Below are 144,179 nucleotides of genomic sequence, written 5' to 3'. Positions count from 1 at the left end.
GAATACATTCTGTATTGACCGCTTTCCTTCAAACTTCTCTACACCCTTACTGATGCTTACTGGGATCACCTCCAAAAGCAAAACAAAAATACTGGCACTCAGATCCTTATCTCAGGCTCTACTTCTGGGGCATCTCCACCTAAGACAATAGAAGAATGTTATTAACAAAAATATAGTTTGCATTCTCCATCAACTTGCTAACAGCTTACATTTTTTTCATTCATCTATTCCAAAAAATTGTTACCTTTTCCAGAAAGGGATCACTGAGGCTCTGATGCAAGCTCTGGATACTCTCAAGAGAAAAATTTATGTTCACATAAATTGCACCTTCCAGGACTCTGTGGGCCCCAGGTTGATTTACTCAACGTGGAGACAGAGAGAGAGGAAGCCATGGCGAGTCAGCCACGGGGACAAGCAAACCAGAGCTCTAGCCCTGAGGAAAGCTCCTCGACAACTGCTGAGCCCATGCTGCCTTCCGTTTCTGGCTCAGCTGAGTTTGGGAACATCATCCTTCATAGCTCTAAAAACTAGACTAAGCAAAACCCAGGCGAGGACCCGCTGTCCGAAATTCCTCTTTCTGCGACTGGGAGGACGCTCGTGGTTGTTTAGGTTGCTTATCTGCTGGCCCCGTGTTCACCTCTTCCACGGTTCCCCAAAGTGCTCATCTTCCACAGCGTCACCACCGACTTACAAGGCTTCTCCACCCTTGGACGTGACTCGTGGGTATGTGGGTGGCAGGAGGAGGGAGAGGAAACAAGGCTGCAGCCTCTGGCCTCTTGGCAAGAGAGGAGGGCTATTGCAGAGGCCAGAATTTCTCCATCCAGCAAGGGGGCCAAGACATCAGGATAAGTCAAGAATGCACCACCTGCCCCCCACGAGGCTGGGCCTCCTTTTCCTTAGGATAGATCTTGACGGTCTGCATTCTTCATCCTGGCTTGGCAATTTGATAGCTGCTGCAGGGATGGGGAGTGGGAGTGGGCTTTGAAAGCAGCTAACGGGGATTAAATTGGAATCTAGGGCTCAGTAGAAAATAACTTCTCTAGGACTCACTTTGATCATCCGTAAAATAGGAAATTACTATCTTTCTTGCCTGATGTTTTGAAGGACCCAATGAGAAAACGAAAATCAAGGGCCAGTGACAGCATAGCACACAGTAGGTGCTTCATAATTGCCAAACTTTATTGCTGTTCCTGTTATTAATAGCTCCCCAAAAGGCCCTTGGCTGATTTCCCTTACTGAGCTTAATTCCATTTTTATGTTTTCCTCTCCTTTCCTTGCAAACCAGAGTAGGTAATTCATCTTGCTCCCCTCCCAAATTCTTCCTCGCTTGAATATTCTCCTGGGATTTCCCCAGAGCTACCACCTGGAATTATCCCAGTGGCCCCTATGCGAGGCAATAAGATCTTTCTTTAGGAAAAAGACCTCCCCAGCAAAAAAACAAAGTGGAAGAGTTTTAGATGTGCCCTCTGATCCACCCAGAACAATACCCCCTCTATTGAGGCTGTGTTGTAAATATCTTACTTGCTTATCCTAGGCTAGAAAGTTGTCTCCAGGGCCAAGAGATTGTTTTTTTCCCATTTATTTATGGGGAAGACTTTTAAAATCCTACTCTTCGGGTCTGTAAAGTCCATTATTGACATGAAAGATGGGAAGCTTTGACTAAAACAAGTTACCATATCACTCAGTGCCTCAGTTTCCTCATGGGGAAATATGACATAGCCTACTATTACTAATTCTGAGTACTAATGATAAGACAATTATAACCATTAATAATTATAGTAAGAGTAACAACTCTCAGTTATTACGTTCCAGGTGCTTTGCTTCATCCACCTCCAACAACCCTCTGAGGTGCAGGGCATCATTAGCATCCCCATTTCTCAGATGAAGAAACTGAGGTTCAGACAGGTTGCATAAACCTAATTAAGGTTATATAGTAGTAAGAGCTGGAGCCAGGACTTGAACCTAAGTCAACGTGACTCAAAACCTTAATCACTGCAACAAACCACCACTCAGAGCTGTTGCCATAGTGACCAAGGATCCAATAAGAACACCCATAGAGTATGAACAGTACCATTGGGCTGGATGGGGTTTGTCCTTTCCTTCTATTATTTTTATTATAAGATTAGATTACCCTAGTAACTACCAGCCCCCGTAGCCCAAACAGGCGGTAACCAGGGCTCAGTGTGTTATCATCAGCCTCACCCAAGAATTAATAATACAGCATCTGTGCCTTTCCATGACATTCTAGTCCCTTGCAGCTATGAGCAAGCTCATTCCTCTATAAAAACAGAGAAGCCAAATTGGCTTTAAAGCAGCTGTCTTTATTATATGGAGGCAAGGAAAATCTTACGGTAACCTCCTTGGGATCCAGCCTGGTTTGGCTGTTCCTCTGTGAAAGACCCCGAGATGGGTGACTGACAAGTGAATTCTCTTAAGCCCAGTGGAAGATGGGCATGGGCCGCCTCTAGCCTTGGCTCCAGGGCTGGCATGTCCCCCAGGGTCCTCTGAGCATCTATAGACTGACCTCTGGAAGAACCAGTGGACAGAGGTTCAAATGCCCAGCTGGAAAGAGCTCCCTGGGATCTCGACTAGGCAGATGCAATTTCCTGTGCTCTTGGTCTAGTCAACAAAGTCTCTCCCCTTAGTGTGCTCAGCTGGAAGCTAGGAGCACGATTCTTTCATATTTCCCTCCCACAAGGAAGACATGGCAAATGGGTGGTCTTACAATGAAGGCTCCACCAGACCTTCACACAGATGCCTCCTTCTCAACCATCAAATCTCAACCCTGTTGTCACCTCCTCTGAGAAGCCGTCCCTGACCGTCGGACCTAAAGGAGGCTTTCCCCAGGTATGCTCTATTACATCAACCAGTTTATTTCCTTTTCACCATGAGAAATTACCTTCTTTGTTTAGTTGTTTGCTGGCTTATTGCCAGTGTCCCCCCACTAGAATAAAAGCCACAAGAGGGCAGATTCCTTTGCAGTCTCATTGACTTCTGGGTTTCCAGAATCTAGAACAACACTTGGCTTGTAAACAAGATTTGTTGAATGAATGAATTCAACAAATGAAAAACTGCCTAAATGAGAGATGGGAGATGAGTACCTGCTGCCATTGGGCTGGTGAACGCAAAGCAAAATCGACAGGCCAGCAATCTAGTGAGCTTCCAGAACCTTCCTTGCTTCTTTACATACCATCTGGTCCTTTTCCCTGTCTCTATGGGCCAGTCAGTCCTGCAGACGCGGAGCTTCTGTAAACAAGGGTCATTGTTTCCTCTGGCTTTTTCTAAAAGGAAATATATATATATATATTTTATTGAAGTGTAGTTGATTTACAATGTTATGTTAGTTTCAGGTGTACAGCAAGGTGATTCAGTTATATACATACATATATATCTATTTTTTTCAGATTCTTCTCCCTTATAAGTTATCACAAAATATTGAGTATAGTTCCCTGTGCTATACAGTAGGTCCTTGTTGGTTATCTATTTTATATATAGTAGTGTGTATATGTTTTTTTTTCTCTTTGAACTTTTTCCAAATGTAGCTTTTTAAAAAAATTTTTTATTGGAGTATAGTTGATTTACAGTGTTGTGTTAGTTTCCCATGTACAGCAAAGTGAATCAGTTGTACATATACACATATCAATAGTGTGTATATGTTAATCCCTTTGGCTTTTATCCCCAGTGTCAGAACTGGGCCGGGCACCTCGTGGGGTAAGAGCAGAGCTGGAGCAACAGACGTTCTGGATTTAAATCCCACTTCCTCATGCCTTGGATGCCCTGACTTTCTAGCCTAGGATAAGCAAGTAAGGTATTTGACCATTGACTCATGCTTGCTAAAGCTCAGCGCCCTCATCAGTAAACAGGGACCAGAGTAGAACTTTCCTTGTAGAATCCATGTGAGGAGTAAATGAGGCAGCTACGTATAGTCTAGGCCAAGCTCAGTAATTATAATAATAATTATTATCACTAAATGTTTTAATGTCTTAAATGTATTATCACTAAGTGTTTTAGTAGGTATAAGTGTTATATAAATGTTTTAGATGTGTTATTATTTAGCTATTTTAATAATCATAGTAATCATGCAGTGCCTAGCATGTAGTCAAGGTCAATCAATAGTTGCAGAATAAATGATGTATTAGGATTGCTGTGATTGCAACAACAGAAACCCCATTCAAACTGGCCGAAGCAACATAAGAGACATATAACTCAAGTATCCAAAAAGCCAAAGCATGTTGATGCCATCAGAACTTGGTCTCTCACTCCTTTGCTCAGCTCTGTTCTCTTCCCTATTAGCTTTCTTCCCAGGCCAACCTTCTTCCCAGAGTGGCCTCCTAGAACTCCAGGCTGACATCCACCCAAGTTCCAGACCTGCAGAAACAGAGAGCCTCGATTTCCCAACAGTATTAACAAAGGTGCCAAAGCTGACTCTTATTGGCCTGGATAAAAGTCACGTGACCATCCCTAAACCAATCACTGTTAGGAATGGAGTTCTCTGACTGCTCAGGGTTGGGACATGTCTACACCCTGGGAACCACAGAACATGATCAACTCCACCTCAGTCACAATGGGATCAGAGGATAAGTGGTTCTACAAAGGGAAAAGGAGATGATGCTTCTACCAGAAAAAAACAGAAGGAATGTGGGACAGCAAAAACCATAAGAGAGGTACTACAAAGAGATTGTACAAAAAATGTCCAGCTCACAACTTTATTTAGTTACCTTCCTCCCATCACCCATGCTTGCCAGCACTTGGGCTTCTCTGGGGACCCTTTCATCTTCCCTGAAGGTATAAATGATGCTATCAGCCAAGAGATTTTAGAGGCATCCTATTCATCCACTGACAGAAAAGATTCAATAAGCAAAAACCTAAAAAAAAAAAAAAAAAATAGGAGCCTGGCAAGCTCCTATTATCCTTGCAAACCCAGCTCTAATGTCACAACCTTCTGGAATTTTTTCCTGGATCATTGCAGAAAATGACTCACTGATCACTCTTTTCAGGGTTACCTCCATTCCTCATTGTACTGAGTCCAGGAGGAGCCCTTATCAGACTATATTTTTGTTCATTTGTTTTTTTAAACCTCTCCTCCACTGACCTATAAAGACATATACAATGGAACTTTCCCGAAGACTATCCTCTAGACAATAGAAATTCAATATGGATTTATTCAGGCTCAGTTCTCCAACTGGCTGATAGGAGTTCGGCCAAAATGTGTGACACCTGCTAAAGGAAGCCATGCAAACGTTTGCAGAGATCCTAGAACTTACCTCTTTGACAGAGCTGGGCACGATCCTTGGGTATGTAATCAACGGTAACAATGTGTTTGTAAACACTTTTTTGTGCATGCCCTTTAGCCATCCTTAATTTTTTTTTTTGCAGTACGCGGGCCTCTCACTGTTGTGGCCTCTCCCGCTGCGGAGCACAGGCTCCGGACGCGCAGGCTCAGCAGCCATCGCTCACGGGCCCAGCCACTCCGCGGCACATGGGATCTTCCTGGACCGGGGCACGAACCCGTGTCCCCTGCATCGGCAGGCAGACGCTTAACCACTGCGCCACCAGGGAAGCCCTAGCCATTCTTAATATTATCAGTAGTCATTATTTGATGTCTCATTTGTTGACTTCATGCTGTGTACCAGCTCCTGAGGTAAGCAACTTACCTATATCATCATATTAATTCTGTAGGACGTTAAGAGGTAGCTGTCACTTATTTCATAGGTGAGTAAGCTGAGACTCTGTCAGAGGGGTCAAGTAACTTTCTCAAGGCTACACAGCTAGCAGGTCGTGGAGCCAGTGCTCCAACTCATGTCTAAAACCCTTGGCCTTAAGCATTAAACTAGTATTATGCTTATATCCTTGCAAGTGAGGCAAGCAAAGAAGACCCACTCCTCCCCACTTTCCAGATGGGAACTCAAGGTGGACAATTACTAGGAAATTCACAAGAAGTCACCAATTCGTCCAAAGCCCACAAGGATCAGCTAAGCTCCTGGAAGAGAACACTCTTACTAATTCAGAAAAAGAGAGCAAGGTGCAGAGGGCAACAAGCTGGAGGAACACTCCCTCTCCCGGAGATGTGTGGTTTCAGACACTGTGTGAATGAGCACTTGGCACTAAGTAGACATCGGATGGACGTGAGCTGGAGCTGGAGCGATGGATGCCAGCAAGTGCGGAGGGCTCCTGACGGATGTGATATTTCACGTGGGACCATTCATCCACATGATGAATGTTGAGGCAGCAAGGCTGAGCCCTGGGTCCCACCGAAACCAGCATCCCTGGGAGAAGTGCTCCACATCCCACAGCCCCTCCGCACTTGGCTTTGGAGCCAGCTGTCTGGCCCTTCCCCCTCCCTCAGCCACGAGCCCCACTCCCACGGTGGAACACTATCAAGTGTTTTTTTTCCTGACCCAGCAGTAAGTACCCAGCATCGCTTGTACTCACCCTGCCCAGCCCCCTGCCCCCGCACCTTGGCTACAATGTCTCCTCCTCATAAATCATGCAGCCGTGGTAACTGTCTCTCAATCAATCTCTTCCAGGTGTTGGCTCAGACAGTCTCTCAAGGCGAGGGTCTCTCCCCTCGAGGCTTAGGTGCTGAGAGCCCCTTCGTCTGGAAATAGTTTAAAGCCAGGTAGCTTTTCTTCCTTCCCAGGGTCTCTTGGTTCCGACCTGAGGCCCTCAGGATCCACAGACTGCAGAGAGCGTCAAGAAACCCGGGAGAGGGTCAAACCGACTCAGAAGGCATGAGACGATGGTCTTTATCAATGCCCAAAGGCTTGGTAAATATAGGCCATTTGATTTTTTTCCACCAACATATATTCCATATGGGGAATCTAAAGTCCAAAACTGGAGCTTGAGGCTTAAAGGGATGGGCCTTCCAAACACAACTGTAAATATTAGTTAGCTTTAGAGAGTTCACATTTCACATTGTCTGCCTCCTATTTGGACCCATAGATGGGTGTGGCAGAGATAATTGCTATGTATTCAGAAAATGCTATTTCAATCTTTTACTTCCCGGGATCCCTTGTTAGGTTAAAGACATGTGACTACGTCCAGACCAATGGGAGGGAGGTAGATGTATATCTACTGCTTCCAGGTTCAGCCACGATACTTCCTGCACATCTATAACCTTCTGCTCTTTCTTTGGTCACCTAGGAGACTATGTAGTTAAGATGGAAGGGACCTGCATCCCTGAATGACCACTTGGAGGAGAACAGCCAAAAATGCTCAACCCATACTAGACTCTGATGCAGGTGAGAGTATTAAGCCACTGAGTTTGGAGAGTTTGTTACTGCAGCATTACTTAGCCTACCCTGACTAATGCAGTTAGATTCAGAAAAGTCTATTAGCTTTTGAAATATAACTGGAACCCACTTAGGTATCACCTTCCCTAGCTCACTTTTACTTGTAAATGCCACAGATGCTGTGATTAGTAGTACATTATACCTGGTGGCAAGGAACATCAACTGCTGGGATTATACCTAGCTAATTGAAAATCAGGCTATCAGTTTGCTCCACAACTAGATTTTAAGTTCCATCAGGGAGTAAACCATAAAATGGGTTAGCATATGGGCTCTCAAGGCAGGCAGACTTGAGTTAGAATGTGGTGTAATTACATGCTAACGTGTGGACCTGGTCAAGTCTTAATTCTCACTTCCTCACTTGTAAATAGTGATAATGTTTGCAGCACATCCTGTTGGCTGTGTGCTGTCGTGGTTGCTGTGGCTTCTCCATGCCCCCTTCAGGACTCCCCACTGGAAAGATTGCCAGCTGATAGCCCTCAGCTGTCAGAAATTGCCTCATCAGCAGAAAACCATCTCATCCAAGATCATGACCCTTTCCTGGGACAGCCCACATCCAATGACAGGTCCGTGGGGAAACAGAAAGACCTGATCCCCTTGATCCAACTCAGGACAACTCTGAAGGGCCATCCCAGCTTCAGAGTTTGTGGTGGACAGACTCTGAGATGGTTTTCCCATCATTCCTGCCTGTGGGTCCTCACGTTCTTGTACAATCCCCTCTCCGTGAGCATGGGTAGAACCCGTAACTTGCTTCTAACAATAGAATGTAGCAAAGGTGACATAATGTCACTTGTTCAATTACACCACATAAGATTGCAACATCTGTTTTGCTAGCAGACTCTCTCCCTTGTTGGCTTTGATGAAGCAAATGGCCATGGTGTGGGGGCCTCACACAGCAAAGAGCCAAAGGTGTCCTCCTGCCAACAGCCAACGAGAAACTGAGGCCCTCAGTCCTACAACCTGCAAGAAACCAAATTCTGCCAACAGCCACGTGACCTTAGAAGTGGATCCTTCCCCAGTTGAGCCTTGAGATGAAACCGCAACCCTGTCCAGCATCTTGATTTTGACCATGCAAGAGACCTCGAATCAGAGGACAAGTGAAGCTGTACTTGGACTCCTGACCCATGGAAATGGTGAGATACTAAATGTGCACTACTCTAAGCTGCTAAGTTTATAACTAATACGAGGTTCTCTGTAGGGTCAGCTAAAACTTTCATTAAGACATCATCACAGCCCAACTCCCCCTTCTGCTCGTCCTGCTTCCTCTCCTTCCTTTCCACAATAGTCAATCCCAAGAGCCCTCCCTAATAAACTTCTTTTTTTTATTATAAATTTATTTTATTATTTTTTTATTTTTGGCTTCATTGGGTCTTTGTTGCTGCATGCGGGCTTTCTCTAGTTGCGGCAAGCGGGGGTTACTTTTGGTTGCAGGGCGCGCTTCTCCTTGTGGTGGCTTCTCTTGTTGTGGAGCACAGGCTCTAGGCACACGGGCTTCAGGAGTTGTGGCACGTGGGCTCAGTAGTTGTGGCTCGCGGGCTCTAGAGCGCAGGCTCAGTAGTTGTGGCGCACAGGCTTAGTTGCTCCATGGCATGTGGGATCTTCCCAGACCAGGGCTCGAACCTATGTCCCCTGCATTGGCAGGCGGATTCTCAACCACTGCGCCACCAGGGAAGTCCCCTTAATAAACTTCTTGCACACTAAACCCCATCTCAGGCCCTGCTTCTGGGAGTCCAACCTGTGACATCTATCCAATACCCATGCGTTCCCTTTTCCACTTTGTTGACAAAACCCTGATTTTGTTGATTTGATCCTCTTCCAAGGAACCCTATGCTTCCGGGGAGGCAGCTCTCAGCCCCTGGGCTGCATCCTGCTTAGACTAAGCCTATTATGAAAATCCCCTTTTAGGAAGAGACTCCTGAGCCATTTCTGACCAGTGAGATGTGAGGTGTGTGTCAGGGCTTCTAGGAAATAGACACAGGAGGGGCAGCTCCTGCTCTGCTTACCCTGGACATTGTTAACTCATTGTAGAAACTGTAACTGCTGAAGTCAACTGGCACCCATGCAAAGAGCTGATCAGAAGGCTCAGGACAGCAGAGCAAGACAATGGATCCTTGACTGGATTGACATCACTGAGTTAATCAACCCCGGTGCTGCCCTGCCTTGAGACTGCTATGGGACAAGTTTTCTTTAGGACAGCCTAATGCATTCTAACTAAATCAGTTTAGGTTGCCACTTCAGAGGGGGGATTGGAGAATTGAATGAAATGGTGCTGTGGTAGCCACACCTCTCTGTGCCTCCTTTTCTTCATGTATATAAGGATAAGAATAAAATCTGCTTCATAAGGTTGTCTTAAAGATTAAATGATAACATATATTAAAAGCTGAGCACAGTGTCTGGCATATTATGTATTAAGTATTGTGTTATATAAGTATTGATATTAGAGTAATGGGAATGTGGATCCCCAGTACCTAGCAAAGGCTGGCACATAGTAGGTGCACAACAAATACTTGTTAAGGAGAGAAATGAATGTTATTCATCTCCCAAAAGGCAGAGATGATTATATGCCTTTTCATTTTTTTAATCTTCATCACTCTGCCCGGGACCTGGCACTTAGTAGGTGTGCAAGAAATTCCTAGTCGTCCCCACTGCCTGCCACTGCCGCTTCAAGCCCTTCCCTTCTTCCTTCTCGAATCCAGGTGGAGCTCTTCCGCTCCTTGCGGTAGGGCAGCCTCCCCAACCGCCTCTGATCTTTCCCACTTTGCCCGGAGAGGCAGAACAGCTTTGATTATTGGCAGGTGCCTTCTAGGAAGAGAGAGAGAGAGAGAAAAAAAAATCCAGCAATTTAAGCTCCCTGGACATGACACTTATTAATAAAACCAGCAGCTCTCAGCCTCTGATCCAATCAGCTGTCCGTTGCTTGGGGCAGATGCGGAGGCTCAGGGTAGCCGCAAAGCTGGGGATAGAGGAAGCGGATCTGGGGAGAAGCCGCTGCCTCCAGATATTAAATACATAAATAAGCCCAGGCCACAACTGAGACAGGCCCGATGCCCTTGGCAATATTGGACCTCTCTGGATTTCGATGGTTTTAAGTAACTGTAAACCCAATTTTCTCCTCTGATTTCCTATTATGAATGAAGTTTTACTTACACAATCATGAATATGTTCTCCTTGTTGAAAAAAATTAACCTTGCATATCAGGTCACATGGACCTCACCCTCATCTTGGTCCATTCAGCATCTCCCAGGAAGTAACCTTGGACCACATTTCAGGATGTATGTGTCTTTTTAAAACTCATTTGATTCTTGTTATACCCTGTACGTCATACAATAGGTAGCCTTATTTTGCATGTGTATATATTACTGGTATGTAGACTTTTCCAGTGGGGTGTGTTGATTTGCTGTGTTCTGTTTTTTTCTGAATGGCACCACGTTGAACCTACGATTCGCTAACTGGTTTTTTTTCACTTAGTGACGTGTCTGGGAATCTTGCCATAGAGCTGCATACATATCAACCTCACTCTTTTTCACTGCTGCATAGTGCTCCTGAAGGTGGAGAGAACCTAGTTTATTCAACGCTAGCTGTATGTTAAAATACCAAGGTGTGTGTGTTGGGGGGAGTCTTTTATAATATGAATGTCCGGGCCCCACCCAAGACAAATTGAATGAGATGTGAAGGCAGGAACTAGGTAACAGAATGTTACAATTCCAGCCATTTTAACTTGCAACCAGAGTCAAGATTGATTCATTAACTAATCCCCTGTTCATGCATATTTAAGCTATTTCCAAGTCCTTGCTGATTAAAAAAAAAAAAAAAAGCCTGCTGGGCACTTCTTTTTTTTTTTTTTTTTGCGGTACATGGGCCTCTCACTGCTGTGGCCTCTCCCATTGCGGAGCACAGGCTCCGGATGCGCAGGACCAGTGGCCATGGCTCACGGGCCCAGCCGCCCCACGGCATGTGGGATCTTCCCGGACTGGGGCACGAACCCGTGTCCCCTGCATCGACAGGCGGACTCTCAACCACTGCGCCACCAGGGAAGCCCTGCTGGGCACTTCTTTGTACATCCTCTCTTACACATCTGTGCTGGTATTTTTCCAGGGCAGGGTTTCTCAGCCTCTGCACGGTTGACATTTGGGCTGGGTAATTCTTGGTTGGGGTGGGATGCTGCCCTGTGCACTGTAGGACATTGAGTGGCATCCCTGGCCCCCACCCCCTGGACACCGGACATCACGCCGATCAAAAACGTCTCGATATTGCTAAATATTCCTTGGGGAGCCCGATCGCCCCTGGCTGAGAACAACTTCTCTGGGGTGGGAACCCAGAAGGGAAGGGTTACAGAGGATATATACTTTTTCTTGGAGTCCCCATGGCTCTAAAGTTCCGGCACTAATTCACAATGTCTAATTTTCCAGGAATATCCTGCCAGCCAACAGCCTGTCCCTTTGTCTCTGTGGGTCTGGACTTAGAATTTGGGCTTGAACCCTGAGCATCTCTCCCTTCAAATACCTCCTGCAGCCCCGAAGCCCAGGAATCCTATCATGTTTGGAACACAATTCTAGAATCTAGAATATGAGCCCAGAGGTCTGGAGTAGAAGGGACCATCAACTAAGGGTGAGAAGGAACCGATTTCTTGATTTTCTGTATATCTTTCCTTCCTTCTTCCTTCCCTCCTCCCTTCTCCTTTTCTCTCTTTTTTTTTTTTTTTTTTTTTTTTTTTGCGGTACGCAGGCCTCTCACTCTGCGGCCTCTCCCGTTGTGGATCACAGGCTCCGGACGCGCAGGCTCAGCGGCCATGGCTCACGGGCCCAGCCGCTCCGCGGCATGTGGGATCTTCCCGGACCGGGGCACGAACCCGTGTCCCCTGCATCGGCAGGCGGACTGTCAACCACTGCGCCACCAGGGAAGCCCCTCCTTTTCTCTTTTAAGGAAGTTCTGCTGAGGGGAGGGGAGGATACTCCTCTCATCCCCATCCCCACCTCAAATTTCCAGCCTACACTTTTCAGGCTTTTGAAGACCACAGTCCGTGTCCGGGTGGCTCTCTGAGTTTTATAGGTCATGAAAAGGATGGACAAGAGGGAGGAAGACAAGGTAAGTGGTCCTAAGAAACAGAAAGAAGATTCCCAGAGGCTGTGTGCATGTGTGCTTGCATGTGCTAACCTGTGTGTGCGTGTCTGTGTGTGTGTGTGTGTGTGTGCGCGTGTGTGTGTGGAAGAAAATTAAATTCACAGGCTGGGAAGGAAGAGGAAGGGGAGAAGCAACAGACCCAGCCAGCTGTGCCTCTTTAAGCAAGATAACGGCGGCCCCATCCATCTCTTGGACACTATCAGCCTGTTGTCTAAAGTACTTACAGACCCTCCTGGAGAGGAGTCCTAACCAGGCGATGCTGGGGGAGGGGAGGAAGTGAGTGAGGCATTTAGGACCGGGCACCCTGGCGGCCAGCTTCCCCAAAGAGCAAGACACAGCTTGAGGAGGGGGAAGGTCACCCCACCCTAGGCCAGGCCTGTTTTTAGCTCAGCACTCGCTCCCTACCTGGGCCCCGTTCCCAGGGGAACCACTTGAAACTGAAACTTGTCTTTCTCAAGTGGCTGAGGGAGAGTGTGAAATCCAGGAAAGAGAGAGTGAGCAAAAGAGAAAAGCTTTCTGCTGCTGTTCAAAGGGACCTCAGCCATCCGGCCCCATGATCCTTTAACAACCAGCTGTGGCTCTTACTACCCTGTGAAATGGGGGCTATGCTTCTCCCTGTCTCAGAGATAAGGAAGCCAGACTCAGAGACATTAAGTAACTCACCGAGGGCCACACCGCTCATCAGAGGTGTCGGGGGAATTTGAATGTGGATTTCTCTCAACTCCAAAGCTGACTTCTTACCTCTTTAACCAGGGTATTTCTTGAAACTCCTCTGGATGAAGGATTTGTTCTCTATTCATTCAACAAATACTTTTATCGCCTTGGTGCCAGATTCTGCTCTGGGTACTGACAGTAAAGACTTGACCCCAGGGCTTCCCTGGTGGCGCGGTGGTTGAGAGTCCGCCTGCCGATGCAGGGGACACGGGTTCGTGCCCCGGTCTGGGAAGATCCCACATGCCGGGGAGCGGCTGGGCCCGTGAGCCGTGGCTGCTGAGTCTGCGCGTCCGGAGCCTGTGCTCCGCAACAGGAGAGGCCACAACAGTGAGAGGCCCGCGTACCGCAAAAAAAAAAAAAAAAAAATGACTTGACCCCCAACTGCTTGCTGATCTCTACAACGTATCCCTCTACATTAAGCCAGACCTGCAGAGACCTTAATAACCAGATTTTATCATTTTGGCCTCTGTACCACTTGATTTTGTCAAACTGTGATTTAGGGTGGTAGCACATCCAGGGAACCCAAGAGAAACAGTCCTGTAATATTGGCTATTGGGCTTCATGAACACGATGGTACCCTCAAGAAAATCACCAAAAAACTACACAGCACTACATCATCTTTATAAGAACCCAAGAAAAATCTCCCTCCTGGTGTTTAGCAAACATCTTGATGTATTTGTCTTTTATGAACTCTTAGCGCTCTTGTAACTAACTATAATTCTCTCCTTGTTTTGGCAGCTCGAAAACTAAGGGCCAAATATATTTCTATGAACTACACAGGATGTTCCGGTTCCGAAGGCTGAGAAGCGACATATCCTAAAACTTAGTGATGTAAAACAACCTTTTCTTATGTTCCTGGATCCCGTGGGTCAGTGATTCAGACAGGGCATGGCACGGGGCAGTCTCGGTACCGCAATGCTGGGAGCTGAGGGCAGAATGACCTGAAGGCTTTTTGCTCGCACGTCTGGGGCTGGGTGCTAGCCGTAGGCTTGGGGCTTCATCTCCTCTCCATGTGGGCTGCTCCTCATGGGCTCTCCTGGTGAGCTCATTTGGGCTTCCTCACAGCATGGCAGCTGGGTTTCAAGAGAGAGTGTCCCAGTGCAGGGGCAAGTTAAGCAAAAATTTTATCACCTCTTATGACCTAGCCTTGGGAGGTCTTCCAACTGAAGGACTCATCACCTGTCGCCTACACTGGGCCTGGCCTGTGTTTAGCTCAGTCCTTAGTGCTGGGGAGCATTACCCCACCACCATCACATTCTATTTGCCAGAAGTAAGTCCAGCCCAAAGTCAAGGGGAGAATCAGACTCCATCTCTCTCTTTTTTTTTAATTAATTTTTATTGGAGTATGGTTGCCTTACAATGTGTGTTAGCCTCCACCGCACAGCAAAATGAATCAGCCCAGACTCCATCTCTTGATGGGAGAAGCATCACGGCCCTGGAAGACAGCATGGGACAAAACTATTGTGGTGGCCACTTTTGGAAAATATAGTGTATCACACGCAACCAAATGGAATTCACTGACATATACTAATCACTCTTGGCCTCATTATTTTATTATTTGCCACCTGTGGATTGCATGCATTTTTGCAGTCAAAGATTCTTGATGGAAATAGGCAGGAGATAGACAATGCCTGTCATCCGTGCCGTTTTCTGAGTGTTTGTTCTACGCTGAGAGCTGTGTAAATAGATCCTTCCTTATGCCTTCACTGCTTTAATTCACAAACAATCCTCTTATCAATACTTTACAAGTAGAGAAACCAGAGCGCAGGAAATTACAGAGGTTTACCAGATCTGGCATCGTGGAGAAGTGGCAGAGGTGGGGTTCCATTCTGGGCAGTCTGACTCAGCTGTTGCAGGTAGAGTCACCCCACGTGCCTCCATTCTCAGCCTTTGGAACCTCATTCCACACCAAGATCCTGACACGGTGTTGTAACATGAAGGCTCTACAAGATTCAGCTCTGTTCTCCCTCAAATGTATCCTCTGACCACCGAGCGTTCTCAAGTGCAGCTTTCTCTGAGAAATAAGAGAGTATTCAATGACTTCTGCATATATATCAAGATTAACATTCTCTCCAAGTTAGATCAGCCAGGCTGTCGGGAATTGGGGAATTTGGCAGGAAGTCTAAGCACCCACTTCTTGCCAGGCTCTGAGCTAACTCTCAGGAATCTAGGCACAAGACATTTAATGTCACACTCGACTGAGATCTCTTGAAGGGCAGGGACTGTGCCATTTGGGCTTTGCAGTAGGTACACGGCGAGTGCCTGGCATCAGGGCTGGAGGAACTAGAGTGTTTGTCTAGTCCAGCTATGAAAACTTGGGCGACTGACAGCCCCTCTGAGCCTCGATTTGTTCACCTGTAAAATGGGGCTAAGAATGGTCCCTGCACACCTCCCGGGGCTATATGGGGAATCTTGTAACTGAGCAGGCCTCCCTTTTGGCCTTGACTTCTAAAACACTCAATAGCAAGTTTGGGCCCTATGCATGATAATCATATAAAACGCTTAGCATATAATGAACCCTCAATAATCAGGACTGTAAAGCACTCTGGGCCTTGAACTCCAAACTCAACTGAAGTTGATAACAAGAGGGAAAAAGAGAATGGATGAAATCAAACGGAAATCTCCTAAAAACCTTTTTATAAACCTTAATCCTCCAAACCAAAGTGTTTGACCAAATGTCTGAGTTAGTATGTATCGATCTAACCAAATGCTGCCAATGGCTCGGAGCTGGCAACTTCATTGGGGTGTACCTGGCTGAGAAGTGTTGGGGGAGAGGGTAAAGTGGCAGCCCGTTTGGAGGATACAAGAAATGAGCTCCGCTGACCAGGTGTTGCTTTATCTCCCTCTGCCCAATTAGCCCCGACCTCTTATTTTTATTTTCCATGTAGGATGTGGCTGGTGAGTCAGAAAGAAAGGAGAGCTTCAATATTTGCTCTTTGCTAAGTTCTTGGAAATATCAAGAATACTTGGCCCTCAAGACAAACCCCAGCTCTGGGCCTAAAAGCTAAATCCAGATATGTTATATATTTATTCAAGGCAGCAATTGGCCAGGAAACGACAATAAAACACACATTTTGAATAAAAGAGAGAGATTTATGGTGCATTTTCGAATCTGAGTCATATCTCTCTGCCTCCCCCTAGGCCAGGAGTCCTTAATCACTAACATACCCCCAGCTTGTACATTCGGTGGGCACAGAATTGCTTCCTTCTGGTCCTGTCCCAGTTAAAGATGTGATGGAGATTGTGCTACTTTATCTGACAGTCAGTAAATGAATTGCCAATTCATTCTGAGCTTAGATGGGGCTGGTTTTTTCCTTGGGAAGGAAAAAAGGTGAGCTCCTTTCATATGTATCTTTGATCAGTTGGGACTTGACAAATTATTTTCCCAGGAATTTCTCAATCCTCAATGCAACAGGGAAAAAATGGATTTACTCTAAAAGAATAGTGTTTATGTTTCAGAAATTAGAGTAATGTAAAAACTTTCCTCAGGTTTCTTTATCTCTCTCTGTCTCTGTCTGTCTCTCTGTCTGTCTCTGTCTCTCTGTCATTCTCTCTGTCTCCCCTTCTTTTCCTACAAATGTTTTTTCCAGAGAAAGGAAGTAGATACCAGACAGAGTTGGGAAAGGCTGCTGGCAATAGCTGGGCTTCGGGCTGGTTATTTCAACCTCATGAAAGTAACAGAAATAAGGCTCACTCCCTGAATACAGCTGGTATTGGGAAAGCAAAGTCAAATCTTCTATCCCCAGTTTCCCTTGTGATACCTGGTTCTTTCTCCTCTGGACTCTTGTTTTAGAGACAAACTTTAGCCTGAAGAATACCTGAATGCTGTTTCAACTATCTCATGCCCATGGTTTAGACATTCACTTAGCTGAAGACAGAAGGCTACTTCCATATCAAGGTTTTATCCGCTATGGTACAATATTAAAGAAAAGCATGTATTGAAAGTATCAGTGGTACAGAGCCGCCATGAACCGTTGGGCAGGTGTGCACTGCACAACTTCAGGTGGCCCCATTTGGCTAGACTATCAACGTGAATGACGTGCTCTGAGGGGTGTTCCCTGATCAGTCTTTACAAGAGTGGGTGGCAACTTTGAAAGGGAACTAACAGAGGTGAAGGGAATATTGGAAAATCATAATTATAATAAAGGGACAGTCTGGGGGATCAAGGTGGAAAGAACTAAAAAAGAGTTTTGGGGGCTTCCCTGGTGGCACAGTGGTTGAGAGTCTGCCTGACGATGCAGGGGATGCGGGTTCGTGCCCTGGTCTGGGAAGATCCCACATGCCGTGGAGCGGCTGGACCCGTGAGCCATGGCCGCTGAGCCTGCGCGTCCAGAGCCTGTGCTCCGCAATGGGAGAGGCCACAACAGTGAGAGGCCCGCGTACCGCAAAAAAAAAAAAAAAAAGTGTTTTGTTATGGACTAAACTGAGTGTACACTAGTAGTTTCAGTCTGTTTATTTCTCCACTCGAGATTATCTTTCTGGGAGAAGGAGAGAGAGAGAGGCAATAAGCCTTCCTTGGGTCAAGGGTTCCCACCATCTTGTCTAAGGCCGGGGAGAGCTCTGGATTAAAGTGTTCCTCTCCTAGGGTAAGTTTCCTCCAAGCAGACCCTAAAAAAAGGATTTGAGTGCAGTGATCTATTTGAGTGAGGGAGTGAGAAGCGAGATAAGGCAGGAAAGGAAACCAGTGAAGGGCGTGGTAACGAGCAGGTCACCTCTGTGAGCCACTGGGACTCAGTCCTGCTAGGGACCCCGTAAGAGACTGCAGAACATACTCAAAATAGTCCCTCCAAGGGGCCAGAAAGCTGGGATATTTACAAGTTGCTACTCCGGTCCCTTATGACTTAATTCCCTGGCCAAGCACATACCAAAGGCCAGAGAAAGACATCAAGCAAAGAGATCCAGAGGCGGGAAGCAGACAGTCACTGGTGTCTGGGAACAATCCACCCAAGCTGCAGGTGACCCGGAGGATGGGCCCAGGAGACAGGGCTGGGCCCTGACAGCATCTGCTGTGCCCACACACAACGAGAATGATATAAACCATCCCAAAGAATCAGGGTGCCATCTCCCAAAGAAGGAAGAACGATGCAGGGAGGTCACAAAATATCAAATACTCATCACACAAGGAATCCAGAACAAATGCAGTTTTGTCCTGGCGTTGGCCCCATCTTTGCCATTAAGTAGCCTCCCGGCCTTGAGCAAGTCACCGCCTCCACTTTGGAGTTACCATGGCCTCACTTTCCTCTTCTCTAAAGGTCTGTAGAGTATTAATAACTCACATTTTCAGGACCCTAAAACTCAGGGTAAAAATGGGGCTCCTCGGTGCTTTGTGACCACCTAGAGGGGGTGGGATGGGGGGGTGGGAGGGAGACGCAAGAGGGAGGAGTTACGGGGATATATGTATAAGTATAGCTGATTCACTTTGTTATAAAGCAGAAACTAACACACCATTGTAAAGAACTTATACACCAATAAAGATGTTTAAAAAAAAAAAAGGTTCTGAAGAACCTAGGGGCAGGACAGGAATAAAGACGCAGACGTAGAGAATGGACTTGAGGACACGGGGAGGGGGAAGGGTAAGCTGGGACTGGGACGAAGTGAGAGAGCAGCACTGACATATACACTACCAAATGTAAAATGGATGGCTAGTGGGAAGCAGCCGCATAGCACAGGGAGATCAGCTCGGTGCTTTGTGACCACCTAGAGGGGTGGGATAGGGAGGGTGGGAGGGAGACGCAAGAGGGAGGAGATATGGGGATATATGTATGTGTACAGCTGATTCACTTTGTTGTACAGCAGAAACTAACACATCATTGTAAAGCAATTATGCTCCAGAAAAGATGTTAAAAACAAATGGGGCTCCTCTGGAAAAGAATATGAAAAATAATATATATATATATATGATTATATAGAGAGAATATATAGTCTATATATATAGAATCACTTTGCTGTACACCTGAAACTAACACAACATTGTAAACCAACTCTACTTCAATTAAAAATAAATAAATACAATTTTTTTAAATGGGGTTCTCCGGGTAGTGAGCTGGGGTTATAATACAAAGCACACCATGTTCTTGGACTTCCCAGCCACCAGCAGCGTGAGAAAATAAATTTCTGTCATTTAAGCCACTCAGTTACAGCAGCCTGAGCAGACTAATACGCTGTCCTTCCTAATGGCCTGCCCTATGGATTTCAGACTTACCCACCAGCTCCCACAAACGTGAGGCAATTCCTTTCAATAAGGTTCTTAATACGTATCTGTACATCTCTTACTGGTTCTGCCTCTCTGGTTGAAGCCCGGCTATACAACTATTAAGGGAAGACCTGTAAATGACTTACAGGCACAGCAGACACACTCCTGGCTTTGAATGTAAATGTGAGGACGAGAAGCCACGTGGAGCAGAACCGCGTCACCCATCCAAGGACACCCTAGACCAACCTGCCCTCCGTCGAACCATCGGCTGATCACGGCACACGAGCCCAGCCAAGACTAGCGGAACTTGGCCATGACCCACAGAACCGCTCGGCTGATTCAACAGAACAACTCAGTGGCTCACTTAGGTCATGCGCAAAAATAAATGTTCTTCCACACGTGCCTCTGAGGTTTTGTGGTTGATTGTCCTGCTGCCTTGATTGTGGCTAAAGATCTCAGGGGCTGTTTGAGGTGGCATGCTGTCAGCGTGCACTCCACTGTCACCCTTCACTGCATCGGTAACTTGAGGTGGGCAGAGAGAACGCAAAAGCGGGCACGAGAATCACCAGCCACAGAGTCCTTGACTTGCTGTCCTCCGAGATGCACATCTGTTGAGTCATTCATTAATTCACTCAAGACATAGACGGCGAACACCTTCTAAATGAAAATACAATCAGACGAGACTGGAATATTCCTGCCCTCACAAAGCTCTCCTGACCCCAGGAGAGAACGCCTGCAGTGAACGAAGGAAGAAGGGTAACCTGTGATGAAAGTTAAAGAAATCTCTCCTAGTGTGTCTCTCCTACAAACACATTAAACTCTCTCACTGAACCCGTACCCCAAGGCTGGAGGCAGATCTGATTACCCCCATTTTACAGAGGTGTATACTGAGGCTTGGGGAAGTGAATACAACTTGTTCACACACCAGAGGGTTAGCTGGGCATCCGAGACCAGGAAGCCACAAAGTCACAAAACCTCCTTTACTTTCCCTGAGGTTGAAGGCTCCAAGGACACGCCACCTGAAGGCACACACGCCCTGGCGCACTCCAGCTGCCCATCTTCTCCTGTTCCTGCAGGTCCTGCAGAGGTGGCTTGGATCCAACCATCACATAAGGGAGTCTGGCAGCATGCAATGGTCACTCGTAAGCGGAGTGACCTTGGACATGTCACCTAAAGTCTCTGCTAAGGTGCTTTCTCATCTGTAAAACAGGAATGAGATTGGCCCCTACAATCCCAGTTATGGGACCATATAGGTATACTGCTTGGTACAGGGACTGGCACATACTATATGGTCAATAAATGACAGCCACTCTTACTATCACTGGTACTAGTATCAACAGTAGCAGGGGCATCAGTCAGATATTAAAATTCTGTCAGGAATAACCCTCAATCTACTCTCCAGGATGTCTCTCACCCTCAGCCTTTACAGTTCCAGGAACAGGGACCAAGCATTCTTAAATTCGTATCTTCGGTAGGATTAACATGCCTGACTGCTTTTTGAAGAGGTATAAGAATGCATTCTGAGGTCAGAAAAGGTGCTGGCTTGTCAGCCTTCTAAGATGTAGAAACTTCTGTTCCTTCTTTGTTGCCATAGAAAATTCAGGGTTGATAAGCCACTTACAAAGCCAGCTATTTAGATAGTCTTCAATATGGAGCCTGCTCGGGAAAGCTATGCTTTAATTATTGTTGAAGGTGATGATGGTGATGATGCTGATGGTGGTGGTGATGCCTTCCTAACCCCTAGTGAGCTTAAGTCTACTATAAAAATAGAAGAAGAACATAGGGGTAGATTTCCCAGCAGGAGGAGGAAAAAGGGGAGGAGGAGGAGGACTCCTAACAATGATGATGACAATAATAATAATTAATACTCTTATTAGCTAAAAGTTATTGAGTATCTCCTCTACACCAGGCACTGTGCTCAGCACTTTACTCTCAGGTCTCATTGAATCCTTACAAGAACAACTCTTTTAGGTAAGTACTCTTATTGTCATTGATTCATAGATGATTAAATGGAGGGTCAAAGAGGTTAAGTGACTTGCCCAAGGTCACAGAAGCACTAAGTGGTAAGGTGAATTTTATAAGCCAGGTCAGGTAGAGAACAAAGGTGAGATTCTTACAACTGCCTGATTCCACATACGTGTGTGTGTGTGTGTGCGTGCTTGTGTGTGTATGTATGTATGTATGTGTGTGTGTGCTTGTGTGTTTGTGTGGGTGTGTATTTGTTAACAAGAGAAGGACAGTTTTCCCAGGACAATAGTTTAACCCAATAAGAGGACCAAGCCTGCAAAAATCAATCCCAGAAAACGGAGCCAGCGATACATCCAGATGTCTCCTTGTTTCTGCCAAGGAGAACATTCCATGCTGAGCAGGCAGCCGACTGGTACTGGTACCCAGCTCTGTCACTGCCGAGGCCAGTATCACCCTTGATGGAATCTCCAACCTTTCATCCTCAAAGCAGACACTGGTACCTCACCTTCCTCACAGACTTGATTTGGTCAACAACCAAAAAATAAACTCGATTTTATTTTACTAATTCTATTCCTAATTATAAAGAGAATTCATCTTCATCACAGAAAGATGGAAAATATTCAAATACACAAAGAAATTTTAAACGCTCACAATTCCCACCACTATTATTATTGTGTTACACATCCTGTTTTTTTTTTCCACTGAGCATGAATGAATGCTGTTGTATTTAATAAAACTGAGATGCTGGTGGGCATGCTTCTTGTAACCCGTTCTTGCACTCACAATGGATCTTGAAATCTTCTTCAAATCGTCTTCACAAATGTGGTTTTTAATGGCAAAGTGATATTACACTGTCTGGGCAGACATTGATTTATTTACCCCGACTCCACATTGTATAATAAGGCTGTCTCCAGTTTTGTATGATTAAAAAAAACCATGATGAACATCCCAGAAAATAAATATTTATGCATACCCCAGATTATGACCTTAGGACCAATTCCTTAAAGCAGAATAGTCCAATTAAATGATTGGCACCTTTTTAAGGCTTTTCATCTGTTTTGCTAAAGTCTCCTCCCAAAGAGTTGATCTATCTTCATTCCAGCCAGGAGTTTATGAAATTTCCTATTTCCTCATTAGCAACATGTATTCTTCTTTTTTTTTTTGGCCATGCCAGGCAGCTTATGGGACCCTAGTTCCCTGACCAGGGATTGAACCCAGGCCCTCGGCAGTGAAAGCTCCATGTCCTAATCACTGGACTGCCAGGGAACTCCCTGTATTATTATTTTTTAAATATGGATTTGCTAAATCAATGAATAAAAAGTTTTATGTAACTTGCATTTCATGGATCAAAGTCTTTCTTTTTAAGTGTTTATTGAGCACGTACTGTGTTAGGTACTTAACTGGACATTTCCAGAGATATTATCTCATTTAAACCTCATAACAGTCCTTTGAAGCAGGTAAAATAGCTCCTTTTAGTGACCAAGGAAGCTAAGGCTTGGACAAACTTAGGTTCCATGCTGAGCTCTGCCACACACCAGCTGTGTGATGTTATGGGTGTTCCCAACCTCTCTGAGCTCAAGAATACTAATGATCAGAGTCTCTGATGGCTCTGGTGATCCTCTGCCCCATAATTTTGAGTCCCGCACTTGAGTCCTCAGTGTTGGGCAAGGCAGCCAGAAGAATGCTATAACACTTCTCTCCCAGGTATTATACAAATCCAGTCTGCCATATGCAGCTGTGGGAACAAACTGGGAAAGACCTCAACACCATTAGTAGGTCCTCAGCAAGTAAGGGTGTCTATCTGTCACACAGGCTGGGACTCCAACACATGCTTGTTGAACAAATGAATGAATGCAGACTCAGTGATTACTACCCATTCATGAATCTGTTTTCTCATTTCTCCATCACCATTTCTGCCTCAGGACCTTTGCACAAGCTGTTCCCTCTGCCTGAGATGTTTCCCTCCCAACTTTTCACCTGGTTAATTCCTACTCATCACTCAGGACTCAGCTCCTCTAACCCAGGTTAGGACTCCATGTCTTATCTCTTTATGACATCATGCACGCTGCTTTCATAGTTCTCCCTGCCTTTGCAATCCTTTAATTACGCAGATGATTACCTAAGGGCTGTTTTTCTCAGTAAACCATAAGCTCCAGGAGGACACAACCTCTATCACTGTGTCCTCAGTAATTATCACATGTCCAGTCCAGAGCAAACATCCACTAAACATATTATAGAAATACAGTAATTTGTGTTGTGCCTTTTGACATCTAAACGATGAAAAAACCACATGAATCTTTGGATATGACATCCTTAAACCTACCAATTCCCTGAAAAGCTCCTTTATTACCACGGTCTGGAACACAAAGAGGTCAACCTGCATCTGTTACGGAAGGACAGTGTCCCTTTTTTGATTTATGAAACTTGCTGTGGACATGCTTTTAATGATTTTTCCTATGAGGCAGTTGTTTGAGTGCTGGGGATGGGGGCGTGAATTCTGTATTCTTACGACGCTCTTGAGAAAGAGTAAGACTGCCTATCTTGTATAGTTGGTAAATTAGTTTAGAAGGTAATTTTTTCAAAGATTTTTTTAACCCATCAAAGTATGTATCTGTTTAAAGTCAGAACTTATCCAGTGAAACTTTGCTCATTCATTCTCTGTGGGGACAGGAAGGCCATTGACCTAGTTTCTCCATTGTACTTGAAAGAAGCTGAATTGTCATTTCTGTATAATTAATTCTTTGCCTAGGAAAAGTCCAGGGCGACCTGATGAAGTGAACAATTTGGAATTAACAAGCCAGTTGTTCCTGTTTTAAGGGGATGTGACATATTCAATGGTTCTAGTTCATTTGAAAGGTGTGGGAGCTGAAATTATAAAAATAGGAAAAAAATTGCAGCACTGATTTACTTACCAATTTGCTGCTCTTGTCTGCCCTACACGTGTTAGATAGGACAAACTCACACATCCTAAATTCGTGGGTTTAAGTAAATATCCATTGAAGGTCTGTAAAGTTGTCTATATTGGGACCTCCAAAACCCTTGATTGCCAGTAAATTAACTCAAAGAAGGACATCCTTCAGAAAACCAAGGATTAGGTGTTATGTATAGTATGGCCGATATCATTTTTTGATCAGCTGGGATTCCTGATGATTTTTCCTTTCCGATGCCGACCCAAATTCAGTTAAAACAAATATCTCCATTCCAGAGACCTAAACCAGCAGTAAGCCTACTCAGCTCCATTACACTCAAGTATAGGATTCCAAATAACCCTGAGAACAACCGGAGAAAGCAGTTTCCTCCACCAAATTTCCTCTCAAATCAGTCCATCGAAAGAACAGGGGAGAAAAAAATGGGTGTTCAAGTCCCTGTACTTTTTTAAGCACATGGTGTTTATTAGGCATTAACTGGCACACAAATATACGAAACGAGTACTTAATTCTCACCCCCCCGCCTTAGCAACATAAAAAGACATAATCGCATAAAGACACTCACATGACAAACAGACACACACTCTCACGTACTTGAACATACGCAGTCTCACATATTACCCTGTTCTCTTTATTAGGGTCAGTTAAAAAAAAACACAAAACAAAACTTTTTTAATCAAGAAAGCAAAGCACATTTGAAAGAAAAAAAAAAACGCAAACTTGGTTTTGAGTATCAATAAAATTAAAAGCTTTTGGCCAGCTCCCATGCTGGATTTCACTTCAGGTTATCACTTAATTAGAACTCCTATTTATAAATAAATAGTACCAGTAAAATATTACATCTGAAGAACCCTGCAATAACATTTTACTTACACACTTTTTTCATACTGTTTTCTGCTTTCAGTAACCACACTTTGGGCCTGCATTTGGTGCTGGTGTGATGTCTTTGGAGAACGCTCCCCAGTGAGCACGTCTGGTTGCTTCTTTAGGATGGTGGCTTTTGCCTTTGTATCCAGATTGGGTCGTCAGTGATGGAGGTTTGGAAGCTGGGGGCTGGCTTTGTTTTTTTATCAGGACGAATATTTATTTTGGCTTTTTCACAACTCTTGTCAGCGCAGAGCTTGTGCCTTGCTTATCAGTTCTGCCCGCATGTAAACCGGGGCTTTTTAAGTTTTTCAAAGCAAGCTTTCTGGTGGGGAAGCTATAGGCCACGTTTTAGCGGGCGGGAAAAACACGGAGCCGGGAAGACAGGGAGGGCCGAGTAAGATAGGATGCCAGATGGAGTCTTGTGTTACCCTGACTCCACTGGTTGGTAGCAGGCGAAACGGGACTTCGTGAGGATGGGGAAGGGAGGCCGGCATCGGAGACACCACATGGCAGAGGTAGGTAATTTCTTAGTCAAGACGGAGGGTTGCGGATTTAGGTTTGGGGGTGGAGGAGTATTTGAGGGCAACCGCACAAATACATATTTTGAAACATACTCGCCTCAGACCTCCCCCAAAATAAGGGACTGGGTCCCGTTAAGAAAATGGAAAGAAAAAATATATTATTATTTATTATATAACAACGTCAACATTAACACCAAGACAGGGAAGGACTCTAACTACGCATGAGGATCAAACACTCCAGGAGGCAGGACATTCTGGAGACCAAAAGAAAAGAAATCAAGGAGGGCATCTGGAGGTGGTGTGAATGTGGCCGGTTGATGAGTGCAGTGGGGGGGAGGGGCGGGGGGGGAAGAGACTCATCTCCTCTTGGCGGTTTTTTAAGTTTTGAGACAAAACAAAGTCACATTTTTTGAATTGTGGATTCAAGCGACTGATTACATCAGTGTTGGGGGCAGGGTGGGGGGTTCTCAAGTGCAGACGTGAACACGGGGTGAAATGAGACATCTCGTCCTTGGGGTTCTCCCTGCGACTGTCCCTCTCCCTCTCTCCCCTCCCTCTGGAAATGGCGGTGAAGGAGCAGGCCTCGCCTTAGCTACTGTCATTCCACTCTGGAACCATGCCGACTCCGTGCACGGCCGAGTGGTACTGATGCGGGGACAGGGTCCTTGGCACGCCGTGAGAGTACAGGAACTCCGATGCCTGAAGGCTGCCGGGGGACTGGAGGCCAGTCTGAGGCCCACACTGCCTGACCACAGGCTGGTGGGCCATGGAGGTCTGGTGCTGGAACATTCCCTCTCCGAGCTGCGGGGAGCCGTGGTTCGCCATGCCAGCCAGCCGGGGGACCAGGGGCCCCGAGGTGAAGTGAGCAGAGAAGTGCTGATAGGGTAGCCTGTCCATGGGCTGCACGGTGGTGACCGTGCAGCTGCTGTATGAGGACATGCTGGGCCAGGCGTTGCAGCTAATGTCCTCCAGGCTGGGCACGGGCTCGCTGGGCGGCACAGAGCTGGCATACATGCAGGCCTGCCGCTGGGCTGACTCTGTCCTATAGGAGGCACCCAGGCCCTGCTGCTGGGGGTAGCCGGAGCGGTAGAACGGGTCCTCTTCACTGGGCGATGTCTCCATGTAGGGCTTCTTATAGGGATGGTCTGTGGTGGAACATTCTTCATCTGCTGAGACAGAAGGACAGACACCCGTGAGGCCAGGATCAGCCGCCCCATAGCTCAAGGCAGAGACAGCCATTTGGCCCAAGGACGGAAGAATTAAGTCGGGAAGATGGTTAGCGCCAACCTCCATTCTGATAAAAAGAGGGTGGACTGTCATGGCTAAGACTCTGGGCTACGGAGTTCTAAGCAAACAGTTTGACCTTTCCAAGCTCAGGTTCCTTTTTTTTTTTTTTTTAAATAACTTTCAGTATATTCCCTCAATAGAACATTAATGCAATCATTAGAAAAGATGCTTTGTATAGTTTCTAGTAAACTGGGGAAATTGAGCTCAGTTTCTTCATCTGTAAAATGGAAAGGGTCATGACAGCACCCTCTAGAAAGGGAAGTGTTGACAATGAAATGGGAAAATATAGATTAAGTACTTAGTCCAGAGCTTGGTACAAGGGAACACTCAATAAATAACAATTATTATGATTATCTTCCATCCTCCCCAGCATGTGAACTTCATGAAGGCAACACATGGTCTGGATTACCCATCACTGTATTCCCAGAACCTGGGACGTACCTAGTGACAAAAATAATAACAACAGCATCAACAATAACAGTAGAAACACATACAGCATTTACTCTGCCTGGCATGGTTCTGAGTACTCTCCATGAGGTCACCCGTTTAATCTTCTCAAGAACCCCGTGAGGTGGGTTCTCTCAGTATCCTCATTTTACAGATGAAAGGAGACACACAGAGGTCAAGAAACGTGCCCAAGGTCTTCTATGGCTGATAAACAGTGGAGCTAAGATTAGAATCCTAGGAATCTCGTGACAAAATTCCTGTTCTTCCATGCCATGCTAGACAGAAAGACATGCAGCAGATACTTGTGCAATGGATGGAACAGTGGATGGACAAGTGGATAAATGGATGGGAGCCCGAATGAATCCCCAAATCCTTTCCTGATGCCTTATGTGAACAAGGACCCAGTTATGATCTGTTGAGTTGGTACCAATTCATGTGTCGCTGTTTCATCGCTGAACAAGTCACTTCCCTTCTGTAAGCGCTAATTAATCCCTAGTGCAGAGCAGTAGAGAGAGTTCTGTCTCTGAAAGAGGGTCTTCCTCAACCACTTTGGGGTCACTGACCCCGCTGGGGCCTAACAAAAGAGCTGGGCTCTTTTCTCTCCTAGAAAAATAAACTGAAACACGAAGTTTTGAGAACCATTTGTATAGACCAAAGTCATGCACACAAATTCAGGGGGCTCAAGCACTCCCTAAAATGCAGACCTCAGGTTAAGAAACTTAGACATGCGTGAGTCTGAATCCAGCTCTTTTACTTAATGTCGGTGTGACACTAGCAAGGCATCTGCCATCTCTGGGACTCATTTTTTATCACCTTTGAATCAGAGTTAGCAATACTTACCTCGCTGGGCAGCTAAGGAATAAAATTGAGCATGTAAATCTCCTGATACCCATCACCAAGGGCAGCTCTTGTTACCAGGGTAACACCACCTGTGTCACGGCAGACCTCGTCTGTAATAACACACCTCCAGGTGTTTCCCTCAAGGGAAGCAATACTTGGGAGTTTCTACCAAGATGTAAACCTCACACGGATTCATTCCTTGGCTGGAATTTTACTCCCCAAACTGGAGATTTTTCTTTCCTCACTTCCGATCTCTTTCTAATGAATAACATTAAGAAATATGTCTGGTCTTCCCTGGTGGCACAGTGGTTAAGAATCCGCCTGCCAATGCACGGGACACGGGTTCGAGCCCCAGTCCGGGAAAATCCCACATGCCGCAGAGCAACTCAGCCCGTGCACCACAACTACTGAGCCTGCGCTCTAGAGCCCACGAGCCACAACTACTGAAGCCCACGTGCCTAGAGCCCATGCTCCACAACAAGAGAAGCCACCACAATGAGCAGCCCACACACCGCAACGAAGAGTAGCCCCCGCTCGCCGCAACTAGAGAAAGCTCGCGTGCAGCAATGAAGACCCAACGCAGCCTAAAATAAATAAATTAATTAATTAATTTAAAAAAAAGAAATATGACTGAGTTTGGCAAGTGTGAAAAAAAATGAAACCCTGGGACACAGCTGTCACCACTGTGATGGTTGATGGCATGTGGGCAGGACGCAGGACTAAGTAAGGGAAGAAAGAAGAGCTATGATTTATTAAGCACCTACTAAGTGACCTGACTCTAATCTCCTAGTGTCATTCCTCAAGGTGGCTGCTCTCGTTCTCATCTCTTAGAGGCAAAAACTGAAGCTCAGAGAAGTGACTTGCTCAAGGCCATGCAGCTGGGAAGGAGCAGGGGCTGGAATCAAAGCTGGGTCTGCTTCACCTTGCCGATCACACCTTGCCTCCAAGCTCTCTCGATTTCTACTACGCAGCGCCACTCACTCAAGTCATCCAACAGATACTGACTGAGCTGCTACCAAGTGCCAGGTGCTGGTCAACTGGTCCTGGTGCTGGTCCTGCTCGGCACACATCCTTGGTCCCTCTCCATCCTCCCCTGCACAAGGGCAGGACCTGTAAGGGCAGGAGGCTGACACTGTGTGAAGAGCAGGTGCTCCTTGGATGTAAAGCTCCAAGTCAGTCATTCTCCCCACAGGAAGTCCTACGGCTTCACACTGGACTATAAACCAACAGGTGTGGCTTCCACCAAACAAATCTACTCGCATCATTCTCCGAGTGATACCCCCAGGTAAGTCAAAAATCTCCCCAAATAACACATATCTACACAAAGGTTGTACCCACCTAACAGCAAGCAAACTTACTATTAGCTAGACTCTTTCTGGGACACATCTGGGACCCGTAGGATGCCCAAACATTGGTCAAAAAAAAAAGTGAAAAAGGCAGTCATCACTCTTCCAGGTGTCCTAGCTACATGATGCCAACCATCCAGATGTTTGAAGACATCCAGATGAGCAAGTGTCCACATTTTTTCACTTTTCAACCGGGCGTTTTGGGGGCGTCTTAAAGACACTGCTTCTCTTGACTTATTTCTTTTTTTGTCCTGGCCACCTCCTCCCTTGATTCCTTCCCTCTATTCTTCCTTCCACCCACCCCCCAAGATCCATAAATCTGAATGTTTCCATTGTTGCTGGATTCATAACCTTTGGGTTTTCCATTTAACCAGGGCGTTCCCCTCTTCAATAATAGAAAGTACAGCTGCAGGGTACCCTGGCAAGAGAGAGAAAAAAAAAAAAAAAAAAGGCAAACTAACCATTCCCGAGTTTCTGATCCCCTTCCAGACTGGTTACAAGTAAAAAAGGAAGAATAATATGAAAAATGCCAGAGCACATTTTGGAAAATCGTAAAATTACACATTCCAATCCTTAATACCCCAAAGATCTGATGCAGAGTCCTAAGAAAAACTCAATGCTGGCTTATTGATGGAAACAGGACGTGAGCATTCTCCAGTGCCTCTTGGTCCTCATCACACTGTAAAGAAATTCCCAAGCCAGGATCCAAATTTCACGTCGGTCGTGATAAATGCTCGGGATGTAATCTCTGTGTTTATTTTCGTGATGGTTTGGTTTCTATCTTTTTATTGGGAGCCTGATAACTGATCAACAGCAAAGACCTCTGTCCCAGATGAGTCCTGTTTCTCTTCCACTGTTGGGGAATGGGCTGTAGTCAAGGGTCAAGTCCTCAATCAGATGAGTCCACGGCTTGGTTTCAGCAAGTTGAGTAAGGGTGGTCAATTATATTGATATAATGTCCAGAGCCCAGAGGAGTCTCTTGGCCAATAGTAAACCCCTTCATGATTCTGACCACTGATCACCACATAGCAGTGTGAGAAACCCTGGTGCCTTGCGTGTTTCTGGATGCCGTCGATTCTGGATAAAGTGACTCTAATGATGAATCCAGAACACAGATCTTAGGGCACAGTTATGTCTCTGACTCACTGGCTACGCAACCTTGGGCGAACCACTGGACCATTCCAGTCTCGGTTCTTGTTTGTACGTGGGGATAATACCTAAATTTCATGTAGGAATTGAGATAATAACAGTGCATTCTAGTTTCTATCTTCCTGGTACCTAAAGTAAGTATTCAAGTCTTATCTGCCCAAGTAATGCGGGTCGACTCTGTTTTCCCTCTTGGAAGATTGGACAGACGGCTCTGTGAAGGTCATCCAATACTTGAAGGTGTTCGGGTGGATTCCAGAGCTAGAAAACTCACAGAGCTGCTTTCAAATCACTGATGCCATTGAGTAAATATTGTCACCATTCCCAAATGGGTCATGTCCCTTGCTGATGGAGTTCATTCAGATGAAAGACCGTGGTGGAGTCTTCACAGACAGAGACCCTGGAGGTAGAGCAGTGAGCAGCGACTCCTCAGCTGAGTGACCTTCAGCAAGTCAGAAGTAGGACTCTAACTCAGGCCTTTGGACTCCTCAAACAGTGCTCCTTCTGCTAGATGGCCCCAACCTTTCAGCCTTCATGCAACCCACTGTGCTCAGAGAGTATGACAAGGTGGTAACCTTGACGCTTATGGATGGATGGATGGATGATGGACAGATGGATGGTGGTAATCATCTTGACACTTATGGATGGATGGATGGATTTGTGTGTGGGTTTGTCCCCATGTTGTTAGCTCTTAACTTTAAAGTGCAAAGAACTAGCATGGGGGCTTCCCTGGTGGCGCAGTGGTTGAGAGTCTGCCTGCCGATGCAGGGGACACGGGTTCGTGCCCCAGTCCGGGAAGATCCCACATGCTGTGGAGCGGCTAGGCCCGTGAGCCATGGCCGCTGAGCCTGCGCGTCCGGAGCCTGTGCTCCGCAACGGGAGAGACCACAACAGTGAGAGGCCCACATACCGCAAAAAAAAAAAAAAAAAGAACTAGCATGGTATTGTGGGAAGATCCTAGATTGGGAATCAAAAGACTCCCGTTCAGATCTCAGCCACTATCTGAAGCCATGAAATGTACTGACTTGCTTACTATCTGTGTCCCCCACTGAGAATACAAGTTTCCTGGGATCAGGGACCTTTTCCATCTCACTCTCCCCTTGTCTTCAGCACACAGCACAGTGCCCAGTACAAAGGAAGTGTACCGTTAATATTTACTTGATGAACGCATCCCAGATCGGCCGCTCACCAGCCACATAACCTTGGGAATCCAAGCTCCCAGTCCTCTATTTTCCCCCCTGCAAAATGGGGATGGGAGGGCATCTCCCATGGCTCAAAGATTGCAGTGAGGATCCAGTGAAGAAAAGGAGGTAGAATCGCTCTACAAACTACAGAGACTGAGAAGATGCAAAACCCTTTACTATATCCAATCCCCTCTCCGTACCAGTGCAGAAAATGGCTTTGCTAAAATCTTTATTTGGGTTGCCTTTGGTTTCTAATTGTGGGGAGGGTAGTCAGGGTGGGAGGGGGAAAGAAAGATAGACAAGTGCTCTCCCAGGCCCTGGGGTCCTGGATTTGATTGAGTGGCATTGATAAAAGACCTTCCCAGCTTTTTTGGCTCCAACCATCGAGAGAGATAGTTTGGAGACAGCTGGGTCCAAACACAAGGGGCCCTCTGGCCGGCCTGGCCTTTTGACATTTCATTGGGGCTGCCTCCTGGGCTGGTTGGAAAGGAGACAGACAATGAGGGGAAGTCAGATAGTGGGGCAGTCAGGGACCGGGGTCGGGGGAAGCCACCCATGGAGTTATCACTTAACGGGAGTCCCAAACTGGAAGGAAACCTTGGCTGATTCCTTATCACTTTACAATGGAGGCTGATGATGAATTGCTTTTTGTCGTCTCCGAGGCAGGCAGGCAGGACAGACCAAGCTTGGCTGGAATGTTCTCTGTCCCTGGGAGCTCCCTTTTGGGGGGTGGAGGGAGGTGAGAAGGGCCGAGGTTTCTGCAGAGGTGAAAAGAGCCTGGCACCCCGAGTGCACACACCTCAGTATGTATGAATTTGGGGCGGAGCGGCTCACTAGCTGGGTGACTCTGGGCAAGTGTCTCAATCTCTCTGAGCCTCAGTGTCCGCATCCGTGAACGAGGGGCAATTCTTTACCTTGTTATCTTCAACCAGTCACGAGGTCCTGACTCTCCCGACACCGCCAGCTCTTCTCGGCACACCCTGGCCTGAGCCACCATCATCTCACACCTCAGAGCCTGCAACAGCCTCTGAATGGGGCCCTGGCATCGGTTCTATCACAGCAAAGGGACCGCCTCAAAGCACGACCTGAATCCTGCCACTCAGGGGTTCAGACCCCTCCAATGGCCGCCCATCGGTGTTAGGCTAAAATCCGAACCCCCCAAAATGGCTCACAAGGACGGGCGTCGTGCTAGTCCCTGCCTTCCTTGGCGACCTCCCCTCCCGTCACTTTCCCCTGCTCTGTGCTCCAGCCACCCGGGCCTCCTGTCCACTGCCCCAGCGGGAGCGGGCTCCCCATCTTCTGAGGGGCTGCACGCATGCTCTTCTCAACGCCTGGACACCCACTCGGCATCCCAATCTCCTCTCCAACTCCCACTCTCCGCAGACCTCAGCTGAAATTCTTCCCTGACGCCCTACCCTAGTCCGATCGATACCCCACTTTGCTTTCTGTTAACACTTTCCGTATATCCGTTATAGCATTCGAGCATTCAATCACCACTGTCATCAAACAATCTGTAATGAGTTGTTGAATGTGTGAGCTGCTTGCAACCGTGTGAGTTTCCCAAGGGCGGGGCTAGCTCACGTCCAATAGAGGACTTACAGGTACCAGGCACTCTTTCAGGTACTCTACCTGGATTATCTCATTTTGTCTCCTAACAACCCTGCAGGGTAGGTACTACTGTCATCCCCATTCTGCAGAAAAGGTAGTTAAGAAAGCTGAAGCAACTGACCCATGGTCACACTGCTGGAAAGTGTCAGCTGCTGGAACATACTGCAACAGACCAGCCACTGACTCTAGCTTCCCCAGGGGCCACCTCAAGTTGATCCCAAGTTCACTCGAGGATCCCGGACAACACCCCCACGCAAACCAAGTCCTCACATCACCCAAAGAGGGTTCATCAGGCTTGCATTCAAAGCCTTCACCCTGCATCCTCCAGGAGTGCATTTACAAGGATGCTGCTGTAAATACTGATCTCAAAACAGCGCCCTGATTCTTTGTAACTTCCTCCTCTTCTGCTGGTCTGGCATTAATTTAATCGAAAGAACTCTTTAATTCAAACCTGGTGAGCTCTTAATCAGCGTGTTTGACCCAGCCTCAAGAGCAGATCTCTGGTGGACGATGAAATTTGGAGACCGTAGCCCATAAGCAAAGGTAATGGAGGCAGATAGGGCGGTGGTTCAGGGCCCAGGCAGAGTCTGCAGACCAGGCTTGGGTTCAAATGCTGCCTTCAAGAACCATTAGCTCACAGTTTTCCCTCTGTGGGCCTCAGTTTCCCCATTTGTAAAGTGGGTTAATAAGAGTACCTACTTAATAACGTTCTTGAAAAGGCTGTGGTCTGGAACCTAGGCAGGGCACTCTTAAATATAATATAAAACAGAATCTCTGTGCAGGGACCTGTGTTTCATGGGACATTCTTAACCCCTGCTTGTGCCTGAAGAGGCATGTTTGCAGGCATCTGGTCTCCAGCCCATCTGGCAGCGGTCGTGCTGGGAGTTGGGCCAGGGGGCCTGTTGGGGTGATATTGCTCAGGACTTCCAGATCCAAGGAGCTTGGATGGGCTTCAGGTAAGTCTGGAAAGCTCAGTCTCACCCAAGTCAGCTCCCCAGCCCCCGGCTTGGACCCGTGATAGCTCTTCCCTCTTTCAAAACGTGATTTTGGTAAATGTCAAATCACCAAACCGTGTTCCTTTCCTCACGTCACCCCTATTCCAGAGAAAGCTGCCAAAGCAGCCTTTTCCATTGGTTCTGGTTAGTGAGTTGTTGGGTTTTGTTTGTTTGTTATTTTAAAGAAAGCCCATGGGGGACTGCCCTGGCGGTCTGTGCTTCCACTGCAGGGGGTGCGGGTTCGATCCCTGGCTGGGGAAGTAAGGTCCTGCATGCCACGAGCACAGCCCAAAAAAAAAGAGGAAAGAAAAGGGTCCAGGCACCAGGGACTGGGCTTTGACAGGCGTCATGTTGGCTGCTAGGGCTGTGAGGCCCAACAGGGCCACTCTAAAGATGGAGCCGTGGGCCTGCTGGAGCGAAACAGGGCCGGTTTATTAAGTCAACCCCGTGCTGAACACAGGACAAGCATGATTTCATGACATCTTCACACCAAGTCTATGAGACAGGTCCAATCACGGGCCCGAACCTATAGATGACTTTTAGTGATGTTTAGAGTAACTTTTAGTGATGTTTGCTAAGTAACTCACACCTAATCATAAACATTTGAAAATGGCAAAGATAAGATTCATCTTGCTTTTCTGACTCTCAAGACCACGGGCATAAGCACGAGCCTACATGGCCCCCTTCCCTTATGTCTGTTATCCCAAACCTTCACCTAGATGAGCAGCCTTCTCTTCACTTCCTCCCAGGACTCACTTTCTGGAGGGATACCTGCCACTCATTCCTTCATAGCTGTCACCCAGCTTACCAAGCACCAACTGTTCTAGGGAACTTAGCATCATTTACAAAGGGAGAAACTGACACACAGCAGGGCTAGGACGCCTGCCTGAGGTCACACAGGAAGCTGGTGGCAGAGTTGAGACTCCCATCTGTTCCTCTGGTCCCACTGCCCACATCAACGCCTTCGATTCTGCCTCGAAAAACTGCCACCAGAAATTTCCTTCCTCAACCTCCCCTCTGGACTCAGATAACTTAGCAAAAAAATCATCCATTTCTCATTTGGCAAAGGAAATGAGGTTGTGTCTCAGACAACAGCCTAGTCGATTTAAAGAGGGGATGCACAGGAGAGAAAAATCTATTGTGATTTTTTTCTCTCCCTCCCCGCCTTTTTCGGTATTGATTTGAGCTGGAAAGGAAAGAAGAGCTCAGAATCCACCTGGGAGAAACCCTGCACATGAACTAAAGGGCACATCCAATTCCAAGGAGGTTCCCTGGAAGCACACTCCCTGACGACTAGTGGCAACATAAACTCAGCTTTATCCTTTTGGGGCAATACTTGCTCTTCAGCGCTAAAACGAGTGAGGCCACTCTAAGTTCACGAAAAGATATCTACGATGCATTCTAAAGTTTAAAAAAATGCCAATTGCAAAATAGATGCAGTATGATATCAACTGTTAAAACTAAAAGCAAAACTCTTTGTATTTGTGGGTGTGTGCAAGTGTAAATAAATAAATGGGTCTGAACATTCTGAATAAGTTTTCCCCAAGGAAGCAGGGGGATGTGTCAAAGGAATCTTTAGCTTTACTTGAATGGTTTGAACTTCTTACAATCTCTTTGTAGTTTTGTATTGCTTACATTTTAAAAATAAATACACGTAGTTATGTGTACTTTTTTTTTCAAGGAAAAGAAGGAGGAAGTACAGACAGTGGCCAGGAGGGCAGGGCTGTCACACTCACCTTTCCTCTTGGTGCAATGGTAAATTTGGCCGTGCTCCTGGGGCAGCGGGTACGGGTTGGGTGGGGGTAGGAGGTCCTGGGAGGGGCCAGACACACCATTCTCACACTGGTACTGGGACCCCAAGTTGGATGAGGCGGAGAGAGCTCGAGGCTCACTGCTGAAAGGACTGTGGTTGGAGGCCACTTTCTGTCTCACTGTGCTCCTGGGAACCACGGGATATTCTTTACTGAAAGAGAGAAGATGCAAAGTAACACTAATCAGTGGCCTGATAGAGATCCTCCCACTGGCTGAACCACAGGGTCAAAGACTCTACCAGAAAACTCACAGACAGAGTAAGAAACAAAGGGATCTTTGATGAATGAATAGATCCAGTTATACTCAAGTGCATCCAATGCATCCTATCCTATACGTATATATTTAATTGCCACCTTTTCATGTCTTATACATTAGGCAAGTAGATTTATGAATAGTTCTATACATATGCAGAAAGGTAAATGAGCACCTCCAGTTGAGACCCCTCTCAACAATCCATAAACACACATGGCAGTTGAAATAGTTCAACCTATTCTAGACATCTTTGAATTCCCTAATTCAAAAGCTAAAGAGCTGAGAGTTCACTGAGACTTAACTTCTGGGTCTCCATCTTTAAAATGGGGCTGTGGCCTTTGCCCAACATCAGTAAAGAATGGTAGCTGACCACCTGGGGTAGTCACATAAGAACCTAGGTTACCCTAATCTGAATAGTTTGCTCCTCATGCCTTAGACGTTCTTTTTGAGTTGCTGTACTTGTTGCCAATGACACAACACTTAACTTCTCCATGCCTTGGTTTTCCCATCTGTAAAAAAGGGATAATAAAAAACCCCAGGTTCAAAGGGCTATTGAGAGAGGAAATTAGTTAATACACGTGAAAGGCTTAAAACAGTGTTTGTCACAGCAAATGGTAGCCATCAGCAGGACTGTCACAGTTTTGGAGGCAGAGTAGAGGGAGAGGGAGAGAGGGAAGGAAAAGGAGAAGAAAAAGGAGGACGAAGCAGACAGAGAAAAGAGCGTGGAAACTAAGACCAGGCAGATCCAAATTCAGGTCCCATCTCCACCACTTACAGACTTCTGGACTACAACCTTTCTGAGCCTCAGTTTATGACGCCACAGGTACAGCCTCCTCCAAAGTGCTCAAAATCTGGCCCCTCACACTCTTATGATCCGTCCTCCACATTCCCTTCCCTTCAGCTTTCAGACCATTTTTTTCCTCATAAGAGTTTGGGAAATTCAACAGAAACCTCTCCTGGAAAGGAAGAAAGAGGTGCTGAGCATCACAAGAGTCCCAAAGGAAGCCAGGTGGATCGGGGAGGGATCAGAGTGAGAGCTTGCCAAGGAGCTGAGAGGAGGGACAGCTCAAAGATAACAGGGAGAATTGAGAGAAACATCCGGGGTGTATAAGAAGAGAACGGCCCGACCCATAATATTCCCAGGTGCACAAAGAGGAGGGGGCTGCCAATGTTTGGGATGGGGAAAGGAAATCTTGTTCAGGAGAGTAACTAGTACAGTGTGTAGGCTGATGGAAGGGTGATTTGCCCATCTTTTCTGGAAGGCAATATGATATCACCCCTTTTTTTTTTTTTTGGCCACGCCACATGGCTTGTGGGATCTTAGTTCCCCGACCAAGGATGGAACCTGGGACCACGGTGGTGAAATCCCCGAGTCCTAACCACTGGACCACCAGGGAATTCCCAAGAGCATCCAGTTTTAAAAATATACAGGGACTTCCCTGGTGGTCCAGTGGTTAAAACTCCACACTCCCAATGCAGGGGGCATGGGTTCCATCCCTGGTCAAGAAACTAAGATCCCGTTTGCCATAAGGCATGGCCAAAACAATAATAATAATAATAATAATAATATACAATAACATGGAGCAAGCAATCCCATTACAAAGGATTTTCCCAAGAAGCCATCAGGTCAGTACCCAAAGATGTAAGTATGAGGATTTTCTCTGCAGCACTGTCTGTAACAAGGGAAAAACCCAGAAATAACCTAATTGTCCTCATTAATGGCAGCGTCAACTTTGATAGAGCTAACAATGGAATATTATGCAGCCTTGAAAGGGATGAGAAGGCTGGATATGCACAAATTCAGAAATCTGTGTGAGCTGAATTAAGTTAAAGAAGGGGGAAACAACATGGTCTAGATTATGAAATGAATCCCAGAGGTTCCCTCCAGAAGCTGGGGTTACGGGAGACCTTTTAGATCAACTTATTACTTTCTGTACGTCTGCATGGCTTGGCTCTTTTTACAGTGAGCGCTTACGAAGTTTAGATGAATACTTCCATGTTGAAAACAATAATTACTATTACCAATTATTAACAGAATTATTATATGAATTATTAATATAATAATAATTATTATAGTGGAGCCGGAGGACTAGTTTAGGAGGAATACACAAATAAAGGAAGAGCGTACAGCCTCCCGGAGCGACGTGTGACCCTCCAGGCTCTCCATCCATCCTCCCCCCATCCCCATCCCCACCCACCGCACCACCGCGCCTGGCAAAACGCAATGGAAACAGAGCTGAAATTCCCAGGGGAGGACCTGCTTGGCTGGAAAGCAAAATGAAAATGAAGTTGAAGATACTCAAAGCTTCCCCCGCATTTCCCCCAAGACGGGTCCCTAGAAGTGAGAGGGGCAGAACAGGATTTGAATCCGATCTCTGGTCATCTGTGGATCCAGCAAAGCTGCTAGCAATACCCCTCAGGAAATGTCCCTTCTTCACGCAACCCACAGAAATGAGTTCTCCAATCCACCAAGTCTGTAGCACAGAGCTCAGCTAAAGGTCACAGAGTTGGCAGGTGACCTAGCTAAGCCTCAGTTTCCTCATCTGCAAAATGGGAGAAATACAGAGATAGTTTGGAGAAACCACAGCAGTCAGCCCTGAGTCCTCTGGACACCTTCCCTTCCCTGATAACCCACTGGACTGTGATTTTTACTTGAGTATCTAAGAATCAGGGTATAGTGGGAAGAATAAAGGTGCTAGATTCAGGAAAATATATGTTCTATACCAGACGTACCATCTAACAGCTGTGTGATCTTGGACAAGACACAATCTCTCTGAGTGTCAGTTACCTCTCAAGATTGTTGAAATTACCCAACAATACACTCTAGAAAATGTCTGGCACATAGTAGAAACTATCGTGACTGCCGTTATAAAATGACTCGTGCTTTCAGCCTATAAAATTTCTCGGGAGGGAGCAGTGCCATAAGCCTGTCTGTCTCCTTAACTTGGAGATCTTAACTTTGGGGAAAAACTTAGGGGTGTAAACTTAGATTTTCAAAATGATGTCTTTGTTTTCACTCATCTTGAATTGGAATTTAGTATTTCTTTCTGTTCGGGTGTCGGCAACAAGCCACAGTTCAGTTAGCAGCCCTAGCGACTGTCATCAACAGAAACAAAATAGCTTCACATCCCGTTGCAGCTGTATGTGTCTCCAGACACCATTTATGCTCCTGATGACTACAAAAATACAGTCGTTTTTGACCTGCCACTAGATCCTGTTACTTAAGACGTTCATAAAGTGCGCATATTACTGTATCACCATTTAGAAAAGATTTTGACAACTATATATATATATATATTTTTGTGTGTGTGTGTGTGTGTGTGTGGTATATGGGCCTCTCACTGTTGTGGCCTCTCCCGTTGCCGGAGCACAGGCTCCACGGCCATGGCTCACGGGCCCAGCCGCTCCGCGGCATGTGGGATCTTCCCAGACCGGGGCACGAACCCGTGTCCCCTGCATCGGCAGGCAGACTCTCAACCACTGCGCCACCAGGGAAGCCCCAACAGCTATATTTTAATATAACTGTCTTCCTTGCATCTTATTGCATCAATCGATGCATCTTATTTTACACATTTAATCAGATTATTCTAAGAAGTGATCCCTAATCTTCACCAGACTGCCAGAGAGGCCCATGGCCTGACACAGAGTAAGAACGCCTCTCTAGAAGAAATATGTATCAGGAAATCTCGAACTTAGCTGTGATTCTTGCCATGAACCAACTATTCTTTAACTTATTCCATTTTTAAAATGAATTGTTTATCTAAATATGTTTTGCCTCACTCTGAGTAGTAATATACATGAAATTAGGGGTTTGTGGTACTAGTTATAGTTCCTCTAATGCAATTTAAAGTAAATACCTATTAAAATCAAAAGATACACCTGAAATTATCTTACGTACGAAGAGCACTACACCTAGCACATTTTGAAGAACGCTGCATCCGCCCACTTCGTCCTCTCCATGACCCTATGAAGTGGGTACTGCTTTAGTCCCCATTTTACAGATTAGAAAACCGAGGCCCAGGCAGATTAAATAACTTGCCCAGGATCACAGAGCTACAAAGAGACACCACCAGATTTCTAACCCAACTGTCCCCAAATTACTTCTAGCCAATCTCCTACTGACTTCTTTCAATTTTAAAACATAATATGCTTTTGGGGGTGTGGGTGTTTGGGGCCCAAGACTCCTCTCTCGCTTCTCCCATCCCTCAGGGGGATGACTGTCTCCACCCTGGGCCCCTGCCTTTGTCATCTGAAAGTACGTCAGAGTAACCAGGCAGGGGACAATGGAGTGTCTGCCAAGTGTCCAGGAGGCTATAGACACCCTCATGACACCCAGGGGTCTCCTAGCCCAGCTTTCCCATGGCCTGTGTCATCTCAGAACTAAAGCTGGAGCCATCCTGAGCAGCACCACTGCTCAGACTCTCCTTCTGGGCCCAGGAGGCTGAAAGGAATGAAATTAGCTTTATAGTTCTCCCTTGGCTGCTGAAGCTACGTAATGGAAAGAAAAAAAAAAAAGAAGAAGAAAAAGAAGAGGAAGAAAAATTATGATAATAATAAAACATAAAAGTTGTCAAATCTCACTGGCAATTCTATCTAGGTCTTGCTTAGTTCAAGTACTGGACTGTCAGAGATCCAACAGGAAGGGGGGAATCTCTTTTAGTTTGATATTCTTAATGGAGACCGTTATTTTTTTAATTAAAGAAAATAACTCTTAAAAAATGTTGGCTGAGGGAATTTACAAGAGAATGTATCAATGGACTCCATGGAATTCTCCCTTCCAGCACTGCCAAATTGCAAAATTACTCTCTGGAAAGGCCAAATTCTGCTTTTGATTACGAACACTCACAGAAGTGGGAAAGGCATATTATCCCAGTAACCACTTGTCCCTCTCAGTTTGTTCCTCTCTGAAGAACTTGAAACATCATTCCCACCATCAATCACGCACATCTTTCTTGATGCCTGAAAGACAACATCCCCAAATCCATCTGACAGGTGTCAAAACTGAGGCATGGAAGAGAAGAGTGACTTCTCAACCAGGATGGGGTTACAGAGGCAAAGCGGGGAAAATGGTACCAACAAACAACATTGGCATCTTTTTTTTTTTTTTTTTTTTGGCCACAATGCTTTCCGGATCTCAGTTCCCTGACCAGGAATCGAACCCATGCCCTCGGCATTGAAAGCGCCGAGTCCTAACCACTGGACCGCCAGAGAATTCCTGGGATTGTTTTTCATGGGCTCATCAGTGGACCAATCCAAGGAACTCAGTGAGTAGCAACACAGCAAAAGCCTCTAAAGTCCCTATGATGAGAAGATAAACTATTTTCCTCCACAGTTTGAGAGCATCATAGAAGAATCCAGGACACCAGAGAATTAAAGTGAAAGCTGAAGAGCCCTCGTGTGTCTGGGAAGAGGGCAGCAACTGGGGACTGTTTTTCCATCATCCTCCTCCTCATCTTCCTCTTCATCATCCACGTCGTTCTCTCCGTGCGTCCTAATGTCCCAGCTACTGTACTGGTTGACTTACATGGTTTCCCTCATTTGATCCTGGCAAGAATCCCATTTCATCACTATGATTAGCTTTACTTTAGAGATAGAGAAAATGAGGCTCAGAAAGGTTAAGCAACTTGCCCCGGATCACCCGGCTAAGAAGAGGTAAAGCTGAGCTGCACTCCACGTCAGGGCTATTCCAAAGCTCTTGCCGACTTATACTTGATAATAGGGAATTGTTGCCTTCCCATCACTGCTGGGATGACACAACCATTCTGTTACATAGAGCATCCTCCTCTAGGATGCCAGAGTTAGATATTGGCTACACCGGGCAACATCAACCTTTACCGGTCAAACTGTCAATCAATCCCACTTTACCAAATGTCAAATACCACTGCTCTCTGCTGTGTCCTGCAGACCAGACGCGCTCTGCCCAGTCTGGACACCAACCAGGGTCCTGAGTCCCTCAGCTCACCCTGGGTGTCAGGGCTGCAGACCAGCTTCTCCCCAGCTCCGCCTCCCTCTCACATTCTGTTCCACGTGAGCGGATGCAATGAATGACACCATTGTCGCCGGGTCTGGGTTGTAAAACGTTACAAGGGAATATTGAAATCCACGGCCAAACGGCGTCGCAGCCTGCTAACGAACGGCCCCGGGAATGTTTTCCACTGCAGCCGACTGAATTGGCCTTTTCACGGGAGCAGGTGGCAGAGGTTCTGGGGTGCTGGGAGGGCTCTGTTGTTGTTTTCCCCTGGCGAGGCTTACTCAGTTTCTGGCAGCCTTTCTCAAACGACTAAAGCAGCGCACTGGGGCAAGGCTGGGGACTGTAAAATCTCTGTTCTCGAAAAGCAAATTCCTCCTCTCACTAGCACTTCAATCTGCTATTAAAATGTAAAGGGGGGCCCCAAAATCCCATGAAAGCCTTCCCGGTTTATTAACTTTCTGATATGCTTGGGGAAGCGATTCTGATCTAACGTGTGTGGACACTCAGGGGACAGGAGGCAGCTCACCCCAAGTGGGTTTTTGCTCTGCAAATAATGGATCGCTCCCTCGTCGTCTACAAAGTGCTTCACGACCGTTTTATGACTCAGATCTCACCACACCAGTGAGCTGGAGAAAAGCACGGTGAACGCTGGCTGCTCCATCTCGCTGGCGAGGCCAGGGGGACACAAAGAAGTAACGTGAATTTCCCACCATTGATTCAATCAGGGCAGTCTGATGTAAGGGACATCAGGAAACTCAAAGACTGGGACTTCCCTGGCGGTCCAGTGGTTAAGACTCTGAGCTTCCGGTGCAGGGGGCACTAAGATCCTGTGTGTCGCATGCCGCGCCAAAAAAAAAAAAAAGAAAAGTAAAAAGAAACTCCAAGACACTGCCCTCTCCAGCCATAAGCACCCACCATTTATGACAACTTTGGCTGGCAACCTCTTAAATCTCTATATAAGTTCATACCAGGGTGGTCATTTTGAGTTGCGGCTCTGAAGTCAGGCTGTGTGGATGGACCTTCCTTTGGTACCCAGCCACCAACTTGGCCACTGTGGGGCTGGCTAAATTCTTCCTTTCTCTGAGCCTCAGTCTCTTGTCTGTAAAATGGGAATATCAGATTCACCGCCTCTCAGGATGGTCAAATGATACAATGTTTGGAAAGGCTTCGCATATATTTGGGACACACTACTCAATAAACACGAGCTTATAAACCACACAATTATGTTTTGAAGCAGTTCTTACCTTGCAAGGGCTTCAACTGATCTATGAATCGCCCCCCCCAACCCCTAAATATCAGATGAGTAGAGCTTGTCAGTTTTTCTAGGGAGAGGTCCGTACTTGCATCGGTTACTCTGAAGGGGTCTGAGATTCACAAAAAGGTTTTGAGTAACACTACAGAAGCAGCTCCAGAATCAAGAGAAAAGTCCTGAACCAGTTATGTGGATGATTCAGGATATCTCCCTGTGCCTCAGTTTCTCCCTTTGCAGATGGGGATAACAAGGCCTCCGTCACAGTTGAGTTGTGAGCCCCAAGGTAAGAGCTGGATGTGAAGCTACAGTCATGAAAGATCAAAGCAAACTAAACCTGTGGCGGGCTCTTAGTAATAGTACATCAGATAGTATTCCCAGGTATCTAGTACTAAATTGAAGAGCTTAATACTTTACTGATTTTAGTTTTAGTTTAGTTTAGTTTAGTTTTGTTTTGTTTTTAATGATTTTGGAGGAAGGATGAGAAGGTGGAGGGATGCCTTCTGAGGCTGGACCTCGGTCCTTCTGGAAGCCAGAGTGCAGAAGGACCGGGACTAACCTGGGACAGGGACCTTTCTGAAACTGCTTCCTGTACTCAAGGGGTCGTGTTAAGGCCTCCTGTGTTCCGAAAGGAAGCACGGGGGCCCCTTGGTCATATGCAGAATGACCGTCAGTGAAATGATGACCTTGACAAAGTCACCCCAAAGCAGCCACTTCTGCAGGAATACTAAATGTTCTGTGGACTAATATAAAAGTCTGCCTCTTGCTAACACATATATATGGAATCTAAGAATAAAAAAAAAAGGTCATGAAGAACCTAGGGGTAAGACGGGAATAGACACAGATCTACTAGAGCATGGACTTGAGGATATGGGGAGGGGGAAGGGTAAGCTGTGACAAAGTGAGAGAGTGGCATGGACATATATACAGTACCAAACGTAAAATAGATAGCTAGTGGGAAGCAGCCGCATGGCACAGGGAGATCAGCTCTGTGCTTTGTGACCACCTAGAGGGGTGGGATAGGGAGGGTGGGAGGGAGGGAGACACAAGAGGGAAGAGATATGGGAACATGTGTATATGTATAACTTGAGTCACTTTGTTATAAAGCAGAAACTAACACACCATTGCAAAGCAATTATACTCCAATAAAGATGTTAAAAAAAAAAAAGTCTGCCTCTTCCCCTTAAAAAAAGACCAACCAACCAAAAAACACCTATGGGGGAATGGGTCTCTAGGAAAACAAATTCCTAATGTGAGAACGTTAACCACTGTGATGGGATAGTTGAGAGACAGGGCTTAAGGTGGGGATGGGTAGAGATAGGGAAATCTCTCCAGAGAAGTGAGTTTCAAACTTGGCTGCATCCTGCAGTCACCTGGGGAATGTTTTTTTAAATACTGATGCCATTGCTCTGCGGTGCAGCCTGGACATTTGGAGTTTTAAAAAGCTACCCGGGGGCTTCCCTGGTGGCGCAGTGGTTGGGAGTCCACCTGCCGGTGCAGGGGGCGCGGGTTCGTGCCCCGGTCTGGGAGGATCCCGCGTGCCGTGGAGCGGCTGGGCCCGTGGGCCGTGGCCGCTGAGCCTGTGCGTCCGGAGCCTGTGCTCCGCAACGGGAGAGGCCGCAGCGGTGAGAGGCCCACGTACAGCAAAAAAAAAAAAAAAAAAAGCTACCCGGGAGGAAAAAGCCTTAAGCAAAAGGGTAAACACTGTATGATTCCTTTTATATAAAATTCTATAACAGACAAACCTAACCTACAGTTTAAAAAAATCAGAATATTGACTGTTTCTGGTGGGGAAGTGGAGGAGGAATTAACAGAGAAGGGGCCTGAGGGAACTTTCTGGGGTGAAGGAATGTTCTATATCATGATACGGGCTTGGGTTTCACGGGTATGGGTATTTGTCAGGAAGTGAATGGCGCACTTAGTTGTGCATTTCACGGTATGTAAATTTTACCTGAAATAGACAATCACGAACAAAAACTGAATCCTAGTTAATGGTATGCATGCTGAAGTACTCAAGGATGGAAGGTACTCATGTCTGCAACTGAGTTTGAAATGCATCCAAAAATAAAAAATATGGATGGATGGATGGATGGATGGATGGATTGGTGAATGGATAGATTGGTGGAAGGATAAATGTATGTATGAATTGATAGATGGATAGATAAATGGATAGATTGGTAGGTGTATGGATGGATGGACAGATGGACAGATTGGTGGATGGATGTGTGATAGAGCAAACATATAGCAAAATGTTAATTGCAGACCCTAATCAGTGGGCATATGGGTGGTCACCATACAATTCTTCCATGTTTTCTATATGTCTTACACTTTTCATAATGAAACACTGGGACACACTCCAGGAACTCCTACTATTCAGCCAAAGTTGACCACCAAGTAGAGAAAACGGTTCTCTTTTATAAAACAGCCCAGCCCAAGAGCTCTATTTCCAGAAAATAAGATCACCCATTACCTGCATGTCTTTGCTCATTCTGTAGGGCCAAAACAAATTATCCAGGTGTGACCAGGCGACCCTTCCATCAGATAACTTGTTAAAGGGCAGTTTCGGACCCCTTCCCTAGAGCCACTGATTCAGAACCTCTGAGGTGAGACCCAGAAATCTGCTTTTTTCACGAGCCTCCCCACCCCCAGCTAATGTGATGTCTGCCAAAAGTTTGAGAAACACTGCTTCAATGTGGTTTGCCCTTAGACACTATCCCTGAAGAGTAGGTTGGCTGGGGCAGGGGCTGGGGAGGACAGGGGTGGGTACAGTGTTGCAGATGAATGGGAAACCTTAAACAATGGTGGACATGGTGGACAACCAGGACTCAGGATGGGACCCCTCGGGACAAACCTCCATTCACAAGTTAGCCTGGCTTGGCCTCCCAAACATAACCCCCCTCTTGTTTTACATAACTTCACAATTTCCTGAGAGAAGCCACGTGCCTAGCCAAAAGTACAGCGAGAAGTGGGGATTTAACGCCATCTCCAGGACGCTGTCTTGGAAATCACGCCTCATTAATTGGACTTCCCCATCACCTTTAACCACAAGCATGAGAATACAAGAGCGCTGAGCCTTTCATTTGAAAAAGGCCGTCTGAGGTTAGGGAGCTGAACATTCATTTGAAATCAGGAAGAAAGGGCTGGAAAAGGAGGGACGGCTCCAATAGAAGGATTTTAACCTCTGAAGGGTCCCGGACCCCATGAATCCCTTGAAATTCTTTGACATTTTTTTTCTATTTATATATTTTGAGATTTTCAGCGTTCCTTGCTTTAATCAGATTTTCCAACGGGATCTTAGATTCTGATTAAGAAGCCCCTCCCTAAAGGTAGAAGAGAAGGAGGTGACATGCACTGCAGAGGTGGGGGACAATGGTGGGTTTCTCACGTGGGTGGGCAGAGACGTCCACGGCTTGGGGCTGACAAAACCAACCTATTGGTTCTACCTGGGACATCCTGGGTTCTAAGCTTTTCTATCTGCTCTCTGGTTGAGAGGCTCAAAATCCAGGCCAGCCAAACAGAGACTCCAAGTACCCCAGCTCTGGAGATGACTTCCTGCCAAGGTATCGGCAGTCCAGTAAAAACCTGAGGAAGTCGAGGCAACCGCAATTCTCCCACGAAGAGCTCTGAAGCCACCACTGCTGCACTCTGCTAGCTTCCCAGTAATACTCAGTAAATGCTGTGTATGCCGCAGAGACCAGGCACTGCTCACGGCCACTCTGTGTGCATTAAAGCAAGAAGTGCCCAAGGAAGCACTTTGCTGCTGTTCGTTTAGATTCTGGGGTTTGTCATTCCGAAAAGACCAGTGGCGGCCTGGCAGGGCGGAGGGGGGATTCTCTCCATCCAAAAGAAATAAAGCTCACAGCCAGGCCTCTGCACCTTAACTGGCAGTCACCCTGGCCTCTGGCTCCACGAGGTGAAGGATCCCATCTCAGCACCTAACATGATCCAGGGTCACTCCAGGCCAGGGACCGTGCCAGGCGCTCCTGGGCACACTGGGGCAGTGTTAAAACATGTGGGCACACTCCTTGACCCTCCTTCTATCTAGAGGAAGGATCCATGCCCTTCCTCCTGGAACCTGGGCCTGCCTCAGTGAGTCCCGTTCAACCAACAGAACGCAGCAGAAAAGACACTACAGCTTCCCAAGGTCTAGTGAGCAAAGGCCCTATGGTTCTCCAGGGGCAGCCTGACACCACGGAGGGAGTCTAACTCCCCTGCGTGCACCATACTGAACAGGTCACATGCACATGCTCCAGTGGACAACCCAGATGGGCTCCCAGCCAAAAGCCAGAGTCAATTGCTGGTCGTGGGGTGTGCCATCTTGGACGTCCAGCCTTGTCTGGCCTTCAGATACCTGCCGTCCCCACCAACGCCGGACAGCAAGCAACAACCGCCCAGAGGCATCCTTCCCAAATTCCTGACCCACAAATCCTGAACGAAACCAAAGTGTTTCCCTGGGACTTCCTGCTTCACCTCATGCACAGCGACAGCAAGCGATGCCTGGTCTTCGCACCATAAGTAGCACTGAGGGAGCATTCCTGGGGGCTAGCAGGTTGCAAGTGGATGAAATCTGGAGCACTGTGATGGCCTCTGAGCTCCCCGTGGAAGGACCGAGGCTGCCTGTACCTCCTCCCCCTTGAGTGGGCCGTGGAGGCGTCGGAAGCTAAGTGCTACAGCTCTGGCTGTCCTGGATTTAGTCTCACACACACACAGCTGATGGCACAGCTCAGAGCGCAGGGCTTCGCAGCCAGTCCATGTGAAATTTAGCAGTAATTCGTTTCATAGCAATAGTGATTAGGACACCCGCATTACCTCATCTCATCCTTGCAACAGCTGTGGAGGTAGGTTTTATAATTATCTCCCATTTTACAGATGAGGAGATAGAAGCCCCATGGAGTATGGGAGCCCCGGGGCTAATCAGCGTGACAGCCTGGACCCCAGCTCCAGAGCCTGCTTTACCATCAGTGGACCCTGCCCCTCGATGCATGGATTCACCTTTGCATCCCCGGGACCTGGCCTAGAGTAAGCCCTGAATGAATGTGTGTTAGCTGAAGAAGCAAGCAACAGATCAAAAACTGAATAAAAGAGTGTCTGGGCCACAGTTTCCCCTTGCACAAAAGGAAGAAGGTTGGACCAGATGCCACCTCCCGGGATCCCTTCTACCTCTAGAACCCCACGCTTCTAAGGAACAGTGTTCCCTGTCATAGTGCCACGCCAGCCGGCTTTCAGAGATCTTTAGAATCTGACGCCTCCTCCAGAGCCCAAGACAGGTAGATCCCTGTCCATTGCTTCCCTGATCCAACCCAGAAAACCCTTCCTCCCTACAGTTTCAAATCCCATTGCTGGGGCAATGCCTGGATCCCATCCTCTCCATAAAGGTGCCCTCCCCAACCCCAGGGCCCTGACCTTGGTCCCATAGGCCAAGGAAGTTCCTGTTCACCTTTGACAGTGAAGTTCCCACACTTTCTCATTAAGGTGAGCATTTATTTAGGTGCAACTCCCAGATTTCTGCGATGTGTATATCACCTTGACCATGTTCCCCAGCTGTCCTGCCATTTAGTTAATATTTTCCTTAAATAATCAGCCTTAACTTTCCTTCCTTCCTCCCTCCCTCCCTCCCTTCCTCCCCTCCTTCCTTAGAACTTAGTCTCGGGGACTTCCCTGGCAGTCCAGTGGTTAAGACGCTGCGCTTAGCGGGCGCAGGTTCAATCCCTGATCGGGGAACTAAGATCCTACATGCCTCACGGCGTAGCCAAAAGAAACGAACTTAGTCGCCTTCTAAACAATACTGTCTATGAAATCAGCCTGATGCACCTGTGTGTCTGTGGGCACCCTCTAAAATCATCTCATCTCTCACCAGGGGAGGGGGCACTGCAATTTGGGAAATATTGGTTTTTAGGGATAAGAAGTTTTTAAGCCACAGACTAACCTTTCAAAATAACCTTGGCATGTATTTCAATCAGCCGCCAGAGGCAGGATTTGTGGAATGATTTTATTTTCTTCTTGGTGCTTTCCTTTTGTGCCCCCATTTTCAGAATAAGCAGTTACTACTTCTGTAACTAGAAACCGCACATCAGTGTTGGAAAACTAAGACACTCTCTGCATGTTCCAAACCCAGACTGCTGGGTGAAGAGGGAGGAGAGGGCGGTGAGTGCCCAGACACTGGCCAAGCTAATCCAAACGTTATTTATCGCAGTGGGATCACTGCAAGTGAAGGCTCAACCCGCCTTAACCCCACCCTTCTCCCTTCATCCGATTGTTGGAATTAGAGGAAATTTCATTCCTCCCGCTTTGCTCCCTGAGCCAGCTGTCACCGGGTGTGTGGGGGACAGGAAACAGGATTACTAGATCAACAGTGAGCCTGCCGTTCCAGCCAGGCTGTTATCACAGCCGTCTCCGGAGAGCCATCTTCCCCACTTGTCACTACCTACTGCGAGCTGGGAGTTGGGACCACAGCCCAGAATAAATTCTGAACAAGGGCAAAACTGGGAGTCATGAGGAGTTTTCCCCAGCTTGGATCATGTTTTGGAGCGTGGTCTAGGAACCAAGCACTCTTCAGGCATTTTCTCATATAATTCTTACAAGAACCCCAGAAAGGGGAAGCTATATTTATTTATGCCCATTTTACAGACGAGAATACTGAGGCTCCGTGGGGCGAAACTGCTTGCCTGAGGTCACATGCCGATAAACGCAGAGCAAGGATTGAACTCAGATTTGTCTGACTCCAAAGCCTATTGGAGCCTCTCTGCTTTGCTCCCTCTCCTCCCCAGGGGCCATCTCTAGAGAACTGGGCACATGACCCTGTCCACTCCCTGTTCCCCAGCACAACTCCTAACGCGGCCACAAAGACACACGTGGCTCGGAGGCTGAGAGTTTCAATCCAACATGTCAATCACTGACTCCTGAAGACCAACCACCTTGCCTTCCTTCCATCTCCAAGGGCCTACCCGGAAAGGACCCCTCAGCCAATCTGCAGTAACTAGGGGATGGGTAGGGCTGCCCGTTCAGACCAAAGTACAGTCATCTGCCTAAATATCTAACCAGCCGTGTTGTTCAGAGCTGTAATAGAGTGTCCCCAGGATCGCTGACACGTGAGCTCTCAAACACCTGTCCCTCCCCACCTGCCTTTCCTTTGATGTCCATCATCTGCCCAACCAGCTTCCAGAGCACAGGGCCCCGGCCTGACAAAGGGAAGCAGTGAGGGCTCTTGGGAATAGACACACCCTGACTACGCAGTCTGTGGCCAGGGGAAGCTTCTTGGAGGAAGAAATAGCTACAGGGAGGCTTTCGTGATGGGCAGGAGATGGAAAAGGAGGGGAGAAAGACAGAGGCAGACCAACTGTGGTGTTCAAAGGGCCAAAAGTAATGGAAAGAAGACAGACTTGGAGCAGCTCCTTCAGCATGATTGAAAGGGGGAGGGGACGCTGGTGAGGAACAGAGCTAGGGGGCGTGGCAAGGCTGGATGGGAAGGGCGTGGTCCACCACACCAAGGAGTCTGGACCTGACACTGAGAGCAATAGGAGGCCTGGGAGTGTTCTAGGCTGTGCAGCCAGCGTGTCTGATTTGCATGGTACAAAGATGTCTTTGGCAGCTGCCTGGAGCACGTCCCCCGGGGGCGGGGAACAGAGCTGACGTCAGGTCTAAAGAGGTTAGGAGGCTGCAGCAGGCGAGGTTGGTGGTGGCTGGAATAGGCAGCCTGGATGGAGAAAGGAGGCGACTTGAGAGATATGATAAGAAGGTAGCATCAACGGGACCTGGTGACTGGGTAAGATTGAGGGGGCGGTTCGCAACGCCTTAAACCCATGATCCCACCTGCTTTTGACCTTGTGGGAAGGAGGGAAGAAGTGGGGGAGGGAAGAAGGGATTCAGTTGCAGGCTGGAACCAGTCCCTACCTGCACAGCCTGGACCCCTACCTGCAGGAGGACCAAGATGAGACTGTCCATTAACGGCGAAGCTGCTGTGATGACAGACGACCATCAGGATAGGATGGGGGTTTAGACACCATAGAAATAAAAACTTGGCATCCCGAGCCTACGGCTGAAAATAGTTTTGGCCTCTTTCACCTTTAAGTGGTATTTGTTGTCAACTCTTCCAACGGCCATAGATTAAACCTAACTCCAGTTCCCAAATGCAGACATGTAAAGCCAAAAATGTTTCTAAATAATCATTTAAGAACTTGGTTATTTTCGCCACAAAAAGCATCTTACAAATCCACACTTGTGAAGGAAACCAGTTATGAAGGCAGGAATTCATATGAGTGTGGTGTACGTGTACCATCTGAAGATAATAGCATATTTATTTTGTAAAAGCATACAGAATTAGATCTGGTAAGCCCGCTATCTGAAAACAATTTCCATGGCATGTATTTCTAAACCCAATGTTCAAACCACAAAGCTGCGGCCTTTCTCTCTTTCTCTTTCTTAGGTCTCTTGTCCTCCTTTGAATGACTACATCTGTCCATTTGCCCAACTCTCCCTTTTCGTGTCTTCCAGAAGGGATAAGGAAAAGCTTCCTAAATGACCTCATTTTATTTTGAAATACTAAACCCACCAAAAAGGGAAGAAAAAAACTTTCTTGGTCAAAGGGATCGAGATGTATTTCTAATTCTCTTGCCATATGGTAAGTTATTTTGGAACTCTACCAAGAGGTAGAGAGAATATTTAACAAAATTGGCAACGCTTGTACAATCCTTTCAAATCAGACCAAATTCCCATTCTCCACAGCCCCTTCTATTCATCATATCAGCGACCGTGACCACAGGATATGTAAAAACACCGAGTAATTTTTATCACCAGCTTCCAATCCCCCATGCCTGGGACACCACGTGGTGTCAACTTTGTCTGTATATCACCCCCAGGAACTCAAGCCATTAACTTCCCTTTCATTTATCAAGAGCTGTTGCCTAAAAGAACATCATTCATCGGCTGTGACTTATGGGAAGAAAGAGGGAGCAGACTTCACTTGCGGGAGAGAGACAACAGAGAAAGAGGACAAGATTGTAGCTTTTGTTCCCGAGGCAGATGGAGACCATCACATTCCCTCCGACATGCTCTCCCCTAAAGCTACGCGCTCCACGTTGCCTGATAGAGGGAACCACCCTTCTGGAGGGTTACCAGAAAGTGGGATTGAAGCGGCTCTTTCTCCTTTTTCTTGATGGCAAAGAGGGCCCCATTTCTCTGCCTGCTCTTCTGGTGTTGCTGGCTCACCTGTGTAATTAGCGGGGGTGGGGAGTGCAGAGGCGGGGGGGTTGGGGAGCGGAGGACACCATTTTCTTACCTTTGCATTCTCGACATTCTATGCAGCTCCATGTCATCGCTGCCCCGGAATCCTTTGGCAAAGGGATTATTTTCAATCTTTAACTGGGTGATCTGAAGGGAGGGGAGAGAGAGAGAGTTCCGTTTTCACTTGATTGTTACAAGACTACCTCGGGACCCGGCTAATAATAAGGGTCATGGAAACACAACCTCTGGCAACCCAAAGAAGCAAGTTAGGCCAGTCACATCAACGGGACCCACCACTTCATTCGAAAGGAGGCTTTGAAAAATGTCCTAGATCAGACTGTATTTAAAAGGGGAAGAAAACCTGGTTTCAGTTTGCCCATTAATTGGAGTCCTACTCTGCATCATTCCGGCTGGAGTGGCTTTTTTTTTTTTTTTTCTAAATCGTAGCATTTTGTGTTTCGAACACAATCTTGGCCTCAACACTTGGTACACCCCCTGCTCCTTGGAAAATTGTACCATGTTGACATGGTGTCAACTTCCTACAGCGTGGCAATCTCCGTTGGGAAGGTCTTGATTATTGCTCTCAAAATCCTACTATGCCTCATTTCACGTTCATTTCATAGTTTCACAGATACAGTTCGCTAGCTCAGGTGGAAAATGGTGTCTAATTAAATAAGGACCAACATATAAAATTATAACATATATGATAGCTACCAAACAGCTTCAAACCTCTTTAATTGTCTAGGTAAGGGGACTTCCCTGGCAGTCCAGTGATTAAGAGTCCACGGTTCCACTGCAGGGCGCCGTGGGGTTTGATCCCTGGTCGGGGAACTAAGATCCTGCATGCCGCACGGTAAGGCCAAAAAAAAAAAAAAAAAAAATTGTCTAGGTAAGGAAGAGAGAGCCCTCTTCTTGGAAATTTTTGTTGCACTATACAAAACTTAGTGATAGAACAGGGTCTTTGGTTCAAGTTCCAGAACCTTCATGGAAACCATCAACGCATATTCCGTTAGCGTGAGCGTACAGTAGCAAGTCTAGGTAAAACTCCCTATGGAGTTTGCCAGAAGTATTTCCTAAAAGCTGTGTGTGAACTGATTTTTATATATATAATCACTTCATGGAAACCAGGGCAGCATTCATCAGAGGCCAGTCATTCAAAGGTCACCTTCACCATCATTATCGTATCTATATAGTCCCTGTTCACTGGTCTGCTTAATATTTTTATTTAAATCAAACCACTTTTGATTTAAATTTATATTATAAAAATAATTATATCACTTCTCTATACGTCAAAGTGGAATCACTTGCTAGTCAATAAAAAGAAAATAAGTATATCAAATTCCCTCTACTGGGACTTCCCTGGTGGTCCAGTGGTTAAGAATCCACCTTCCAATGCAGGGGACACAGGTTCGATCCCTGGTCGGGGAACTAGTTCGATCGCTGGTCAAGGAACTAAGATCCCACATGCCACGGGGCAACTAAGCCCGCACACCACAACTAGAGAGCCCGCGCGCTGCAATGAAAGATCCCACATGCCGCAACTAAGACCCAATGCAGCCAAAAATTAATTAATTAAAAAAAATTTTTTTAATTCCCTCTACTGGTACCCCTGGAAAGTTCCAAACCTAAGGCCTGCCTTCTCTTTGTTGCAAGGGGAAATTCGACACTTTTAGAGAAGTATTTATCATAAACTGGTATTGAAATAAGACTCCTCTCTGATAAATGAATAGAAAGATAATTGGAACAAGAACAATTTTTTTTGTGATTCCATCATCTTCAAGTACCCACAAAACCATCTCCTCTACCCCCAGTAGTATCGTTGTAGACTTTGAGAAACCAAGTAGTTGCTTTGCGAAACTAGGCTTAATCAATGAACGCACCCATAATTTGTCCATTTGGGGGCAAGCATTCTGGTCTGTTCAGTTTTCTGGAAGAGGTGGTGTTATAAAGTTTCCTTCTAACTCCAAGACTCTACCATGAACATAAAATTACTACATATGTGTGTGTGTTCACAATAAAATATATATGTAAAATTAACATTTTTTAAATGTTATGTGATTCCAACCATATGACATCTTGGAAAAGGCAGAACTACGGAAACAGCATAAAGATCAGTGGTTGCCAGGGGTTAGGAGGAAGGGAAGGATGAACGAGAGAAGCGCAGAGGATTTTTAGGGCAGTGAAACGATTCTGTAGGATACATCATGGTGAAGACGTGTCATTATGCATTTATCTACACCCACAGAGTCTAGGGACTTCCCTGGCAGTCCAGTGCCTAGGACTCCACGCTTCCACTGCACCACGCTTCCACTGCAGGGGGCATGGGTTCCATCCCTAGTCGGGGAACTAAGATCCCACAAGCTGCATGGCACAGCCAAAAAAAAAAAAAAAACAACCCACAGAGTCTACAACTCCAAGAGTGAACCCTGACGCAAACTATGAACTCTGCGTGATGATGTGCCAATGTAGGTTCATCAACGGTAATAAATGTCCCACTCTGGGGGGCGATGCTGGGAGCAGGGGACACTGTCCATGCAGGGGGACAGAGGCTATACAGGAACTCTCTGTACTTTCCACGCAACTTTACTATGAACCTTAAACTGCTCCAAAAAATAAAATCAATTGTAAAACTTTTTAAATATGTCTGGGTATTTCTATGTATACACATTCCCTCCTCCTTCATTTTTTTTAACTGTACCCATTCCTGCAACTTTCTGATTTTGAATTAACTCTTCAGAATGAGTAGAAACGTCTGTAAAATCTCTTTGGAAAACAGCAGAGGTTGGCACAATACTGTAGATCAACGATACTGCAATAAAAAATAAAAAATAAAAAATCTCTTTGGAAAACAGTCTTTTTTTTTTTTTTTTTTTTTGTGGTACGCGGGCCTCTCACTGCTGTGACCTCTCCCGTTGCGGAGCACAGGCTCCGGACGCGCAGGCTCAGCGGCCATGGCTCACAGGCCCAGCCGCTCTGCGGCATGTGGGATCCTCCCGGACCGGGGCACGAACCCGTGTCCCCTGCATCGGCAGGCAGACTCTCAACCACTGCGCCACCAGGGAAGCCCTGGAAAACAGTCTTGAACATGTGTACTCCTCAAGCCAGTTCTGAGTCCAAAAGCCCATCACCTAGTGGGGTTTTCTTTCTCACTCCGGTTTTATGACAATAAAATGCAACCCAATTGACCATAAATCATTTTTAAAAGGGGTGGAGGGAATCCTTACCCCGCTTTCTGTACCTCCCACCCACCCGGTGATGGAAGGCAGCCCCCTGAATATACTGAGGACAGTAAGACAATGAGGGTGTGGCATCAGGGCTGAATTAATGCCTATTCCATGACGTCACTGTTCCACCAAGAGCTCAGGATAAAAAAATTACCCTGAGAAAAAAAAGAAAAGGGTGGCTTTGGTATTTTATCAGCAAAAATTTTTTGCTCAAACCCATTCCTTGCACGTCAAACAGATTAACTACTACCTAATTCTTGCTCTTATCACCATAGCTTCCAAAAATACGATGGCAAAGGATACGCACAGTCTGCTAGATATACACTTAGGTGTGTGGGTCTTACCTATGTCTTGGTGTAGATGCCTATTGGACATAAGAATTACCCCTGAGAAAAGTTAACATGCAAGCTTAGGTGCAGGTAAAAATGTCCATCTGATTTCATACTTATTTCATACTTGTCCCCTCACTTACCATAACCCTGTCTATGATATTCCCTTCCTAACACAGAGCTAGTCACTCACAGGCACATAAACCGATACACCTGGATGTCTGAGTTCTACCCAAAGGCTCCACTGAAATTGACTTCCATTCGTCACACAAAAGTACTCCCTCCACAATCAGCATAAAACCGGATATCCGGGGGAGGGGCATGGGTGGGGGGGGAAACAAATATAAATGCCAGCTCCAACCAGTGAGACAGAGGTTGTAAAAATTAATGAGAATAATTGTTGTGAATTCTCACTTTTGAAAAAAAAAAAAAAAACCCTCGTGAGGGCCAAAAGTCTTAATTATGTCTCTCTCTTAGGGGTTCATTTCCTGGTCCCAAGCAGAAAGCTCATACCTCATAAATACAGGCTCCATACACAATGATTTAAGCAGGAGGAAAATGCCTTTTAACGGCAAAGTAAGTTAATATCGGGGGAGAGATGCTTGCGTACAAAGCCATTGTTGCAAAAGCAGGGAAATGAAATGCCCATGTGACCTTTTTTTAACACCTAAATATTCCTAGGGATTGCTCTGGGAGCTGCTGACGACTGCAGCGCAAACCTTACCAAAACATGTTTCACAGAGTGAACAGTCGCTGGGGAAGAGTCAAGCGTTTAAGTATCTTTTTCAAGCTGTCAACTATCTGAGGGAATAACTCCCAAATCCAGCTTGGGATCACAGCTGGGCTCAGGAAATATGTCGTGTCATTGGAACCCCGTGGTATACGGATGTGTGACAGCAGCATAAGGAATGAACCCGGTCACATACCTGCCTCCACCTGGTACCTGGTACCTGCCTGCAAATCAGTCTGGAGGCACTAAGCCCTTTGGACCCAAAATTGCTGGCTCGTATTTTTCCAAATTGTCCTGGCAATTTAATCTCACAGAGTGCTTTTCTTTCCCTGCGCAATTATCCAAAGCATAACGCTGGGCAAACAGTCCTTGGATTGACAATGCAACCATGGAATGAAGCAACTAAACCACAAAGACTAACATTTGTAGTTGTGTTGCAACCACAGTAATAAGAACTTATTTAAAAATCTCAGTCTTTCAGATTCTAAAATAGGGTAGGCAAAGAGTTTTCCAACACGTGTGTTTTGGATGGAGTTGCCCAGTTAATAAACTGATCAGTTAAGTAGTCAATCAATGGAATCATCACTAACACCGTGCTGATTCTGTACCAGGTTCTGCACAAAACACATTCCATGGATTATCTCATTTTAATCCCCACAAAGACAATAACAAAAAAAATAAAAATAAATTCTCTTCTTATCCCCATTTTACAGATGGGGAAAACTGAGTTAAATAATTTGCCCAAGTCAAATGGGTTTGAACCCAGGCAGTCTGCCTGCAGATTCTCACCCTAACCCTACAGGAGGGTGAGGAACAGCTCAGGTGGCTTCTACCCATGAAGCCAGGAGTCTCAACATCTCGTCCAGGTGGGACAATAAAGTAACAAAACAGAGTCCACAAATCACACTCAACCTGACCCGCTTATTTAAGTCACACATCGTATATCCATGCGGGGAATGTCTGCAAGGGCCTGGATTCTACTGGAAAAATCCATTGCCTTAGACTTCCTCCTGACAAAGAAAATAGGTGTCTTTGGTACTCAGTAACTAAATACTGGGGAAAACCTCATATGGGGGAGAGTGACTGAAAGTGCTCTCCTATGAAATCCCTCTTCTGGATGTCAGGCTGGCTAAAAAGACCTATATGTACAGCACAACCAGGCTCCCTGGCCCAACCAATGAAGAAAATCAGTAATTCCTGTGTGATCCTCAAATACAGCTATATTCATCACTTAACTATCATGGTCATCATTTCATGATATAGGTAAGTCAAAGCATGATGCTGTATACCTGAAACTCAAACAGTACGTATGTCAATTATACCCCAATAAAACTGGAAGAAAAAACAAAAACAAAATACATATATCCAAATGCATACTTGGAGGCCCACGTTCTGAGACCCATGAGCGTTTAGATACACAATCTCCTAGACTGTGTTCAAAACTCACACATACACACCCCATTGGACAGGCACTCCACACACACAGATCACCAAATATATTCACTGGAGAAGACTTTTTTTTTAAATAGAAATCTAGGGGATGTTGAGTATGTTCCTAAGTGTCTACAGTGATAGTTTCATGGGTATACACATATGTCAAGCTTAGTGAATTGAATACTTCAAATAGTGCAGTTTACTGTATGAGAGTTATGCCTCAATAAAGCTATAAACAGAGAAAGAATGCGTGGTTCCCCAGATCTACCCACTCCTGATGGACCCCTAAGATCTTTATTACATAGAACTTAGGAATTTCCCCCAAAAGACCTGAACACCCACGTGTTTCTTTAACAGATCACTTTCATGTGTCTATCACTTCCTGTCCTCTGTGGATGAACATGGGTTTCCTTGGCAGAAAAAAAAAAAAAAATCCCACATATTTTTGGACCCCCCTGTCGGGACTAGCAGGCTCTAAGCATACATATATATAAGGAACTGAGCAACCTGGTTGCTATTTTTTCCTTTTTTTTGGCCCTGTGGCCATCACCACAAAGTTAAACATAGGTTTATAGCAGCCATTGAGGAAACAGGTTTCCAGCAGCCAGTCTCAAATTAGCCTGAAACAGTGCTGGAACTTTCAGGGCACTTGACCTTCCTTTTTCGCTCTTACTGGTTCAACGAGTGGGAAAAACTTAAAAAACAAAAAAAGAATCCTTCTTTCCCTTTAAAAAGTAATTGCATGGGGCGGGGAGTGAGTTTTCTGCTGAAAGGAAGCTCTCTCAAGGCCTGGGATCCCAGACAGGCCGTGTGGCCTGGAAGTGACCATCCATCACAGCTTGCCTTGGTCATTGACAATCTGAATTTGGAGATTACCCACAGCATTTCGTTACTGCCCTGGCTTCATGGGGGCAGGGGGCGGTGGGGATTAACCAACACACAGCCTGCATGAAATGACCTTCAAGGGGTGACTGGAGGCTTTAGGGTGCTAAGCCCATCTCTCACCCTTCCCTGGCCTCTCCTGCATGGCTCCACAGTTCCTATACCTTCCCTCCAGCCCACTCTTCCCTTGCAGGTTGGGGAGGGATAGGAGCTGTAGAGGGGGAGGGGCACCCCATCCCCACGTCCATCTCGGTAAGTCGTCCACATGACCCGCCCTCACTGATCCCATATGGACCCCCTATTCCCCTCCCACAGCCCTCTAACCCCAAATCACTTCATAATACTCCCAAAGGTCCACAATCCCACAGCAGCAGCGGCCTCTCCCCAGCCCCTATATCTTGCCTTTCCCGATTCCAGATCTTTCCGTAATGAGGCTTAGGAATCATTCAGTCCTGCCCTCCCCCCCAAATAAAATGAATCCACCTGTTCTTCAGGTTTCTAAAGAACAGACATGAACCATGACAAGTCAAGACAAGCCCTTTCTCCTGAGCAAGAATAGAAGATACTCCCCCCAGCCTGCGGTTATGGGGCACCCTGTTCCAACATCACGGTCAAGCCTCGAGTGGCCCAAATCGGGGCCCGGATTTCGAACAGCGTGGGGGTCTGACAGTGCCACAATCCACCTGCGACATCCCACCTCTATACCACACTACAGCCACCAAATGATGCATTGGTCGCGTGCATGCCTCCCTTCACCAAGCTGTATTTTTGAAGGATCATATTTAAGTCCCCAGAGCTTTGATCCAGGCAGCTGGTGACACGGGTTGCTCAGTTTTTGCTTTTAAGCAATGCTAACCTTGCTTTAGTATGTGGTCCAGGGTCAGTAATCGCTGAAACAATTAAGGAAGCATCTGGGAAAACCCAAGCTCAAGGTTTCCGGCAACTTTGCCACCTGCCCCGATTGGAATTGAAATGCATCCAAAAGGCAGAGTGGAGGAGGGAAGGAGACTGACCCCCCACAGAAAAGGCGGTCCCAGGAAGGGTGACACCACGTCCCCACCCAAGAGCACGGAGCTGGCCAATACGGGGACCTTTCTTCTCACTGATCACTTCACGACTGCAGCGAGATGCCTCCTTGTTACGTTTGAGTACCGAGCATTGATACCACGTGGTCATCTATGGTTTGATCATTTCGTTTCTATCTGGGCTGTATGGGTGTGTGTGTATGTGTGACTTTCGTGCCAACCGCATGAACGCAGCACAAACAGCTGTGATCCTTAGGCTGCAGCTCTATCCCTGCCCCAGCCCACTGAAGTAGAAGTTGGTGCCCACTGTGCGGAGGAATAAAGGTGCCCATAAAGCTAAAGGTTTTAGCAGGAGACCACTGTGATTCATGCAAACAAGCGGGCGGCCCCAGGCTCGCCGGTTCCTGGGTACTGGGCTTACCTTGTGGTTCTGGTAGGAAGTCACCGCAATAAACGCAGTCTCAGGGAAGACGTGGGTACAGAACGCAGTATTTTTTGAGCCAAATCCATTATTTTCGTCCGCTTTCACGATGTGTAATCTTGGCTGGTATTTGTGCATGGAATTTAGAATAATCTAAAAATAATAAAGAAAATGAGATTGTAAGAAAAATCAAACCCCTTTGTTTCCATAAAGCCCCACTCTCCACCCCAAAATTACGTTCCTTATATAGGCTCTCGGAGAAAAGGTCCCATTTTTTTCTCCTGTTTTTGAAAAGAAGCCAGTGATTTCATTAAAAAGAAACATTTCAAAAATGACAATTTCCATATGAAAAAGCCAGGGTAATATTCCAGGAATCTACCCAAAGCACACACAGCAGTAAATCAGAATGCTTAATAAAGTTAGTTTAATAAATTAACTCCCTGCGTAGGGCATGTCCCCCCCAGTGGGAGTGAAGCAAGTTTGGGGCAAGGAATTGGTGCCCCCATCAAGGAAGCCTGGGCAACAATTTTGGAATGAAAGGACAGCAGAAACAAATAAACAAACATATATATATATATATATATAAATAACTACCCCCCGCCCAAGAAAAAAAGGCTCAAAGAGATGCAAAGGAAGAGACCAAGCATTTGCAGAACTGGAAGAAATAATCACAAGAAAAAGAGAGGAAAATGGTGGGGAGGGGGAGACTCTAGGGTGTGAGTTGGGTGGGAGGGAAGCACCCACCCCACCCCTAACATCAAACGGGGGTCTGGTTGCCCTTGAGATTCCCTGTCTCCAACTTCACAATATTTCAGGATCCGCCACTGGAATTATCCCCAGACCTGGCCCCAGACAGCACTGTGGCATCTGCTTTGGGGGGAATATTTTTCTCCTTCCTTTCTATCTTCTCCATGTCTTGGTGGGGGGGGGAGTTTCCCAGGGACTAGTGGGGGGGTCTCACTGTTGCAGTTCTTATTACAGCCACCATTGTGAATATTAGGAGGGGGTCTGCAGTCACCACACTCTTGCTGGAGCGGAACTATCCAGAGAAGATGAGCATCTTTACTAAAAAAAACTGAGTTTGTTGTTCTGATGGCGCCGTGCTTTTGATGCGCCCGGGAAGCTGGTAACGCTAATATTTCTCAAAACGTTCTGATCTATACCCACCGAATGGGCGAACTGCCGCGTTTCACGAGCTGAAAAATCTGGCCTGCTTTTTCCCCAGGACCGCAAACTGAGCGGCGGAGGTAGTCTCAGTGTCTTTGATTGGATGACCCTGGGGCAGGGTTCTCGGGCCAACCCTTGAAACCGACCTGGAGGGGGGGGAGGGGAGCGCGGCCCGACTAGGCCGGGGGAGGGGCGAAAAGCTCGGGACCCCGCGGCTCCCCGACCCCGGGCTGCGCGGCTCTAATCTCCGGCCGCCGCGGCCCGGCCGCCTCCCTGGCCGATAGCGACGCCGGCCGGGCCAGCGTGGCGACAGAGAGACACAGCGGGGCCCTGCGAGCCGGCGCGGTCACCGTCCCGGCTTAGCCAAATTGCTTTGACGGCTGGGGACAGTGTGGAGACAGCAGCGCGAGGGCGATCTAAATGGCCCTTAATTTCATTAGGGCGGCTCTGGACTCAAAGCCCGGAGTTTGGGGTGGGAATGCGTGGCAACTGGGGAGTCTGGAGCGGCTCAGAGCACCGCGCCCTCCTCCGCGGAATTGGAAGGACTTGAAACTCACAGGGGCGCCCAGGGCTCGGGACCGTGCGCGCGCCTTTCCCGGGGGTCCACCCCAAAGGCACACCCGGGCCGCAGAGAGAAAGCTAAGGAGCCCAGACCAAGGTGCCACGGAGGCCCAGCCTCCAGAAGGACGCGGTCCTGGGAGATGCACGCAGGACCTTTACAAAATGGTCCCTTCTCTCCCCAGCGCTTAACCTAAAGCATCCGTTCAGCATCCGCAGGGACAGCAGGTACACCGTCAGCCAGCCAACACCCACGCAAGGTGGAGGTCACGTCTGCACTGGGATGCACCACAAGCTGGCCGCTGCAGGCAAAACACCCTGGTTTAAACGCAGAGGAGGCCCGGCATTTTGCCTAGAAACGCGCCACCCCCAGCCCCTTTCCTCTCCCTTCCTACAGCGTAGAAGGGGCATAGGCCTTCCTTCTCTCTTCTCCAGTGGTCAACAGTTCGATCTCACACCAACCACGTGTACGGTGGCATTGAGCGCATCAGTGGAGGGCCCTGGTCTCCTTCCCACCACAGACTCAGTGCTTCAGCCCTAAGGCCCCACAAGAACGGATTTCTCATTTGGACCTTCACAAACTGTCCTCCCTCCGGATCAAATGCATTCGTACCCCGTCCCCTCATGTCCCCAAACTGGGAACCCTGTGTGTTGATTCTCCAAAGTGGCAGGATGCAGGTCACTTCTGGAATTAGAGAGACCTGGCCTCAAATCCCTGTTCCCAAATACAAGCTGTGTGACCTCAGGCAGGTAACCTCCCCTCCCCCCGGACTCCATATAAAGGCTGTGTGTTTCCATCCTCCTCTCTAGGCTGCTATGAGGATCAAATGCCCTAAGACGAACCAGCCTACTTGTTTGGTGGAATCATCAAACGAAGGGTTGTAAACTCTGAATTCAGAGACTGCGTTCTGTCCTGGTGATTATTTCCAATGAAGAGATTTAGGGACGTTTTCCCTCAAATCAGTGTTCTGTTCATTTGTTTTTCTTTGGGGGAAGAGAGGATGATACCCTATAGAGAATCTACTAGAAGCTACACATTCTCTTGGAGAGTAGGGGACTGCACGCTCAATATCCTGCAATTTCAGGGTGTTCATCAGGCCCCTCTCTCTCTCGGGGCCAATCCAGATTCCAGGTGTAGGACCCTGATCTTGGTTTGCCCACTCTGGGCATGGTGGGAGGAGGGGGGAAAGCTGGAAGTTGGGAAAAAAACAGATAAACCCAAGAGTGTCGAGCTAAAAGGGGCACGAGTACCGGAGTTCGCCTCTGGTGGGTTGGTTTCCCCATCTGTAAAAGAGGAAGCAGGGGGCCTAAGGTCTCCCTTTCAGCCGGAACATCCCCATAATATGGTAGGATTTGGAAGGAGGTAGGTAAGGTATACAGCTCCCATCGTGGTCCAGCCTCTGCAGTCTGTGCTGAGTACCTGCCGAGCTAGAGGGCCCATGTTTTCTGCAGGACTGAACCACTGCTCCCCACCCCTAGTCACAGATGGGGCTGAACGAACAGGAATTCCAGGCCCAGAATGAACTGCCTTAGTCACCCCATGACCCCTGTCCCTCAGCAAAGGCAGGTGGGTTGGGTGCTGGCAGCAGGGATGCAGGGTGAGAGCCCCAGGCCAGGAGACCTAGGGGTCTCGATCGCCAGCCACCCAGGAAAGACACACCCAGATCGTGGACTAGTGGACCACAGGGCGGACTGCAAAGGGGAGATGTCTGGGTAGGAGAGAGGTGGAGACAGCCAGGAAGAATTAGAAGGTGTGAGAAATAAGAGAAAAGGAAAGAGAGATGAGAAAGAGGAGAGAAAGGGGAAGAGAAAGAAAGGCCAGGTCAAGAAGGGAGAGAGAGTAAAAGACCAAGGCAGGTGAAATGGAGCAAAGAAAGAAGCATGGGTGGGCGTGAGGAACGAAGAAGAAGAGAGAGAAAGTCCTGGAGAAGAGGGAGAGGAGAGTCAGGTGAGGAAGAGAAGGTGTGAACCTGAAGATACAAGGAAGAGCTGCACGAGGTACTCACATGCCCAAATGGGTCCAGGTGGTTGTTGGTGAGCTTGAGTTTCTGGAAGGAGACGAGCTGCCGCATCCAATGCGCCCCAGTGGCCGGCGAGTCCGGGTGCACGTAGAGGCGGCCCGGCATGGCGGGCTCCGCTTTGCCCGTCACAGACCTAGACCAAGGAGAGGCGCCACCCCCCCTAGACTTAGTGCACCGTGGTGCCGGCTGGTTCTTGAGCAAAGCAACGGCTGCTGAATACGAGAATGATCTGGAAATGGCCTGACTCTCAGGTCTTGCTTGGGCATCTGCAATGCCAGATGCGCAGAAAGCCTGGGGCTGGTGTCCAGGCGAGCGCTCCCACAACCACCGCCGCCCGGCTCTTTCTCCTTCCACCTAATTCCTCCCCCAGCACCAAGGGCGCTGTGGGGAGCTTCACAGCGTCTCTCTGCCTATGAACAACTGGCAGGTTCTGGAAGCCTGGATGTGCAAAAAAAAAGTCTCGGGAACACTCCTTGAGGGCTTTCCAAAGGGGCTTCGTCTTCAAGCCTCTGCACTCTTGGCAGCCGCGGAAGCAACGTACCCAAGGAATGGGCCTCTCCTCTCTCGCCTGTTTAACTCAAATACCCCGGACTGATTTTGCAATTTCATAAAAAAGGCATGTTCAAAGCAGGTAACTCATAAAAAAATAACTGTTAATGGTTTATGCCCCCAGAAATAGCTCCAACGCTTGGTAACAATACCCTTTTAAAAAATCCACAACCCTCCGGTGCAGCAACAGACATGGGCACTTTACTTCCTCTGAGCCTCAGTTTTCTCGTTTATAAAATGGGGGCTCGTGGCTGCTCTTTCTTTTTCTCAGGGTGAGGTCAGGAGGATGCAGCGGAAGGGGCAGCAAGAACCTCTAGCACACAGTAGGAGCTCAAAACAATGTTTATTGGTTCAGTGAGGAGAGGGCAGTTTGGTTTGCACGGTCCTCCCCGCCCTCCCCGCCAGCCGCTACGGTGCCTACCATTTATTATCTGCGAACTTGTATCTGTGGTCGTCGGCGGGAACAATGTCCATGAGGAGAATGTACTTCGTTTTGGGATTCAGGCCGGTCACCTTCACTTTGTAACTGGGAAACATCCGCCTAGGACAGACGAGGAGGAGGAGACACAGAGGCAGAGGGAATTAATGCACATATTCTGAAGAGCGCGTCCACAAATGTTAATGCAAGACTCGATCTTTTAAGAAACGTGGACGAGAAACGCGGCCCCTGCTCCGCTCTTGCCAAGATCCATCCCAGGTTTCCCTCCAAGTTATGGGGAGGAGAAAGGCCAAGAGATGAGAAAGCAGGCTGGGGCTATACCTATCTATAGGAGGAAATAGAAAGCAGAAGGCGAGGACTTCTAGAGACTGGTTTCGAGGAAGCCCTGAAAGGGACCCCTCATTTCAACTCTTGCTAAAGAGTCTTTTCAGAACCAGACACCTACTTTTTTTATTTGGGGGCAGGAAAAGGCTTGTTAAAAAAAAAAAGGAAAAGAAAAAGAAAAAAGTTGGCTTCCTCAGCCCAGCCAGGTGCTTTGGCCGCTCTGAGCAGCGCTGCGCGTCACGTGGGCACCCAAGTGGGTGCTCCCTGGGGCTGCCCGCGCGTGGGTGCCCACGGCACGTCCCGGCTTCACTCCGCCCCCAGGGTACAGCTCGGTGCGTGACCTCTGACACGAGCGTCGCGCAGGAATTTCTTCCTGAATGCCCCCACCACATCTCCGAGGCGCCTGGCACTTCTCCTTAGGGAGTCCAAACGCTTTGTCCCTCCTCAAAGAAATTTAGTTTCGGAAGGAACCGGGCCCTGCGCGAGGATCGGGTGCTTGGAAGGAGGTTCCGCAGCCTCGCGTGTGCCGCGCCCGGCTCCCTCTCCGCGCACAGGCGCACTCCCCGTCTCCATCCGGCCTCGGGAGGAGGGCGCCCCGGAAAGCAAGCCTTCCCAAGGCCGTCCGGGGCGCAAGGACCAGTTGCTGGAACCTGGCTCGCTCAGGGATGGCGGGAAGGGGTGAGTGGAGACCTCTCCCTCTGGCCTTGGAGCCTCGCCTCGCGGTGTTTATCTGCCCGAGCGAGCGCGCCTGGAGGCGGAGGCGCCGGAGGCTTCGCAGGCCTTTTATAGTTAAATCCCGTTGGCTCAGGCTTGGGAGGGAAAAAGGAGGCCCCGGCCGCCCTTTCCTTCCTCGGCGGAATGGGAAGAGGACCCGAGTTCTTTGGTATAAACAGAACGCGCCTCCTGTTCGCTCGGGCCGAGCGGGGGAGCACACATTGTTTAATTTCAAATAATAATAAATGTCACTGTTGTCAGTTTATTGCGGGAGGCTTGGGCTGCAGAAGCGGTGGGCGTCTGGCGAGGCGGCTCCACCCGCCCCTTTCACACACTCGGTGGCTTCGGCCTACCGGATCCTCGGCTTCACACGCCTGCTGTGCGCAGACTGGGACTTTCTGCCCTCAGGGGCGCGGAGGGCCAGTCCAGCACCGGTAGGGACGTGGCGGGGTTGTCCCCGCACCCGGGCGCACTCAGACGCTGAGATAACCGAGTTGCACGACCCTCCTACCCCCTCCCCCAGAAGTCTCTCATTTCTAGCTAAAACTGTGAGCTTTTAAGAGGAACTCCGGGGTGAGTGTCTTGATGAAACGGCCGTGTTTATCGGTGTCTGTATATAGAGCCCGGCCGAGCCCCGGTTCCCTTTCAAAGGCTTCGCCTGCTTTCTATAAACAATGAAAGAGGTAGCGAATACATTCAACGATGCTGAGTTTGGCGATCGGGTGGGACTCTGGAACGGCTCCAAGGTCAGGGAGGGTGGGAAGGAGGGTCTGGGCCAGGAATCAAGTCTGAGATCCCATGAAACCCAAACCCCGTCTCATCTCTGTGTGTCTCTGCAACTCTCTGTTCTCCCGTTGGCTCTCCCACCTCATCCCTCCTTCTCTGATTACTAATCCATCCAGATAGCACAGCCTCCCAAGCTCTTGCTTCTTATATACGAGGTGGAAGAAACGCCCAGTTTCCTGAGTTGAATCTTTCAGGTATTTCTCCTCACACTGGTGGAGATCACTGGACTCTTTAACCAGAATAGAGTCAAATGAAATATATTCATATTCGCTCGCTCGCGCTGTCTCTCTCCCCCTCCCTCTCTGTTTCTATTCTCCCCCTTTTGTGGTCTCCCACACCTTTCTTAGTCTCTCCCACAAGTCCCCTGTACCTCCTCCACAGAGGTGACCATCTCACCTGCCAGCCTTGGTTATGATCATTTCCGTGCCCACTTCGTGGAATTTCAGCCACAGTTCTCTTTCATGGAGAAACACCTTGATCCCTTCCATGCCCTGTAAGAAGGAGAGGAAAAGTCAATGAGCCTTCCCTCCCCAAACTCCCCCAAAACACAGAGCTTTCTCTTCCTTCCCCCTCAAGCCAGTGGGCTCATAGGCTGAAAAGTGCCCCCAGCTCACTGCAGCACTGTCTGGGCTCTGGAGCAGCCCCTGCCCAGGAATCCCTGTGTATGCTCTCTCCCGGGCAGGTTTTAACCCCACAGTGCAGAGCTGTCTCCTTCTAATGCCACCAACACAAGGCTAGAGAAAAAACCCCAGCCATCAGGGTGTTCCAGAATGTGCATGGGGAGGACAGGGCTGAGAAAAAAATGGGACCAACCCCAATCCGCTTTAGCCAAGGGGCAGCTAAAAGGAAAAAAAGAAACCCAGCCTCAATCTTGAAAAACCCACCCAGGATATTCTTACGTAGACACCCAGATGTCCACACGAAAATAGACAGATGTGCACTGTATATATGCGTGTTTATTCTCACCATGGCAGTGCCTATGTAGACATAGGTGAAATATAAAATTGTAAATATTTATAGAATAGGTTTCCACAATCCCAAACAAGAATTAATTCTCAAATGTCTATATTAACACACCTCCTAGGCCCTCCTCACATCCAGCTTCGTTCATTTCAAGCTGTTTGGATTATGGGCCAAGCGATTTAACATGTCTACTTTCAACTACAAGTTATTTTACAAAACCCATACCCAAAAAATTACATACAAAGTCTTCGTTTTGCAATAATTTGTAAACGTCTAACAAGTAGATTTGTTTTCCCCTGAAAGAAAACCTCTTACGTTTCTGAAAATGCGTGCCCACCGTCTCACTACAAATACACGCGCATCTTCCTGAGATGTGAAAGGCAAAGGAGAGAGACAATGAAAAAGCCAGGAAGGACACCCAAATTCCAGAGAAGGGTTTTAGCTGTGTGCAGATATCTTTTGTGGTCAAGACACCCCGCTTCCAGCCCTCTGACACCCCATTCCAAAACCATCAAGGTCTGCGGACGACGCCTTGAGCGCCCAGGGCGCCGGGGGTGAAGGGCACAGAGCGAGAGGCGAGGCTTCACGCTCTCGGCTCGGGCCCAGCTTCCAGCCAGGCGAGCCCGGGCTCCCCGCGCCCTCCCGGCCCAGCCGTGCGCGCTCCCCGCCGCCGGCCCCGCGGAGCCAGCCCACCAGGCCCCGGCCGCCAGACACACGGTGCAGCGCGCGAGGCTGCGCGCTGGCGCGGAGGAGGCGGGAGGAGGCGAAGGCTACGAAAGATCTGAAGAGGGGTCAAGCCATCGCTCATGCCGGCCTGAAGCGGCCGCTGACCCGACCCCTTCATGAGGCGTTCAAGCCGAGTTTACACCTAGTGCAGCAGGAAAGAAATGATCTGGGCCATTGTTCGCTGGCCCCAAAGAGCCGGATCTTTGAGGCTCCCCTAACAACTTCAGTGTATTTCAAAAATCCTCTGGCCGTAAAGATAAACGTCACAATACAGTGGATGGGACTATACTGGCATTTTGGGAGGCACGGCAGAGAAGGGTGGAATCGAACAAGGATTAAAAAAGGGGGGGCAGATCATGGGCACTGCCCGCCCCCCTTGCTCAAACACTCGAAAGAGGGTCTTTGGTTTCTGCAAAGGACCCCGAGGCCCTGCTTACCTGCTGGGTGAAGGCGGCCTGCGGGGACGACGGGGACTTGCTGGGGGCCCCTAGCGCGCTCTCGGGTTTTGAGTCACAGGGTAGATCCTTGGAGTCTGGTTCCAGGGGTGTGTGAGCCAGGCCAAAGCCCTCGTCTGCGTCGGCCATGGTGAGCCCGGGGCCCTGTGACCGCTCGGGGTCCTGCTCTGAGGACGAGAAGGAAAGAGAAAGACAGATGGTGGGGGACGGGGTGGGGGGGCGCTCAGAGGAAGAAAAAGAGAAGGTTGGAAGCACAGTTCTGGTGACAGGAGGGGCCAGTGACTAGGCTGCCACCCGCAGTTTCCAGCTACCAGCGCCTCCGTCCCCAGCTGAAGGAGGCTGCAGAAGGTCCCGTTATGAGTATCATTACTATTACTTTAAGACCACGCACAACCTCTTGCGAAAGACCCGCGTCACAGCGGGAGGAGGCGAGGCCCGCATCTCCCCTTCGCAGGCTCCCCCGCGATAAGCGAGCTGCCCGTCAAATTTGTCTGGACTTCTGGAAGAGCCAATAAAGATAAGGCCTGGGTATTTTTGGAAGCCATTGGGTACGAACCAAAAACAAAACAAAACACAAACCTGGTGCCCTTCTGAGATTTTTTTTTTTCTTCGTCAAATTACAAGAGGCCAGCAGAGCCCTGTTTATGAAAACTCACAAGAGGAATATTGTTCTGCAGCAGGCAAAATGCCTGACATAACCCGCCTCTCGCAAAAACCAAAAACATAAGAAAGGAAAGAGCTGCAGATCCAGAAACCAGGTCTTGAGAATTCACGTTCATCTTCTATCAGTCACAGGCCTTGAAATGAAAAGTCCTTTAACACTGAGTCCTCCCCCTTTCCCCGAACCGTAAGCAACATGAAAAGTAGAAAGGAGCCAAACAGAAAGGGCAGGAAGGCGGCGGCGCAGCGGTTCGGAGGGCGGCGCGCGGCTGGGTGCCGGAGGCCAGCGCTGGGGGCGCGTTCTCCTCGTTTTCTCGGCTCTCCAGCCCGAGACGGGCATTTTGTCGAGCGGCCCGGCCGAGGGGAGCTTCTCCGAGCTTCCGTCGGGCCTGGCTCGCTGGAACTGCAGGCCCAAGCTCGGGGTTGGCGACGCCAAAGTGGTGCCCGGATAAATCCTTGGCTTCCGGCGTTGAACCGGCCACTGAGGTCCGACACAACTTGCAGAATGGCCCGGGGTTACAGGCATGTGAGGTTGGAACACGCAAAATAACAGCTGCAGAACGGTTCAAGCCTGGAGGAGACTGCCTCCTGCTCTGATCTCCTTCCAACATCCTCTACGTTCCCAAGTAGGGATTTCCTCCCTCAAAAGCCGGGAAGACTGCGAAGGAGGCGCAAGAAATGCCTCCCCCCTCCCCCAAATCTTAGCAGTCGCTTGGGCAAAAGGCTGGATCCCACCCCGGGTCTGCAGTGGCCGGAGACCCAGAAATGGTGCCGAGGAGAAGATCAGCTTCTGAGGCCCGACTCCCACCGAAGCCGCCTCTTTCACCACGCCCTTGGGGTTTGGGGGAGGCGGTGATGGGAGTCCCGAAGCCTGCTCATAACAAAAGAAAGTGGGGCTGGCGTGCCCCACGTGCGCTTCCATTTCACCGCCGGCCGTGGGCACAATCCCACCGCGAGCCCTGGCCGGGGTCCCGAGGAGCTCGGGGCTGGCGGGGCCGAACGAGATGCGGCTTGACAGAACCGGGCCGCGCGTCCTGCAAACCTCAACGCCTCTCCCCCGGCCCCGGCCGCCTCCTCGGCTCCACGCGCCGGGCAGCTCCGGGCCTCGCAAAATCTCCGCGAGCCGGGCCCTGCAAAATCCGAGGTCAGGCTTCGAGTGCCGCGTTCCGCGCCTCCCTGAGCCGGCTCGGCCGGCGGGCTCCCTCCCCAGCCTCCCGGGCCATCTGCGGAACTGTTACCTCGCTCGGTGAAGCCGGTGCATTCACTGCATCCCTTCTGGCTCCTAGCAGGGAAGCCGGCGGCGAGGCGGGGGCGCGGGCATGGTGGCTCCGGGGTCTATGGGGCGGGCTGCTTCCCCAGACCAGCGGCTACCGCTGCCTACAAAGGAGGACCCACCGCGGGAGCCTCGGCAGTGACTGCCCACAATTCAACACACACCTCCTCCGCTTGCGCTCGCGCTCCCTAAAGACTTCCAAGTCGTCAGGCGCCAGAAGGGCTCCGAAGAAAGCAAAACAGCAGCCTCCGGGAGCACCTCCAATAATATAATCTCAGTGCCCTGCTTCTCCCTTGTGCCCACAGGGAGGGAAAATTGGGGGACAAGAGAGAGCCTGGGAATGGTCGACGTCCTTTCTGAGCGCAGCTTTCAGGGTTTAAGTTCCGGAATCCGAGGTAAGAGTCGGTCTCTCTCCCTCTCTCTCTCTCTCTGTCTCTCTCTCTCTGTCTCTCTCTCTCTCTCTGTCTCTCTCTCTCTCTCTCTCTCAGAAATACAAGCCGACTCAGCTGAGCTCGGTGACGTTGGGCTGCCTTGATGCTTACAAAGTACTGAAATTGCCTCTCCAACTAGCTCCCACTGCACGCCGCCTGCCTCTGTCTGTCTCTCTCTCTCCCCCTCCCCTCCTCCCTCCTCCCTCTCCCTTCCCACTCCCTCCCCCAACCACCTTTTCCATTAGATTTCCCGAACACTCAAATCACAACACGACTCTCAAACCCAGACCTCGAGATCACCCCCTCCTCTCCACCCGCTCTCCAACCTCCATCCATCTCTGCTTCTCTGAGCGCGGCTCGGAGGCTGCAAAAAATCCTGCACAAATCATCGCAAACCCGCTCGGCTTCTGCCCGGGAAGTAATCTGGGTGACGCGGCTGTGCAGAGAACGGAGTAGGAACGCACGAGGCGTGCACACACACGCTGGGAGCCTCCTCTGCAGCCTCGCCCGCGTTCTCTCTCCACCGCTGACCTCAAGACGGAGAACTGCCTGACCCCGCCTGGCCCAGCCTGCCGCCGCTAGCCGCCCTGATATCTCCCCGCATCCCCACTCATCACCCCGACTCTGAGAGACTCCGGGGTGAAGGCAGGGTGAAGGTGCGTGGGGATGGGGGCCGAGATCAAAGATGCCCAGAAATCGCCCTGCGCTCCCACCCCCTCAGGGCCACCAGACCTCCCGTGCTGGAGGTGTACACAAGGCAGTGCCCAGTTTTATTAAAATAATCAAACAGTCACTGGGGGCTGGCTGGGGTTTTCATCTCCACTCGCCTCCTCTCCCTGCCCTCCCCCTATCTGAAATGTATTATTTTGAGGGTCGAGTTGAAGAGGTCAATAGAAGCGTAAACACAGTCAGTAGGTCTTAGCCTGAGCAGACCCAGCTTGGAAAGTCAAGAATTAGTGCTTGGAACAAACGTCAGGGTCCCCGTTTTTGCTTCTCACCCATGTCTCTGTCACCCTGTTCTTTTCTCAGCCTCTGTCTAGAGATTCAAGCCTGCAGGCCAAGGTCTGGGGAGAGGGATGGAGGGAGGAGAACCGCCAGGGAGATCTGAGGCTGCCTCAGTGCCATCCTCTATGGCCCGGGGAACTAAAATCCCAGCGCAGGCCTGATGCATCGCTGCAAAATTCCTAAGTGGATTGTCCAACCCTAAAAGTGGGGCAACTAGGGAGAAAACCAACCCAAGCATTCTCTAGAGTTCTCACTCCACCTCCCAGATTTGCTTTCAAACAGCCTTTTGCTGAGACAGTTTATTTATTTGTGAAAACACCCTCACCCTTCCAAAATGTCAGCTCAGAGGACTTTGGGCTCGCTCCGAGGGCGACCCCCGGCCAACGACGGAAAACAAACATGGCTTCAGGAAGAGCCTGCATCTCCGCATCTCTGGCAAAAAGGAAGGGGAAATCCAGAAAGAGCCCTCCAATCCCTTTAAATTCTCAGAGATTTGCGGATAAAATAAATTCCCATAAATAATCTGCAGGTCCCTCCCGAGAGGGAGCATCTGTACTCCCCCAAGTAACTGCCTGGCCCAGATTCACTTAGTTTGTGAAGTGCAGATTCTGCGGGCCACCAAGTTAAATTGGGATTTTGAAATCTCAAGGGCAAATCTATTCTTGCCAGGTGACACTCTTGCGAGCAAGGCTGGGAGTGGGGTGGATTCATCAGGGCCGAGTTGGGGAGGGAGGCCAAGGGGCCGTGGGCAGGCCAGTGCTAAGAGAATCTTCTACCCCCCACCCCAGAGCTCTCCAGGGCGACACTCACCTCCAAAAATCCCACCTCTTGTTTCCAGCGCAGATGCCGAGAGTAACGCCTCGCTGGGAGGGGTGTGTTCAGATGAAGAGTTTGGAAAGGACCCCCCAAAAGAGACCCCTTTTAGGCCAAGCCTTCTTCCAGCGTCTTTCAAGAGTAGTGTGTACCTCCCAGCTCGAAGTTGGTTTGTGGTCTTCGACAAATTAAATATTACTGTTTATTACCAGGCATACCCCAATAAAATAAAGAGGCAACCAGGCGATACCGACTATCTCACCAGCCGCTGCACCTATAGGACTTGGAGACGTCACGAGTCACGCAACCGGCCCGCGCGCTGTCACGCTCGACTGGGGGGCAGCGGCGGGAGGTTGAGTCCTCCCCGTCTTCGCCTATCACTCCCGCCCGGGTCTGCGCAGCCACAAGTCTCAGACGCCTGGGCCACGGGAATAAATAAAGAAATAAACAAATCTAACGCTCTCTGGGGAAATGGGGGTGGCGGACATCAGCCACCAATAGAGCCAAGATCGATTTTCTTAGGGAGAGGGAGGGGGTCTTTTGGCGAAGGGAGGTGGGAGCCCACATCAGCCCATGGATTGGAAAAAAACCGAGTTGGCGGGGGCTGGGGGGGGTTGGAATCGAGGTCTCTCGCAGGAGGTAAGAGTCTTCTCATTATTTAAAAACAATTTTTTCCCAGGAGGAGCTCTCAGCATATGACTATCGAGGCGCCTCTCTAGCTGATTAAGTTTGGGACGCGATAACTCACTGCCCGCTTGCAGGCGTGCATAGAAGTAATTACTGGGTTAATCGCGGAGGGGAAAAGAGACAGAGACGTTTGGAGCAAGAGAGAGTCGTCCGCAGCGTTTCTCGCTTAGAAAAAATCCATTCTGCGAATCCTCCTTTAGCTAGGTCGGGGGATGCAACTGGTCCCAGCGTGGCCTGGCGGGGGCGGGGGGCGGGAGGGTGATTTGTGCCGAGAAAAACTGTAGTGCCGGGTCCTTTAGAGGGACGAGGCGCTCTATTTTGTTTTGTAATGACGATTATTATTATTAATATTGGTCTCGTCAGGGGGCATAACTTCTAAGCAGCCGCGTGGCGGATGCGCACAAGCTTTTGCGCGCAACTGGAAACACACTAGGTTCAGTTGCGAAACGTACCGCATAGACGCCCCTGGCGGCGCTGAAAGGAGAGCTAGGCCTACCCAGCACGGAGCGAGCGAGCGAGCGAGCGCCCGGCCTTCTGGAAAGGGTAAGTTCCCCTCCTAGGGGCCCCGAAGGAGCCGGACATCGGACTCTGGACTTGCCCGCAGCTTCGGGGTTCGAGCCTGGGTTGCGCGCGTGCCCCCAGCCCCACCCCACCCCCCGGGCTTTCCGAAGCACGGCTTGGCTCCAGGCCCCGTCGGTCTGGGGCTGGAGCAGCAAGAAAAAGTGCAGGAACGCAGTCGACCGGGCAGCCTCAGGAGCTAAGGTCGTGCCCGCGGGGAGACCTGGCAGTGGTTTCCAGCGCCGGACGCGGGCGCCCGGGCTAGTCGGGCCGCGGACTCTGCTGCTTCCAGCAAGCAGAACCCGTGTCTCTCCTCTCGGCCAGGCCGCAGTGACTTTCCCGAGCTTCGCTTTCATTTCCCAAATTATTAATAATTATCTTTTACCCACTCCGAGGCCCTTTGGGTGCAGCGTTTGTTCCCAGATGCCCAAGAGCGCAACCCCAAATCCTTCGCCCAGACCCTGGAGATGGGTTTCTATTTGACCTCTGGGCCGAGGTGGGCCGGAAACGGAGGCCTGGGCCCCGCCGAGACTGGAAGGGGAAAGCGAAACTCCGAGCGGGGCGAGCTCTTTTCCGTTTGACTCCTTTCTCTCGCATCCCTGGCGCGGGCCCCGCAACGACCCGGACCGACTCACAAAGGATTCCATATGCTCAGCTTCCGGACCCGCTGTCCCAGAGGGTCCGGAGGCCGCACCACTGGTAGAATAAACTGAAGACCTCAACTAGGTTTGAGAATCTCCATTATTTCCCCAGTCATTGGACAGTTAACTTGAAAGAGAGGCTTCGATCTGCAACCTCCCTTCCTTCTTTCGGAGGACCGATGCTTTCCCCGAACTGCCACCCCCATCCCTACCCCCATCTCCACCCCCACCCGCGCTCGGTTTTCTCCCGAAATGTATTTTCCTCATTTTGCAAAATTCCTGCCTTCATTTTAATATTGCAATGGATAGGGAAGCAGAGGTTCCTATGTTAAAAATCGAAAACAATAAAAGCGAGGGCGACCGCTGTTGATCTTTTTCCTTCACTCTTGTCTTCTACTTTTAAGAAAGTCGCATTCCAAACCACCGTATTTCTTTCCTCCCAAAAGAGAACTCGCTTAAGAATTCACCCCATGTCCGTTTCTCTCCGCGATGTGTCCCCGCCTGACTCGGATCTCTATCGAAGGCAAAAAAATAGGTAGAAGTGCAGATAGGACTGGGAAAATTAATAAGAATTATAACAACAGTAGAAATGATGGCGAAAGCAAACTTCGACCAACTCGTTTTGCAGAAGAGAGGGTCAGACTGAGGGTGGGAAATTCCCTCGTTTCTCAGGCGATCACTTTCCCTGCTGCCTAGTTAAATATGGCTCTGTTGTATTTTTTTTCCAGGACTGCAGTATCTTCCTTCCCAATGTTTTACTCAGTTCCTGGTTTCCTCCCTTTTGACCAGAAGTATCTGGGAACACTGGAGGTTATTATTATTTCAATATCCACTATTCTCCAATATTTCCACCAAGAATTAGTTTTGTTACTTACTTTACTGATTAGGCATGTTGATGTTGCTCCCTGGGCTTTGGAAATATTCCCCTCCACTCCCCCACGTTTGGTGGACGAGATTTCCCCACGGCCACCACCACCCCCAGTCAGGTTAATGAAATAAGAAATGGCTACGGGAACTTCATTCGAGAGGCTCAGCCTGGAGAATATCAGCGCTGGAGATCCGCAGAACAGAGAAGGCAGTACCACACTTGGATGCAAAGGAGCCCCTGCTGTTGCTCCCTCACTTTGGCAAGTCCCCAGTGGAAGAGAAGGGTGAGGGTCTTGAGCTGAAAAAACCTGGAGCACAGCCCTCCCCCATTCCGTAGGCTGCTCTGAGCCTGAGAACTCCAATCGTACCCGCAGCCTAGAACCTGTAGAAAGGCCTCCTCATTTAGTCACCATGTCTGCAGGGTCACACTGTCCCCACAGCCCCGAAAGGAGTGGGGGGTGGGGAAAAGACTACATTCCAGGGCTCTGACCCTGGAAAGATAGAGATTTAGGCTAATACCTCCAGGTCTGGGATGCAGGCGGGATGGGGGGGCGGGAGGTGGCTGTCTGGATACTCCCTCCCTCAGCTGGAGGGTGCGGTGGAAACTTGGGAGCCTGCTGCTCTCCGGGGCTCTGGAAAGACAAATTTTCTTTGGCAAAGGGAACGGTGTCGCGCTGTCGACACGGCAGACTATTTTTCTTGTTTCCTCACAAGGTGGGGCGGCCGGCTGGGGGGAAGAAAGCAAGAAAGAAAGGGAAATTAAATCCACACGTGTTAAGCTTGCTCAAAGGGCAGAATTCAAAACGGAGACGAAACTCTGACTCTTCCAGTTCTGGCTGCCCGCGGGCCTCTTTCCAGCCAGCCCGGGTCTCACGGAGCATGGCATCCCCACTGGAGACAATTCGATCCGATGTTTCATAAAGCGTTTTATTTAAGGGGGAAGGGACATGGTTTCTCTCGGTCTACCTGCGGAGAGGCCGAACACGTAACAGCAAAGAAAACACAGGAGATGGCACTTGTGAGAATATTTACCTCCTTTAAGAAAGCTCAGCTTGCTATCTCCCAATCAACCCAGTGATTCAGGTAAACACTCACCCTATGGCCAGGGTGAGCCAGGCCAGTGATTTTGGAAAACCCTAAGGTCTGATCAGGCTTTGGGCCTAACTGTTTTAAGAGAACCTTAGAGGCTGTTTTGTAGACGCGGGAATAGGCAGCTTCATCTGCAGGGCTAAACCTCACATCCCTTCCTCTTTTCTTTCTGGGAGAAACTTGCCGGAAAGGAGTTCTGCACCGGTGCAGGGGTGGAGGATGGAGGAGGCCACCCCGCCTGGAGCTGCGAGTGAAAACTCTACTAATGACCTTGAGGAGGTGAAGGGAGATGGGTGGGGGCGTGGATGACGAGGGCGGCCAAACCCCAAACTAGAAGGATCCATCACCAAAACGATTGCTTGGTCGAGACCTCTAATTTTTCTTCCCTTTCAGCTCGGGCCGAGAGCGCCCCAGCGGGTCGCCTCTGTGCTCCTTGTACTGGGTTTCTGGCCTTTGGGGGCAGCCTCGACAGCGACAGAAGGTTCCGGAAGCGGGGACCCCAAACGCCTTGCTCCTGCGACACAACCGCAATCACACCCGGAAAACACTGGGGTGAAACCGACAGAGGCTGGCCGTGGGGTGCAACTGACAGAGGTTCATGGTGAAAAAGTTCCCGGCAATTGTTTCCACAAGGGCCCTGGGTTTCCTGGTCGCCATGGCAACCCTGGAGTCCCCTCGATCTCTCTCAACCACCGGGCGCCCGGAGGACAATCGCCGCGCACTTTTGCCGTGCGCCCTGAGGCCTGCGAGGCGCTTCCGTCCTTCGCTCTTGGCTTCCCGGAGCCTCTCCAGTGGGTTCAACACGGCAGGGATTGAAACCCCCCCCTCTTTTTTTCAACTGGGGGAGAAAATCGAGATTTAGTAGAACTTCTGCTGGGTAGGATCGGGTCTCCAGCAAAAGCCCTCACTTTGAATGGCGAATGATGACCTCGGAGACGTGCGCTCGCGCAGCGGGTGGGATACTTTCAACCAAGCCCGCATCGGGCACATCTCAGCTAGGGACCTGGGACTTGAGGAATCCCAGGGGGTCTCTTCACGCATACTGCCCACCCCCATGGCACCTGAGGCTCCCCGCGCGTCCGTCCAGGCAACCCTTTCTCCTGCCTGGAAAAAGTCTCCAAAGTGGGAGGAGAAAAGTCAGGAGCTAAAACTCATGGCATTCATGTCTGCCAGATCTTATTGAGAGAAAAAATAAATCATACTCCTTTTCCTTTAAGAGAGAAAAATGTTGGATTGTGGGTATACTATAAAGAGTATTAAATAATACTTGGGGGTTGCATTGCTTTCTCCTTGAACCTGCAGGGGGAAATGCCCCTCTGTGGGGTGGCCAGTGGACAATACAGGACAACTTTTCTGTTCTCATTTTGGAGGCAGTAAGCTCCCAGAAAGAACCAGGTTGCTGACCAGCTTGGACGGCCGGGTTTGGCAGAATGGATGGAGCCAGAAGGGCAAGTCCTGTTCTGGGTCCACCCCCCGCCCCGTTTCACTCTCTGCTGTGGACCTCATTCATCTCCCAGCTGGTCAGGAAAGACAAAACTTCTCTCCCTCTACTTCCAATGGGGCATCCAATGTCTCCCAAAACTCTGGGCTGGCCTTGCAGTGTTGCTACCCACTTTTTCCGTCTGAGTCTGGAAAACAACCTGCAGGGGCTCCCTTAGCACACTCAAGCTCCCATTTCTTTCCTCCCCAGCATTCTGCATTCGTATTTGCAGAAGAGTCCTGCTTGTGTCCACACAGCCACAAGGAGAGAGGCTCAAATGTCCACTAGCTTTCGAGGTGCCATCAGAGCTAACATTTATGGCAGGCCAGGGGCTCTTGGAACATGGTTTCACTCAGCTCACCTAGTTCTAAATAGCTCCATGAGAAGATGGCTCCTGGCCAGTCACATGCTGGTGGGACCTGAACCCAGGCACTCTGACTCCAGAAGCCAGGAGCTCCTCTTTTACGAGACAAGGCCAGGGAAAGGGAAGGAATGGGAAGAGGTCTCTTGGATTGCGGGGTGGAGGGGGGTGCGAAGGGCACTTTGTAAGCACCTAACAGCACAGTCTGAAGCTGAAGGCAGTTGTTCCTTCAGTCGTGGGATAAAGGCTTAGATCTCTTTCCGTGTCACCATCTCCTCTCCCCACTCTCACCAAGGAGGCAGAGGGACCCAAAAGAGGGCCTGTGGACACACAGCCCCAGATCCACAGCACTTTGCAGGATGGGAAAGAAGATGGGGAGATGCCGAGTCCTCCTCTCCAGACCTCAGCGTTCTGTTCCCAAACCCTGGCCCGTATTTATCACAGCTTCAAGCCAGTATACGCTGTCCCCTGGAGGGCGAGAAATAGGGTGGGTAGGATAGAGGGGGAGAGGAGATGCGCCTGGCTCCTTTTCTTGAAACAAATAATTAAGCTCAGAGAGGGTGGGGAGAGTCACACAGCCTCTGCTGGAAATTCACGCGGCTCCGTGCCCATCCCTAGGCTTTGCGCCTTCAGGGGGAGCCTGAAAGGGGACCCTAGCCGCTTGGGAGTGTGCGGGGCCTGTAGGCTCAGCCTGCTGAAGGCATGGAGCCAGCCTGCAGTTCCCAGACACTCCATGCTCACGGTGGAGAGAGCACGCCAGTGGTGTGGGTCTCAGGGAAGTCCCAGACCTCTTAGGGGCTCCGGACCTGGGATTCAGAGGAGTCTGTGCCTGGCACCAGTCCTGCAGCCTCCCCAGCTGCGCCTGGCACCAGTCCTGCAGCCTCCCCAGCTGCGCCTGCCTCGCCTTCCCACTTCTAGACCCTTCTTCCTGCCACCCATTTGCCCGGGAGCGCACCTCTGCCACACCGGCTCCTGGCGCAGCACCGGCTGCCGCAAATCCAAGTTAGGAAGGGAGGGACTCCTTTAGAAAGTGAGGAACTCTGAGATCCAAACCCCAGGACAGCGCCCCAAAGGGAGGCACAAGTGATCCTCACTCCAGCTTCCTCCTGGGACCTGCCGGACCCCTTGGCCTTCAGGGACCAATGCTTCCCTCCTCCATGCAAAATGCGCGCTCCGTTGGGCTGCCCCATCTCCAGGACCTCGGGCACCACCTGCGTACCTCCCACTTCCAGGACCCTGGGGGACAGACACCAGCTGGGTTCTTGGGGTTTTATCCCTGACCCCTCCCATGCCAGTTCTCCAACAACAGCTGCCCCGAGGAGGACTGGCTCCTGGTACATCTTAGGGAGTGCCCAGGACGCAGGAGTGGGTGCCTGACTCCACAACACCTGAATCTGAGCACAGGCAAGGGCTGGCTCTAGCTCACTCTCCAACCTCCTGCCCGGTTTCCATCTTGTAACAAAGCCGGAGATTCTACTACCCACCAGGAGAGGTGGGCTGTGTGTCTCCTCCTTAAGGATATGATATTATCCTTAAGTCTCTCTGGATGACTGTGTGTCATTTGAGGAGGGACTTTGTGTGTCTCTCTGCTGTTGTGTTTGTGTGTGTGTGTGTGTGCTGTTGTGTGTCCTTCCTTGAGAGAGAGCACTGAAAATACATATATATTTTTTCTCTTCATCTCCTTATGGGAAAACACTTGTGAGTCCACGGTGTTGGGGCCCCGAGTGTGTATGGTGCAGGCTGGTGTGGGTCCGCGTGTCCTTGTGGAATGCCTTGTGTCTGCGTATAGCCTGCAGGGTAGCCACCACCTAAAGATCATCACGGGGCAACCAGTGTCCTGGGCTCATAACCTAGTGTTCAGCTACCCTCCTTTTTTATGGGCCACTTGTATGATTATTATTTTTACCAACAGCGCCAAGCGGAGGTCTGTGCCCCTGCATCTCCTGAAAGGCAGTCACAGCCCAGCTGTTCAGCCAGGAGGCCAAAGGGGCTGTGTACAGGCAGCCCGGGCCACCAGAGTCTATATTTGGAAACAAATTCCACAGTCACTTCCTGGGGACTGGCTGGAAGATGCCTGAGAGTAGAAGGGTCAGTGTTGTAAATGAAGTCCCCTCTCAACCCTGCCACCCGGGGGCTTAGGGCCCACACTCCTGGCAGGTTGAAAATGTCAGGTGCAATAAATGTGCTGGCCACGCACCTGGACGGTAGGCAGGGCAGTTAATTCCTCTGCAGGCAGAGTTCAGGATCGGGGGCAGCTGATACACAAGCACGCCCCACCCCCTGGCCCAGAGCATTCACCCACACCCAGGTGTGCACATGCGCCCTGCACACACCTCCAGAGCCCTCCCCAGTCCCAGAGGAAGAGGAGGTGACTCTACATCCTAACCATGTTTCCTTCTCGGAAGTTTGTTCCAAGGCATCACGTGCTGCAGCCTGGCTGCCCCTGCACAAGTGCCTGACCCGCCCCTCCCAAGTGGCCTTTACCTTGTCCCCCAAGGCCATGGGCCTGATGGGCTCACTCCAGGATGGATCTGCTCCTGGAGCCCTATCCATCCAGGGCCACAGCCACTTGCAGCCAGTCCTTCTGGGGTCCAGGTTGGGGCACAGCGCTCATCGGGGTTACTGAGCCCATGCTTCCATCACCCCTGCACAGAAAGCAGTGAGGTTTCCAGCCACTTCTGCCCCACGGTGCTGGGAGGGAGCTGGCTTGACTGAGCCCTGTGTCCTGGCCCTTCGCTGATGCCACCGTCCTGGCCCTCTGTCCCCAAGGGATCAAGCAACAAGGTACCCCAGACCCAGCCACTTGGGAGTCACTTGGAGCACACACAGCCATGCATGGCTACCCACTGCATGTACAGGGGCAGCAGTTCTGTTACACACACACACACAGACACACACACTGATTCTGTCACATGAATACACAGACACCCTCCCATACTCAGTCTCACACAAGCTCCCACAGGCAAATACACACCTGTTGAGTCACACACACACACACCCATGCTCGTCGTCACACAAAGACCGGCCCACATTCACAGTCAGACACACACAGACACACAATCATGGACACACAATCATGGTCACACACACCGCAGGCTCACACCTGCACATGTGTGAACGTTAACCCGGTCGCAATCACAAGTGGTCACACTGGCCCACAGTCACGCACAGAAAGCCACACACACAATTACAATCCTTCACCCTGAGTCGCACACACACACACACACACACACACACACACGATCACACACAGTCATCTTCACATCCATTCATCCATGGTTTGCACTCAGTCACTGTGTCCACCCCTTCCCTGGACACTCACTTCTCCTGTCCTGCAGCCTGCACACGGTGCCATTAGAGTGGGGCTGCTCCTGCCCAGCCTGGCAGTTATTGGGTGGGCACGATCAGGGATCGTTACCAAGGCACGGGGTGGGGGTTCCTCTGGAGAGAACCCCTTGATTCAACTCCCCCACCCAGGCAGGAAATCTCCAGGTCAGGAGGAGGAAGGACACATGGGTTTTTGCAGCAGGCGAGGGAGAAGCCTCTCTCCGGCTCTGCCCTCAGCCCTGCAGCCCGCCTCTTCCCTAGCTGCCTGTCAACCCCCCGCAGAGGTCCCGGGGCTCTGACACAGACTCATCTAGGGAGTGGGACCCAAGGGAGCCCTCAGCAATAACTAGTCCAACTCTTTGATTTTTACATCTGGGGAAACTGCGGTCTAGAGGCACAGTTCACAGGTCTAAAGACCGGGAAGGAGACAGACACAATTCCCAAGGATTTTGGAGCAGAGATAGGACTGGGGCCCCCATCTTCTGCCCCTCATGCGGACCACACTGCAAGATTACTGGACACGCCACCCACCACTGCCATCACCAGCCTTCCACCTACTGGCCCAAGGATGCCTGAGCGACCCGCCCATAAGCAAAAGTGAGTCATCAGACCATGTCTCATTCCTGCTTACAACCCTCCAAAGGGCAGCTCAAAGAGCTTACGATAAAATCCCAACTCCTGGACTTCCCTGGCGGTCCAGTGGTTGACTCCGCAATTCCACTGCAAGGGGTGTGGGTTCAGCTCCTGGTCAGGGAACAAAGATCCTGCAAGCCGTGCCACGGCCAAAAAAAAAAAAAAAAGTCAATGGTTCTTTAGGAATTCCCTGGCGGTCCAGTGGTTAGGACTCCATGTTCTCACTGCCAAAGGCTCGGGTTCGATCCCTGGTCGGGGAACTATTAATAAGATCTCACAAGCTGCATGGCACAACCAAAAAAAAAAAAAAAAACCACCAACCAACTCCTTTCTGTATCTTTAAGGCCTTGCACGAGCTGTCCCCTCCCTGCCCCTTCCACCTCATCTCCTGCCCCCTTTGTGCCTCCACGTTCCATCCGCTTCCTTCTCTGTTCCTCATTTGCACCAACCCTTGTTCCCACCCCAGGACCTTTGCATGTGCCACTGCCTCTGCTCCCAGCTCTCCTCATGGCTGCCTCCTTCTATCATCTTTGTTATGTGTTTGTTTATTATCTGCCTCCACCATAGGCTCTAAACTGCCTAGGACAGAGATAGCGACTGTCTTATTCAACACAGCATCTCTCCCTTCCACATGGCACTAGATAAATATCAGTTGACTAGAATATATGAAGGTATTGTAACAGATGGACTCAGACCCAACGATGTGGAGACGTAGACAAAGCATATATACGGAATCAATAAAATGCACAGGATGCGCAGGACTGTAGGACTCTCCCTGCTCCATGCAATAAAATAAGAATAGAAGTCTGAATGGTGGTAAGTTTGGAGGGAAGAAAATGTCCCTGCAGCATATTTTTGGCTTTCGGAGCCGCTTCCTCTCTCCCTGCCCCAAATGCCCCCTACCCTGGACTGTCCCTCCCATGTCCTCTGGGCCTTTCTTTTGTGCCCCCTTCCATCTGTTCCCAGGAGCCTGGACAAGGAGCCAGCAGATAAGTGAAAGTGGTGTTTTTATAGGCTGATAAAAAACCATGCTTATCTAGAAAGCTCTGTCCCATCTCCCCAATGTCCCTAATTGGCCATTTGCCCAATGCCCTCTCCACTGGGGCTGCAGACACTCTCCCCGCTTGCCTCTGTCCTTGCGTCTGCCCCGTTCCCCTCTGCCCTTCCCCCTCTGCCGGGGGGAAGCCTCTGCCAGAAGGATTTGGGGGATCAGAAGGGAGGTGAGAGGCGATGGGGAAGGGGGCGGGTGGTGGTGAGGGAGGGTTCGCACTTCTCCAAGTGGGTTTGCTATGCCACTATTTAATGGTGCCAACTGTATTAAATTCTATACCCTTGCAGCCTCTTAAATCCATTTATGGCCCATGCTAGACCCTGAGCTGTAATAATAATAAAAATAAAAGAAAGGATTTATGCACCCTGGGTGTGGACCCGTCGCCGGCAGAAAAAAAAAAAAAAAAAAAAGAGCTGTTTCTCGCTGATCTTGCTGGCCTGTCGCCCGCCCCCTGACCTCCTGTTTTTCCCTGGGTGGAGGCTCCCAGGGGCCAGGGAGGAGGACAACTGGGCTCCTGGTGAGAGGGGAGATTTAGGGAGCTGAGTGAAGAGTCAGCTTAAAAGGAACATTTGCTGGGCTTTTCCCAAACTGATTTTTCTAGACTAATCTCTCCACTTCTCTCTCTTGGGTTCACGGAGGAGGGCACTCTTGGATTACATTTCTATTTCTTGTATTCTATTATATTTAGAGCAGATCTGGACCCAAAGTGTGACCAGGAACTGAGGAGAGAGCAAATATCTGGGGTAGAAAATGCCTGGAGAGGAAGCTGGCTGTGTGGGCTGGCTCAGCTCCCAGGCATTGCCACAGGTTCAAATCCTGACCCTGTCACTTCCTGGTAGTGGACCAAACATTGCCCACCACGTGATACCCATACCCTTGGGTAACCCCTTCCCACACTGACACTGAACTTGGCCTCTGTGACGTGCTTTGGCCAATGGGATGACTAAACACCTTGTACATTTCTGCTATCCTGTCCCTCTGTCTTCTCCGTGTGAAGCCAGGGCTAGCCTGCTGGAGCATGAGACTTACAGCTGAGCCAGCCCAGTTGTCCCAGCCAAGGCCATAGATACATAAGAAAGACCAGCCAAGATCAGGAAAACCACCTATTGACTGAAGGTGACCACAAGCATCTGAGTAAGCACCAATTGGCAGACACTTGCAGCTAACCCATAGACTCATAAGCAAAAATAAACGTTATTGTTGTAAGCCACTGGTGGTAGTGCTTATTTGTTACACAGCACTATCATGGCAGTAGGTAGCTGATACAAGCTCTTGTGCCAAATCCAGCCCTGACTATCCCCACATTCCAGTTTTTAAGGAAAGACATTTTAAGATTCCAGCTGCAAATTCTCAGGCCTTAATTTCAAGGGTTGGTTATTTAAAGCATGAGAAATAGATTGGTGCTTCTGGCTTCAGACCATGGAAGCTGGAGGAGACAAGGAGTCGGGGAGAGTTCCTATAAAGTCAGGTCTACATTGAAACAATTTCCTGGTTAATCTGAAACACATAGATCTGGGTTTAGTGAGGTAGGATGAGTGAGCACTTTCTGAGAAACACTAAAGCAGGTTTTGCTGTAGAACGCATTATCAGGCCAGAGTAGACAACGTCCATTTCCTCCTCTGGATACAGCACCCTGATACCCCCTGGGAAACAACCCATTCTTCAATTACCCAAGAGGTGGCTAATTAGCATATTCCATCCCCCAGCTACAGTGATTGGTTCAACAATGAGCATGTGTCCAAATCCTATCCAATCAGAGGCTACTGTGGGACTTTTGCCAGAAATATTGGAAAAAGAAGATCTCTGTCTATATAGCACAGATATATTCAGTGTCTTATAATAACCTATAATGGAAAAGAATCCAAAAAAGAATTTATATATATTATATATGTATACCTAAATCAATTTGCTGTACACCTGAAACATTGTAAATCAACTATACTTCAATTAAAAAAAAAAGAAGGTCTCGGTCTACTGGACTTAGAGTTTTAAGGATGGAAAGCCTAGTGCTGCTGATAATCATCTTGCTCCACCAAGGGAGAGCTGCCCAGAAGGACAAGTGCCTGACATCCCTAGGACTTAGTATTCCCACACGTAAGAAGAGATAATAATTGTGTCCCCTCTTAGAATTATTAGGAGGGTTTGAATGAGATAATACATGAAAAGCTACCAGGCGAGTGATCCGTAAATGTTAGCTATTGTGATGAATTCGGTGTAACCATCGGCCTAGATCTGTATCTGATATTTTACTTGTAACTAAAAATAAACAGATCCATATAATGATGCTTTCCATGTGTACATGGATGCCGGCAAACATATTGTATGGCATATACTTCCAGATGAGCTAGTAAAATTCCAAGCTGGTCTTTCTAAGCAAAGAAAATCCTAATCTTAATCAGGCATGTCCTTTGACTTGCTCTTGTGAGGGGAGGTTTGAAATGAGCCACCCTGAACTCTCCCCGGTCTCCGGAGGCACAGATGTGGCCACCGCAGAGGTACTGTGTGCAGAGGGTCAGTTGAGTTTGGGTTACATTTATTCTCAGGGCCATCCTCACTGTCTCCCTCTCCTCTGGGGCTGTGTTAATTTCCTAGGGCTGCTGTAACCAAGTACCACAGACTGAGGGGCTTAAACAACAGAAATATATTATCTCACAGTTCTGGAGGCCAGTCTTAGACCTGAGACTTGTCAAGCAAGGTACATCACCCAAAATTTCTGCCTGAGCTCACTTGACTCAAATCTCTAGGGAAAGGTGGGGCACGCTTCTTTGGAAAGAGGAAACTTCCAGGTGAGACATCGGCTCACGCTGCGTTCCCAAGGAAGTGTCTGCAATGTGGCAATGAATGAAGCTAAGATTGCACAGTGTCTTCAGCAGCTCAACACCCAAAAGCAAGGGTATTGGTTCAAACACCTGGAGATATCTGGGCACCGTTTTATGACAACACAGCTACAGGCTGCTGCGGTCCAGTTTTCCCACCACACACCCACCACCGCCCCTGTAGCTCATCAAGTAGTCATGACTCAATTTACATAAAAAGACATTGAATGAATGTGTGTTGACCCATCTGTCAGGAGACCTCAGCCACTGACCTGGAACAACTTACATTTCAATGAAGGAAGATGTTTGCACAGTCCACGTGGGTCACAAGGACTACGCCCTCTTTTCTCAAGAATATTAATATCCATTTATTTATATCAAAGCCTTATTTCCCCTTTCACACCCCTAAAAAGGAAAAGCAAACCATTGGGGGAAGCAATATACCAAGAGACCCCCAAGAAGTTATTAAGCAATAATAGGGGGTGGTCTTGCTCGGAGCTGACTTATAGCTCATCGGCAGGCGGACTCTCAACCACTGCGCCACCAGGGAAGCCCTCATGCTGGATTTTGAAGACGGTTCAAAGAATGGTTCTAAAGTCAAGGTGGCTGGTTTAAGGGTTGGGAAATCTGAACTAAGGCCTTTCATCTCTCTGTCCTCATTCTGGTTGGAAGTCATTACCGTCTGTTTGGATCTGGATGGCCAGAGGGTCGAGCTAGCAGTCACTCGTACCAGCCACTGCCCAGTTTTTGCATCTCAGTAGCCCTGGGCAGTTGCCTTCATTCACGTACCGCCCATGGATTCCATGAAGCACGTTTCCAGTGGAGCTCAGTAGCTGGATCCCCTGTGAAGGCATTAGTGGACTTGGGTGACTATGGGTGAGTTACTAAACTTCTCTGAGCCTCATTTCCTCTTCTACAAAATGGACATACTTGTACCTCTCTTCTAGGATTGCTAAGAGGATTAAGTAAGATATTCATGTTTATCACTTAACACGCCACTGACAGAGGGTCACCAGATGTGATAAAATCATCCTTCTTCCTCTCTGTGGTCCATGTGTAGAATGTGTAGAACTGAGAAAGCTTGTTTCCTTTAACCCACAACAAAGCGTTCAGGCCTTTTAACAGGAGGAAAAAAAGCCAATCCTGAGTAGATTGTTTCTCTGCCTCACGATTTATCTGAAGCCTTGAGACTGTGAACACCCACCTTGCAGGGAGATTTTGAGGATGGTAAGTAAGGCTTGTGGCATGCCTGGCACAGTGCAGAAGCACAATGGCAGGAAATCAAGTATAATTTCAATCCTAAGTGGTGAATCAGATCAAGACACCCATGAGGCTGCATTTACTGAGCTTTAGTTCACTGCTGTTCCCTTTACACCCCCCTTCAGCTCAAATATTGGCACTTAGTTAATACTTCACAGGTCTAAGGCTGAGAGCATCTTTTCCACCCCTTTCTCCAGACCAGCTGGAAGAGAACTGAGCTATACCTGGAATTCATTTAATACTCTAACCCCATCTTACTCCAACCTCCAAGGCTACCAAGGAGGGGGTTGTAGTTTAAATAAATATTAGTAGTGTCTACTGTGTGCCCAGAACTATTCTTTGTGCTGAAGTTGCAACAGTGACCAAAATCAGTAAACATCTCTGCGTTCAAGAAGCTCATATTCTGGGCTTCCCTGGTGGCGCAGTGGTTGAGAGTCCGCCTGCCGATGTAGGGGACGCGGGTTCGTGCCCCAGTTCGGGAAGATCCCACATGCCGTGGAGCGGCTGGGCCCACGAGCCATGACCGCTGAGCCTGTGCATCCGGAGCCTGTGCTCCGCAATGGGAGAGGTCGCAACAGTGAGAGGCCCGCGTACCGCAAAAAAAAAGAAGCTTATATTCTAATGTCATGCTTTTCAACCACAAATGAATAAGGGGCTTGGACAACTCTGTATCAATTGCATCCTCCCTGGTTTTCTCTCCAGTGCAATTCTGGAAAGGATCACGCGGGGTTTTACTTGCAAAGTAAAGGGTGGAATCTACCCATATGGAGAGGTAAATAGAGATACAGATACACATACAAATACCTAGCTCAAGCTACAGAAAAGGATTCGAGTATGGGCATTGTATCAGGCATTTTACTAAATGTGGCACTTGCTTTAACTCAAATTTAATCCTCACAGCAGCCTATGAAATAGATACTGTTATTGTCTCCTGTTTATGGATAAGAACACTTGAGGCTCAGAGAATAAAAGTGATGTGATTTAATAAAGAATCGCTTCAGAACTCCACCATAATTGGTATAAGGGCAGCCTGTGAGTAAAACCTCAATTATGGGAATGGATTCGAGGGTACGAAGTCAATTCAGACAAGTTGGAATACGAAGCAATGGAAACAGTCTGAGTGTAAATGATTCAATAAAGGAAACCAAAGACCTTTATGTTTTTACAGGAAGGCTGCCTTCCTGAACAAATCTTAAGAGTGACCCAAACCTGTAAGCAGACACACCTAGATGAAGATGACCTAAAATGGCCTGTGGGCTTAAGGTAGCTCCAAAATGTCCCATGGTCTTTGAAAACCCAGCACCCATAAAAGTTTGGCCAATGAGCCTCAAGAAACCATGAGCCAGTAACACAGGAATCTTTGACAGGCTTCCTTCACAGCCCACTTCCATGGAGCTCACAGGAGCCAAAGGTTTGGGGTAATGCCATATTAGCTCTCTAGTGAAAAAGCCATTGCTATCCAAAGGATAATTTCCCTCCCACCATCACAGTCCCAGGGATGGTGGGAGGGAAAGGAAGAAAGAAAAAAAAAAGAAACATTATGTTCACAAAAATATAAATGTAAACATCAGACACACCCAAATGGAGGGACATTTTCCAAAACAACTGGTCTGTACTCTTCAAAAATGTCATGGTCAGGCTTCCCTGGTGGTGCAGTGGTTGAGGGTCCGCCTGCCAATGCAGGGGACACGGGTTCGTGCCCTAGTCCGGGAAGATCCCACATGCTGCAGAGCAACTAGGCCAGTGAGCCATGGCTGCTGAGCCTGCGTGTCCGGAGCCTGTGCTCCGCGACGGGAGAGGCCACAACAGTGAGAGGCCCGCATACCGCAAAAAAAAAAAAGGGCAAAAATGTCATGGTCAAGAAAGACAAAGAAAAGCTAAGAAATTCTTCCAAATTGAAAGAGCAGCACATGTCAACTAAATACGATGCATGATCCTGGGTTGGATTTTGAACTGGTTGGGGCAGAGGAGACGGGATGACTAAGAAGACCATTACTGGGGCAACTGATGGAAATGAAGTGTGGATTTGGTAATAGTATTGAATCAATATTGTATTTTCTGATTTTGGTAACTGTGCGGTGATTGCATAAGAGAACCTCCTTGTGCTTAGAAAATGGTTGCTGTTGCATTGAGAATAAAAGGAACAATGTCTCTAACTTCGACGGTTCATTAAAAATTATGTGTGCGTATCTACATGTGTATATAAAGGTATCCATATATATATATATGGAGAGAGAGAGAGAGAGAGAGAGAGAAAGTGAGCACCGGTCGGCTATAAACCCAGAGCATCCAGTAACTGCTATGTGGAAAGACCTTATCTGACGATGAATCCAACAGAGAAGGAAACAGAGCTAAAAGATGAAGAGGCATTGTTGAGGTCCTTGATGCAAATATGCCTGAAGCCGACATGCCCTTAGACTTCCCAATTTAATGAGGCAATAAAATCCTCTCCTTTTGATTTCTTTTCTCACTTAAGCCACTTTGAGTTGTGTTTCTGTCCATTGAGTGGACTAAGTTGAGAACTGCATGGGTCCTGACAATGACTGCTATGCTATATGGCCACTAGGTTGCCGGCACTCTGCTTGGCAACAGGTGTACGAAAACAAATCAGATCCAGTCCCTACTCTCAATGGCCTCACCATGGTCTAATACAGAGATGGACATGTAACAAACGATTACAATATGATGGCATCTGATTTTTCTCAGCCTCTCCTCTCTGCTTGAAAGAGCCTCTCCTCTCTTTTTCTGCCTATCCAAATTCTCATCTCATTCTGGCCTGGAAGGGCCAGCCCACGCACTCTCCTTCAGGAGCCTCCATTGACCACTGTTTACAGAAAGCTCAAACCATCAAACATCCATGGTGCATGACACGGCATGCCCTACCTTGCCAAATCTGTTCATCGCTCAAGGGAATAAAGTGTATAGAGACTGATCTGTAATCACAATTAAGAACTGTTTTGGAATTCACTAAATCATATAAATAGTCTAGTTGGTGATTGGAAGGGCATGTGGTAGTGAAGGGGGTGGTTAATAACATTTGCCAAGAGAGAGTAGCTGAAAAGAGATTCTTAGATGAACATGAATTTCTCAGAGAAACCATCAGAAACATCTGACAACATGAACTGCATCTTGAACCATGAATCTGGGCCAGAAGCTCTTTAGAACATTTCAGCCTGATTAAAAATGACTGCATTTCACCGAATCCAAAAATCTTTACCTAAAAATTATGATGAGTTAGAATCACTGGGGATTAGTCACCCTTCTCGTGTGATTACCACATTTCTGGATGACAGCATTGCTGTGAATTTGCCAAGAAGGCAACAAGAAGGCAGTACTTCGAGCCAGTTTCCACTATTATTTTTTTGCGGTTTGTGTGTCATCATCTTGGATCTAAATAGAGCCTAAATCCATGTCTGTATATGGCTAATCACCAGGATTATAAAGTAGAGACTTCCGTGAATAGATATTCTATATGCTTTATATTAGTTTGCTCAGGCTGCCCTAGCAAAGTACCACAGACTGAGGGGTGGGGGGCGCTTAAACCGCAGAAATTGATTTCCTCACCATTCTGGAGGCTGGAAGTCTGAGATCAAGGTGTTGGTGGGGCTGGTTTCTTCTGAGTCCTCTCCTTGGCCTATAGATGGCCACCTTCTCCCTGTGTCTTCACATGGTTTTTCTTCTGTCTGTGTTTTTGTGTGTCCTAATCTCTCCTTCTGTGGGGACACCAGTCATAATGGACTAGGGCCCACCTGTATGACCTCATTTTACCTTAGTTACCTCTTTAAAAGACTTGTCTCCAAATACAGTCACATTCTGAGGGACCAGAGTTTAGAAATTCAACATAAGAATTTTTAAAGGACACAATTCAGCCCATAACACACTTTTACTTACCTGTTGAGGACTGAAGGAGGTGCCAGGCACTGTGCAGACACTTTACATGCCTCATCTTACTTAATTCTCACAATAACCCCATAAAGATGACACGATCATCCCCATTTTACTGATGAGAAAACTGAGGTTCAAAATGCTTAAGTAACTTGAACAAAGTTACACAGCTGCTAAATGTTCGAGCTGGGATTTCAATCAGGTCTGACACTAAATTCTATGTTTTTCTTTTTTTGTTTTTGCGGTACACGGGCCTCTCACTGTTGTGGCCTCTCCCATTGCGGAGCACAGGCTCTGGACGTGCAGGCTCAGCGGCCATGGCTCACGGGCCCAGCCGCTCCGCGGCATGTGGGATCTTCCTGGACCGGGGCACGAACCCGCATCCCCTGCATCGGCAGGCGGACTCTCAACCACTGCGCCACCAGGGAAGCCCATGCATATTATTTTTTTAAAAGACTAACCCACCAAACTCATGGGCTCAGAATGAGCCCAAAGTAGATATTCAGGTCTAGAAAAGCGAATAAAAAGAAAATAGAACAGAGAGTGCTTGGATATGGCAAAAATCATGAGGTGAGTTCGATAAGGCCTAGATTTGAGGAAGGAATGACCTTTGTAATATATAAATGCACACAAACGCAGTACCAAGTCCCCACACCTCTCCTTGTCAGCTTGGCACCCATACATCTCATTAAACTGTATTTAATCCCCAAATAATGACATCAACAAAGTAGTACTTCTGTCTGACATGATACAACTACCCCACACACCGCTGACAGCATGCTAACTCTTACCCCACCAGGGGATACAAACTCCCTTTTCTGTCTTTGAGTAATGTCCAGTCTCCTTTCTTCTCCTAGCTAATTTACACAAATAAAAAACATCTACTTCATCACTGACCTTGCTTTCAATCTCTCTTTTTCTTTCTCTCTTTCTCTCTCTCCTTCTCCTTCTCCCTTGCTCTCTCTCTCTCTCTCTCCCTCTCTCTCTCTCTCTCTCTCTCTATCTCTCTCTCTCTCTCGCTCTCTCCCCAGCCCTATTAACCCCACATCATCTTTGGAAAAACTAAGCCAACCAGTATACCATTAGGACTTGGCTGGAACAGTAGGTTTGGACCACTGGTTACGTTTACTTCTGATTTTCTCCCTTCCCCCGAGGAGATGTTGCATTGTTTCCCTGCAACCAGCAGCAGCCAGCATCTTTCATCAGTTCTTCACCAAGGATTCTGGGGCTTTATTAGCAAATGAAAATGGCCCAACTCCAACTGACATCAGTGGGGTCTCAGCTAGGAGCAAGGCCGGAGCATTTCCGGTGGCCTCAAGCCTCAGACAAACCACTTTGAAGAGTAGCCAGTTGGTTTGACTTAAGCTACCAGTGAGCTATCTTGATATAAAAAGAAGCCGAATTTAGCTGACAACTGATTGAAGAAATTTCAAACACAACTAGTTGGAGTTATAACATCTTGGCCGTGGGGCAGAGAGGCAAATGAAAGAATGAGTTTGGTCACAGGCAAGACGCTGTGAAAACAACTAATTAAATTCCATCAAGTAACCAGTTGTTTGCAAAACAACGGTTGGATTGAGTTGCATCTGTGTATTTTCCTCTCCCTCTCATCTCTTTCCTACCTAAATTAGTTTAAGTAGAAAAACAAAGTCTTAACATTTTCACAAACCAGAAATTGGCACAGTAACGAGAAAAATTCCCTAACACACCATTATAATGCGCTCCTTTTATCTCCTAAGGAAAACCAATTTCAAAAGTTAAGATTTTTTTTCCTGAAATGTTTTGGATATGTATGCAACAGAAAAATGGTTTCTGGGTGTCCAGCCAAATATAAGGTACAGAAAATAATATCTTTATACATCAGATCTTTTATTTTCAATAATTCAAAAGGAATCACCTCCATACATCCGTCTATGTTTCTTCATAGCAGCCTTAGGTTGCAAGGCTAAAAAGTAAAATTATTTTTTCCTTGAGATCTGGAGAACTAGACACCCAGAAAGGTCGAGTGATCTGCCTACGGTCACACAGCAGTCATCATCTGGCCCAGAATGGCCCAGTTCTGTATTTCAAGGTTCTGCTTCATTTTGCCCACCCTGGGTTGTTTGGTGTGGTTTGATATATAAATTTAACAGAAATTCCTATTGCTTATTTTCAAGCCTATAAAGTGATAACAACTAAGAAGAATTGTCCAGTTTGGGCCTAGAGATCATTTAACTTTGGAAAGTGTATTATTTACTTATTTTTTGGAAAGTGTATCCTTGATTAGAGTCTGGCCAACAACGCCATAGTCTAATGCAGCATTAATATCTTACCACTATCATGGCTACTAGTTACTGAGTGTTTACCACGTGTATAGCTCTTTTAATCCCCACCTCAACTTTTACAAGCTAGCTCTTTTTTTTTTTTAAAGATTTTTTTTGATGCGGACCATTTTTAAAGCCTTTATTGAATTTGTTACAATATTGCTTCTGTTTTATGTTTCGGTTTTTTGGCCAGGAGGCATGTCGGATCTTAGCTCCCAGATCAGGGATTGAACCTGCACCACCCCCGCATTGGAAGGCCAAGTCTTAACCAATGGACCACCAGGGAAGTCCCTACAAGTTAGCTCTTATGTCCCCTTTTTACAAAGGAAGAAACTGAGGCTCAGTAAAGCAAAGGCTGTCCAAGGTCACATATGCAAATGTGACACTGAAAATGTTTCGTGAAGTCAGCAGTGTACAAGTCCCAGCAATTCTTTTGGGTATCTACTTGGTAGAAACTCTTGGGCACAGAAAAATGACTGGTATACAAGAAGAAGCGGGTACAAAGGTGTTCACTGTATCTCTGTTTATAGTGGTGAAAAAAGGGAAAAAATCTACATATCCGTCAACAGAGAAAGTGACCTTGGGCTAGTTACTTAACCCTGTATGCCTCAGTTTTCTTATCTGGATAATGAGAATAATAATAGCAGCTATCTCATAGGTGTGAGGATTAAGTGAATTCATTATAGAAAATTCTAGAACAGTGCTTGGCACATGGAGAGTGCTATGCATGTGTCAGCCACAATTACTATTCTAAAATAAATTGCTATGTAACAACTAAAGTGAACTAAATATTATATATTTATATAATATATGCAATTACATGTCATATCTATTTACCAATACAAATTAAACTCAGAAATATAACATTGACAGGACTTCCCTGGTGGCGCAGTGGTTAAGACTCCACGCTCCCTATGCAGGGGGCCCAGGTTCGATCCCTGGTCAGGGAACTAGATCCCACATGCATGCCGCAGCTAAGAGTTCGCATGCCACAACGAAGGAGCCCACGAACCGCAACTAAGAAGCACATGTGCTGCGACTAAGGAGCCTGCCTGCCACAACTAAGACCCGGCGCAACCAAATAAATAAATTAATATTTTTTAAAAAGAAAGAAATATAACATTGAGTGACAGAAACAAATTGGAGAACTATGTACAGAATATGAGATTCACACAAATTAAAAAAGTACAAACCAAATTTTTGTAGTGCTTTTGGAGAAGTGCATATTTTATAGAAGTATAAAAATGTGGACTGCTGGTATTTACCAAAATTACAGTAATGGTTACCTCTAAGGAGAGGAAGAAATATGGAGATGAGATCAGAAAAGGGAAAAGCACGTCAACTTTATAATATTTTACTTGTGTTATTAAAAAAAAGGATTTGAAATGAATATGACCACATGTTAATATGTGAAGTTTTCCTTCTGGGTGTTAAGTACACAGGAATTTAATCTATGCACCATGTATTTAAAGAATTTTTTCCAAGTGCAAAGAAAAAGCACACAGAGTTTTTGCTTATGTTGCTATAAGAAGTTCACACTCAGCATATTTGTAATCTTGCTGTCCTCCTATGTTTTTGGCTTCTTTCCTGGAAGGGAGGAGGGATAAATTTTACTTACTGATGACCAAAAAAGAAAAAAGCACCATTTACCATCCAACTGTACAATGTCTTTGCAAAGAACTATGAAATCATTTTCAAAACACATCTCCAGGGCGGAACCCAGCATTCACTGTTTGCCTCTATAAGGTACAGAGACTTCCAGCCACGCCCTAAACCGCAGACCCCGGCCTGAGAAAGCCCTCTATTGCCAACCTGCCAGTTGTCCCAAAAGAATACAGGGGAAATACCATCTTCCAATGGCCACACGAAAAAACACAGTGCAGAGATAGGATTCAATTTAAGCAAACAATGCTGGAACACACCTATGAAAGGGAATGAATTTTTATCCAGAAGAATTCATTTCAAAAGTCAATAGTTTATAGTGTGTTTCAGCCTTAAATTTATTTAAATTTGTAAATGTCACTCTACTTTTTAATATGACCACAAACATTTTCAAGTTTAATGCAGATTCCGCTCCTCAGTGAATCTGACCCACATTCAAAATGACCAGATTCTGGGTTCAGGCATTACCTTCAACTTTTGGTATCTCACACACACACACACACACACACACACACACACACACACACGTAGCAAACACATGTAGTAATGGAAATACCAGTTCTACTTTGTAAAACACCCCCCACCCCATCTCTCTATTTAGAAGAAGCCAGGATTAGAGAAGTTAAGCATCCTTTCCCCTTTTTCAAATGTTGCAAATTGTAAGATTGTTCCTCTGATGGTAGAAACTTAATTCCTCAGTTATTTTTCCAGCAATGGTCTAAGATACTATGACCTACATGAGAAAGGAACCCAGTGAAAGAGAAAAGGGCAGAATCGCTGCAAATGGAGCACTATTATTTATTATTGATTCTAATATTAAAAGCTAATATTCATTGCACGTTTTCTTTGTGGCAGGCAAAATCCTAGATGCTTGGCGTGTTTTGTCACATTTACTCCTCATAGGAAACCTTTAAGGCAGGTATCAACCCCATTTTACAGATGAGAAAGCCAAGGCAGAGAAGTTGAGGAAATTGCCAGAGGTCCAGAACAAAAAAGTCACAGCCCAGTATGTGCACCCAGGCACCTGGGCCCTTACCCAGTAGGCCATGGCTATTCACTGAGTCTAAAAGCTTCAATTAAGAAGAAATTAATCGTGCATAGATTATGTCCAGAAAATATACAAGAAAGGAGCCACAGCTGGGATTGCCTGGAAAGAAGGAAACTGGAAGACTGCGGAAGGAGCTGAGATGGAGACATATTTTCACTGTGTAACTTTTTAAAGAGTTCAAATTGAATTTTTATAATATGCAAGTATATATGAAACTAACACACATGTTAATAACTTGGGTGTGCAGTAAGCACCTTGGACATCCTAGGTGCTCAAGAGCTATTTGCTGACTTGGCCATGAGTTAGTCCCAGCTGCCAAAAAATAGGATTCCTGGTACCTTCCTGGGGCATTGCTCTGGTAGGAAAGGAATGCACTTGAAGTCGAAAGGCATCACATGCAGAAGCCCAATCCTCAGATAAGAGGAAGTTTGGTAAGGGCTCCAGCTCCTATGTTAAAGGGCTCCCCACAGGAATCTTAGCTCCACATCCAGATCTTAACCGAGCAATTTTCCGAAGCCATATTCTCACACCCCATTACCTTTCAGGGCTTAGAGCTGGCTCCAGGAATGAAGACCAGCTAGGATTTATGGGAACGGCTGTAGGAGCTGGAGAAAAGGACAGGACTTGGGACCAAATCCTTTTGAAGCACCGAGTAGGTTTCCTGTGAAGAGCTGAGGGACGTGCCTGACTTGCTTCTGTCTCCATGTTCAAGTCCACCTCTCAATGCCATCTGCTGCCATGTGTTCTAGCAAATTATCTTTGGTTTTACATTGGAACCAAGTTGACCTGCCTTGGTCTGGACTTATTTGTTCTCTTTCATTTTTTTTTTTTTTTTTGCGGTACGCGGGCCTCTCACTGTTGTGGCCTCTCCCGCTGCGGAGCACAGCCTCCGGACGCGCAGGCTCAGCGGCCATGGCCCACGGGCCCAGCCGCTCCGCGGCATGTGGGATCTTCCCGGACCGGGGCACGAACCCGTGTCCCCTGCATCGGCAGGCGGACTCCCAACCACTGCGCCACCAGGGAAGCCCCTCTTTCAAGTATTTTATTTGCACTCATCCACTTGTGAGTGGTGCGAGATGGGGTGGGAATCATGGGACGGGGCAGGAACTGGAGGAGTTGGAAAAAGAAAAAAAGTGGACAAAGAGGAGGATGCTGAAGTGAGGTCAGACTGCAGTTATTTGGTTTAGGAAACAGGCTCTGTGGGATAGAAAGCATCTTACTAAGTGTGTGACCTTGGGCAGGAGATTTGCCTCTGAGAGCCTCCGTTTACCCACCTGTAAAATGGAGCTAAGGATGCCTCTTTGGGAGAACTGATGTGAGGATGAAATGAGATGTTTTAAAAGTGGTTGGCCCAGCCTCTGCACATGGTGAGTGTTCATCAGATGGTGACTATTATTCTGGAAGGGGAAGGAGGACAGAAGATGGCAATATGGGGGCTACTGGGAAAATGACCATGTGGACAACAACCACTTTTTATTATTTTTTCAATTCATTTAAAAATCACTGTGGGTACAGACATGCAAAAGGCAAAACAACTGAAAAAGTAGAAAAGACTATACAGTGGAAGTAACTTTTCCTCCCTCAACCATGCCGTTAGCCTCTGGGCGTAACTATGGTGACAGGGTGACAGGGTCCTGTATCCCCTTCTGTAGAGCCTAAACACACACCATTGCACACACACATGCAATTGTACTTCCTCTGACAAATGACAAACATCCTTTACAAACCATTCTGCTCTTCGCTTTTAATCATTTTTTACTTACATCTCAGGGACCTTTTTAAAAATTTATTTATTTATTTATTTGTTTGTTTGTTTGTTTGTTTTGTGGCTGCGTTGGGTCTTTGTTGCTGCGCGCGGGCTTTCTCTAGTTGCTGTGAGCGGGGGCTACTGTTCATTGCGGTGCGTGGGCTTCTATTGTTGCGGAGCACGAACTCTAGGAGCACAGGCTTCACTAGTTGTGGCATGCGGGCTCAGTAGTTGTGGCACATGGGCTTAGTTGCTCCACAACATGTGGGATCTTCCCCGACCAGGGCTTGAACCCGTGTCGCCTGCATTGGCAGGCGGATTCTTAACCGCTGCGCCACCAGGGAAGCCCCTTAGAGATCTTTTCTTATCGGGACATACAGAAAGCCCTCCGTCTTTTCTCTAGCTGCATAATATTTTAATGTTCCTTTTACCATCATTAGTTTAACCATTAATATCTATCAAATCGCTTAATATCTATCTAATATTAATATCTGTTAATATCTATCAAATCGCTTACCAAATTCTGCTATTACAGCAGTGCTGCGTTGACTGTCCTTATACGTGTGTCATTTTGCGTATGTATGACTGCATCCGTAGGACCAAGACCTCAGAAGAAAATGGCTGAGTTAAAGGATCGTGCTCTCCTATTTTTAATGGGTATACCCAATTGCCCCCATACTGGTTGTAACCATGTATCCTCTCCCCATCCCTGTTTGAGAGTGGCTGTTTCCCACATCCTTGTTAGCATTGCGAGTTAATTAAACCAATCTTCACCAATCTTCTTACTGGTTTCCAGCTTCACGAGTGCTAGGCAATCAATGACTTCAGAAATAGGGCTCATCAGCCAGCTGCTTCAGTCATTCCAGAAAGCCAGACTTAAAGAGTATGTGCTTAGGAAAATGAACAGTGATGCTGCTACCAGTATTTCTTTCCCAGAAGTTACCTCCTTGATCTCCACACAGGAGCACCCGTGTGTGTCTCTGCATCGCTAGAAGCACAAGTTCCCAGAGTGGGTCCCCAGGGGGCCTCTCCTTGCATGAGGCTACGATCACCCTGGTGTTGCCACTGGCTCAGAGATGTCAACATTTTCTCCCTGTCTGGTCTGAATTGCAGGCTGTTTAAGGCCTGGGAGGAAATGACTTATTAATAAGGAAGCCTTGGAAAGGTAGATGAGGTGGAGGCTACTTATGAGGGCACAATGGTCAGATGTTAATATTCTCATCACTTAGGAAAAGGAGCAAGAGTGTAGAATTCCTACACTCTTTGTCAAACCAAAGAAGTCAAATGGTTGGAAGATGAATGTTGGTGGCTCTGAACAGCATATTAGGGAACATGAAGGTTTTCATTCAGGCATATTTATGGGGTTTATATTTACCTAATAAATATAACAATGGATGAATAGCTGTTGAGAAGAGGGAGACCTGGGCTCACAGGGGGAAAAAAAATAGAAATCTGGCATCCAGGAAGGGAGCTAGGTGGTCTCAGAAGGATTTTAACAGTGGGTGGTTTGTTTCTCTTCTTGAAATTCTTGCTAACTCTTGGCAAGGTTTTCCCTTGAGTTCTCAGATCAGACAAAGATGGGAATCGAATGGGCGGCAGACATGCACAGACCTTGGTATGTACATGTGGTTGATAACACACAGGGTGGACTGCTGATAACTGGGTATTTTACCCCACCCAAGTGGACGGTCCCGTTGCCTATGGAACTTTCGAGTTCTTCTTAATCCTCCAGCCCACTTCTCCTCTCCAACACACCCGATCCTGAAGAGGCTGGTGGTAACCAAATGCAGGACTTCTGCAGGCTGTTATTTGTCTCCCCCTTTCTGCTTTTCTCCAGGCCAATGGGACCTGCTTTAGTCGGATTTTCTATAATCAAGAAAGTTTAAGTTCAACTGCTGCACATTCAGCGCCAAGAAGTGGAGAATCCAAGTGGAAAGGAAAAAGAAAGGAAGGGAAAAAAGTAATTCTATAAAAAGAGGAAGGGGTGAGAATAAAAGGGAAATGCAAAATAGTGTAAATAAGGAAAAAGATATTACAAAGAAGGGGGGCTTGAAATATCTCCAAGGTGAGGACAAAAAGAAGGAAAAGAAAAAATGATGGTGACAGAGAGACAAGGAGGGATGGGGAGAAGGAGAGAGAAGGGGAAAGGAAGCAACGTAAGAAAAAGCGATGAAGAAGGGGGAAAAAGTTAAGACATGAAGGAGAAAAGAAAACACAACAGATCCAGGAAAAGCTAAGTGAGGAGAAATGAAGTTACGACAGCCCGTAACTGAAATGTTGCCGAAATCGTCTCCAATGCACTCCACTATTGTAGCCGCACAGACATCTAACTTCTTAAATGAGCGTTTGCCCAGGGCTAAGCGTATAAAACCATTTTCGATTAAACCGAATTAGCAAGCCGGGCTAAAAAGCGTCTCCTGTGACGATGGGGGTGAGGGGTGCGTGGGGGAGGCAGGGCCCCAATTCCCCCGGTTCTGGCTGCGAGACCTTAGGGCCTCGGGCGCCGCCGGAGATCGGCCTGGTCTCTTTCTCTCCGGCTGCTGGGGCCACCCGGTTTGGGACACAGTCTTTTCCAGCGGCCCGGCGCCCAGGCTGCCGCGCCTGGGAACGGAGTGCGCAAACGCCCACGGCGCATTGGCGCGCGCGGCGCCGGACTCGGAGTCGGCTTGGAACCCACAACCCGCCTTTCTCCAGCGACCGCGCTTAGGCCTCTTTACAACACAAACCTATAATTTACACATTTTGATGCCGCCTGTAATTTCGCCCTCCGAGCGTGAGCTTCGGTGCCATAAAACCCGTGAGGCCTGGCAAAGTGACCTCCACCTCTATCGGGGCCCCCCGCCCAGGCCCCCGCTCTCCCTGAAGTTCCCTGCGCTGCTACAAATAATCGCATGGAAGGCGGCCAAGAATAACTAGAAAATAAACACAGCTCCCTGGCCTTCTGAGCACAGGCCTTGGGTCCCTCCCGGCTCCACCTGGCTCTTGGGCCCCGGGGAGGCCAGGGAGGCTGCTCCGAAGACTCGGGGCTCACAGCCCTGCCCGTAACCCTAGAACCGTTCCTGGACCTCTATTCAAAACTGGTGACCCGCTGCCTGGCCTTTGTCCCGTCCCCCACCCCGCCCCCACCCCGCCCCCACCCCCGTCTTTCCTAGCGGGGAAACTGTCTGGCTTCCGACCTCTGTCCGGAAAAAAAAAAAAAAAAAGAACAAGGACAACAAAGAGTCAACGCAGACCCGAGAGAGTGTTTTCCTCCAAACCCTGGGCCTTTCCCGAGAAGATAAGAGACCTCGACCTCGCCTCCCTCTTAACGCCCTGAGGTCTGCGCGTGTGTGTGCGCCAAGGGCGGCGCAGAAGCGCGATGGCCGCGAGTGTGCCCCGATTTGCGTGTATAGAATGAAGTGTATGCGCGCTAACGCCCGTGCAAATAATTGTGTGTGCGAAAAGGTGATTCTGTCTACAGATAGAATATAAATATCCGTGCCAGAAAGTGCAAACAACGTACGCAAACGATCATCGATGTGCAAACAATCCCGTGCCCATGTGCCGACGATCTGGGATCTGGGGTGCGCAAGCACCTCTATGTGGGTGTTAATTCTTTGGGCAAATTGTTCAGCGTGCAAGCGATGTGGTGTTCTCGCCAATGCTTCTAGCGCTGCAAACGGTTGTGTGGGTGTGTGTTGCCTTTACAGGGCCAAAGTAAGGGCTCCTCCAAATCTTTTCTCGATGGTTGGTCAGAGTGCACATCTGCGGGACTGGCTACGTCCCGAGAAGCAGCGCGTAAAAGAAAAATAGCCTTGCTTCCAACCGTGCCATGTCCAAGCGGGCTCTGCCCGCTCCCGGCGTGGACGGAAAAGCAGAGAGTGGAAAGAAGTGGTGGGTGTTTTCGGGTCCTCTCTTGGCCTCCACCAAGCTTCCTGTTCCCAGAGGTCGGCGCGAACCAAGCAGCGGCGGGTGTTTGCATAGCACTGCGCCGAGCTCAGGCACGAATTTCCTCCGACGCACGGTCTCCTTGGTGCCCGTGGACTGCCGGAGACCTCCCAGAACGGCCGGACCCAGCCAAGGTTTCGCCGCGTCCGGGAGCCTCCTAAAACCTTCGCGGGTGGGGTGAAGCCGGCTCAGAGCAGCGCCACGCGGAGAAAGCGAAAGTTCTTGCGTTTTGCCAAGCGCTGGCGCGCGCTGTGAAACCCCAACTGGCAACCGCTGGAGAAAAGGTGGGAGAGCAAGCCCAAGTGTCCCCCCCACCAGACATTGCAATGGCGAAGCATGTCCTGGCTAAGGCGGTCCGTCCCTCCCAGCGCGCACACGTGTGCCCAGGATTATAATACAATATAACACATCGTAATATCGGATATTATACCGCGTTTACCTTCCATTAGTATGTGTATATTGTGTTAGGCTTGCTTACGTGTTTGTTACGACGTGCTGTGATATTGTATCTCTCAATCTGCTATGTGCCAGGCACCTACTTATTTGATCCACACAACCACCCCAGAGGGAGGACTCACCTCTGCTGCGCAGGCGAGGCACAGAGAGGGGAAGGCACTTGCTCAAGGTTAGCCAGCTAGAAAGGGGCAGGGCTTGGATTGGAACCCACAGCTTAGGGCTTGGCAGTGAGAAGCAGACATCCACCCAGGCAGCTGAGGTAGGAAGATATCCCACACCACACACTGATGTTTCTGGAATAGCCCATCAATATGTATTTATTTTACTATGTTGGCACCATCTGGCCAAGATGAGCACTGCTAGCCTGCGCTCTGCAGCCCTCTGGCTGAGAACTCAGTCATCAGACCTGACCTTGGTGGCTGTCCCCTCCTCCTGCCCCCTTCCTCGCCAGGTTCCTCCTAGCAGCCATGTGAAGGAAGCGTTGTTATCATGGTTCACAGATGAGAAGGAGTTCAGAGAGGTTAAATAGCTTGCCCACACTCACTCAGCAAGTAAGAGAGTAACACGGTCCAGGTATTGGGACTCTACAACCCTGAATTTTGATAACTGCATTCCCAACCCCATACCGAGGTGTTTCAGTTTAATTGGAGTCCATAGGTAGGTGGGGGACCGCTGGTGGGAAACAGATTCTAGTGAGAGTATCCTTAACATGTGGGGGCTAGGAATATCCTTGGGATACAATAAAAACGCAGCATCTTCTCTCTAAGGGGGCAGAGATCCATGAACCCAGATAGTAAAGTCTCTGGAACCATGATTGTGACCTAGGGCCTCACCTGTGACTTGGGTGAACCATCACGGGCTTCCTGGGGACAGTAGAGCAGAGGATGGCCCTCTCACATATCCTAACCTTCCCTCCTCTTTGTATGCTGGTGGCAGCATACAACCAGGGGGACAACCACGGACACAGTTTAATCCCCTCTTTCCAGCTGTAAAATTCAAGGCACCACTGTGCCCTCAAAAATATCCCCCCGTAACTGGAGGACAATAACCAGCCCCAATCCTCAAGGAGCCCCAGAGGAGGGGATTTCTAAAAAGTCTTGGCTTTCAGACTTTCCTGCTTCCGAGTAGACATCTACATCCTCGAGATGAACGGCAGGGAGGAGAGTCAAGACCCAGCTCGCCCGGATTATTCCACCACCACCCCCAGCCGGCCGCGGGTTTTCCCTTCCAAATATCCAAATTGTTGGTGAAACCTCGTGCTTTGCTAGTGTAGAATCGGCCTCTATCCTTAGGCTGTGTCAGAGAGAGTTGCCAAAGAAACCCTCTTCTCCCCTGCAGGGGCCCTCCAGGAAACAGAAGAATCAGAAATTGGCGCCTCGGCTGCAAAGCCATATCCGCTCCGGGTGAGATCTGACAGTCTTTTCCGAAGCTGAAAAAGTCGACAAAATCATCCCCAAACCTGACCTGCCTCTCCCACTAGCCAGTCACCTCGGCTGGGTTTGAGGAACTCTAGGCTGCCAAGTGCTGGGAGGGAGTTGTGTAAAACAAACAAACATATACAGGGGTTTTGGGTTTGTCTTTTGCCTTTCAAGATAAAAAGTGTCTCCACACCTTCCTTGAGAGAATGGAGATGAAAGGAAATTAGAAAATTTTCTTGAAATTTTGGCCTTAGTTAGCCTTCTCCCATATACCCTTAATTATCTGGATATTTGGGGAAATTTTAGAGGATTAATGTCTGGACGGCCAGAAGGAGCGCTTTAATTTCCTATGTCTGTGTGCACGTGGGGGAGTTGTGTGTGCGTATGGAGAGGGGGCCGAACATCCATTTGGGAAACCTGGTGCTGATTCTGAGGCTCTTCCCTAGGCCATGAAAGCACCCTGAAACCCACAAGCTCTGAGAAGAGGTCCAGTTGAGCTCTCCTCACACCCTCAACACCACATCCATTTTTCTCTCCTTCCATCCCAACCTCGGGGCCACTGGGAAATTTGGCAAAGGAAGACACTCCCGAAGTATCTGGAAAATTCAGGAGACTGTGTATCCTTCAGAGTCATGGCTGCTGGATGGAACCTTTTACTCTTGTTAATACAGTCTACTCCCCATAAGAGTAGATTCTGACCGCCTGGCAAATCCAGGAAATTTTGGAAAATTCAGGATAACATCTGGATACTTGGCAATTTTGCCTGGGTAATTCAAGAGACACAAGATGGGAGAATTTGTAACTAGGCGGCGATTTCGAGCCACAGTTAAAAAAAAAAAAAGTGTAGTTGTTTTTCGTTCTGTTTTAATTTAAAATGCGCGGTTTGAACTGGAATTTCCTCCTCGGCCACACTCGAGAGGCACGGAGAACACCGTCGCGGCGGCCACTTTTTCTCCGCGGCCATCCCCTCCCCCCGCTCCCCGGGAGCAAATCCCTGGCTCCGCAGAGCCGAAGTGGGGGCCACACAGAGAAGGTCGCTGGGCGTAAGCGGAGCAAAGTTGCCCGCGCGCACCCAGAAAAGATGACATAAGTGGCGCTGACGAGAGCTGCCCGCCTGAAACGCGCCTAAATAAAGGGTCCTCCGGCAGCGTGGGCCGGAGGGATTGCCTCACACTCCGGAATCGGGCCCAGACACTTTTAGAAATGTTTTGCTGGACGCCTGCCCCGCGAGGGCGACAGCAGCAGCCGGCGGCCTGGGCGAAGCTGCGCTCCGGGTCCCAGGCTGGCGCTGAGCGGCGGCCACCGTGGCGTCCTCGGTGGAGGAGAACGTCTCCGCCTTTTGCGGGTTTTTCTCTTTATCTTTTTGTGTGTGTGAGTGACTTCCACGTTTGTGTGCCCCATGAGAGCAGGACTCCGTCTGCAGCGCCCCAGCTGTGACCAGAAAGGCGTTAAGGAAATGCACAGGCGAGAGTTCGGCATCAAATTAGACACTGTTGGTTTCAACGGCCTCTTCTAGGGATCGGTGCGTTGCGGGACGGGACAGAGGGCCATCCTGGTCACAGCTGGGTCCCCAGGGCCCAGAATGGAGGCTGAAACTAATGGAATATTTATTGAATCAATGAATGAATCCAGAAATCAGGGTTTCCATCTTAAGTGTATCATAATTCCCTCCCAGAGATTGAATGTCTCTCTCTCTGACGTCCCCTCTGTAGAATAGCAGGGCACTCTAGTGGTCCCCGCCAGGGTCTCACAACTCACTCATAACAAGTGACATCTGTCATTGTTAAAAACTCAGTCATAACAAAAAGCATCTGTCGTTCATTGACCACCTACTCTTTTCATCGAGCTTTATATTCATCTATTAGGGGTAAGTACTGTTATGTCCCCATTTTACAGATGAGCAAACTGGAGCTCAAACAGGTTAATTAACTCAGGCTGCCTGGTTCATGCAGGTCTCTGCTGACCGTGTGAGTCCTTTGCTCTGGGGCATCGCTCCAGGGTGCTGGGCCCGTGGCCACCCATTTCTTCAGACTTACTATAATTCTACATAAGTCCTTCCAACCACACGGAGGGTCCGCCTCTCCCCTAGCTGAACACCTTAAGCTAAGCAGTCCAGCCAGACTAAGACTGGAAACTTGGAAGAGCTGTAGCCAGCTCTAACTTTGCAGATCAGGCCTGGGACCCATAACTGCTTGGGCATTCGTGTGTTCCTTCGCCATTACTCTTCAGGAGAGAAGGGTAAGGTTCCCCTGCCAACCTGCCCAAGGCCTCTCTTAAATATGCTGCTCGAAATTCCTAGAGCCCCTAAAAATCTAGAATGTCCACAGGTAACGGCAGAAAGGGTCTTGAAAAAGGTCACCCCAGAGGCGGATGTGACCGATTTAAGCCCCTGTGCTTTTGCGCCATGCGCCCCACCCGCGTCTTTACGCACAAGCACAATTGCGCTCCGCACATAGGCGCAAACCAGGATACTGACGGCTGGTCTCCAGTCCCGCCAGGCTTCGGCCGCTGCACACTAGTCAACTTAATGAATGGAGAGAGAAAAGAAGGGGCGGGGAGAGAGGGGACATTGTGAAGGGGGGTGAAATATCTTGGAAATAATACACCGAGAGAAGGAAATATGGACAACAGTTTATCAGCACCCCCGCCCCCATTGCCCGCATGTTTAAAACCCATAAGTAATTTTAGATTGTGTCTTCAGTTAATATATCTTTCTCCCTTTCCCGCGGGCTGACAGGGAAGCGCCGTTGCTGCAAGATGTCTGCAGAAAAGGGTCTTTAAGAGTTTCCACATTGTTTAGCTACACAAACGTGTTTGTGGTTCCCGAGGCCCTCCCCCTCCCCCACCCGCCTCCGAATCTCATTTCACTTTATGACTCCAATTGTTTGAGGATGCCCGCGCCACATAAATCCTGCTTCGAGATTAATCTCTCTGCTCGCTCGCGCTGGGCTCAGTGATTTTTTTTTTTTTTTTGAGTTCTTTAAAAGAGGGCGCCGGGCGGAGATTTATTAACAAGGAAAAATAGTTTATTTTTATAGTCGACCTCGGAAAAGGTGGGGGGTGGGAGTGGGAGTGGGCCGGGAAGGGGAGTCGTTCAGATGGATAAACAATGAAGCTAAAGGGGCCTGGGTGCTAAAGACCACTTAAGCTGGCAGTGGGCTGGCGACTTGAACTTTTTTCCTGGCGCCCCGCAGCTTGGCTGTGGGTGCGTAGCCAGGGGTCTGCAGGACCACGCCAATAGTTGCGCCGTGTGCCCATGCGGGTCTGCTGATGGATTGTGTCTGCGTGTACACGTGTGTAGAGTATCCAGGACATTCCCGGGGACAAGCCTCTTCAGAGAGAGGGTGCGCAGAGGGGGTCCCCCAAGTCGGCCTCTCCCCCAGGCCTGATCTTCGGATCAGTTAAAATGAAGGTTCTTAACATGATTACATGGGTGGCCATCAAAGATCTGCAGTGCACTGGATACTATTTGCAAAATTATAGACATTGGTGTATTTTTTCTGGAGAAAACTCAGTTTTCATTAGCTTTTCGGTGGATCCAAAAGGTTAAAAACCCTCTAATTAAGGAAAGAGCTAAGCTGGGTCTTTCACCTTCCCCGTGCTGCTGGCAGCCACACGCTCCACAAGTTTTTGTCCTTCAAACCAGGTTAGCTTGCGCCATTAAAGAGTAACAATTGGACTCAGGACACTCAGGATTCTTAAAGCTTTAGAGTAAGATCCAAGGGGCCTGAGCTTTGCTTCCAGCCTCTAACTGGCTGTCTGACCCTGAGCTAGCAGCAAATCTTCTCTGAGCCTCAGTTTCCCTTTAAACTTTTGGAAGAGACATTTTTGAGATGTGTGTGTGTGCGTGTGTGCGTGCGTGCGCGAGCACTCGTGTACTCTCTTTCACAGCCAACTGATTTTGAAGGTATATGTAGGAGAACACAAAATCTAGAATGTTCCACCTTGCATCCAGGATAAGACCCGGAGCTCCTGGTGGGGAAAGGTGGTTTTTAACCTTTGGGGGAATGTGGATCCCACTGAGAAGCAGATTTTAAAAATGGACTTCCTCCGCACCAAGAGAGAAAGGAAAAACAGCACTTAAATAGGCGATTTTGCATACAATTTTTCGGAGTCCCTGAGCAGGTGAAAGTCCCCTGCTTAAAGCGAAGAGACGGAGCGTAAACCCTGATCAGTGCCCTAGGAAGGGACCCCAGGACGCCACGGGGCTCGGGGGCCACGTGAGCTGACTCGTGCGAGCCGCGCTCAGGGCTCCCCGGCGAGCGGAGCAGGGTAAGAGGGTGAGAGGAGTACGCCCGCCCCTCCTTTGATTCGCAGACCCGGGCGCAGCCGGAGACCGCCCGGCACCGCGGCGTCTGTCTGTCTGCGCGTCTGCCCGCGGGTCCCCGGCTGTCCCGAGTGAACTCGACGCGCTGCGGGAGCGCGCGGCTAGCCCGGTGAGAGGGCGCGCGGTGAGCCCGGGCGCACCCTGGAGACCACGCGCTGGGGGCCAGGCTCTGGCCACGATCTCCCAGGGTCCCAGTCCCGAGCGACTTGTTAGGGGTGCTGGAGTTAAGAGGCCTAGAGATGCACTTGGTTGAAGTCTGTAACTCTTTGCCTCCCAACGTCCTTCCTCCCAAACGTCTTTCCGCTAGTCGAGTCTGGGGACACCTGCTCAGAGCAGAAGCAGGCCATGGTTCAACCTGTTTGATCCTGCCCTGGCCTCCTTCCAGGGGACCACATATCCCAGAGCCGGTTGACTCTCTCTAGACAGTACCCCAAATTTCGAATAATAATAGACCACGCCAAATAAGGCTATTTTATAACGATCTTCCAAATCATCATTTTACTAAACTCCGATAACCCACTTAGTTGCCTTTAGAATGTCTTCCTCCAAGATGAGGGGGCTGGACCCCAGAGAGGTTAAGCAGTCAGCCCAAGAGTGCACAGTAAAAAGTAGAGAACCTGGACTCAAACTCAGGGCTTCAGACTCCAAATCCCTGTCGTTTCCTAGTGCACCACGATCAGCCTCTACTTCAGAGCTTCCCACCCCAACACACAGGTACCCCCAAATGCATGCTGGCGCGCAGCGGAACAGAACATTGTTGCCTGAGCCCAAGAGTCTCCCGCCAGCTGTGCGAAAGCGCGTTGGAGGTCAGGCACACCTAGCAGACGCACCCTCACTGACAACTTGGGGTGCACAGCCTGGGTCCCAGCGCTGTCTCTCCTCTCCTTGCGTTCGTGACATCCCCACCCTGAAGCCCAGATGCTCCGAGGTTGCACCGACCTCTGGCATCCCCGCTTTGGCTCTCCACCTCCACACCCCCTTCCCACCTCCCCGGCGCCCATAAATTGCCAGCATTTTACTGGCCCAGAGCGAACACTTCCCTGAGAACAGAGGCGCGTCCGTCTCTCCCCACCCACCTGATGCCTTACCTGGCCGAGGGTGGATGGACGAAGGCCCGCACTCGGAGCCTAAACGCTGGCGCGCGCGCACCGCACCACAAATCGCTCCATGCAGCATCCCCTGGCCTTCAGCCGCGTTTCCGGTTGTTGCACCGGGCGCCCCCGGAGTGGGCCCGATAAGCTATCGGCCGTCCGGGCCTAGGAGGGGCGGTCAGCGGCGAACCAGGGCACCTCGGGCCGGCTCCCGGCTCCCGGCCCGGCTGCCTGCCAGCGGCCGCTCCGGACAGCAGCGAGATGCCTGCCGAGGTGTTTCTGGTTACAATCACCTCACACACAGGCTTGCATTCCGCCCCCCACCCCCTCATCCTTACCATTTTGTCTGAAGTCACACCTTCTCCGGGGGACTGGGGAGCTTTGCCGGGGTCGGGGCGATGAGTGCCTGAGTGCTGGGCCAAGGCTGTTAATCTATAAAGCTCCAGCAGGTCCGTAAAAAGGAATATTTTTGGTGCTCAGAAAAATCAACATTGAATAGATATATCGCTTCCTTCTCCTATCTACCAGGAGTTAACTTCCAACCAATTTATCCAGGACTGTTGTGTATTCCTGATTATTTTCTGGAAGGGCTGAGGCATACGGTTTAATGGATTAATTTGTTTTCTTTTTGGGAAAATGGAGAGTTTGGGAGCTAGGAGAGGATTCTCAGGAGAAAGCTAAACTTGGGTCTCATGTAGTCTTTGGTCATGATCATGATCATGATATAGTAGCTACCATTTATTGACCACTTATGTGTTTTAATCCTTCAAAAAAAAGTCTACAGGGTGGGAACTCTTATTTTCCCCATTTTGCGGATGAATCATTGGAGGCTTGAATAGGTAAAGTGATGTCCCAGAGTCACACAGCTCTAGGAAGATCAGCCCCAAACGGCCCTCACTGTGCCTCACCCAGGCGTACAGAAGGCCCCTGATAAAAGTTGGTGGAACGTCTGACCCTTGACGATGGACAGAGAGGATCCCTTCACTAGCTTGTCTTGGGGACCTGTTTGCCACCTGAAGGACAAGCCGTTAGAGCCCAAAAGGACCCATACCATTTCCTCCCCGCCCTATGGAATGATTCATGCCAGAGAAGAATTCCAAACAGAATGGCCCTTGACTTGCCCTGGGAGTGGGGTTCAGAGGAGTCCAGCCTGACTCGCTCTGGATAGGATGAAGGCTGGTGCTTTCCCAAGCTTTGGTAAGAATCACAACCAAACTATTCGGGTTTCCCTGCTAGCCCAGCGTCCCAGGGGTGAAAGCTCAGCCTCCAGCCACCAATCCAGGCTGAGAGTCTTGTTTCTGTTTGGTCAGGCCTGGGCTCGGGGGCTTTAGTCATGCCTCTGGGGTCATTCCGGGCCCTGCTGAGCCTCCCTCCATCTGGAGCACAGGGCCGCCCAGCATCCATCGAGCAATTAACCTCACCCACCCTCTCCCTACCAGTTTCCTTAAAATAAATGTGACAAAAGTGAGCCTAATGATCTGCAGGGGAAGATCTATATGCTTCAGGACCGCAACACATGGCTCCCTCCCTCCCCCGCTCCCCGCTCGGTGGAGCAGGCAGCCCTACTTCAAAGAACAGCCAGTGGGTGATTTTACGGGGGTTTCCTGGCTTTCAGGAAACAAACAAACAATCAACCAGGTTCTTTGTGGGCAGAATAACAACCACAGACACACTGAGGATGATGATGCTGGTGATAATGATGATGATGCTGGTGATGACGGTGATAATGATGATGATCTCGGGACCAACATTCATGGACCACATGCACCAGGTTGGCGCTAAAAGCTCTGCACACTCTAACTGTGCTTTACAACAACCTTACAAGGCAAACAGTCCAATCGCCCCATTTTACAGCTGAGAACTAGTGACGTCACCTACCCCATGCCCACAGCTGGTAGAGCAGGATTCAAACCAGGTCCACAAGGCTTTAAATACTACTACTACTGATAATAATCATAATGATAATAACAATAGACTTTTTAAAATAAATGCAAGTTTAAAAAATCAAACAGGAGAAGAGTCTGATATGAAATGACCCCTGACTCCTCCTTCTTTGGTTTCCTCTCCCAAGCATCGGTATCCAAGTTCGTATTTTGCAAATCTTTTTATATTCTACCACCTTTTAAATTGCACATGGAGCTCACAACAGAAACGGCTCTGAACTTTGCATTTTTATGATTCCCTTAACTGGATGAAGCACTTTAACGGTGTGGGTTTTTAATCACTAATCACCGGACCCAAAAATGACATCTTGCCAACTGAACAGAAAATGGGCATCGGTGGGGCTGGGGGTCCTGGGGAATGGTGCAGGGTCAAGTTTTGCTCAGGGTCATTTTAGCTGCTTAGGACAGAAATGGAGGGAGGGAGGGAGGGGGGAGGAGAGAGAGGATAAGGAAGCTCAGACAGCTCTTACATTCCAATCAGAGATAGCACACGTCCCAGGAACAAAACATGCTCATCCGCCCTTGGCACGGGGGTGTCACCAGACTTGCATTTCAGAGCAGGAGGTTTTCAAAGCCTTAAATGGTCTCCCAGAGCCCTAGTCACTCTCTGTTTTGTGTGGAGGGGCAGGGTTTCAGGATGGAGGGCTGAGCGACATCGGACCCGCTGGACAAACAGGAACCAGGGGAGATGAGGCTTGTCTATTTTTGGTCCTGGCTCCCCATGTGGTCTTCCCTGCCAGGGTGCAGTCAAGTTTAAGGAACCATCCTGTTGATCCCATTCCTCACCTCCACCCCCAACGGTCAGCACGTAATTTTTATAAATTTCCCTTGTATATGTTTTGCAAAGTTGTTTTCTCAAATGGTATTTGTGTTTACAAATAGAGAGCATCCTCTTGACAAACGCATGAAGCTCCAAGTGATGATTTCTAGGCTGTCCCCCCGCAGTGACAGGCGGGCAGGGCCAGTGCCTGTGGAATCTGTTCAGAGAAGGTAGAGTGGCCAGAACACAAGGCAGGGGAAAGTACTTTGGTGAAGGGTTACTGGACCACAATATCTTCTTCCTTGTTTAGAATAATAGCGACCAATTGTTTGGGCTGCTTCTATCTCCTGCCCATCAGTTTCTAGCTCTCTAGCAAAGAATAATCATCCCCCCTTTTCTCTTGGTCTCTTCCATTTCCCACCTTCTTTTACTCCTATTTTCTCTTTCTCCGTTTCTCCCTTCCTTCCTTCCTTCATATCTGTCATTCTCTCTTCCCACTACACCCATCGCCCTTTTTCATCCCATCTTTTCCTCTCTCCTCAGAGCTCTCTTATTCCGGGAGGGAGATTTCCAATGAGAACTGCATACCAAGTCTCTGGGGCCTTCAAATTCAGGGTCGTCGGGGACCTGATTTTAACTGAAACAGCAAGTTTTCTTTGACAATGGGGACTGTACATGTGAAACAACCCTGCTGGAGATGCTTTGGCAGCTTGCAGTTTATTTTTAAAGTACACGCAATGACTCTTTCACTTCTAGAAAAGATTTCTCAAGAAGTCCCCAGAAATGTGGACAAATATTTATTTATAGACACAAGAGAAAGGAGATATGGGGATATATGTGTATAGCTGATTCACTTTGTTATAAAGCAGACACTAATGCACCATTGTAAAGCAATTATACTCCAATAAAGATGTTTTTTAAAAAAGTCCATAGTCTTGAAATATGTAATAACACACAAAAAAGTAAGAACTTAGATGTGTCAAAATAGAAGACTGGTAAAATTATGTTTTAGCTATAGATGGAATATTATATAGCTACTAAAAATCCAATTTTAAGGGAGGAAAGTAGATTTAAAGAAGGGTATATTTTTATGATGCCATTTTCTTCATGTGTGTGTGTCTGTGTGTGTGTATTACATACACATTAAAACGATGGTGTGTATACATCAAGATGTTAATACTGGGAGTCAGGATTACAGAGTTTGAAGGGTTTGTACTTTTCTATCTCCCTCCTCCAAAGGTCGATGTTTGAAGCTGGGTAATGAATAGGATGAATAAACAACAAGGTCCTACTGCAAAGCACAGGCAACTATATTCAGTATCCTGTGATAAACCATCATGGAAAAGGATACGAAAAAGAATATATATATGTACAACTGAGTCACTTTGCGGTACAGAAGAAATTAACACACCATGTAAATCAACTATATAATTCAATTAAAAAAATATATATATACATATATATGAAGCTGGGTAATGAAATCACCATGGTTCATTATACTGTCCTTTCTACTTCTGTATATGTTTGAAACTTTTCCATAATAACATATTTTCAATGTTTACAGTGATGCATGTTTCCTTCATTGGCTAAGAGAAAAAGATGTAATTCACCTTCGTTTCCCTTTTGAGGCTCTTGCTTTAGAGCTTCCCAGAAGCTTTTTTTGCCCTTGCAGCCAGGGTTCTGGATTCTGGGGATTCACAAACCCAAATGACACCCTGCTAACCCTGAGCGGGGCCACGGTGGGTGGGTGGAGGTGTTCCCTGCTTGGATACCCAGTTCTGATAATGAGCTGTCCAGGAAGAGTCAGCAAGGACAGGAAAGAGGCAGTCAGGAGCCGTCAATTAGGTGGGTTTGCAATGCGAGGCTGTTCTAAGGGGCTTGGAGTTAGCGTAGACAGGCTCGGTGAAATGGGGAGTGAGAAGGAGGGCCTTTTAGGCCTGGGGGACATTTGGTTGCTATTATGCATGAACAAACCCAGCGAAGCTGAAACGGGAAAATGGCAAACCTGGGCATCTCCATGGGCTGGAGAGAGGCCCAGTGACCCTGGGGCTAAGTAATTCCAAATGGTCTTTGAAACCTTCTGACAGCGGGGGCCACTGAGGCCTGGGGGCTGAGGGGAAGGGGAACAGAGGTCCCATTACAAAGGGGCTGAGGTTTGGGGCACTGAGCCATTTTAGAGAAGGTTAATTATTACCTCCTTTGCCAAAATGCTTAAAGGAACCACCAGAAGTAAGTGTTCTTGCTCACTAGCCTGCAGAAAACCTGCAGGCTGGCTTTTGAGAGAAGGAAGAAGTGGAAATCTGTCACAGCTGGATACAGAACCTGTTGGCTTGGCCACCAGAACAGGAGCCTGTAAGCTTCCGGGGCAGGGTCTTCCACGGGTTCTGCGTGGCCAGCTCCTCTGCGGCGCCTGGAACTCAGAGACACCAATAACTCCTTGATGTGTGGACAAACGAATCAATTAATTCATGAAAATGTTTTGGCCTCATGCAAAATGGCCCCACTTTTGGGCTTCCCTGGTGGCGCAGTGGTTGAGAGTCCGCCTGCCGATGCAGGGGATGCGGGTTCGTGCCCCAGTCTGGGAAGATCCCACATGCCGTGGGGCAGCTGGGCCCGTGAGCCGTGGCCGCTGAGCCTGCGCGTCCGGAGCCTGTGCTCCGCAACGGGAGAGGCCACAACGGTGAGAGGCCCGCGTACCGCAAAAAATAAATAAATAAACAAAATGGCCCCACTTTTATTGCATTATTGCCCCAAGTGTGTGTCTAGGCCCACCTGCTACCCTATCACCTGATGGATGGGTTCCAACACTGATTCCCAGGCCCCAGCCTAATGGTATGAATCAGAATCTCTGATACATAGCATCAGCGATTTTAACACTTACCTGGGTCGTTCTTATGCCCGCTCACAATGACAGCACTGCTGGAGGCATCACTGCCGCTCACTTCTAGAAGAAAGTCCTAAGGTACAGAGAAGGACATAAGTCTCTCAAAGTCATGTCATCATAAATATTCTTACGACCTTTCACTTGGTGTTTCTTATAGATAAATATCACTTAGATATTATATGCGCCATTTATTTCACATGAATCCTGTGTCAGACACTTTGTCGAGAATTGTGTATGTATTATCTCATTTAATCCTCAAATAATCCCTTCAAATAGATAGTAAACCCGTTTTGCAGGAGAGGAACTGTTGCATAGGGAGGTGAAGTGACTTGCCTGAAGCCACACCCCTTTCAACAACATCGACGCAACAGCAACAATAGCAATAACAGGTACCTTTTATTGAGGGCATCCTGGGAGGCAGGCACTATGCTAAGCATAGATTTAAAAAAATTTTTTTTCCATTTAATCAGTGTCATGTAACTTTACATGGATTATTTAATTTCATTCTCACAACTTTATAAGGTATGGGTCATTATTATCCCCGTTTTATAGATGAGGAAACTGAGTCCTAGGGAGATCCGCTTCCCATGGCCACAGAGGTGAGAAGCAGTGATGGTGGGATTTGACCCCAAGTCATAACTTCTAAGAACTCCAGGATGTGATGAGTTGATTAGGCTGTTTCTGTTTCTCTAACCGTTCTCTCTACATGGCTAGATAGTTTTAAAAATCATAGCGGCTTTGAGTCTGGTAGAATGTGCAAATAGGCTCCAAGGCTTCTGAGGAGCAGAACCGATGTAGAGAACAAAATTTAGGCATTCTGGATGTTAGCCTTGAATGACTGTGGGGTCAGTTTATCCACCTGTTAAATGGGGAGATTGGCCTCTGACAGTGGTCTGGCAAGGGTTAAATAGGAAAGTCAAGGAACCATTAAGCGAAAGTGCAATGGACCAAGATTGAAGAACTGGCATCCTGATCCCAGAGCTGTCCCCAACTCATCATGTACAAGGCAGCCCCCTTTCCGGGCCTCCGTTTCCATGACTGTACCATCACTCTAAGACCCTATGTTCCTGAACCCTACCTCCTGACCTTCCAGTTCAGGATCTCTATGAGCCCTTTCTCCTAGCTCAGAAGCTTAATTCTTACAGAAAAAAACAAACAGAAAACTCTCTCTCTCTCTCCTTCTTTCTCTCTCTCTCTCTCTATATGTGTGTGTGTGTGTGTGTGTGTGTGTGTGTGTGTGTAAGATTCTGAGGACCAAAATGCTGCAAAGTGTAAGTGGAAGTTTTCCCAGTCATTAAAAAGGGAAAATCAGCCTCCCTAAGAAAACAAATTCTCCTCTCACTGTAAGTGCAGGTTATCAATCGGAATTCTGATGACTTTGGGGCTGACAATTTTAACAACCACTTAAGTCTCACCCTGCGCCTTTTATCTGAGTGCTACACAAACATTGTTAAACACACAAGCCGAGGCTAGGGAAAATGGTATCATCCTGGAGCAGAGAAGACCCAGGGAACTGAAGTGTCCACAGGCCCCTCCCTCCTCCTTCCCCCCACAGACCTAATCAATGGCCTGGCTCGGCTTAGAATTAATAAGTCTGGACTCTTGCACTTTTGACCTAGCTGTTAGATAACAGTTCCTTTAGCTGGGCTGTGGGTTACTAGGCATGAAGAATCAATTTGATAAATAGATGACATTTTATTTATCTAAATTTCTGGAAGAAGCGTGTTTATTTTAAAAGAAAGGAATGTCATTTATAAATAATTTATTTGCACAGTCTGAGTTAAAACATTGAATCCTTATTGGAGAAAAAAATAACTAAAAAGGATCTCTGACACTTTATTGACTTAAAACAAAACAAAACAAAAATAAAACCCAGGCTCTTGATACTTTTTTCTCATCCTTTTGAATCGTCTTAATGTCTAATGGAGTGGCGTTTTGATTCACTGTTCTATTTCGCATTGAATCTCATGGTTGCAAATGGCTTTCTTACTAGCCACAAAGCAGGTGTCATTCTGCAACAATTTTTAATTCTACAGTGGCAGAAACAGCCGATACCCGACATCCCTGATGGTGTAGAATTTTATTATTAGTTTTCTCTCTGTCTCTGTCTATCTCACTCACACACACACACACACATACACACACACACGTATCACTAAGTTTAAAAAAAGGTCACAAAATAGTTTGATATAGACTTTCAAATTTGCACAACCATGTATCGACAAGGGATTTTAAATACCCAACCATAGGGAAGTGGTTAGATAAACCATGATTTAATCCCCACAGTGGAATACTATACAGCCATTAAAAGGAGGAAAAGGGGACCCATCTCTGAGATATATCACTAAAGTAAAAGCTAAGACTCATAGCAGTGGGTCTAGAATATGTCAGTGTGTATAAAAAGGAGAAAGTTACCCAAGGAAGTGATGACTTTGGTTGCTCTGAGCTGGGGAATGGAGCTGCATGGCACAAAATTAGGAGGCAGGTTTTTCACTCTTTATGCTTTTGTAGCTTTTAACTTGGGAGCCTTGTAAATGTTTGCCTATTAAAAGTAAATGAAAATAATGAAATTATTAAAAATAAATCGTCAAAGAATACCTGTGAATCTCTATGGAGAGGAAAACGTTTTTTAAAAAGACATTTAAGCATTTAGAGTTGGTTACCTCCAGGTACCTTGGTTTGTGGGTGTTTTTCCACTTTTCCTCTTTTGTTTTCCACATTGCTTTCTGATATTTCTGAAATGCACGTTAAAAAGAACTCTTTTGTAGATTTTTTTAAAAAGGAAGGAAGAAAATGAGTTTCCCGTCTTCACTCTCAATGGGATGGATTCCTTTATATGTGTATTAAATATCTCTGAAGTCATCATTGTAAAATGACTGGAGGTGGCCGGGGGTGGGGGACATGGAAAAAGACTAATAAAAAGAGGTTTATGGGTATTTGGGTGGGATGAGAAGGATTTCCAGATGCACGAAAGCCAAGATTTGAGAAGAGGGTGAGGGTGCCCTGGACCAGGATGGAGTGAGATGCACTTCAGAAGTTTAGGGCTGCCCTGTGCTAAGGGGCCCTATATGCCCAACGCTCATGACGATTGCCCAGCAGAAAGATGGAGAGAGGGAAGAAGCAGTCTGGATCCCCTTTCAAGGATGGAGAAACTCAGATGCTGAATGGGGCTCCTCTAAGGTCACCAAGGACCAGGGAGAAGAGATTCTGAGCTTCCCTTCTTAGTGAGAGTCCCTTCCTTTGCAGTGATAAAAATGACAAGAAGAATGTCTAATTGCAATCAAGGGTTCACTCCATGCCAGACACTGGGCAAAACACTCTACCAGCATTATCTTGTTTAACCTCATGGGTTGCATGAGAATGAAACAAAATAATACCCCTTGGGCTGTAGACAACCTTGGAACTGACTATGGCCACCCTCTCTATCCTATCTTGTCAGTAGGTTGGATGTAAGAGGTAACCGTGGTCATCTATGTGTAGAGGCGCCATTCGTGCCCATCCATATCTGTCACATCTCCGTTTTCAGCGTGCTGGTTGAACTTCCAACGGCCAGCACCTGAAATTCTTTGCCTGAGGACTTTCTCTAGCCACTGGAGCCTTCTTGGCTAGCTCATGAGCAAAATGAAATTGCCAAGGAATTAATGTCCCACCTTCCTTGCCCCTGGGGTGGGTTACTCTGAGGTGTGTGGTCTACACTGATTCCCACAATTCCCCAGTGGAATTAAGCTCCAGAGCCCAGCTGGGTAACTTGCTACCCTGTACCACCATCTGCCTGCCTTCCCTTTTCCTAAGATCATCTCCCAAACCAACTACTTGTACGGGAAACCTTGTCTCAGGATCTGCTTCTGGGGACCCTGCCTAAGACATCTAGTGTAACCCCATCCTACGCCCTTTCAACAAATATCTATTCTCTTTTGCTTCCTCTCCCATCAATAGAGCATTGGATGGGTTTCAAATCTCATTCACATCTCTTATCTCAATTGAACTTCCCCCAATTCTGTGAGGCAGATATGCAGGCATTCCCACCCGACCCTCCTTTCACTGATAAGGAAATTGAGAATTAGAGACCTGGTGTCATTTTTCCAAGAACACACACAGCTGGGAAGGGTCAGAGCTCAAATCCCAGGCTTCTGATTCTACCCCTCAGCTTCAGTGCATTATAACAGTCTACCTTCCCCTTCTCTCATAAGAATATCTTGCATTTATATATCAATGCATATTTTTTTCTGGATAATATTTTATTGGAACTTCTCAACAGCTCTGTATTTGATTATTATCATCATTATCATTTATGGATGAAGAATCCAAGACTCGTAGAGGTCAAGTCATTTGTCTAAGGTCAGCTGGCTAATAAGAGGTCTTTTGACTTTTGGTCCAGTTCTCATTCTGTGACCCCAAGGCTACCTCTGTTCTCCTCTCACTTGTCTATCTTAGGGTTCATGTAGAGTCAACAGTGGACACAGGAAAGCATCACAGGAGGTCAGAAGCTAAATCAGTTATTAGAATAGTCTTTGACAGTAAGCTGGTACATGTCACTTAGAGGACAACTTGAACTTAAGAAAAAAAATCTCAGGGAAGATGGCTCTAGCCTCAGTCTGTTTCATGGCAGGGGACTGGCAAAATTTCAGAACTGGGCTAAGTCTTCAGCTCTTGATTCTCTACTCTGTCTTGAGGGGAGGTAAGGATGTGTTTGGACTTTGAGGGAAGGGATCATCATACAAACCAATCCCAATGAATTCACAACAATATGGGGAAACCATGGGTCAGTCTGCCCTGGTGACTTCTCATAATACAATGATGTTGACCCCTTATTGTGGTACATCCCTTAGTGTGATGGCTAATCCTACTAACCCCATTGTCCTTGCCAGTGGTTGGTTTAGAAATGGACTTGTGACACAATTCTGGCCAATGACATATAAAGGAGAAGTTTGCTAGAAGGAAGGGGGGCTATGGTAGCTCGTTTCCAAAGACGCCTCCTACACCAATAAACCAGACTTCCCAGTATTCATGCCCCTGTGTTGTCTCTTCCCCTTGAATCTGGGCTGGCCCTGGGACTGAATTTTGACTCATAGGCTACAGTGACAGTGATGCTGTGTGACTTCTGAGGCTCGGTCCGATTTCTTGTTCTGAAGGAAGCCAGCTGCCATATGAGAAGTCTGATGACCCTGAGACTGCCATGCTGTGAGGAAGCCCAAGTGAGCTGCATGGAAGGACTGCATGGAGAGAGAGAGAGATGCCTGGGCTTCCATCTTCCAGCTGTTCCATCATCCCAGCTGAAGCACTAGATAAGAAGCCATCTTGGACACTGAGCTCAGTTGCCATTCGAATGACTGCAGCCCCAGCTGTCATCTGACTGCAATCTCTCGAGAAACCCCCCAAATGACAACTGCCCTGCTGAGCCCAGTCAACTCAAAGAACCATGAGAGAGAAGCTTCTGGGGAAAGTCATCTTGCTTCTCAGAAAGAGATAGAGAGGGCTTCCCTGGTGGCGCAGTGGTTGAGAGTCCGCCTGCCGATGCAGGGGACACGGGTTCGTGTCCCGGTCCGGGATGATCCCACATGCCGTGGAGCGGCTGGGCCCGTAAGTCATGGCCGCTGAGCCTGCACGTCCGGAGCCTGTGCTCCGCAACGGGAGAGGCCACAGCAGTGAGAGGCCCGCGTACTGCAAAAAATATATATATAAAAAAAAGAGATAGAGAGAAAGATGACCCTACCTTCTTTCCCCTGGACATGTCAGGTCTAGATGCAGCCAACTGGGAACACAAGAGATATCTATCACTGTTGAAGGCAAGGACCACACACCAAGGATGGCAGAGCAATTAGAAGAAAGAATCTGAGTCCTTGATGGCACTGTGGCACTGTTAGGTCAACCCAGCCCTGAAACCCACCTTACCTTGGATTTCTTGTTGGGTGAAATCATGCTTTCACTGTTAGCCCCAGTATGGGCTTTGTGTTACTTGCACCAAAACCTTCCTAATTCATCCCTAGAATAGGGAAGTTGATCTGGGCTAGAAGGCAGCGGAAGAGAGAGGTTAAGTAAAGTCCATATGGGTTTCAATACGGATTCTGCTACTTCTTAGCTGTGTGGCCTTGGCAAACTACCTCTGAGCCTCAGCTTCCTCATCTGTAGAGAGGGGGAAATAATTCTGCCCTCCAAGTAGAGCTGCTATGAAGAGTCAATGAATGAATGTACATAAATGACTTATGCTAAATGCCTGACCCATAGAAGACCTCCATAAGCCGTGACTACCACTAAGGCATAATTCAGACAGTTCTTCAGTGCCCTGGACCTCCCCCGTATCTGACAGCCCCAGAAAGGGGGTGGCTTGGCAACCCCCTCAGAGATCATCAGATGAAAGATCTCCCCAGAACACCACGTATTCCCATCATCATCCTGGGACTTCTAGGAGTCTAGGGTCCAGCACGGCACATCAGGACCTCAGATGCCCCCCTCTATGCACCTGTCTGTTCACCAGCTCTGGGGCAACATTTGCTTTGAGGTTGGCCTGTCACACCACCTGCTCCCAACTGGGTTGAGACTGAAGTTTAAAACCAAACCAAAGTTTCCTCTTCTTCTCCCTGTTCTCTTTCACTTTCCTCAGTAAACAGGAGCTCCCATACATTGTACTGGCTGAGGAGCATCCGAGAAGTGAGACTTGGAGATGCTCGCCAGGCTTCGTTTAATCAGAACCAATGACGGCCTTCCTGCGTGTACACTGCCCTAACCTGTTGCAATAAAATGGATGTGGTGTCCATACAGAGGCAGAAACAATCTCTGACTGCCTTACTGGGGGAAGGAACAAATGAGTAATCATTTGAGAAAGTCTCAGGTGTTCCGTGTATGAAAGCAGGTACCCCAGAGGCAACTGGATTCTAAGATTTAAAAATTATGAGTAGAAGAGGCAAAAACTGGGGCTGATGATGAATTTTGGCATGTGCCCATCCTATGGTATTTGTTTTTATGGGCAGCTTCCGGATTCATTGATGTCCCTGCTGTATCTGTTGTTAAATAAGTTGAAAACCGCCCGTGGGAAAACCACTTGTGATGGTCATAAGAAATTTTCTATCTTTAGAAATGGAACCTTTGATTTCACTCTGGGCTTTGGGAGAGATCACCAAAATGGGTGAGAAAATATATTTTGTTGAGTGTGAGCAAGCTGGAGCTGGGCTTTTTAGGCTGCTAACCTCTGTGCTAATAGAGGTGTGCTCATGTTACAGAGGAAATAAGCTGTCCCATCGTCCTGTAGGGAGGGATGTTTTTGAGAAGAAAAGTACAGTAAGTCCCCTACATACGAACCTTCAAGTTTCAGGCTTTCAAAGATGTGAACGTGCATCTGCTCTCTTATTGCTGACGATCCTTCAGCTCTACCGTCTCCCACCTCCTCTCCCTCCTCCATTCAGTAACTTTTCTTGCCTGTTCACTTGATGTCAGCCCCTGTGTGCCAGCTGTTGTACTGTACTACTGTACTTTGCAAGGCACTGTACTGTAAGATTTTAAATGTTTTCTTTATTTTTGTGGGTTTTTTTTAATGTATTATTTGTGTGAAAAGTGTGATAAACCTATGACAGTACAGTACTATAGAACCAATTGTGTTAGTTGGGTACCTAGGCTAACTTGGTTGGACTTACGAACAAATTGGACTTATGAATGCACTCTCGGAATGGAACTCGTTCGTATGTAGGGGTTTACTGTATATGTGTGAGAGTTGCTTGCAAAGGATGGGGATGGATGGGAAACAATGGAAAATGCTACTGTAGGAAGGTGGGTTACTCTGGGATCAAGCAGTGTTGCTTGTAGGCCCAGGTAACAAAATATGGCACAGAGTTGGGGTGAGGCCCACCCTAGCCACCTCTGCTCACCCACTCTGTGAACTTGGGAAAGAGGAAAGAGGGTTATCTTGGCATTGAACACCTTCTCAGGAGCCCCTTGCACCACAGCAATGGTGGGGCCATCTCAAGACAGAGGACCTCAACCAAGGGAAGACAGTTGTGCACAGTTTGGTGTCTATATTAGATACATTGGTTTGTGAGCACATTTGAGCCTCCTCTTTTGGTACCCTCAGCAATGCTTGGTGAACTTTGTATCCATCAAGAACTTGTACAGGGCTTCCCTGGCGGCGCAGTGGTTGAGAATCTGCCTGCCAATGCAGGGGACACGGGTTCGAGCCCTGGTCTGGGGAGATCCCACATGCCGCGGAGCAACTGGGCCCGTGCGCCACAATGACTGAGCCTGCGCATCTGGAGCCTGTGCTCCGCAACAAGAGAGGCCACGATAGTGAGAGGCCCACGCACCCCGATGAGGAGTGGCCCCCGCTTGCCGCAACCAGAGAAAGCCCTCGCACAGAAACGAAGACCCAACACAGCCAAAAATAAATTAAAAAAAAAAATTTAAAAAAAAAAAAAAAAAAAAAAAAAAGAACTTGTACAGTTGCGGGTGACAGAAATTAAACTCCAATTGGCTTAGCCAAAAAGGAACGCATTGGCTCATGAAACTGGGAAGTCCACGAATAGTAACGGCTTCAGGCATGGCTTGACCCAGGGGCTCAATGATAGAGCTAGTTTTCTTGCTTTCTCTGTCTCATACAACAAATGATGCAGATTCAGGCAGTGATGATCTGGGGATGAAACCATTAGATGAAAAGCTGATGAGGAAACGTGCAATGAAGAGATCAGGCTGTCATCACCTGAATTCCTTGATCAATTGCAGCATTTAATGAATAGTGGGACAAGCAGACATTGTGAGGCCTCTGTGATGGATTCTTATGAAAAGGTTGAAACTGAATCTACTTAAGCCTTGTCTTAGCTTGGGTTCCCCCTGAAGCAGCTCGAAGATGAAAATTCAAGTACACATAATGTATTTTGGAGGTAGTCCCTGGAAATGCTGGTAGTGGAGTGAGAAAATGAGACAGGGAAGGGAAGGCAGACAGTAAAGGGTGAGTTATCAAGCAAGTTACCCCTGTGGGTGATTACAGCTTAACCCTGGAACACCCAACCCAGGAGCCAGTGTAAACTATACCCCTCAGGGTCATCCCACCCAAGGGATGGCACAGCCGGAGTATTTATATAGCAATTCCTCTAAGCCACTGGTTAAGGGCTATTCCTGAGTGGGGAGGGTTGAACCTCCAGCACTTCTGGCCAGCGGACCCTGGTAGCTGAGACAGCCTCTAGGTACAGAAATGCCAAAACTGTCACTTCATAGTAAAGTGATACATGCAAGAGGACAGGCATGGGGTCCAATGTCTACTACAAGTCTTTAGAGCTCACTGGTATTTACAAGAAACACAAGGGACTGGAAACAAGTTAAATGACACCACATGAGCATTACATAATGATAAAGGGGTCAATTCTCCAAAAAGACTAGCAATCCTCAATAGGTATGCACCTAACGACAGAAACTCAAAATACACAATGCAAAGCTGATAGAACCGCAAGGAGATATAGACACATCCACTGTTACAGCTCGAGAAATCAGTACCCCTCTATCAGTCATCGACAGATCGAGCTGGCCAAAAGTCATTAAGGACATAGCTGAACTCAACAACACCATCAATCAACTGGATATAATTGACATCTATCGACTACTTCATGCAAGAACAGCAGAAAATATATTCTTCTTAAGCTCGCCAGGAACATTCACCAAGACAGACCATATTCTGGGCCATAAAACACACCTTAACACCTGTAAAAGAATAGAAACCATATAATATATGTTCTTAGACTATGACGGAATTAAACTAGAAATCAGTAACGGAAAGAGAACTAGAAACTCCCCAAATACTTGGAGATTAAACAACACATTCTAAATAACACATTAATAGACTAATAGACTAACCTAATAATAGATTAAACATCACTTCTAGATAGCACAGGCGTCAAAGAAGTATTAAGAGAAATTTAAAAATATTTCAACTAAATGAAAATTAAAATACAACTTATCAAAACTTGTAGGATGCAGTGAAAGCAGAGCTTAGTGGAAAATTTATAGAATTGAATGTATATATTAGAAAAGAAGGAAGCTCTAACATCAATAATCTAAGCTTCCACCTGAGGAAACTAGAAAAAGAAGAGAAAAATAAATTCAAAGTCAGCAGAAGAAAATCAATAATAAAAATTAAAGCAATAATCAATGAAATTGAAAACAGGAAATCAATAGAGAAAATAAATGAACCTAAATGACACACAGACAAGTCCAGAATGTGGGACATTATCTATGACTTGTTTCTACAGCAAGTCAGTGGCATGAAAAGGGAGTTGGGGCGTGCTCTACATGAAAAGATAGCTAAAAAGTACACCAAGCAAATGTAATATGTGTACTTGTTTGGACCCTAATTAGAACAAGACAACCATAAAAGATTATCTAAAGACAATCAGGAAATTTTGATCCTAAATTGAGTATTAGATGATAGCAAAGAATTATCATCAAATTTGTTAATGTGATAATAGCACTGAAGCCATGTAAGAAAATGCCCATGTTATTTAAAGATGCCCATGGAAGTAGCGATGAAATAGCACAATGGCTGGGATTTCTTTTAAAGTTCTTCAACAACAATTTTAGATAAAAACAAAGTCTGACCCTGCCCTTACCTCTCCTCATTTTAATCCTTGGAACTGTCGGGGTTTGTGTTTCTTTAAAATTTAAATAAAATGTAAAATCATAGATTATTTGGCACTAGTTTGTTTTTTAAAAAATATTGCATTAAAATACTATTTATTCTGATTATCGAGTTTTTGGGGCGGTCCCTTAAATTCTATGGGAGTGAAGCATTAGTCCTGGCACTGTGTCCAACTCAAGTCACCTTATTCCTTGCCTGGGGGATGCCTTGCCTCGGGGTAACCAGAGCTGGTCACTGTTTTCCAGGTAATTACCCCACGGAAGATTTTGCCACCTTCCACTCTTACCGCTTCTACATATTTTGCACCCTCTTCCACCCTTCAAGGAGCCACAATGGGAGACACAGTCCAAATTTAGGACATGGTGGCTTGTGGTTAATTAGGAGTCTCGCCAAGGGAGAACACGCTATTTGCCATCCCTGCCTTGAGTCTTGTTAGTGTTTTTAAATCAGCTTTAAAATATCCGTAGCCAACCCAAGTGCTTGTCTCCTGTTCACTCTGCCGTCTTACTTTCACTCCCTTCTAACCTGATACAAGCCACATTCTCCCACCGCACCCCCGTCCTTAGGTAGACACATTCTGTATTTTCTGGGATTGCCTCTCTGCCCGGTTTCCAGCAGGAAACAAGGAAAAGATTTGAGTCTTTTTCTGACTGTGCACACATGTGATGGTCCCTGGCTCTTAGGTGCAAGAATCCTTGTTCAGTGCATAGGGTTCCATTTCAAATGTTCCTCAAACCCTCTTGGAAGTGAATAAAATGTTACACTTGTAAGGGCCCTAAAGAATAACTGAATCCCAGGCTTCTTAACTCTTTTTATGAGGTACACAATGAAAGCTCTAAGAGTCAGGTGGATCTGGGTTCAAATTCTGACTCTGCTGCTGTGGGCCTTTAGACTAGTGACTTAACCTCTCTGAGCCTGAGTCAAATAGGAATAAAAATTGTATGGACCTCATAGGATTGTTGGGACAGTAAGTGAGATGATGTCTGTGATGTGCTTAGCATAATTCTTGGAACAAAGTAAATGTTTAATACATGCTGGTTGCAATGATTATTTTGGGGGTCACCTGTACCTCTTTGAGAATCTACAAAAAGCTATGCAAGACCCTTCAGGAAAATATACATAAAATGCTTGCATTCCTTTACATAAAAAAGAATGAAGTATGTTTTAAAAATTAATCCATACAGATATTTTACATTATTATTATGAACATATTTTATGAAAAAGAAAAAATAATAAAAATCCTATACGAGTATAGAGTAAAACAATTTAACAGACAATGTGAAAAATAGGAGGAAAGCATTCTTTTCCTAACTCATACCAGAAAGGCAGTTCCCAGCATTTCCTCCATCAAGGACCATTCATGGCAACGTTCATGGCTTACAGTCTTGCAAAGCCAAGAGCAGCCATGGAAGATGCACTTTCTTATCCTGTTTCACTTACTAAAATAGAGTCAATTCTTTCCCGTATTGTTACATAGACTTCCTATGTATTCATTTTAAAAATGCACTGTTTGGAATAAAGACACAGACCTACCTGAGAATGGACTTGAGGATATGGGGAGGGGAAAGGGTAAGCTGTGACAAAGCGAGAGAGAGGCATGGACATATATACAGTACCAAACGTAAGGTAGATAGATAGTGGGAAGCAGCCGCATAGCACAGGGAGATCAGCTCGGTGCTTTGTGACCGCCTGGAGGGGTGGGATAGGGAGGGTGGGAGGGAGGGAGACCCAAGAGGGAAGGGTCGTGGGAACAGATGTATATGTATGACTGATTCACTTTGTTATAAAGCAGAAACTAATAATAAAAAAATAAAATAAAAAGCATAAAAAATGCACTGTTTTTGTTCTGATTATGGAACTGATACATGCACTATGTGTGAGTAAAGTGAAAAATCGTCTCTCATAATCCAACCCTAGAGATAAGCGTTGAGAGATCGGGGTATATCCTTCCGGTATTTGCTCAGTGCAGATAGGATGCATGTAAAAACACGTGCTGGGCTTGGTGGGGCATCTAAGAGAGGTGCTTTTTCACGTGGCTGGAGGTGGGACCCTCCACATCCCACATACCTAGGTTTGCCTCTTGGATCCAGCAAGTCCTCCAGTGACCTTGGACATCCTTTTAATATCTCCAAACCTCATTTCCTCATCTGTACAGTGGGACAAACAATAACACCTAGCCTGAGGAATTGTTGCAAACATTAAATGAATTGACGCATGTAAAGCTCTTAGGAAAATGTTTCTCCACCTCGGCACTACTGACATTTTGACTGGAGAGCTCTTTGATGGAGGGGGCTGGGCAGGGGTAGGCTGGCCTGTCATTGTAGGATGTTTAGCAGCATCCCTAACGTCTACTCACTCGATGTGGAGGGCATTCCCCCAACCCCACCAGTTGGGCCAATCGGAAGTCTCCTGTCACAGCCACGTCCTCCGCCATAGTAAGTGCTCAATAAACTCTCCTTTATATTATCATCATTACTGAACCTAAAACATTCCATGGCTCAATGAATACAAAAATACAAATCTACCGGTATTTTAACCGGCTGTGAAGGAGTCCAGTTCCTTCTTTCTATTCACAGCCCTTCCAGAAAAAATACTCAGTTTAACCTCAGATACAAACTTTTCCTTAGGAGAACTTTTCACCTGTATAATAGTAAAATACTGATGAAATACTACATACAGAACGACAGGATTCAGCCATTTTTATTGGCTCTGTGCCTCCGAAACTGTCCTCTTTCTCCCCCTTCCCTCGCACGCAGGTGACAGACAAAACTGAGTCTGCAATTAATAAGCTGCTTTTCCTGGCCCAAAGTACCTAATTTCTCGTCCCTCATTGTGCATCGGGGTGTTTTTCCACAGAGTCCGAGGAAGATGGTATTATGTGTATGCATGCATGCATTCACAGGCTAGTTAGGATGCAAACCCCCGGGGATAAACTTGGAAAACGACCGAATTAATCACTTAGGATCTGCATTTGGTGCACATTATCATAATATTGGTATAATACACACACTGTTCTTTGCTTATTTCTATGCTGAGAGCTTGCCCTGCAGCAATTTTGAGGAAATTTGAGACCCACGCACCTGGCTAAATGCTCTCTCTCTCTCTCTCTAAATAATACGAGGTCTCCTGGTTTGCAAGGATCAGACTAAAATGAGTTACAGTTGCCAGAACATTTTTAAGTAGGGAAATAAATTAGAGTGGTAATAATCATAACAATTATATAATAAATGTTAAAACTCGTAAGTTCCCCAACATACTTCATAACTTTATTTTGGTGGGGTGGCGGTGTGTGTGGAAATTCCATCGTCTGCATCTGGTGACATCATCAGGCTGCAGTGAGAGGGGCCGGCTTCTAAATTCCAAATGTCACCAAGGTGCCGAATGAGGTGGCACTTCGACTTTCTCAGCCAAGTTTGCTGGGCTTGAATCATTATAGACATCGCTTGCAAAATGAATTTAGGACTTCAGGAATGTTTCTGGATTGACCATCTTTCTCTTCCACTTTCTCCATCAAGGAACCCAAGGCAGCCACACCTGTACAAATCATCTACTTGCCCACACTCCCAATAATTCCTCCATCTCCACCTGCAGACTGAAGAAAAATAGGACTGAAAAAAGGGATGACAGCATGTTCCCAAACCAGAGCCCCTTCCAGGAAGCCCAGATGACTAGAAACCATGTTTAAATGCCCCCAAATGCCCAAACATGTGTTCTGGGCTGTAAGGTTTGCTCTGAGATCCATCCATTCAATACAGAGATGAAAGTGAAGGATTCAACCAGTGCAAATCAGACAGAATTCACAACAATGCTAGTCAACATTTATATGCCTGGCCTTGTGCTAACCACTTTGCTTGCATTTCCTTACTTTTCCTGCCGTGGTGGACTATTAATACTCCCATTTTACAGATGTGGAAACCGAGGCTCAGAGGGCGTAAATCACTTGCTCAAGGTTACTACAGCTTTAAGTAGGAGAGGTAGGTCAAACCCAGATCTGGGTAACTCCAGAGATGATACTCTTAACCATGCCATGATGCTATATTACTAAGACAAGCTGCATCCCTGTGAGATGCAAGGTTTTCAAATTCTAGAGGCACGCCTGCAAACCTCGACATAGTCATGCATTATGTGAACAAATTCTAGCATTACCAGAGTATGGTTGCTATGGACTATAGCCCAAACAATCATCTAAATGACTTTTCTCCATGATAATTTGGAAGAGTCCTCATGTCAAAAATTAATGCTGCATCTGTTATCAGGCTTAAAGACCCAAAGCAGAGTTTACCCTTTGACGAAACAGCTATTCCTTTCCAGAATATGACCAATAGACCATCACATGAAATAATCTCCCGTGTTCTATTTCCCATCTTGTTGGGTCACTTGTTTCTCAACCTCCTAAGAGCCCTAATAGAGTGTTTGGAAGCCCAGACTTTGGTTAGACAGTCCTAGGTTTGAAAGCTGACTTCCCCTCTAATCAGCTCTGTGGTCCCGAGCCAGGGGCTCCACCTCTCTGAACCTCAGTGTGCCACCTGTGAATGGAGGGATGCTCGTAGCCACAGTCACTGCCAGCCCCTATTGTTGTGCCTTTGCAAAATTAGGAAAAGTCACCCCCTCCCTCAAGTCACCTTACTTCTGTGTTGGAAATTTGTCATAATATACTAACTGCATTAAAACAGACACTTTACTGCCATCTGCTGGAAAGCTGTTGTAATAAATAGACATACATGTGTACAGGCACGTGAATGGCATCCTCTTTGTGCAGTGCGTGACCTGCACAACTGTACATGGCTGCCCAGTAATTCCTCACTGGATTGTTGGGAAATTTCATACTGCCTGCCAAGTGTTTACTTAGCACTTTGGTAGATATGGTCCACAGGTCCTCAGCAAATGTTGGCTGCTGTGTTTAGCTCTGGCTCAAATAGGTTGGATGATAGTATCTCTTCTGGCCACTTACTGAGAATTCTCATGGAGCATCTGTTTTGGGGGTGGGGTCTCGGTGTCTCATTAAATCTCAGCCCATCTCTCAGCACTTGTCCCCTTTGCCCTCCATGTCCTGGACAGCAACTTTCAGCTCCTTACACGCTTCCTCTCTTGCCTCCTGGCCAGGAAAAGGGACTGAGAGAACTTTCTGGGGCTGGCTCCAAAAACTCTGGTATTCCTTTGATGCTTTGAATCTCTGAGGCTCCCCCAGAGAGGCTTGTAAAACATTTGGTATGTTCCATCAGTTTTGCCCCAGCCCAAAATTTCCTGGGATGGATGAAGAACATGGTGTCTGCAGTTCAACAAAAAACCTGGGTTTGAATCCTACCTTTTCCATTTACTAGCTGTGTGCCCTTGGGTGAGTAACTTAACCTTGCTGTGCTTCAGTTTCTTTACAGGTGAAAGGATCTGCTAATCTATCTATCACGTAGATGTACAAACAGAAAAGGAGAAAATGTGTTTAAAGCATTTAAGAGTAAGTCCTTCATGAATCAAAGTTATCATTTTCATTGACAACCGGGAAAAACATTTCAGACTATTATAGGGTCATACATTTCCAGCTGCCCATCTGATCTCTAATGACCTTGTTTACTAAACCAAAAACTAGAACCCCAAATCTGACAGACCATCCCGAAAATGCCTTCTTCTAGTGGTTTATAGGAAAAGCTAAAAGTCTAACCACGTTTCCTTCTGCATTTAAGGCATCACACAAAATCAGATGTGTCCCAGCTTCTGTGGGACACAGAGTTGCTTCACTCAGGAAGTGCTTTTAACGTCACAGCTGTTTCTTCTTCAACAACAAATACTCTAGAGATATGAATTGCCACTAGCAAGGGACCCACCAGTATAGTTTCCCCTCCATGGTACTCAGGCGGCCTGTACCCAGTCCTTTATCATTATGTCCTTTTTTTTCCTGGAACTTTAGGCAGGATAAGAACATTCTGTTTCCCAGTTTCTCCTCTTATGTTCGCTGTCCGCTCCATCCCCCATCCCTGGCTGCAGACTTCCAGAGCCTTCTCGCTCAGCCTGAGGATCTGTGGCTTATTGAAATAGCTCTGGTACACAGAGTACATGCTTAGGTTGTTACTGGCTAAAAAACAGCTGTTTTTGGATGATGGTTTAGTTCATTCTGGGGGACATGGTCAGGGCAAGGAAGAATCTCCTCAGAAGGCCAATCTACATACAGATGGTCCAGAAATGCAGGTCTGGAGGCAGCTTCTGCAGCCTCCCTTGGCTGTGTGACTTTCAGCAAGTGGCCTCACCTCTCTGAATCCATTCGCATTTCCTTTGTCCTCAAATGTCTTTAAATGCAAATGAGGCAAAATTTTCACAAACGTGTAGTGCTTAAGAACTAGGTCTTTGGAGGAAACCCACCTGGTCTCTGAAGTCCACCATTCAGCTGCTGTGTGACCCTGAATCAATTACTTCCCCTCTCTGAGCCTCAACTGCTTCATTTATGAAATGAGGATAAAAGATAGTTTCTATCTCCCGGACTTGTTGTGAGGATTAAAAGAGATAATGCTTTGAAAGTGCTGGCAAAGTGTCTGACCTGGGGTGAACACTCCATAAATCTTAGTCATTATTATAAGCCTTTTAATAAAATAGAGGCTTTCTGGGGATTAAAAAAAAAAAAAACAGAAATACTCATGAGCCAAGAAGCATTTTGGAAAACTGCTTTATTTAACATGTTCTGAATGTATCTGGCTAGTCTTTTCCACTAAAAAAAAAAAAAAATTCCCCCAAGGAGGCCACAGTCTCGGCACAGCACACAGCCTGCTCCAGGCCACACAGTAAGTTTGATTTGGGCTCCCAGGAATGAAATCCAGGCCTCTGACCCCGAGTCAGATGGTCCAAGCTCCCTGCTCTCAATCACAGCCAGAGATGTCACAAGGAACTGTGCCACATCTTAGGAAAATGAGATTTCTCTCTTGCCTTGATCTGGTCCCGGGCTCCAGTCAGGGGGCGAAAAAAACCCTCAGCACCCTGGAAATCTCTCCTCTCTCCCTTTCCTTCAATTCCGGAGAGCCCTTGCCTCGCTGCAGTATCCCAACCCCCCAAATTTCCAAACCAAGACTGGGCCTTTGAGATCCCTCAGCTGCCCTGCCAACAAGGCGGGGACTAGAGCAAGGCTCCCCAAGCAACACTGAAGACAGGGCCAAAAAAAGAGTCATCAAGATAAATAATATTTTAATGCGGTATATTAAAAAAACAAAACTAACACACACACAAAAAAAGTTCACGGTGAACAAAATGTCAACGTTTTAAATAAAGCGAGGATCAGTGGCCAGAATAGCCCCCTCTCACCTGCAACCCACAGTGTAACCCAAGGGAGTGAGGTTAAATTTTGCCACTACCTTAGCCCCACCCCCTTCGAATTTCCCGTAAGGGCCACAGCCATAAATTTCCACCTTCCCTCCCTGCGCGCGCCCCTTTCCCCGCAGAGGTGAGCAGGGGTGAACAGCACCGAGGCTATCTGGAAGGCTGAAGCGAGAAAGAGGATTTGGGTGGGACATTCCAACTTTCCGTCTTGCGTTTAAACTCCATCTAGGCTCCTCTCCTTAATCAATAAAACAAGAATTCGATTTTAGCTCCAAGAGTCGCTTCCTGTCGTCCAGTTTATGACCTTGGCCACCTCGCAGCCTTTTAAAGCCGCCGGGACTGGTTTCCTCAAATACCTGAGGTCGCAGAAACAGGTAGTAAACAGATTTGGAGGCTTCCTGCGGCTCAGTGGGCAGGGCAAGTTCAACGACCCCACCCCACGCGTTCCGGGTGCGCTGCGCTCGCTCTCCGAGAACTTTCAACCTTTTCCTTTGATCCCCTCTTTTTGAGGGGTTGGGGGATCGGGGGGAAGGGGGAAGCAGCCGGGAAATGAGGTGCTGAAGCAAAGATTTTATGCTCTCCTGCCTCCGGCTCCAGCTCCGCCCTCGCCGAAGGGGGAGGACTTTGAATTCCAGACCCGGAATTCTTCTCTCTCTCTTTTTTTTTTTTTTTTTTTGAAATTGATCGATTTTATCCGGGAGCTTCAAATCGAAACCAGGAGAGGGGGCTTTGAAATGTCAGAGAAAAGTTGCAAAAGGAAAAAGGGGGTGGGGTGAGGGGAGGGAGTGGGCAGGCAGAAGTTTTCTTTCCAACTGAAAAACGCCTCGCTGGTACCTTTGTAACGACGCGTAACCTCTTCACCCTTGCAGCGGTGGTGGTGAGCTCCTTGGAGCTCTTTGAAAATGTGATGAGACCTGTGGACCTTCTCCCTGGGGGGGGGGGGGAATGCCCTTTAGGGACGTGATACGTTTGTATTCAATTTCTGGAGGCTCCGGGAGTCCGGAGCGGACCGTTTTTGCGCAATTCGCGGAAGTTTTTTCCAAAACCTTCTGCCCGGCCGTTTGCCTTGGAATGGAACCGTTCCCAATTAAAATTTGGGACGGGTCCTGTTTGCCAGGGGTCATCTCGACCTAATTAAAAAAAAAAAAAATCCAGCCTCGTTCTGGAAAAGGCTAGAGCTGGCAGGCACGCCTTCTAGCTGGGGACTCGGTGTAGCCCCAGACTCGGAGCCTGGAAACCTGGGCCCGCTGAACACTCCGCCGCCGCCGCCGCTGCCGGTGCCCCAGTTTTCAACGAGGCCACCTCCTCACACTGCCCGCACCGCCCCAGTCCGTTCCTTCCGGTCCCCACAGGGGGGCTGCTGGGACTGGAGGCTTCTAAACTTGGCCATCTCCCTCCCCTTTCCTTTAGAATAAAGTATCAAGTCCGCAGGACCTCGGGCTGCTGCCGGAGGTACCTCTTTAAGGGATGGTACCTTGGCAGGCCCCGGAAATGCAGATTTGGTTAATTGCAGGGAGCTTCCTGTCTACTTCACGTGGGCCCTGGGGCCAAGAGGATTAAAATAACTATCCTAGGAGTCGTTGAAAACCTCATCCAAATGGTCATTTTTAATCGTTTAATTGTTTTGAAGACCTCCTAATGGCTAGGCACCCTGGGGTAGGGCAGGAAAAAATGAGGGCCTGGCTCAGCCCAGGCAGGGCTGAGCTCACCCTACCCCTTTCCTCTTCTGCAGCCCAGGACTGGTGCTGCAGAAGGGAGGTAGGCAGAGTGGGTGCAAAGGGTGCTGGGGTCACAGAGGGCAGCTGTCCCAAGAGACATCAGCTTAGGACAGATGAGGGTGCAATGGAGAGAGATGTACTGAGATAAACAGAGAGAGAGAGACGAACATCAGAAAGAGAGGAAGAGATGCATACGTAAAAGAAGACAAAGTGACATAGTGAAACAGAAGCAGATAAAGCAGAGCGGTAGACCATAAGAGACGCACACAGAAAGATGCAGAGATAGCTACAGGTAGAGAGACTCAAAGCATCCTGAGTCCAGAGTGCATCACCCACAGCCCAGGGATTCTGGTGGCCAGGCTGCCATATGGTGGCCCAGTAGCCTCACGACACCCCCTCCAGCTCCTGGGTCTAGGTCCAGTTGTGTACTCACCTTGTACGGTGTGCCCACATGCCCCATTTGAGACCTGGGAAAGCTGTCGAGGTCCTCGGTGGTTACTTGGCTCCTGGGATCTGAGCAGATGAGGGCTTTAGGCATGACTGGTTGCTTGCTGGCAGCTGCATGGCTGACCCAACATGAAAGGAAGTTACTAACTGCTGAACACCTAGGACGCCGGCACATCTGACAAGAAGGTACCATTGAAGAATGATGGACTGGTGTCAAGAGATTGCCAACCTCTCGATAGTGAGACTTCTGCTGGCAAGAGGGCGTCCTTCCTTATACAGAAAACTGGGCTAGTGGGGTCCCCAGGAGGGATGCAAAGAGCTTCCCAATGCAAGGTGGAGCCAGTTGACCATCTGGAACATTAGAGATGCGCCATGAATGTCTGCTGAAGAATCAGGGTCATCAGTCCAGTGCCTGCTCAATGCCCATTTAGTCCTTGCAAAAACCCTATGAAGAGGTAGCATTATTGTCTGTTCTGTCCCTAGGTCCACAGGGGTTAAGCTACTTGCGCCACATCTCAGGAAGCAAGTTCTGTAGGGTGCGAACAGGAAGGTCACTTGTTCCCTGGGGGCTGCGCAGAGGGTGGGCTTTTTTTGCCTTTGAGCTCCTGTCCCAAAATATCTAGTTCTGTCTCTGAACTGCACCTCCCGGGCAGAGGGAAAAAAACCCACCGGGTTGTAGCACCCTGGCAGACCCATCCTTAACAAGGTGGAGCCCTGGGGCAAGGGTGCAAATCGAGATTCCCCATACTGTGACTGAGAACTTCAGAGTTATAAATCAAGATAGCAAACTAGTCTTTTTTTTTTTTTTTAATTTTTGGCTGCACCGTGCAGCTTGCGGGATCTTAGTTCCCCAACCAGGGATTGAACCCGCTCCCCCTGCAGTAGAAGTGCAGAATCTTAACCACTGCACTGCCAAGGAAGTCCCAAGATAGGAAACTGGTAAATAAAGTGTGTTCTATCATCCGACAAGTGGGCAAGTGTACCCTTCTAATAATTTGGAAGACCAAAGTGGACTTGAGAATTCTCAGTTCCTTTGAGTTTTGTCCCAGAATCCAGTGACAGAGGAAGAGCTGACACCCAGCCTCCAGCCCCACACCGTGATGGCCCACCTTGGTCTGTCTCTTCCATGAGGGGCTCTGTACACAAGTGAGGACACCCCAGCCTGCACTCCCAAGCCTTATGCATATTCCCTCCTGCAAACAGCCACCTCTGGGCTATCCCGCATGCCCAGGGGTGAGCACAAGGGTAGGGGGATATACCGTCCAGTGATGCATCCAAGAAATAGGACCAAGCAGGGTCTAGATTCAGACTGGGGCCCATTTGGGCAGAAGTCTCCGTTTCTGGGTACCCTGAACATATGGGTACCGGTGATGGAGGGATGTAGCCTCTGTCCTACAAACTCTCTGCCCCTATGAGAGGGGCATGGGCACAAAGAGGCAAAGCAGAGCCCACTAAAGCACAGAGGCCCTCCTGCCCAAGACCAAGAGTAGCACTGCCCTGGCACAGCTGGGCCCGACCATGGATGCCCCCCAGAACCCCTCACTGTCCGCACACCTTTCTGGCACCCACAGTTTACGCACCCTCCGAGGCCCCAGCCATGCTCAGCTCGTGCCATCACCGATGTTTCCTCTGGGAGCACATTTGGCAAGAAACTGCTGTGTGCAGACTTGTGGGTTGTTCTTGGCTCTGGCCTCTCCCTCACCCTCGGTGCAAACACAGACATCCACGCAGAGCAGAGCGGGCTTTGCAGGAGCTCCATGGGGTTTGGCTTATGGCAAAGAAACTGACCTCTCCTTTCTCCCTTGCTTGAGCTGGAGCCCTCCCAGTGCCAAGGAGGAAAAACAAAAGCATTTAGGAGCAGACTTGGAGGGAAACCCACCTTCCCTTCTCCGCTTTTCCCCAGAGATACCTGGTGCCTGCCTGGCACGGCTGAAAAGACCTCTCTTCTTCCCTTCCCGGATCAGAGTACATCTGGGGTTCTAGAGGTGGTCCCTGCGTGCACTTGAGCATCCTTGAGATCACCCTAAAATCGTATGCAGTATTGTGCATATCTGTACCTCTGCCTTTTTTATATCTGTGTATGTCTGTCTCTATCCTTCTGTCTCTCTGCTTCTGTCTGTGTGTCTGTGCATTTGGGGTAAGGGGCCCAGCTTTCATCAGATTATCTGAGAGATCCATGATCCCAAAAGGGTTTTGAGCTCCTGGGCTTAGAGGTTAAGGATTTTCAGGGGCAAGTGGTACCCATGTCCCCCAGCATAGGTATAAGAACCCTCAATACCGCTGCTAATAGCCTTACAATCCAAACAATCGAATTATCCATCAACAGTAGAACAGCTGATTGCATTGTGATAAAGTCATCAAAACGAATCCTATTCTGCAGTAAAAATGAACGGACTACAACCTCCTGCAAAAATGTGGATGAATCTCTCAAGCATAACACTGAGTGAAAGAAGAATCCTATAGTGAGGATTCCTATTGCTGCTTCATTACACCTGAGGGGCCCGGCTGAAACTGAATCCTGGTTTGTCTCACCCTTTCACACTCCAGAGGGCTAAACTCTTTAAACTGCTCTGCTCTGGAACGATCGCCAAGAGTTTATAAGGGAGAACCTGACCCTTCCATCATGCTGAAGGAGGCAGGGGCAGAGAACAGAGTTAAACAGGGCTGTGCCCTGTGTGCAGAGACAGTGCAGAGAGAGGGGCGAAGGAGCCCTTGGAGCTTGGAACATAACTATCGTCCAGCCTGTATTATTGTCTCTTGGAGCACATTAAGGTTTGAAACCCAATTCCAACCATTGCAAAAAGGATATTTAAAAGGTTGGCTCTGGGCTTCCCTGGTGGCGCAGTGGTTGAGAGTCCGCCTGCCGATGCAGGGGACACGGGTTCGTGCCCCAGTCCGGGAAGATCCCTAAATGCCGCGGAGCGGCTGGGCTCGTGAGCCATGACCGCTGAGCCTGTGCGTCTGGAGCCTGTGCTCCGCAACAGGAAAAGCCACAGCAGTGAGAGGCCCGCGTAGTGTACCGCAAAAAAAAAAAAAGCTTGGCTCTACTATATTCTTCCTTTTAAAACTAATTGAAATAAAATAAAACCAAAAAATTTTACGAGCCCCCTCCCGCCTCCAACAAAAGCCCACAATATGACGATCCGGGCAGCATGAATGCTCACAACTTGCCCAGAGATCACCCTAAACATCCTTTGATGTAAAAAATTGCTTTCAATCTTTCCACATATACAAATATTTCCCTCTGTTTTTTACCTCGTTAAATTCCTTAGATGCAGGAGCCAAAGGAAGCCTCGTGCAGAACCAAATTATCTCTGTTCCACATGTTTAGTTTTTAATAATAAAGTAAAATGAAATGAGATCCAAAGGGTGCAAGATTTCCAACCAGGCTTTTATTACCTGATCGGAACACGTCTCAGCCACGCCCGAGGGAAGCTTCCTATTCGGACCCAGACCCCCGCTGTCCAGGGCAAGTTCTTATCTTGTCCCCTGATCCCAGGCCACTCCGGAATTCTCATCCCCTACATCTGGTCCTTCTGAAAGGGCTGCGGTTTCTTCTGGCTGAGGGTGAGCCGTGGCTAAGTAGCCGAGTCTGGAAGTAACTCAGTTCGGGATTCAAAAATGAGTTTTCTTACAGTTTAAGTCACTGCATCTGGTGGCCCAAGCTTTTTTGTTTTCCTGTAGATTAATTCAAGAAGTATTTATTTACAGCATCTATTAGGTGCACTCAGTGTGTGAGATTCAGGGATAAAACAGTGAACATGCTGTAGAGTATCCCTGTTTTGGGGTGCTAGCCATTCTAGAGGAGAAGACAAACAAACAATAAGCAAGTAAAAAATATATATGTTTGTATGTGTGTAATTTTCTGCATAGTATTTAATGATTTCTAACATTTTATATGTATAAAATTATAAATAATACATAATTTTAGTAAACACACATACATTCCTCACCCACCATAATTCTTTCTCGTATGATTTTATTTTATTTTTTGCATAGTACTCAATGATTTCTAAATTATATATAATTTCATATTGTTATATGTGATTTATTTAATTTTATATAATTTTATAAGTATAATAATATATATATAACTTTTAGAAATCTGTAGGTACTATGCAGAAAATAAAATAAAATCACGTGGGAGAGAATTATGGTGGAGGAGAATGTCTTTTAGATAAAATGGGGCTGGAGAATTCCTCCCCCCAAAAATAATTTTTTAAAAAGTTTTATTGCAAAAATGATATAAATGAACTTATTTATAAACAGAAATATACCCACAGACATAGAAAACAAACTTACGTTTACTAAAGGGCAAAAGAGTAGGGGAAAGATAGATTAGGAGTTTAGGATTAACATATACAGACTACAATATATAAAATAGATAACCAACAAGGACCTACTGTACAGCACACAGAACTATACTCAGTATTTTGTAATAACCTGTAAGGGAAAAGAATATATATATATATATATATATATATATATATATATATATATATATATATATATATAACTGAATCACTTTGCTGTACCCCTGAAACTAACACAACATTGTAAATCAACTAGACTTCAATTTAAAAATAAATAATAGACAGTTTTATTGAGTTAAATTTACATACATTAAAATTCACCCTTGATAACCTTATAGTTCAGTGACTTTTGCCAAAAGTGTACAGTTGTGTAACGACCATGATAATCAAGGTATAGAATATTTCCCTCACCCCAAAAACTTCCTTTGAAACTCTTTAGTCCCCTTCCTTTCCCCTGGTCCCTGGTAACAACTGACCTATTTTCTGTCCCATAGTTTTGCTTTCTCTGGAATGTAATATAAATGGAATTAGATCATATGTAGGTTTTTGTGCCTGGGTTTTCTTCACTTAGCCCCGTGCTCTTGTGGTTCATCCATTTTGCTGCAAGAATCATCAGTCAGTTCCTTTTTATTGCTGAATAGTATTCCACCAAGTGAATGTACCATGGTTTGTTTGTCCATCACGTAGTTGATGGATGCATGATGTTGTCTCCATTTTGGGGCTGTTGTGAATAAAACTGCTACGAACATTCGTGCACATATCTTTGCATGAACATATGTTTTCATTTCTCTTGGGTAAACGCTTAGGAGTACAATTGCTGGCTCATATGGTAACTCTGTTTGTAACTGTATAAGAAACGGCCACATTGTTTTCCAAAGAGACTCTACAATTTCGCATTCCCACCAGCAACATAAGAGCATCCCAGCGGTTCCAAATCCTCAAAATTTGGTATTGTCACCTTTTTACTTTTAGCCATTTTAGTGTGTTTTTCCCTAATGCCTGATATTGTTGAATATCTTTTCAGGTACTTCTTGGCCATCATTATAAGAAATATTTAATTCTGTATATTACATGTTATACTATAATTATGTATATTTATATGTTTATAACTTTATAACATATGTATTATATAACACCTGTTTGAATTAATTCAATGCTGATAAGAAGGCAGCCTTGGAAGAGACAGGGGAAAACTATTCCCCGGAAAGGGAATAGCAGAGACTTGGAGGTGGGAACCAGGTAGGGATGACTGAGGAGCAGAATAGCCAGGGCGGGTGTTATCAAGAGTGACGAAGGATGGTAGGAGAGGGGATGGTAGGCAGGAGCTAGATGTAGGGCTGTATATTTCACAAAAGAAAAAATACAGCCCTTGGAGGCACTATTGTTACATAATAAACTATCCCAAGACATTACAGCTTTTTTTTTTTTTTTTAAATTTTTGGCTGTGTTGGGTCTTTGTAGCTGCGCGCAGGCTTTCTCTAGTTGCGGCAAGCAGGGGCGACTCTTTTGTTGCGGAGCACGGGCTTCTCACTCCAATGGCTTCTCTTGTTGCAGATCACCGGCTCTAGGCACGTGGGCTTCAGTAGTTGTGGCTCGCGGGCTCAGTAGTTGTGGCTCACGGGCTGAAGAGCGCAGGCTCAGTAGTTGTGGCGCACGGGCGTAGTTGCTCCGTGGCATGTGGGATCTTCCCGGACCAGGGCTCGAACCCGTGTCCCCTGCATTGGCAGGCAGATTCTTAACCACTGCACCACCAGGGAAGTCCCGACATTACAGCTTTCAATAACAACTCTTTTATTATGCTTGTAGATTCCAGGAGTCAGACATTTAGACTGGACAGAGTAATGATGGCTTATTGCCATTCCACAATGTCTGAGATCTTTTTTTTTACTTTTTTGGGTGTTTTTCAGTCTTTTTTTTTCTTTCCCCACAAAATCTGAGATCTGAGCTGGAAAGATTCAAATGACTGGCGGTGACTTGATGGCTAAGGCTGGAATCTTCTGGAAGCTCTTTTCCTCATAGTTTGGTTCTCGGATTGGGACCATTTGGAGGCTGGGCTCAGCTGAGACTCTCAACAGAGCACCTGCCTTCCTCCCATCATGACGGCCTCAGGGATCCACGCAGAGGTGTTCCAGGGAACAAAGCTGAGGCGGCATCGACCTTCATGTCCCGGCCTTGGAAGTCACACAGCCTCATTCTATCCCATTTCTTGGTGGAAGCAGTCACAAGCCTTCCCAGATTTAAGAGACAGGAGACTAGACTTTTGATAGGGAGTGGAAGGTCACTCTGGAGAAGAAGCTGGAGAACGGGGCATATGGTTGGGGCAGCCTTTGGAAACTAGAATCGGCCACAGAACAAACCCTGGTAGTGATACAGCTTGTTCTGCTCAACAAATGCTTCTGAGGGGTGATAAATAAGCATGTGGATGAACAAGACTCACTCCTTGAACTTGAGGAATTCCCAAGGCAAATGGAGGAGATGGAGATGTAAATAAAAACCATACTGTACAGACCTCTACAGCATGTATCACATTAGGCTGTAAAGTCCGCAGGAAGCAATCCGTATTGCCTGGGAGGTGGATGGCGGCTTGGGCTCTGGGGGATGTGCAGGAGTTTACCAGTTAGGCAAGGACAGAGAGCACATTACAAAGAAGAGGATGATCGAACAGTGGAGGTTCAGGGCTTCCCTGGTGGAGCAGTGGTTGAGAATCTGCCTGCCGATTCAGAGGACGCGGGTTCGTGCCCCGGTCCGGGAAGATCCCACATGCCGCGGAGCGGCTGGGCCCGTGAGCCATGGCCGCTGGGCCTGCGCGTCCGGAGCCTGTTCTCCGCAACGGGAGAGGCCACAATAGTGAGAGGCCCGCATACCGCAAAAACAAACAAACAAATAAAAAAAAACAGTGGAGGTTCAGGTAGGAGAGGAGATTGGAGATGACATTGGAAAGGCAGACTAAGCTCAGGCAGGTTCTAAATGAAGGCTGGGGAGTTTGACTCCATCATATTGGGGGATTAGGAGCTGTGACTGGATGCATACCGTGGAAGGACACTTGGGGGGCTGGAATGGTAGATGGATTGACCATTGACAAGGGATGTTAGAAGCCCAGAAGCCAGTAGGGAGGTTTCTGTAGCAGCCCAAGTGAAAAGTGATGAGTGTGCAAATTGGGGCCAAGGATGGAGAGAACGGGGACAGAGTTAAGAACATCTGGGTAGTGGGTTCAAAAGGGGTCCCGAGAATGGGGAGGAGCTAGGGGGAAGGGACGTGCTCGTCCCCTGGGCAGCTGTGGCCATCATCTGTTCTCAACCCTGACTGTGCACTTGAGTCACCTGGGGGAGTTTTCCCCCAGCTGGACCTGCTTGAGCTCCACACCAAGTCAGCTCCACCAAAACCTCCGGGTCGAGCACCCACCACTGGTTTTTAAGAGCTCTGCCAGCAGATTCTCACTCGCAACTGAGGTTGGGGTCGGCGGGAATACATGATGCCTTTCCAAAAACCCTTTAGAGAATCCCCAGAATGCTGTCTTGAGCAGAGCAAGGAAAGAAAGAAATGATTTCGATTTGGAACATGTTGGGCTCATGATAACAAGGATTTGAATCCTTCTCCAGCAGGCTTGACATAATTTAATACAAGCTGGTCCATCCATAAAAAGAGATTAAATGGCCTCTCCCACAGCACTGTTACAAACAGGATGCA

The 144,179-nt window shown here is 47.7% G+C and overlaps 1 protein-coding gene across 1 annotated transcript; it reads right to left on the bottom strand.

Annotated features, from left to right (window-relative positions):
• Positions 1-26,188: 26,188 nt before the first annotated feature.
• Positions 26,189-110,604, bottom strand: TBX5 (T-box transcription factor 5; the record flags this gene model as incomplete). The annotated part of the gene is made up of 9 exons (XM_079717412.1): positions 26,189-26,766; positions 36,190-36,416; positions 53,012-53,103; positions 61,002-61,154; positions 64,733-64,880; positions 65,718-65,837; positions 67,956-68,050; positions 69,686-69,870; positions 110,517-110,604. The coding sequence occupies 9 exons, from the start codon at positions 110,602-110,604 to the stop codon at positions 26,189-26,191; spliced, it is 1,686 nt and encodes a 561-aa protein (XP_079573538.1).
• Positions 110,605-144,179: the final 33,575 nt, after the last annotated feature.

This window comes from Hyperoodon ampullatus, assembly GCF_949752795.1.
Source record: "Hyperoodon ampullatus genome assembly, chromosome: 13".
NCBI classification, from domain to species: domain Eukaryota; kingdom Metazoa; phylum Chordata; class Mammalia; order Artiodactyla; family Ziphiidae; genus Hyperoodon; species Hyperoodon ampullatus.
Note: the sequence above shows the minus strand (reverse complement) of the source record. Positions and strands in the feature narration are given on the sequence as shown.